At 42.2% G+C, this 144,179-nt stretch overlaps 1 protein-coding gene and 1 pseudogene across 1 annotated transcript; both read right to left on the reverse strand.

The window, feature by feature from the left end:
* Positions 1 to 36,968: 36,968 nt before the first annotated feature.
* On the reverse strand, positions 36,969 to 37,086 carry LOC126417296 (5S ribosomal RNA; annotated as a pseudogene).
* A 14,819-nt stretch (positions 37,087 to 51,905) lies between these two features.
* Positions 51,906 to 110,023, reverse strand: LOC126416891 (facilitated trehalose transporter Tret1-2 homolog). The gene is made up of 3 exons (XM_050084775.1): positions 110,011 to 110,023; positions 105,604 to 105,744; positions 51,906 to 53,374 (listed from the first exon to the last, which is right to left on the reverse strand). Exons 1-3 carry the CDS (start codon positions 110,021 to 110,023, stop codon positions 51,969 to 51,971), a joined length of 1,560 nt encoding a protein of 519 aa, XP_049940732.1. The 3' UTR covers positions 51,906 to 51,968.
* Positions 110,024 to 144,179: the final 34,156 nt, after the last annotated feature.

The following is a 144,179-nucleotide window of genomic DNA, read 5'->3' on the forward strand; positions in this document are numbered from 1 at the left end:
TAGGTAATTGGACTGTGTCAAAATTGGGACTCCGTACGGGCGCTGATGACCGCGCAGTTGAGCGCCCCACAACCCTAACATCATCATCATCATCAACCCACTACAGAGCTGCGTCAGAGCTAACGAAACTGGAGAGACGCTTTCAGATCCCAATTCATTTCAAGATATTGGAAGGAATCACTCGCTTCTTGTAGTAGTGCGGAAGTTTTCGTCATTTTATTGCACGTGAGCATCATCTTGGAAGCAGTCCTGTGCGGGTCCACTCTAGGCTAAGTTAGCAAGCTTCGCGATAGAATGCTCGTGGGCACTTCGCTCTTTCTTAATTACGCTATTATGGTGTCTACACCGTCAGCCGCCGGTACCACGGTTTCACCAACACTGACGTGGGAAGCATTGTCACACTGTCCCTGTCGTCGTATTTGCACCCACAAGTTTTCATCACTCACTATCTCTCTTTCTCGTTATTTGCCGCCAGGAGCTATCTCAGTTCTCTAAATACCACTTTCTTAGAATTATAGTTTTTCCAAGCATTTTTCCTATCCTACTGTGAAAACTGGAATTGAGCGTTGTTTTCGTTTCATTTATGTAACAAGACCACCTTACACTTATTATGTTTGAGATGAACAATAAATTTTGATTTATTTAAAACTGCTGTCTGTTATTGGTCTGTAGTTTCCCCCCTGTCCCCTTCTTCGATATATTAATTCCGGCAATCTAAACACTTGCAACGGACAGAAGATTAGCAGGTGAGAACACAGTCATCTGCTAACAGAGAAATGGTGACAGGCAGTACAGCTGATTTCTTTCATTCAGTCATTCAATGTCTACAGTATCTACTGGATCATACTGGGAAGTTCTTTGTAAATGTAACTCGATTTTGTAAAAATTGAAATAATATCAAACAACCTCTCTTCACTTGAAGTTCCATTTCATTTCCTCCTGCGATTCTGTATGTTTCACAATTTTTGCCACGTGCTGTAGACCACGGTGGCTTACACACATCTTTTCCAAAGCTCACATACAATTTTGCCAAAGCTTGAGCTGGATCCTCTCAACTGGTGCTATGAAATGCTGAAGAAATTCGGCCGGAGAAATGAAAAAGCCATGTCCCTTCGTCCAGGCTTCCGAAGGTCCAACGGTACCGACGACCGCCGTGTCATCCTCAGATACTAGGTGTCACTGGACGCCGATACGAAGGGACACGTGGTCAGAACACCCCTCTGTTGGCTGTTGCCAGTTTTCGTGACCCGAGCCGCTAATTATCAGTCAAGAAACTCCTCTGTTGGCCTGAGACGGTCACCCATCCAGAAATTAAAATTGGTACACCACAAAGATGATGTGCTACAGACGCGAAATTTAACCGACAGCAAGAAGATGCTGTGATATGCAAATGATTAGCTTTTCAGAGCATTCTGTAAGTAGACTGTTTAGGATTTTATGTTGATAACGCCATGTAGTGCTCTATATGAAAATCACTGACTGTGCTGTGTGCAGTCTGTGGCTGGTTTGCATTTTTGGAATTTGCTATTGTCGTGTTGGGCAGTTGGATGTTAACAGCGTGTAGCGTTGCGCAGTTGGAGGTGAGCTGCCAGCAGTGGTAGATGTGGGGAGAGAGATGGTGGAGTTTTGAGAGCGGATGATCTGGACGTGTGTCCATCAGAGACAGTAAATTTGTAAGACTGTTGTAAAATAAATAAAATATTAATTATTGTATATGTATGATAGTGATTGGTTGTAATTAATATTTGCTTATCTGGAACGTGGACGTTTAATTATTTGGTATCAGACGCTTGACAATGGCTTTTTCGTAAATGCAATGATATTCGTAGTTGACAGTGAAATGTGATTCAAATAATCGGACTTCGTATTTAAATCGTTTCCAAAGACTGCTGCGGTAGGTGCGGACTCAAAATCTAAATCTCAATATTAGAATAATTTGCCAGCCATGTCGATACGTCGTACAGAGGTGACTGTCTATTTCATAAATATAAATTCTATACAGAATCGAGTGCCTAGTAAGATTGCAACTCGCAGTGTTCTTATATAACTTCAAATACGGCGGTGTGCCGGTTAATAAAATATACGTGCTTCCCGCACCAGTTGTTCTGCCAGATCTCTCCCTTCTTAATCAAACATAAGAGTGTCCTAATTGTATTTTGTTTTATCAGCGACATAGCGCTGCAGTTCTGTGCCATAGGCTTTATTTATTTGTCAGAGATTAATTATTTAATTAAGATTTCGCGTTTCCGAGGAAACTCACGCACGGCATGCAAATGTGCCTTTATATTGCCCCCTGAATTGCGAGGCGAAAGGACGCGCCTGCAGGCGAGCAATTCACCTAAAGGCACAAGAAAATCTAAGTTATCTACAACTATTTACATGACATACATTATACACTATATTATATACAAAATTTGAATGACGCGCGTGCGCCATAAAAGTTCTTATGTTGGCAAAATAGAGTCCGCGCATGCGCAGAAGCGTCAGTGTGACTCCGGCACTGCCGTTATATCGTAAATTTAGATCACGCGGCACAGTATTGCAGTTCATATTGTTCGTGTGCGCGCGCGGTTCTTAGTCGTTGCATAAAGGAAATATTTCACCAAGATTACATATGAAGAGTACATTCTATGACAGGTAACTCAGTTTTAAAATTATAATATTTGTTATAATACAATACAACTTTAGATTGTTGAATGTTCTTATTACATAGTATTGCATTGAAATGCTTCAAAGAAAAATGTCTTTTTGTTTCAGGTGCGTTGACCTATACACATCGTGTCGTTATTACAGTTCATATTCATCTGCTGCACAATAATTTTTCACGGGTTAGTGTCGTCGTGGTAAAGTTTTTTGATCACAGTAACATCGCTGTATAACAACGTAATTGATACATAAGCATGTCCATTTCCTATTTCCATTATAGTCGTTGTGATGCAGTTCGTTGTGACAAAAAGCATTGTTTATTACAAATCAGACGTGACCCGTCGAGTAATTGGTCCAAATGCAGTTCGTTTTCGATATTCCGTGGAAGCTTGGTTGCAGAACCTCGAACGGCACATAGCTGGCGTCGATCCTTGGACAGTCCAGGTAAGTGTGTCCGTCACATTTCGAGAACATTTCATTCCCTGAAGTTCCAACCAAAATTCTTCCACTCGTCGTGTTGTTTTCTGGACAGGCACGTTGTGACCATTTAATCCAGTTAACATCTTGAAGTTAGGTACTGTAGTAATGTCACTAGACGATGCACCAATTACGCACTTCACATTTTCAGTTTTTTGCTGAATATAGCTCACCTAAATGTTCGTAGTTACTTATCAAAGAAATCGTTCATCGCGTTTACAAAGGTACGATGCATGATGAATGGCATTAACAGTTTCCTTCACATCGGTTTCTGCGTAGTTGCGGACTTAGTGATGTACGTTAATGTCCGTGAACAGTGGTTCACTACACAATTTTTTTTTTTAAGTTTTTCACATTTTGGCACTCGTTATCGTTCAAATTTTCACATAGTAACAGTTACATTATACATCATTTTTTAAAAAAACGTAAGTAATCACACATATACACGTCACATATTTTCTTAGCATAAACATAATACTGTTACACATAAACATGTTTACATCATCATTACATAGCTATAAATTATTACATTGTGTCACATTTGATTACATGAATTGCAGATATTTACGTTCTCTTTAACGGTTTTGCTGGGATTTTATCGATGTTTCTTGTGATGTCATCTGAAATTAAGATAGGTTAGACACAACATTCATTACATCAGTAGGCAAGACCAGGCGTTTTCACTACTCAATAAATATTCAAAATAATAAGAGAAGGAAAACTGTTAGATTCCTCGCGTTTTGTGCGTGTGTGTATAGTGTCTGTGTGGCCTTGGCTACTGGTAGATGCTTTTCTTGCTGAGAGATGTGCGTCTAATCTATTTCTCGAAGTAAAAGATCGCTTCACAGATGACGTCTGTCGGTTCGTCAGGAGTCATACCAAGTCAGTGATACCTACAGTCACATATGTTCCGTGAAAAATTAATATATCATTCACTGCTACGTAATCATAAATTTTACCTTAATATTCAGTCTGCTTGGTAGTGCCGCAGCGTTGAAAGAAAAGTTCTTCTGTCTTCAACTGCGTCACTGGTACAGCTGAAATGAAAATTTCTATACTACTTATTATCTGTGTTGTAACAAACAGAGTTTTGCGAGTTGCTTAGCAATGTTTTCATGGGTGTGACTTTGACATTATTTAGCATGAAATGCTCTAAGATCTCGGTGTGCGTATAGCCCAATAATTTTGTTAGTTCTAGGATGTTGTAACAGATACGCACCAGGATGCGGTATGTTAACAATTATATAAGGTCCTTCATATAGCAGACGCCACTTAACATTGCGTCGTTTGAGTGCTACAGATTTATGATGAGTACGAAGTAGTACAAGCATTCCTACCTTGAATTTTTGTTTTCTTTTTATTATGTTTGTGTGATGTTTGTTTCGTATCTGTGCCTGATGTGTCAGTGTAGTCAATACTTCTTTTATTTTCTGTTCAGGTGTGATTTCGTTTCTGACAACTTAGGTAATGGTTCTATCCATTGATCGCTCTGTTTGCAATTGAACATGATCTCGTTAGGTGTGTAATTTGTATTGTAAATATTTAAGTTATTGTGTACGTCTTCGAAAAGACTTAGGTAGGACACCCAATTAGTGTGTTTTGATGAAATATAAGTCCTCATTAATCGGTTTAGTTCTCGGAAAAGTCTCTCAGTCGCGTTACATTGTGGACTAAACCTTGAAATAAAGATACTTTTAATGTTATTGTCCTTCAAGAAATTTCTCCATTTGTACCCAGAGTAGTAAGCTGCATTATCTGACAGAATTGCTTTAGGTTTTCCCACGTGCGTCAGGTAATCACTTGAGAATCTTCGTATTATACCATTTGCAGTGGCGGATTTTAAAGCATAAAGTTTTACATGTTTAGTAAATATATCGTAAAAAGCTAAGATATATTTGACGCCTCCAGAGCTATCTGGATGCGGTCCACTGATGTCAGTACACAGAATTTGCAGGGGTTTACTCGGTAAAATAGAATGTAAATCTGTTTTTGTGGATAAATTCTGAGGTTTTGATTTTTGACATATGACACATGTTTTCAGTTCCCTGTAAATTTTTCTTCTCATATTGCTAAAATAACAGTATGTGCTGAGCTTTGCCAAACACTTTTTCGTCCCATAATGACCCCAAACTAAGTGTGTGTGCCAAATCAAATTACGTTCAGACTCTTTGGGAATGCATACACACCAGTTAGTAGCATTTGGATGTCGGCGATAAAATAACACATCATTGTGTAACTTGTAATACTTAGTCAAAGAATGATTGTGTTTTTCTACCAGTAATGTTATTATATTATACCAGTGAGGATCAGATTTTTGTAATTTAGCCATGTTTCTGCACATATTAATATAATATTGGTGATACTGCTTGTCTTGCATTAAGAGAATCCTGAAGTCATTTATATTTTCTAAGTCACTGTTAGTTTCGTTCATACCTTGTGGAAGTCTAGACAAAGTGTCGGCAATGGTGTTGTCCTTACCTTTTATGTACTTAATTTCAAAAGAGTAGTTCTGAAGAGTAACTGCCCATCGTGATAATCTAGGATGTACAAGTTTACAAGTTAACAAAAATGTCAGGGCCTGGTGATCGGTATAAATTACTGTATGTTTGCCAAATAAATAATAACTGAATTTCTTGAATGCCCAGACTATGGAAAGTGTTTCTAACTCAGTAGTGGAGTATGTACGCTCACATTCAGTTAGAGTACGACTTGCAAACCCAATAATTCTTATCTGTTCCTTTTCTTTATTCTTTACAACTTGAAATAAGCAACAGCCCAAGCCAGTACATGAAGCGTCACAAGTCATACAAAAATCTAAATTGAAATCTGGATGGCTCAATATGTTTGCATTCACTAAAGCATGTTTAATTGTATTAAAGTCATTCTGGCACTGTTCCGACCAGATCCAAACTTGATTCTTTCTGAGTAGATTTAACAGATGTTTACTGTTCAAAAGTGGTTGTGGTAAAAAACGTCTGAAAAATGAACATAGCCCAATGAATGATTTTAACTGCTTTTTTGTTCGAGGGCTAGGAAAGTTTCTGATAGCATCTGATTTACTGGTATCAGGACGTATGCCCTGTGAATTAATGATATGTCCTAAATATTTTATCTCACTGCAACCAAATTTTGTTTTTCTAAGATTGGCTGTGACTCCAGCTTGTGCAAATTTTTCTAAAATTCTTTGAAGTGTGTCAACGTGTTCATTCCAAGACTGTGTATCTATCAGTATATCATCTACATAGTGTGTGACTGTCTCAACTAAATCATCGCCAAGCATGGTATCCAGGGCTGTAATGAGTACCCCAGAACTGACATTCAATCCGAAGGGTAGAACACAAAACTGATAGGTTCGCCTCCCGAACATAAATGCAGTATATTTCCGGGAATCAGGAGTGATACCTACTTGCCAAAATGAATTAGCGAGATCTATTGTGGAAAAATATTTTGCATCTAGAAATTTCTGTAATTGCTCTTCTAAATTTTCGGGTTTTGTGTGAACCGGTAAAATTATTTCATTAATTGCTCGTGCGTCTAACACTAGCCTAATGCTACCATTTGGTTTTTTGACAACAAGTAGAGGACTACAGTAAGGTGAGGTAGATGGTTCAATGACCTTCCAGTCTAACATTTGTTTTAGTTTTTGCCACACAGCAGGTCGTTGAGATAACGGTACATTATATGTGTTGTGGTAGAAGATCTTGTGAGGCTTAACTTCAATCTTGTACACATACATGTTGATAACACCTAATCGTTTGGTAAAAACTTGTAAATACTTGGATAACACTTCCTGTAGTTGTATACGTTCATGTACACTGAGAGCTGTAGCTTCATTTATCTTATGATCAAGCAATGTTTTCAAGTCCATTAGCTCTGTGTCAGATGAGTGTGTTTGCATGTCTTGAATGTCATTGTCAAGTACTAACTGAACCTTGTACCCTGTACAGCGTTTTTCATGCTTTAGAGTTCTCCTGTCCAAATCAATAATAATTACACTGCCTTTATCATTTAAAATACATTTACCTTTGGAGAAGTCTATAATGCAGTCCTTCTCGCTCATAATATCTAATCCTAATATGCAATTTGTCACAAGGTTTTGTACAACCAGGAATGGCCATTGTACGGTTCCATTACCTATGTTACCTATGTTTACAAAAACTTGCTTCTTAACCCTACATGACTTATTACCTAGAGCAGTAGTTATTTTACAGTTTTGGGTGGGAAACTCAGGCACAGGCTCCAATTCACACATCTTTTTATAGAAATTAAAAGACAAAACGCTCACAGCTGCACCTGTATCTAAGATAATAGTAGTTGGAATCCCACCTACTACACCAGTAGTAGAGGCTAAAACAATTTCATTTGTGTTTGAACGACATTGTGTACTGTCTTGCAAAAGTTCATCTGATATGTTCTCATTGTCGTTGTATCTTATAAATAAAACAGGTAGTTTTTGTTTAGAATTATTAGGCAAATCAATATTTTGTTGTTCAATGATGGTGTCAAATAACTGATTAACATTGAAGTCGCCCCCCAAGAATTCTTCAGCCACGACCCGGGGCATAGAAGTGACTGTTTCTAGTTTGTTGGGTTAGCATTTGTATTAGGTACTGACAGAGACTGAGGTTGTGTATCAGGTGTCACTTCTATTATATTCACATTCGGATATTGCCTGTTCTGATCTCCAAACTTTTGCAGTTGTTGTTGCTGTTGCGCATTATGACTTACCTGTCGGTCGTAAGGTATGCTCCAATTTTGTCCTGGTGGCTGCTGTAGTATAGCAGTGTTTGAATGAAAGTATTGATCGCTACGAGTCCAGCCTTGATGCTGTCTTGGCTCGTAGTTATTATTATTTCTATTTCTGCTTGTGTTTTTGTTGTTACATTTGTATCCGTTGTTACCGTTGTTGTTATTACCGCGGTGCCTTTTGTATGGATTGCCGCATGAAGTGTTATTACTGTTGTAACTGTTGTTTGTATTGAAATACGCGTGTTGATTTTGATTTCCGTATTGAGACGGCATGTGAGTTTGCTGTTTTTGCTGTACCGCGTATCCAACTGTGAGCGCGCCAGAATTGAGTTGGCAAGCCTGCATGTTTTGCATACCACTAGTATAAACATTGTGGCTGCTGTTTTGCCGCGCGAAGCGCTGATCTTCTAGTAACATGTCAACCGAATCTAAAGCCGTTAAAAAATAATCTGGATCGTCATCCGGAATATGTAAGAGTTTTTCTTTAATGTTGAAAGGCAATTTGGCCTTCAACGCACGGAGTATATCACGTGTTGCGACTGGTTCGTCCAAAAAATGTCCCATGTTCAAGTATTTTTCAAAATATCTGCGTAAGTTACCATTTTTACTGTTAAAAGTTTCAGGTTCTAAAATTTGTCTTCTGAGTCGCTCCTGGACGGATTGCGACCAGAATTTGTTCTGAAAGGCACGCTCAAACTCACTGTACGTGGTTCATAGGTCAGCTTGACTGTATGCCCAGACAGCTGCATCGCCTTGGATGTAGCCGACAATATATGAAATCTTTTTCCGGTCACTCCAAGTGCGTGGAAATGCGTTACTAAAAGATTTAAGAAAAATCACCGGATGAATGGTTCGTTTTTCTGGGATAAAAGTCTGAAATTGCCTGTGTTTTATTAAGTTTTCTTCTTCCTTTGCATTATGATATGGATTTGTTCCACTGTAATTACTGTAATGTTCAGATGGCGAGTAATTAGCATAATGTTGCTGTGGTTTACCATGATAATAGCTTGTGTTTGTGTTTGCGCGTCGTGGTATGTGTTGTAGTCGTGGTGTGTTTTGTTCTTGTGTGTTTGTCGTGTGCGGTATGTGTGCGTCATACTCGAATGTATATTGGTTTCTGAACTGTACTTTTTGACTGATATTTTCGTTACATTCAGACTGTGGTTGATCGGTGAATTGTCTCATGGATGCAGTGACGGATTGTACTGCGTCACTAATCAGCTGTTTGTTATTAGTGATGTATTCCGCTACGGAGTCGTGCACAATTGTTGGTAAATTTTCACTTATGCATCTATCAAAATGTTTGTCTTTGCTCTCTACCCAATCATGAAATTCTTTATTAATATTTTGAAAATGAGCTGTGGCATCAGATTGTAATTTGTCAATCAGTTGTTGTTCAACATCGCCAAATTTATTCTGCATGTCAGTAATTCGTTTTTCAAAAATGGTTCAAATGGCTCTGAGCACTGTGGGACTTAACATCTATGGTCATCAGTCCCCTAGAACTACTTAAACCTAACTAACCTAAGGACAGCACACAACACCCAGCCATCACGAGGCAGAGAAAATCCCTGACCCCGCCGGGAATCGAACCCGGGAACCCGGGCGTGGGAAGCGAGAACGCTACCGCACGACCACGAGATGCGGGCCGTTTTTCAAGGTTGTCATGTACTGAAGGATATGTTTGAATTTGTTCAGTAAGAGCTTCACACGTGACATTAAGGTTTTCTACTTGTGTCTGTAAAAGTGCCACGTAATTTGTAGTCTTTTCTTGTCTCGTATTAAGCTTGGAAAATTTCGTACTGAGTTCAGTCATCTGTTTGGTCAGTGTGGCGTCTATAAGTTCCACACGTTTACATAAAGTGTCATTACATGCCTTGATTGCTATGAGGTCAGATTTAATTTCGTCATTTTGTGTCTTTAACTGTTCATTTTGTGTCTTTAAGGTTGTCAGGTTTTCCGCGTTCTGCCTCCTTAAGGTTGCCATATTTTCTGCGTTTTGTTTCATTAGCACTTATAACATGTTAGCAATGTTTACTGTTTGCAAGGTCTCTGCCCCCGCCGCGTCATTAGACGTGACGTCATGTATTAACATGGGCTCTGACTGAGACTTTGAAATTTTTGTGGTGGACGGCCTATTGTCAACATTTCCGTTAACACTTGCGTCAATATTTGATGAATCTTCACTACCGGTTGCTGTCGTAAAGTCATTTTCTAACATTTGTCTCTCGTCCGAGTCGGATTGCGTCTGAATAGTATGTCTTTGCTGTTCCATCTTTGCGTATTGTTTTCTAGTTACGACCATGCCACACGTATGGTATGCTTCAAGAAAATAAAGTTTGACACCGGTTTTAAAATAAAATGCAGTTGAACATGAATCGCTCGTAGCAACAGTGGCTGTTTGTTAATTTAAAAATGTAAACTGAATATCGGATTATTCTTAATGGCTGCTGGCCATGTTACAACGTATCGTACAGAAGTCGGCCATATTGTACACTCGTGTATTGGTATTGTTGCAGAAGTTATTGTTTAAGGAAAAGCACTGAGAATGAAATTTATCACTGAAAACTGCTACGCGCGAAAGAAATACTACAGAATCTACTGAAGAGCTAATACACTGAATTATGCGTCTGGCCAAGCCTGCCAATGCAAAGATGCTGCGTCTTACCTTATTTTGCTGGAAGCTTCGTTGCGTCTTCCCTCAAAATTTTAGAATTGGAAAATATCTTCAGATTTTTGTTATTTCTCGTATATTCACGTCCAGGTCCAGAAAGTTGATTTTTCACATGAAACAAAGAGAACAATGTAACAAATGACAAAATAACAAGTCCGACACGCAGTCGCCAATATAAAATAAATAAAATATTAATTATTGTATATGTATGATAGTGATTGGTTGTAATTAATATTTGCTTATCTGGAACGTGGACGTTTAATTATTTGGTATCAGACGCTTGACAATGGCTTTTTCGTAAATGCAATGATATTCGTAGTTGACAGTGAAATGTGATTCAAATAATCGGACTTCGTATTTAAATCGTTTCCAAAGACTGCTGCGGTAGGTGCGGACTCAAAATCTAAATCTCAATATTAGAATAATTTGCCAGCCATGTCGATACGTCGTACAGAGGTGACTGTCTATTTCATAAATATAAATTCTATACAGAATCGAGTGCCTAGTAAGATTGCAACTCGCAGTGTTCTTATATAACTTCAAATACGGCGGTGTGCCGGTTAATAAAATATACGTGCTTCCCGCACCAGTTGTTCTGCCAGATCTCTCCCTTCTTAATCAAACATAAGAGTGTCCTAATTGTATTTTGTTTTATCAGCGACATAGCGCTGCAGTTCTGTGCCATAGGCTTTATTTATTTGTCAGAGATTAATTATTTAATTAAGATTTCGCGTTTCCGAGGAAACTCACGCACGGCATGCAAATGTGCCTTTATAATGTATGAACTGATATATATTATGACTTTTGAACACTATTAAGGTAAATACATTGTTTGTTCTCTATCAAAATCTTTCATTTGCTGACTATGCCTGTCACTAGTTCGTGCCTTCAGTAGTTAGAATCTTTTATTTAGCTGGTAGTATTGGCGCTCGCTGTATTGCAGTAGTTCGAGTAACGAATATTTTTGTGAGGTAAGCGATTTGTGAAAGGTACAGGTTAATGTTAGTCACAGCCATTCTTTTGTAAGGGATTGTTGAAAGTCAGATTGCGTTGCGCTAAAAATACTGTATGTCAGTTTAAGCACAGTCATTTATAATTTTTCTAAGGGGACGTTTCATATGTCGACCCTTAGCTGAGGATACCTCACTGGAACTTCTGATTTTTTCTTGTAGTTTGTATAATTAGTGTAGTTATTGTTTATTTCTAGCGCGTAATTATAGAGAGAATTTCCTCTGTAGTTGTAGATTTTCATTATACAGTAAAACAGTTGTGGCATGCATGTAGATTTGCACCAAGTATTTCGCGGCTGCGCTTGCAATTAACTAGAAATTATTTTCAGTGCTATGTTAATGTGTTTTATTATTTTTGCTCTTCAAATTGTGCTTTTCTTGTTATCGTGTGAAATACGTGATAATTATGGCGTGCGAAAAACGTAACACTAGGCTCCAAAGTAAACTGAGAAATGATAGTGACGGCGAGCGTAATTTATCAGCACCACCGTGTAATGAATTAACAGACATTCAAAGTAGTAATTTGGTAATTGTGCATAGGGAAATGGAGCGGGCGGCAAATAATGGTGTAGACAGTGAAACAATTAGTGAACAGGAAGGCATTATCGATCGATCGGTCGGCAACAGCTCACCTCAGGATTCCGAAATGACAGGACACAATCTTGCAAATACTGTAGATTCAGGTTTTGCGTCCTCACTGTTTTCTCAAGTAAGTCACGACACATTTTCCGCTTTTCAAAATGCGAATATTGCCGATTCAAATGCACTGCCGAATAGCACTGGGTAACATGTTTCAGACACCAGTGCATTGTTATTACAAATAGTGCAACAATTGGGACAAAAGCTTCAAAAGTTAGACACAATGGAACAATCATTGAACAAACACGTGAAAGTTTAACTGCTGAGTTACTTAAAATCGAAGCGAAATGTCAAAAAGTCTGTAATGACGTAAAAACACAAATTTATGAGCATTTTCAACCTATTTTTTGGCGTCATGAATCACAAAGCAGCCATAAAAGAACTGCAAACTATTGTTCATGAATATCACTACACTCAGACTCAGTTGCATCTACCAATTCGGTTACGCAACTTGCAAAAACTCAGGAAAACTTAAAGGACACAGTAGATACGATTTCAACACAGATGGACACTCTGAAACTTGGTTCAGAAAAACACACTGAGGAAATTAGTTCATTATCAGATCGGATCAGCTAAATAATTTATCTATGAAGGTAGATGACAATCTGAATGACACAAGACCGGTAGTCTTTAATGACACAGAAGAGTACAAACGAATTAGGAAATTCAAACAAAATCAGAATCAAATTAATACGCAACGCCAAAGAGAAATCAGGGAAGTACAAGATCAGTTGGCACAAGTAATACAAGAATTACATATTTCAGAGGACACTCGCGCTCCAATACGGGAAGAGGGACATAGAAACACGGAAGAGCCACAAAATAATAACACAGGGCACTTCGGAAACTATGAAAGAAATTGGCAAGGTACACCGAATTTTGAGATGGAACCGCAGAAACGAAGTAACAGTGACCTATATGAGACTCGGCGACATGATGATTTTGACTATAACCTGTTCACTACTACAAGTAAATTCAAAACATTTAAGAATTCTGGCAACGACATTCATCCACAAGCATAGCTCCATCAATTCTCTCATTGTTTTCCTCCCAACTGGTCATTGGAGCACAGATTAGAATTTATGTGTGGCTACTTTGAGAATGAACCAGCTGTAAGAATGCGATCGGTCATTCATGATTGTCACAGTGAAGGAGAATTTTATCATGCCTTCCTCTCAGCATGTTGGTCTCAAGCTACTCAAGACCCAGTAAAACATAGAATCATAATGATGAAACATTTCGAACAATCTGAGCAGTCTTGTGAAATATTTCGAAGACATGTTACATAAGAATCGGTATCTTTCAAACCCATACAGCCCCTCAGAGCTCATCCGCATTTACTTAATCAAATTGCCTGAACATTTACTACATATTATTTTGGCAGGACGTTGCAAAGACGACATTGAAGCTTTTTAAGGACTGTTACAAGAATTGGAAATTGACACTGACAATCGCGGAACGCGAAAACAGAAGCAGAACAATTACAGGTCACATGTGTCACAATTCCGCGATGCCAAAAATAATAATTGCACACGACAAGGCTATTCTTACAACGTAAATCGTGACCAAAACAGACACCACCCGTATGACAACCGTTGGCAGAGTAGTAATAATTACAGGGAAAGAACACCTCTCCGAGGTAATGACTATCACAGAGACAATCAGAGAAACAGACAATGTTGTTGTTGTTGTTGTTGTGGTCTTCAGTCCTGAGAATGGTTTGATGCAGCTCTCCATGCTACTCTATCCTGTGCAAGCTTTTTCATCTCCCAGTACCTACTGCAACCCACATCCTTCTGAATCTGCTTAGTGTATTCATCTCTTGGTCTCCCTCTACGATTTTTACCCTCCATGCTGCCCTCCAATACTAAATTGGTGATCCCTTGATGCCTCGCAACATGTCCTACCAACCGATCCCTTCTTCTGGTCAAGTTGTGCCACAAACTTCTATTCTCCCCAATCCTATTCAATACTTCCTCATTAGTTATGTGATCTACCCATCTAATCTTCAGCATTCTTCTGTAGCACCACATTTCGAAAGCTTCTATTCTCTTCTTGTCCAAACTATTTATCGTCCATGTTTCACTTCCATACATGGCTACACTCCATACGAATACTTTCAGAAATGACTTCCTGACACTTAAATCAATACTGGATGTTAACAAATTTCTCTTCTTCAGAAATGCTTTCCTTGCCATTGCCAGCCTACATTTTATATCCTCTCTACTTCGACCATCATCAGTTATTTTGCTCCCCAAATAGCAAAACTCCTTTACTACTTTAAGTGCCTCATTTCCTAATCTAATTCCCTCAGCATCACCTGACTTAATTAGACTACATTCCATTATCCTCGTTTTGCTTTTGTTGATGTTCATCTTATATCCTCCTTTCAAGACACTGTCCATTCCATTCAACTGCTCTTCCAAGTCCTTTGTTGTCTCTGACAGAATTACAATGTCGTCGGCGAACCTCAAAGTTTTTATTTCTTCTCCCAATATGGGAACCAAAATAATTATTATCAAGGGGGACAGAATAACTTCAGACGCAACAGTCCACTGTGCAGTTACGATTCTGGGAGAAATTCTCCACCACATGACCGACAAAAACAAACTATGTAAACTACCGACAAAACGACAGATCTCAATTTAATCGCAACTGGCAGGATTCAAACAGGGCCGGGCCCTCTCAACAAGGTGAATTTGTAGAAGATAAGTCTCCTAATCCTAATAACGACGCGCGCCAACAAAGAGACAGACAATGACTCGCACCGGAGGCAACCACGTGCTCGAGGTGGCTCAGAGAAAAATAACATAGACGCTAACCTTAAGAAAAATTTTAGCATTCTTTACTGACATATACCACATGATAATTGCGTTGAAGTTGAAACTCTGCGTACTAGGAAGAGTAATGGATTGCACCACATTTCACACTGAAAACCGTTTATTGAAAGCTAATCTGCTTTTTAACTTAGTCTTTGCTATAAAATTATTCACTTCACGTTACTAGTACTCTTTGTCACACATAGACTGTTAACATGCAACTATGTTGTAAAGTTAACTATCCAGTCAAGAGCCTAGGGAACTTATTTAGACAAGTAATTGCAAATGCATTGTTATAGTGAACAGAGGACACAGTGTTACTGTGTGTGTACATTCTTGCTTGTTAGTTGCACGATTACGTAACGACTATAAGGCCTACATACTTACAGGGGAACCTCCCCATCGCACGCCCCTCTTTTTTTTTTCTTTGGTCATCAGTCTGCTGACTGATTTGATGCGGCCTGCCACGAATTCCTTTCCTGTGCTAACATCTTCATCTCAGAGTAGCACTTGCAACCTACGTCCTCAATTATTTGCTTGACGTATTCCAATCTCTGTCTTCCTCTACAATTTTTGGCCTCTACAGCTCCCTCTCGTACCATGGAAGTCATTCCCTCAAGTCTTAGCAGATTTCCTATCATCCTGTCCCTTCTCCTTATCAGTGTTTTCCACATATTCCTTTCCTCTCCCATTCTGCGTAGAACCTCCTCATTCCTTACCTTATCAGTCCACCTAATTTTCAACATTCGTCTATAGCACCACATCTCAAATGCTTCGATTCTCTTCTGTTCCGGTTTTCCCACAGTCCATGTTTCACTACCATACAATGTTGTACTTCAGACGTACATCCTCAGAAATTTCTTCCTCAAATTAAGGCCGGTATTTGATATTAGTAGACTTCTCTTGGCCAGAAATGCCTTTTTTGCGATAGCGAGTCTGCTTTTGATGTCCTCCTTGCTCCGTCCGTCATTGGTTATTTTACTGCCTAGGTAGCAGAATTCCTTAACTTCATTGACTTCGTGACCATCAATCCTGATGTTAAAATTTCTCGCTGTTCTCATTTCTACTACTTCTCATTACTTTCGTCTTTCTCCGATTTACTCTCAAACCATACTGTATACTCATTATACTGTTCATTCCGTTCAGCAGATCATTTAATTCTTCTTCACTTTCACTCAGGATAGCAATGTCATCAGCGATTCGTATCATTGATATCCTTTCACCTTGTATTTTAATTCCACTCCTGAACCTTTCTTTTATTTCCATCATTGCTTCCTCGATGTACAGATTGAAGAGTAGGGGCGAAAGGCTACAGCCTTGTCTTACACCCTTCTTCATACGAGCACTTCGTTCTTGATCGTCCACTATTATTATTCCCTCTTCGTTGTTGTACATATTGTATATGACCCGTCTCTCCCTATAGCTTACCCCTACTTTTTTCAGAATCTCGAACAGCTTGCACCATTTTATATTGTCGAACGCTTTTTCCAGGTCGACAAATCCTATGAAAGTGTCTTGATTTTTCTTTAGCCTTGCTTCCATTATTAGCCATAACGTCAGAATTACCTCTCTCGTCCCTTTACTTTTCCTAAAGCCAAACCGATCGTCACCTAGCGCATTCTCGATTTTCTTTTCCATTCTTCTGTATATTATTCTTGTAAGCAGCTTCGATGCATGAGCTGTTAAGCTGATTGTGCGATAATTCTCGCACTTGTCAGCTCTTGCCGTCTTCGGAATTGTGTGGATGATAGTTTTCCGAAAGTCAGACGGTATGTCGCCTGACTCATATATTCTACACACCAACGTGAATAGTCGTTTTGTTGCCACTTCCCCCAATGATTTTAGAAATTCTGATGGAATGTTATCTATCCCTTCTGCCTTATTTGACCGTAAGTCCTCCAAAGCTCTTTTAAATTACGATTCTAATACTGGATCCCCTATCTCTTCTAAATTTACTCCTGTTTCTTCTTCTATCACATCAGACAAATCTTCACCCTCATAGAGGCTTTAAATGTATTCTTTCCACCTATCTGCTCTCTCCTCTGCATTTAACAGTGGAATTCCCATTGCACTCTTAATGTTACCACCGGTGCTTTTAATGTCACCAAAGGTTGTTTTGACTTCCCTGTATGCTGAGTCTGTCCTTCAGACAGTGATATCTTTTTCGATGTATTCACATTTTTCCTGCAGCCATTTCGTCTTAGCTTTCCTGCTTTTCCTATTTATTTCATTCCTCAGCGACTTGTATTTCTGTATTCCTGATTTTACCAGAACATGTTTGTACTTCCTCCTTTCATCAATCAGCTGAAGTATTTCTTTTGTTACCCATGGTTTCTTCGCAGCTACCTTCTTTGTACCTATGTTTTCCTTTCCAACTTCTGTGATGGCCCTTCTTAGAGATGTCCATTCCTCTTCAACTGTACTGGCTACTGTGCTATTCCTTATTGCTGTATATATAGCGTCAGAGAACTTCAAACGTATCTCGTCATTCCTTAGTACTTCCGTATCCCACTTCTTTGCGTATTGATTCTTCCTGACTAATGTCTTGAACTTCAGCCTACTCTTCATCACTACTATATTGTGATCTGGGTCTATATCTGCTCCTGGGTACGCCTTACAATCCAGTATCTGATTTCGGAATCTCTGACTGACCATAATGTGATCTAATTGAAATGTTCCCGTATCTCCCGGCCTTTTCCAAGTATACCTCCTCCTCTTGTGATTCTTGAACAGGGTATTCGCTATTACTAGCTGAAACTTGTTACACAACTCAATTAGTCTTTCTCCTCTTTCATTCCTTGTCCCAAGCCCATATTCTCCTGTAACCTTTTCTTCTACTCCTTCCCCTGCAACTACATTCCAGTCGCCCATGACTATTAGATTTTCGTCCCCCTTTACATGCTGCGTTACCCTTTCAATATCCTCATACACTTTCTCTATCTGTTCATCTTCAGCTTGCGGCGTCGGCATGTATACCTGAACTATCGTTGTCGGTGTTGGTCTGCTGTCGATTCTGATTAGAACAACCCGGTCACTGAACTGTTCACAGTAACACAACCTCTGCCCTAACTTCCTATTCACAACGAATCCTACACCTGTTATACCATTTTCTGCTGCTGTTGATATTACCTGATACTTATCTGACCAGAAATCCTTGTCTTCCTTCCACTTCACTTCACTGACCCCTACTATATCTAGATTGAGCCTTTGCATTTCCCTTTTCAGATATTCTAGTTTCCCTACCACGTTTAAGCTTCTGACATTCCACGCCCCGACTCGTAGAACGTTATCCTTTCCTTGATTATTCAATCATTTTCTCATGGTAACCTCCCCCTTGGCAGTCCCCTCCCGGAGATCCGAATGGAGGACTATTCCGGAATCTTTTGCCAATGGAAAGATCGTCATGACACTTCTTCAATTACAGGCCACATGTCCTGTGGATACACGTTACGTGTCTTTAATGCAGTGGTTTCCATTGCCTTCTGCATCCTCATGTCGTTGATCATTGCTGAATCTTCCGCCTTTAGGGGCAATTTCCCACCCCTAGGACAAGAGAGTGCCCTGAACCTCTATCCGCTCCTCCGCCCTCTTTGACAAGGCCGTTGGCAGAATGAGGTTGACTTCTTATGGCGGAAGTCTTCGGGCGCCAATGCTGATTATTTATCAAAATTTAGGCAGTGGCGGGGATCGAACCCGGGACCGAAGACGCTACTCCTAGACCACGGGTCCACCCCCCTCAGATTTAGTTATAAGTTGGCACACTGGATACGCCTTGAAAAACTGAACACAGATCAATCGAGAAAACAGGAAGAAGTTGTGTGGAACTATGAAAAAAAAGCAAAATATACAAACTGAGCAGTCCATGCGCAACATAGACAACATTTAGGATAATGTGAGCTCAGGAGCGCCGTGGTCACGTGGTTAGCGTGAGCAGCTGCGGAACGAGAGGTCCTTGGTTCAAGTCTTCCCTCGCGTGAAAAGTTTAATTTTTTTATTTTCAGACAATTATCAGAGTTCGGGCACCTACACATAATCAACTTCGCTCTGCAAAATTCCAGGACATGTTCAGATTTGCTTGGGCATATACAGGATTTGACGGTCTACACAAGGAAAAATTTGAAAAAGTTAAAAACATATGTTTTGACAGAGCACAGATGAAACTGTGCGACTGTGAAACTGTTGCATTCATTTGTTGCAGTTTATGTGACACACTCTTATGTCTTCATCACTTTTTTGGGAGTAATTATCACATCCACAGAAAACCTAAATCGGGCAAGGTAGAAGAATCTTTTTACCCATTCGCCAAGTGTGTACGTTAGGTGGGTCGATAACATATTCCTGTCATGTGATGCACATGCCGTCACCAGTGTCGTATAGAATATATCAGACGTGTTTTCCTGGATCAAATGTTTTCGGTTCCCATTGGAGAGGCATGTCCTTTCGTCTACTAATCGCACGGTTTTGCGGTGCGGTCGCAAAACACAGACACTAAACTTATTACAGTGAACAGAGACGTCAATGAACGAACGGACGTATCATAACTTTGCAAAAACAAAGTAAGTAAACTTTTTGCTCGAGGGAAGACTTGAACCAAAGACCTCTCGCTCAGCAGCTGCTCACGCTAACCACGGGACGACGGCCCTCCTGTGCTCACATCATCCTTTATGTTGCCTATGTTGCCCATGGACTATTCAGTTTGTATATTTTGCTTTTTTTTTCATAGTTGCACACAACTTCTTCCTGTTTTCTCGATTGATCTGTGTTCATTTTTTCGAGGCCTATCCACTGTGCCAACTTATAACTAAATCTGAGGGGGATGCGATGGGGAGGTTCCCTTGTTAGGACATATACTGCTAATGAGATTTTAATGCAACATTTTGGTTTATTTGAAAAGACATTCTTTATTTAAAGTACTTCCTGTGAGATTAAAGATGACGCAGTGGTTAGTTTATTTGACAGATACACGATTATATCACAACGTTACTAATGAGTGACACAATTTATATTATTGCTTTTGCGCTGTATCTGTTTCATATCTGTACAGTTTTTCTGAATTCTTCTGGAAAGTAAACTATGTTTTAGTAGTAACTTTTGTGGTAAACCTACAATGAGAGAGCCTTTTCCGTAGCACAACAATATTTTACAGTATAGCATTTTCTTGATCACGGTAATGTACGTAATAACTACGATATCTATACGCATAGCGTTTCACTTTTGTTTATTACGAGGTAAGTACATTGACTTCTACAGAATTTTGCTTACGGACGACAATAATTACGACACTTGGCACATTTTTTTACCCCTAAGTAATGACAGAGTTTATCTTACAGCAAGACGCACATTTAGCGCTAAAGGACACGTAATTGAGTGATTAATTTTGTACTTAAAACATTTATTTTTAAAGATTTTTGAATTAAAAGATACAAAGGTTTTCCGTGATACATTTCATTCCATTCCTGTAATCTGTAACACCTGCGGCTATAATTACATTAATCCTCAGGGGGGTACATGCTTACTTTGTGTACCATGTGTTTGGCAAGCACAAGGAGTCCTAGCTAATATGGTATTTGCTTATACAACTTTAACCATCGGTGCCATATTTCTCTAACACGTAAATTACACAGCTATCTGATGATTTAACTGAGAGAGACAAACATTTTTTTTACATCAGTGACAGATGGTTACGTAATTACACAGTTGGATAACTTCACACTCATGTAATTGTATTTTGTTTGTACTTTGTGAACTGTTCATATTTTTTCGGAACCATTGTGATACTGTGTGAGCTTTGAATGATGTATTTGGTATGGGATCATGATTTTTAAAGTACGTTTGAGGTAGATGACACTATTGAAATGAGCAGAGAATGTTTTTAGGTTTTGAAATTGTTGCAGAAAGCTACGACATTTTTGAGATTTGACTGAGGTGTTATGATGTCATTATTACGACGACGATGCGTATTATGCTGTTGAGGTATGTTTATGATCAATAAGCTGATGCTATATGAGGAATTTGATTATGCTACGTATTTATTACGATGAAATATTGAAGAAGTGTCGATGAATATGTATGTGTGTAATAGATTAAGGAATAGTGAGTAGTCGTTAGGGACTCTGGTTTGTGAAAAAGGAGGTTGGAAACCAAGAATCGTACTTTAAGAGTTATGAAATGTGTGTAAATGCGTGAATGTATCACAATGCCGGCGTAAATTTTTTGGACACTGTTATATTTATAGGATTTTGTTTCTACACATTTCTACTGTAATTTCTCGATTTGTGAAATTTTATTTGTATCAAACTGTCATTGTAGCGGAAACTTCTGTTGTAAATTTCGGTAAGAAAGGTAAGTGACCTTGACGTAATGCGTTATGGGCGCCCAGCTTAGCGATAGTAGCCTGAAAAAAGAAAGCCATTACATGGAGAAAAAAAGAGGCCATTATCTTCACTATTGACATTTCTTTGTAGAAAGCATCGCAAATACGACACGATCAAACTTGAAAACATATGATTACACTGTGGAGCTCTTAACTTATGATATTTACTAAAATGCCTAATGAAATGATTAAAAACATTTTACATCTATTGTCTTTCTAGTTGAGAGGTTTTTTTACTGCCTTTGGAGACGCCATTTGCCTAGTGAATCACTTTTCATGCCTTGCTTTATATATATATTTGCTCATTTCGTTTAATATCTGGTTTCTAGATGTACTAATATAGATATTTTATGCTTACAGATCCAGTAAATGATAATTTTATGATCTACTTCCAAAAAAACGAGGGAGCACAAAAAGTCATTTCCTTTCACAGGAATTACATATATAATTTTTTCAACGATTGGGTAACTTTTTAGTAGTGTAAGTTAAGATGATGTATCACTATAATGTTAAGATCTAACATAGATATTAGACATTTCATATCTTTACTGTAATATTTTTTCTGCTTGAGCTTTATCATGTTTAGGTATAAGTTATAGCATTTGTTGCTGCTGTTTGCCAGGCATAGTGCTACTAAATTTCACTTTTTTTGCTCTGTTAAGCCATTTTTACTACTGATTTATTTTTCTTGTTGCTGCACATTGGCTCATATTAGTTGTAATGCTGCATTTCCTTTGATAATTTAGATATACCGCCGCTTGCTTTGCCAATTTGCATTTTTTGTCATTGTTGTTTGTGTTAAATTGTTTTGTGCTGCTGCATTGCCTTGTCCCTTAGTATATATATCTGAGCTCAGTAGATTTAAGTTAGCTTAAGAGGGTGTAGACTATATAAGAAACTATGAAGAATAGGGAAAGAATGCATCGAGAAGTTATATGAAAAAGATTTAGGAATAAATGAGTATTGTACAATGAGATATATTTATTTTAAAAGAGGATATGAACAAAACAGTAGGGTTTAGGGACAACAGGGTCAGATAGGATTTTTTTTTTTTGCAGGAGCAAATGTTGAAACAAAAGGAACGATCTGGGTTGGACTGCAGTACCAAATGTTACACTGAAAACAAACCCTGTCCTTTCCTTTTGTTTTATTCTGCTATGTGTTTTTGTACTCTGGTGTATTTGTGTTTTTACTGTCTTTATGTGTTTAGCTAATAAGATTTATGTTGTAGAATTTTTCTAATACTATGTTATTTACTTTATAAAAATGTTTAGACATTATTAATTCTGTTCTGTTTCAATGCTCATGTGTGAAATTAATTTTTCGAAAACTATTCTCATTATCGTATTTATTTACTTATGTCATAATTCCTGTAACACTGATGTATATGTTTATTTCTATTCTTTTGTAAAGCCCGTATTACTACAAATGTTATCTGTATTGTTATGTTCTTTATTGATGTATTTTGTACCTTTGTAATTGTATTCTTATGTTGTAAATTTATAATTGTATAGACACCAGTTCTTCAAATTAAGTTACATTTCACTGCACACGTTTCTATTGGTCATAGTATATGCACAATAGATGAGAAATTGGGACTGTTAGTGTTTGCACGTGTGTTAATAATTCAGCAAGGGACTGGTTAACAGCATTGCTGGTTCTAAGGACATTTCAAAAAAATTTTTTGTGAGTGCACAAGTGGTGGTTTATGGACTTGCTATATTGTCCACAAGACTCTTCGATGGTGATTGTGCACCTGCACGGTCGCAACAGATGGCTGCTGGCCGTCTCTACAAGGACTGCAGTGGGTCTGCACCTTTGATGACCCACCAATACAATTATTTCTACAAGGACTGCAGTGGGTCTGCACCTCTGGTGGCCCACCAATACCATAATCTCTACCAGGACTACAGTGTGTGCTCTGTGATGATCTACCTACCAATATTCTTCAACTTCGACTGACTCTGCTGTGGGTTTGCTCTGTTGTGGACCATTAACTGTCTGCATGTCAAGAGTCAGCACTGTCTCTCCGTTGGAAGGACAAGACTACTTCTTCAAGACTGCATGGAAATCCACTACTTCCGTGTGCATTTTCTTTTACTGCTCACACTTTGAGATAAACACTGCAATTTTACTGTGATGAACGAACAGGACTGCTTTATGGACTGTGAGAAAATCTTCGCTTTTGACCAGGAGTGCATGAATAAGTGTGTGTATTTGATATCTTTGTTATTGTAATTATGAAACATTTTTTTTTCAAATCATTATTGGCCACTGCCCAAAACAACTTGTAAAATTGTTTGTGGGGAGCATGGGGGCTATGTAAGTAGGGGTTTTAGGTTTCTATGTTGGTAACGCCATGTAGCGCTCTATATTAAAATCACTGACAGTGCTGTGTGCAGTCTGTGGCTGGTTTGCATTGTTGGAATCTGCTATTATAGTGTTGGGCAGTTGGATGTTACCAGCACATAGCGTTGCGCAGTTGGAGGTGAGCCGCCAGCAGTGGTGGATGTGGGGAGAGAGATGGCGGAGTTTTGAGAGTGGATGATCTGGACGTGTGTCCATCAGAGACAGTAAATTTGTAAGACTGGATGTCATGAACTGAAAAATATTATGACTTTTGAATTCTATTAAGATAAATACATTGTTTGTTCTCTATCAAAATCTTTCATTTGCTGACTATGCCTATCAGTAGTTAGTGCCTTCAATAATTAGAATCTTTTATTTAGCTGGCAGTGTTGGCGCTCGCTGTATTACAGTAGTTCGAGGAACGAAGATTTTTGTGAGGTAAGTGATTCATGAATGGTATAGGTTAATGTTAGTAAGGGCCATTCTTTTGTAGGGATTGTTGAAAGTTGCGCTAAAAATATTGTGTGTCAGTTTAAGCACAGTCATTTATAATTTTTCTAAGGGCACGTTTAATTCACATAAGGTTGGCGCCGGTGGCGACACCTACAACGTGCTGACATGAGGAAAGGTTCCAACAGATTTCGCATACACAAACAGCAGTTGATTGGCGTTGCCTAGTGAAACGCTGTTGTGATGCCTCGTGTATGGAGGAGATATACGTACCATCACTTTTCCGACTTTGATAAAGGTCGGATTGTTGCCTATCGCGATTGCGGTTTATCGTATCGTGACATTGCTGCTCGCGTTGGTCGAGATCCGATGACTGTTAGCAGAATATGGAATATGTGGATTCAGAAGGGTAATACGGAACGCCGTGCTGGATCCCAACGGCCTCGTATCACTAGCAGTCGAGATGACAGGCATCTTATCCACATGGCTGTAACGGATCGTGCAGAAACGTCTCGATCCCTGAGTCAACAGATGGGGACGTTTGCAAGATAACACTCATCTGCACGAACAGTTCGACGACGTTTGTAGCAGCATGCACTATCACCTCGGAGACCATGGCTGTGGTTACCCTTGACGCTGCATCACAGACAGGAGTGCCTGCGATGGTGTACTCAACGACGAACCTGGGTGCTTGAATGACTAAACGTCATTTTTTCGGATAAATCCAGGTTCTGTTTACAGCATCATGATGGTCGCTTCCGTGTTTGGCGACATCCCGGTGAACGCACATTGGAAGCTTGTATTCATCATCGCCATACTGGCGTATCACCCAGCGTGATGGTATGGGGTGCCACTGGTTACACGTCTCGGTCACCTCTTGTTCGCATTGACGGCACTTTGAACAGTGGACGTTACATTTCAGATGTGTTTCGACTCTTGGCTCTACCCTTCATTCGATCCCTGCGAAACCCTACATTTCAGCAGGATAATGCACGACTACATGTTGCAGGTCCTGTACGGGCCTTTCTGGATACAGAAAATGTTCTACTGCTGCCCTGGCCATCACATTCTCCAGATCTCTAACCAATTGAAAACGTCTGTTCAATAGTGGCGGAGCAACTGGCTCGTCACAATACGCCAGTCACTACTCTTGATGAACTGTGGTATCGTGTTGAAGCTGCATGGGCAGCTGTACCTGTACACGCCATCCAAGCTCTGTTTGACCCAATGCCCAGGCGTATCAAAGCCGTTATTACGGCCAGAGGTGGTTGTTCTGGGTACTGATTTCTCAGGATCTATGCACCCAGATTGCATGAAAATGTAATCACATGTCGGTTCTAGTATAATATATTTGTCCAATGAATACCCGTTTATCATCTGCATTTCTTCTTGGTGTAGCGATTTTAATGGCCAGAAGTGCATTTCGTCGCGTGTCATTTTCACAAGCCCAGACGTTATGTTACTCTTGCCAAAACTCTGCCGCATTTGTTCCTTGCTTCCGCGATACGGGTCACTTTTCGCGGTTCTCTACGTAGGCCTACTAGTTAATGTAGTTTCATCGACACTACGGAGAATTCGTTCTCAGGCGTTCATACATTCCTTGCTGTGCCACGGTCTGCAACTCCATTCTCAAATGAGCGTGTCTTCTACAATCCTTGGTGGAGTCGTACAAACGCTTTTGCACGAAATAAATGCCTCCCAGATTGAAGTTCAGCATGAGGTTGACGTGCGGTGTTCGCATTCTCATCTGCTAGGCCGCACTTATAGTGAATATGTGTCATTCCAGACACTAAATAAATCACTGTGGTCTACGTCTACATTCTACTTTTATACTCCGCAAGCCACCCAACGGTGTGTGGCGGAGGGCACTTTACGTGCCACTGTCATTACCTCCCTTTTCTATTCCAGTCGCGTATGGTTCGCGGGAAGAACGACTGTCTGAAAGCCTCCGTGCGTTCTCGAATCTCTCTAATTTTCCATTCGTGATCTCCTCGGGAGGTAGAAGTAGGGGGAAGCAATATATTCGATTCCTCATCCAGAAACGCACCCTCTCGAAACCTGGCGAGCAAGCTACACCGCGATGCAGAGCGCCTCTCTTGCAGAGTCTGCCACTCGAGTTTGCTAAACATCTCCGTAACGCTATCACGGTTACCAAATAACCCTGTGACGAAATGCGCCACTCTTCTTTGGATCTTCTCTATCTCCTCCGTCAACCCGATCTGGTACGGATCCCACACTGATGAGCAATACTCAAGTATAGGTCGAACGTGTGTTTTGTAAGCCACCTCCTTTGTTGATGGACTACGTTTTCTAAGGACCCTCCCAATGAATCTCAACCTGGTACCCGCCTTACCAACAATTAATTTTATGTGATCATTCCACTTCAAATCCTTCCGCACGCATACTCCCAGATATTTTACAGAAGTAACTGCTACCAGTGTTTGCTCCGCTATCATATAATCATACAATAAAGGATCCTTCTTTCTATATATTCGCAATACATTACATTTGTCTATGTTAAGGGTCAGTTGTCACTCCCTGCACCAAGTGACTATCCGCTGCAGATCTTCCTGCATTTCGCTACAATTTTCTAATGCTGCAACTTCTCTGTATACTACAGCATCATTCGCGAAAAGCATCACGGAACTTCCGACACTATCTACTAGGTCATTTATATATATCGTGAAAAGCAATGGTCCAATAACACTCCCCTGTGGCACGCCAGAGGTTACTTTAACGTCTGTAGACGTCTCTCTATTGATAACAACATGCTGTGTTCTGTTTGCTAAAAACTCTTCAATTCAGCCACACAGCTGATCTGATGTTCCGTAGGCTCTTACTTTGTTTATCAGGCGACAGTGCGGAACTATATCGAACGCCTTCCGGAAGTCAAGGAAAATAGCATCCACCTGGGAGCCTGTATCTAATATTTCCTGGGTCTCATGAACAAATAAAGTGAGTTGGGTCTCACACGATCGCTGTTTCCGGAATCCATGTTGATTCCTACAGAGTAGATTCTGGGTTTCCAAAAACGACATGATACTCGAGCAAAAACGTTCTAAAATTCTATAACAGATCGACGTCAGAGATATAGGTCTATAGTTTTGTGCATCTGCTCGACGACCCTTCTCGAAGACTGGGACTACCTGTTCTCTATTCCAATCATTTGGAACCTTCCGTTCCTCTAGAGACTTGCGGTACACGACTGTTACAAGGGGTGGGGGGGGGGGGGGGGGGCAAGTTCTTTCGCGTACTCTGTGTAGAATCGAATTGGTATCCCGTCAGGTCCAGTGGACTTTCCTCTGTTGAGTGATTCCAGTTGCTTTTCTATTCCTTGGACACTTATTTCGATGTCAGCCATTTTTTCGTTTGTGCGAGGATTTAGAGAAGGAACTGCAGTGCGGTCTTCCTCTGTGAAACAGCTTTGGAAAAAGGTGTTCAGTATTTCAGCTTTACGCGTGTCATCCTCTGTTTCAATGCCATCATCATGCCGGAGTACTGGATATGCTGTTTCGAGCCACTTACTGATTTAACGTAAGACCAGAACGTCCTAGGATTTTCTGTCAAGTCGGTACGTAGAATTTTACTTTCGAATTCACTGAACGCTTCACGCATGGCCCTCCTTACGCTAACTTTGACATCGTTTAGCTTCTGTTTGTCTAAGAGGTTTTCGCTGCGTTTAAACTTGGAGTGAAGATCTCTTTGCTTTCGCAGTAGTTTCCTAACTTTGTTGTTGAACCACGGTGGATTTTTCCCGTCCCTCACAGTTTTACTCGGCACGTACCTGTCTAAAACGCATTTTACGATTGCGTTGAACTTTTTCCATAAACACTCAACATTGTCAGTGTCGGAACAGAAATTTTCGTTTTGATCTGTTAGGTAGTCTGAAATCTGCCTTCTATTACTCTTGCTAAACAGATAAACCTTCCTCCCTTTTCTCATATTCCTATTAACTTCCATATTCAGGGTTGAAAAGTCCGGGTCTGTTTGTTATCAGTAGGTCAAAGATGTTATCTCCACGAGTCGGTTCTCTGTTTAATTGCTCGAGGTAATTTTCGGATAGTGCACTCAGTATAATGTCACTCGATGCTCTGTCCCTACCACCCGTCCTAAACATCTGAGTGTCCCAGTCTATATCTGGTAAATTGAAATCTCCACCTAAGACAATAACATGCTGAGAAAATTTATGTGAAACGTATTCCAAATTTTCTCTCAGTTGTTCGGCCACTAATGCTGCTGAGTCGGGAGGTCGGTCAAAGGAGCCAATTATTAACCTAGCTCGGTTGTTGAGTGTAACCTCCACGCATAATAATTCACAGGAACTATCCACTTCTACTTCACTACAGGATAAACTACTACTAACAGCGACAAACACGCCACCACCAGGTGCATGCAATCTATCCTTTCTAAACACCGTCTGTGCCTTTGTAGAAATTTCGGCAGAATTTATCTCTGCCTTCAGCCAGCTTTCTGTACCTATAACGGTTTCAGCTTCGGTGCTTTCTATCAGCGCTTGAAGTTCCGGTACTTTACCAATGCAGCATCGACAGTTTACAATTACAATACCGATTGCTGCTTGGTCCCCGCATGTCCTGACTTTGCCCTGCACCCGTTGAGGCTGTTGCCCTTTCCGTACTTGCCCGAGGCCATCTAACCTAAAAAACCGCCCAGTCCACGCCACACAACCCCTGCTACCCGTGTAGCCGCTTGCTGCGTGTAGTGGACTCCTGACCTATCCAGCGGAACCCGAAACCCCACCACCCTATGGCGCAAGTCGAGGAATCTGCAGCCCACGCGGTCGCAGAACCGTCTCAGCCTCTGATTCAGACCCTCCACTCGGCTCTGTACCAAAGGTCCGCAGTCAGTCCTGTCGCGATGCTGCAGATGGTGAGCTCTGCTTTCATCCCGCTAGCGAGACTGGCAGTCTTCACCAAATCAGATAGCCGCCGGAAGCCAGAGGGGATTTCCTCCGATCCATAGCGACACACATCATTGGTGCCGACATGAGCGACCACCTGCAGATGGGTGCACCCTGTACCCTTCATGGCTTCCGGAAGGACCCTTTCCACATCTGGAATGACTCCCCCCGGTATGCACACGGAGTGCACATTGGTTTTCTTCCCCTCTCTTGCTGCCATATCCCTAAGGGGCCCCATTATGCGCCTGACGTTGGAGCTCCCAACTACCAGTAAGCCCACCCTCTGCGACCGCCCGGATCTTGCAGACTGAGGGGCAACCTCTGGAACAGGACAAGCAGCCATGTCCGGCCAAAGATCAGTATCAGCCTGAGACAGACCCTGAAACTGGTTCATCAGACAAACTGGAGAGGCCTTCCGTTCAGCCCTCCGGAATGTCTTTCGCCCCCTGCCGCACCTCGAGACGACCTCCCACTCTACCACAGGTGAGGGATCAGCCACAATGTGGGCAGTATCCCGGGCAGCCACAGTCGTAGTCCGATCGGGGGATGCGTGGGACGAGCTGGCTGTCCCGACAAACCTCCATCCGGACCCCCACAGTGATGCCCATTGGCAACAGCCTCAAGCTGTGTGACGGAAGCCAACACTGCCTGAAGCTGGGAGCGAAGGGATACCAACTCAGCCTGCATCCAAACACAGCAATTGCAGTGTGATGGAAGTTATTGTAATACGGAATAAATGACAATCTGACAAAAAGTAAATGCCGTGACCAGTTACAAACATTAATTTGTGTAAAATACATATTTCAAGTAAAGCATACAACCAGGAGTCATTTCAGGCAATTCGTTTCTTACGTCCCTGGCGAAGGATTTTCGGACCCCTGTTCACGTGAACTTTTTGTAATGTTTAGATGTCAAGAATAAATCCCTAAAATTCCTGAACTGTTTGTACGAGTATACTCCTTGTATGGTCGGACTTGACCTTTTTGTAGATTTTCATGGACTTTCTTCATTATTTGAACAGTTTCATAATAAGCGATCATCAATTTTAAAACTGTATATAAAAGTCAGCAAATAATTCCGTTGAACAGAAGAAAAGTATTGCAACCTAAGACGAGCACAGAAACTAAAACCATTACCGCTGTTGTAAACACGCAAGTCGATGATTTCCTTACACGAAATCTGCACCAAGCCTTATTTCCACATTTGAATACTTCCATAGTTTAATTTTCTAAAGTCTTTACGATATTTCAAAGGTTCACATGCGAATCGCTGCCTTTATCTTAGGCATTGTTGTATTGATGGACACAGAGCGCGTAAATTTTCCGTGTGTGAATTTTAGTTTATTCATTGTGTGCGTGGTAACGCTGAATTGGATACGACGTGTTTTTGAAGTATTTCTTCAATTACTATGTTATTAGTGGTCACGAAGTTCACAATCAGATTACTGCAGTGCTGAATAAGTTGGAAATTATTACAATTGCAATAACTATTATTGCAATTGCAATAACTATTATTCCCGTGTGGAGTTTGCTGGTCTCCCATCGGGCGCCTCCCCAGGTGGCGGATAGGGGAATGCTCACCAGATATGGTGGGTACCGGGGAAATAAAATACCCGGGGTGGACCAAAACTAGCAACTGCTGCCTTGTAGTATGATATTGGCTTATCAAAGGCTAAAAGAAGAAAACCTTGAGTAAAAATTACCTGGTCCTCCAGGTTGGGGGTTGTGCAGTGGGCCAGCTCCTCACTCACATAAAAACATAAAAATGCTAAAAAACCTAATAATATGCCTCGGAAAAATTGGAACTTTGGACGACGAACTGGCAATGAGAAACGGAAAATTATGTTTGGATGCTGGAATGTGCAAGGTATTTCCACTAAAATGAATTTACTCCCCACAGAACTTGACATGTTCAACATGGATGTCGTCGTACTCTCTGAAACAAAGAAGAAAGGCCAAGGAGAAGAAGAACTGGATAATTATGTACATATCTGGAGTGGGGTATCAAAAGCAGTAAGAGCCAAAGCAGGAGTCTCCATTATGATAAAAAAATCATGGAAAGAAAGAATCACAAATTGGACATTCAACAATCAACGTATAATAACTGTTGAAATGACATTATTTGCTAGGGAAGTTGTGATTATTGGCGTATATGCACCCACGAACGACACAAAAGATAAGGAGAAAGATACATTTTGGGACACCCTCAGAGAGACTATTGAAAAAATCCCAAGAAGAAAGGAACTGATTATCATGGGAGATCTGAATGGAAGGGTAGGAATAAGAGAATCTTGTAGAATAGTAGGAAAACATGGAGAGGACGAATATAATGACAATGGAGAACGATTGATTGAAATTTGTGAACAATTTGATCTAAAAATTACCAACACATTTTTCAAACATAAGGACATTCATAAATATACTTGGCAACAGAACACCAAAGAACTTCGTTCTATAATAGATTATATTATCATTAGGCAAACCAGTAGTTTCAAGGCAGTAGACGTCAGATCTTATAGAGGAGCCCAGTGTGGATCAGACCACTATCTAGTTAAAATGAAGTCTTTCTGGCCATGGAAGAATGCAAGGAGTGATACAAGTAACATAAATAAAACGAACCAGACTGAGAAAGATGAAAATTTACCTTTTAATATTGACAGCCTACAAGACGAAAGTATCAGAACACTCTTTGCGGCCAGGATGGAAAGGAAACTGGTTGAATCATTTGAAGGAAGTACAGAGGAAATATATGACTATATAAAAGCTAATGTGAAAATCATAGCAACAGAGGTGTTGGGTAAAAAAAAATAGCAACCACAACCGTGCAGCAGAGTGATGGTCAGAGGAACTAGAGGTCCTCATTAGAGAAAAACGAAATGCGTTCCTTCAGTGGTTGAATGATAAATCAGAAGAAACAAGGTCAATATACAAGGAAAAGAAGAATGAAGTGACGAAAAAAATAAGGATGGCAAAAAATGAAGCATGGGAAAGAACATGTGCCAAGGTGAATAGCAAATTAGGATTTGGGAGAGCAAAAGAAGCATGGTCAGTATTGAAAGGGCTTCGACAGGATACAAAAAGCAAAACTAATCTCCAACTGATAACACAAAAGGAATGGGAAGAGTATTTCCAAAAATTATTAAATGAGGACAGAGAAGAATATCTAGAAGAAGGAACAGGGGAAGATGAAGGACATGAAGATAATGAGATCCATATTTTAGAAAGTGAAGTACTTCAGGCATTGAGAACAGGAAAGAATGGTAAATCACCGGGACCAGGCAATATCAATCTGGAGTGTCTGAAATATGGTGGTGACAAAATTGTGAAACTGATAACACAGCTCTTCAACAAAATGATACATGGAGATTCAATACCCAACGAAATGAAGCTAGGTTACATTAATACAATATTTAAGAAAGGGGATCGCAAAATTTGTTCAAACTATCGAGGAATTTGTGTTACAAACACATTAATGAGAATTTTTGCGAAAGTAATTAAAAACAAACTGGAAAAAAATTTTAGAACCCAAGAAGAACAATGTGGATTCACGGCTGGGAGATCATGTGTAGACCACATTTTCACATTACGACAGATTTTGGAGAAACATAGGGAAAAATCAAAAAGTATAGGATTAATTTTCATAGATCTAGAAAAAGCGTATGATACTGTTCCAAGAAAATTACTTTGGAGAGCACTACATATGGCAAACATAAACCCTTCCTTGATTAAAATAATACAACAGATGTATAAAGATAACATTTGCCAAGTGAAAGTTGGTAATAAACTTTCACAGAAATTTAGAACAAGCAAAGGCCTTTTACAGGGCTGTCCCATGTCACCATCATTATTTAAAATCTATATAGATATTAGCCTTAGAACATGGTCTCGTAAATGTAATAGTATGGGATTAGAAATAAGAGATGGAGTTTACCTACATCATTTATTATTTGCTGATGATCAAGTAGTCGTAGCACAAGATGGGGAGGATGCTAACTATATGTGCAATCAACTAGCAGTAGCATACAAAACTTGGGGTTTGAAGATTAATTACCAAAAAACAGAATACTTGACTAATGATTCAGATGAGCTATACATTGAAGGAAAGAAAATCAGAAAGATAAACACTTTCTGTTATTTGGGATCCATTTTAGAAATCGAGGGAAAATCAGAGTCAGAAATCAATAAAAGAATTAGTAGCGGACGGAGGGTCATTGGGATGCTTAAGTCAGTCTTATGGAGCAGGAATGTAATGAGCAGAACAAAAAAATTAATATACAAATCCATATTAGAGAGTGTGGTTCTGTATGGAACGGAGACCTGGACAATTAACATGAAGCACATTAAAAAATTACAAGCTCTAGAGATGGACTTTTGGAGAAGATCAGCAAGAATCTCCAGGAAAGAAAAGATAAGGAACACCGAAGTAATAAGGAGGATGGAAATAAAAGAAAGAATATATGACGTAATGGATAGAAAGAAATTACAGTGGTACGGGCATGTACGACGAATGGAGGAAGCCAGAATACCAAAATTGATACTGGAGTGGGAACCGGAGGGGAGAAGAAGAAGAGGACGACCTGTGACCACCTGGCTCCAAAATGTACAGCACACAATGAGGAGAATGGGCGCAGAGGAAGAGGACACGCAAGATCGAAACACATGGAGAAATATTTTGAGAGTATAGTTTAAGAACGTTTATTGTTTGTATTGTCATTTCCAGGTAAATTATTATGTTGGAGATAAGCCTCTGTAATGAGGAAAAGCTCAAAATAAATAAATAATAACTATTATTACAAAAAAAAGTATTTGCTGAGTTTTTAGCTGTTTTTGACAACGTAGACCTTGTTTAGGACAGAAGGGTGGCAGAATAGTAAAGTGCTCTCCCACCGCACGTTGTGTATTCTCATTTGCACGCGTGTCGCGAGAGAGACAACAAACACCGCTCGAAGTAAATGCGTATTTGAACACTGCGAAGAAGTGAAAAACTTATCGATGAAACAATAGGTGTCAAGTAAGGAGAGAAGACAACAAGAATAATGAGAATTCTGTCAATAGGAATGCAAGATGGCTGTGACGGAGCAATAACGAACGTGGGTCTAATAAACTAACTGGCCAACGAATTAGTAAGGGAAGGGACCCATAGGAGAACTGAGCAAAGCTAGAGGAAGCCGAAAGCGCCTAACAGACTGGATAGGGGCGTAAGGCGCTACGTTAATCTCGTACGCTTCAGTCACGGGGCGTGAGAGTGCGCACGGCAGTGAGCGACTCGTCACCGGAGGTGGCGATTACTGTCAGAGGTGGAAGAATTACTGCACGCGGCAAGGGTACGGGGAGACCATTTGCGCTGAGGTAAGGTGGGTATGTATAACTAGCGTATGATATTAATGGTGGGATTCTCATGCTGCGTCTGACGCATGTGACTGCCGTTATGAGTCCGCCGTAGTGCGGCCGACGCATAGCTGGCGATTCCTATAGAGCATCAGCCTCACGCAGTCAGTTGACCTATCACGTCTGCACCGAAAGAAAGAGTGAGCGCTGTTTGTTGTATTATCTATTATTTAAAGAAGCTGAAGGCGAGGAAGTTCTGCTACAGCTATTTGAGGGAAATACTAAAACATAGCCGATTTTCCGAACAAGAACTAAGGAAGGTTATTTCGAACAACTTGTTAAGTGACCAGAAATTTCGGGAGTATTTCAGGTTGAGCACAGCGCAGCTCAACTATGTTCTCGATCTCGTAAAATAAGATATCAAGGAAGACACCAAAGTATCTGGGCGTGACACTCGATAGAACATTGTGCTATAAACAACACCTTGTAAACACTGCTGAAAAAGTCAGAACTAGAAACAACATTGTCCAAAAGCTTTGTGGCACTAGTTGGGGGTCCACTGCCTCCGTTCTGCGTAGCTCTGCACTAGGACTTGTCTATTCTGCAGCAGAGTACTGTTCCCCAATATGGTTAAATAGTGCTCACATCAAGAAGGTGGATGCAGTCTTGAACCAAACGATGAGGATTATCTCTGGAACGATCAGGTCAACTCCTGTCCAATGGCTGCCTGTATTGAGCCATATCCCGCCGCCACATTTGCGCAGAGAACACGCACTTGTCAGGGAGTCTCGAAAAATCCAAAATAGCCCAGATCTTCCTATCCACACCCTGAGTAATGGAATTGAGCAAAATAGATTGAAATCCAGACACCCCCCTCTCGCAAGTGCCAAAGATCTGGTAAAGAACGCTTTTATTCTTGAGGACCGCTGGAGAGAAGAATGGGAGGAAAAGACACCGCCTCAGGTTAACACCTTATTGGGAACATCTAACAGATCTCGGGGCTTTGATTTGCCCCGCAAAATCTGGTCTACCCTTAACAGGATCAGGACGAGCCACGGCCGTTGTGCGGACTCCTTGTACAAATGGAGCATAGTGCCATCACCACAGTGCGACTGCGGCGCTGACAGGCAGACAATTCACCATAACGTGGTAGACTGCCCTCTGAGGGCCTACCCTGGGCCAACAAGGGACTTCATGGATGCGACTAACAGTGCAATCGATTATATTTCTAACCTAGATGTTTGTTTGTGATATTGTAACTGTTTTGTGTGTTATGTACTTTTAGATTTTTCATACGTGATTTGTACTTGCCATACGCTAAATAAATAAATAAATAAATAAGGAAGACATGGAAAACATGTGCGAATTTTTTCCCCTGCACCATAAGGCTCACTATATTACAAATACAAACTTTTTTTCTCTTCCTCCCTTCATTCTGTGATTGACGAGGACTACAGATTCATTTCCTTTGGTGTGGATCTTACGGCAAGGAAGGCGTTAGTGGAAACTGTGACATAAGCAATATCGCAAAATTGTTTACAAGTGGTAAGATGCTTCAAAAAATGGTTCAAATGGCTCTGAGCACTATGGGACTTAACATCTGAGGTCATCAGTCCCCTAGAACTTAGATCTACTTAACCTGACTAACCTAAGGACGTCACACACATCCATGCCCGAGGCAGGATTCAAACCTGCGACCGTAGCAGTCGCGCTGTTCCAGACTGAAGCGCCTAGAACCGTTCGGCCACTAAAATGTTTCCTCCGCCTACTAATCAGCCCCGATAGCTGAATGGTCAGCGTGACGGACTGCCGTCGTAAGGGGCCGGGTTTGACTCCCGGCTGGGTTGGGGATTTTTCTCCGCTCAGGGACTGGGTGTTGTGTTGTCTTCATCATCATTGCATCCCCATCCGGCACGCAGGTCGCCCAATGTGGCGTCGAATGTAACAAGACCTGCACCAAGGCTGCCGGACCTGTCCCGAAAGGGGCCCCCCGGCTAATGACGATAGACACTCATTTCCATTTTTTCCGCCTACTAAATTGCCGAAATCGTACATAGTGGTGCCACATACTTTTTGCAGGGGACGAGGCATTTAGATCACATCCAACCACGAGCAACCCTTCCTCTCGTCGAGCTGCTAGTAACGATGAAAAAAACTATTTTTAATTCCCGTCTTTCAAGAGCTGTGAAAATGCCTTCACTCTGTTCACCGAATTATCTAATGCCCGAAACGACTGATAATTTGGTTACTGTTGCTTGCTGTTTACATAGTTTACATAGATATACGTTCATAGAGAAAGCTAACGAGCCTCATTATGAAGTAAACAGAAATGAACTACCACTCCGTCAACAGGCCACAAGTGGCCCATCGGGACCATCCGACCGCCGTGTCACCCTCAGAGGAGGCTGAGGGTAGGAGGGGCATGGGGTCAGCACACCGCTCTCCCGGTCGTTATGATGGTATTCTTGACCGAAGCCGCTATTATTCGGTCGGGTTGCCCTCAATTGGCATGACGAGGCAGAGTGCACCCCGAGAAATGGCAACAGCGCATGGCGGCCTGGATGGTCACCCATGCAAGTGCCGACCACGCCCGACAGCGCTTAACTTCGGTGATCTCACGGGAACCGGTGTATCCACTGTGGCAAGGCCGTTGCCCGAAATGAACCACCACCAACTGAAAATCTTAACCTGTTAGGTTAGTGTCAGATGCTCATGAATTTTCTGCGTGAGATGCATTTACAAAATACTTCAGCAGCCGTGCAGGTGCAGCGGTAACACCGAGGCAAAGTAATCAAGTTAGCAGGACTCGTGGTCTTCGGAGTTCCTAACTTTACTGATTTTTTTGTTTTGTTTTGTTTCTTGCACAAATATTCTTATAAACTGAACTTTTAGAAAACACATAAGGTTCTGATATTCCGTTTGCGTGCTTTTCATTATTGTAGTAGTAAATGAATAATAAATGGAACAGTACTAAAAATAAACTTCTTTTTGTTTATTGTAATAAGTATTTTTTTCTCCGAAAATAAAGCAATAAACAATATGAATAAACTAAAAACATGTCGTCCTTTTCTTGCTTGTCCTCTCCACGAAATGTGCCATTTCCCTCCAAGTATTATCCTTCACAGTTTTTGATGTTTCTATAGTGCTAAGGAAACGTCGTAGAAACAAGGAAAATTTGACATCATTTCCATCAGGTTCTGATTTTCCGCCACCGTAAATAGTAGTTTACCCTCTGACATGCTCTCTTGTTCTCTTTGCGGCTGCGTCTGTACCGTTCTCCAACTGGCTCGGCCGCAGCCGCGGGCAACTGGCACATTGTAGGACACAGTCCCACGATAGCAGTACAGCCCCCCGGCTAGCCGCGCGATCTAACGCGCTTCTTCCCGAGCGGGAAGCCGTGCCGGTCCCCGGTACGAATCCGCCCGACGGTTTATTGTCAAAGTCCGGTGTGCCGGCCAGCCTGTGGATAGTTTTTAAGGCGGTTTTCCATCTACCTCGGCGAATGCGGGCTGGTTCCCCTCTTTACTCCTCAGTTACAGTGTGTTGGCAATTGCTGCGTAAACACCGTCTCCACGTACGTGTACTCCATAATTACTCTGCCACGCAAACATTTGAGGTCACACTCGTCTGATATGAGACGTTCCCGGCGCGGTCCACTGGAGGCCGAACTGCACAATAAGGCTGGGTTCGGTGTGGGGCGGCGGTGGTGTGAGTGAACTGCTGTGGCCTGTTGTGAGTTGTGAACCACTGAGGGCTACGGCGGGACGAAGCCTCTCGGTTGTTTCTAGGTCCCCAGTTTAATACATACATACATCTATAGCAGTAGAGTGCGCCAGACGCATAGCGGCAGACGCGTGCGTGTAAGTCGCTGCATAGAAATTCCCTCCCCACTCACCTTAAACAACATTGATTTCGTTGCGTTGCGTCCCTACGGCTCTGTTGCCGCTATTGAAGTGCCAACTTCTGAAGGTTGTATTAGCCACAGTAGACACATTCTGCTTATAGGTCTATGTAATACTGGTTGTATTTACGCTTCTAGTCAATTGAGATTATGACCTCAAATGGTAGCGCATTTTTCACCTCGTGATGTACAGGGGATAGGCAAAATAATGTGAACGGCGGTGGTAACGGGGGTGTTGTGTTCGCTGGTCAACAACGCAGGTAAGGCACGTGTCGCGCTGGACTGTGCGTGTTCACTACGGACTAGGCATCAGTGCAGGTTGTTTACGAGTAGTGCACACTTCGTACTTGCATTCAGAGGCCGATGTCGACGTGCAATGAAAGACCTAACAAAGTTCCAATGAGGTCAGATTGTGGAGGCCCGATTAGCTGGAGCATCAGTAACCAAGACGGCCAACTTATTGAATGTTTCAAGAGCAACTGTTTCAACAGTCATGACAGCCTACACACAACATGGAAAGACATAATCGTGTAAAAGAAATAGTGGGCGCAAATCAAAACTAAACGACAGAGATCGTCGTACGCTAACATGAATTGTGTCAAAATAACACAAAACTACGGCGGCTAAAGTGACTGCAGAGCTTAATACCCCTCTTCGAGACGCCGTATCTATTGACACTTTCCACCGAGAACTCCATAAAGCGAATATCCGTGGACGAATTGCTATACTGAAACCATTAGCGACGACAACCAACGCAAAGAAGCGCAAAACATGGTGTCAGAACCATAAATCCTGCAAGGCTGATTAATGGAAACACGTCATATGATGCCACGAGTAAACATTCGCGTTGTTTTCAGCATCGGGCCGAGTTTATGTCGGCAGAACGCCAATAAAACGCAGCCTACAATCCTGATTGCTTGAGTCCAACGGTTAAGCATGGAGGTGGAGATGTGACGGTGTTGGCAGCCATATCATGGTATTCTGCTGGTCCCCTCATTACTCTCAAAGGCCGTGTTACATCCAAACATTATGTGAAGATTTTAGGTGATCAGGCGCACCCCATTATTCAAATGTTGTTCCCCAACAATGATGCCATATTTCAGGACGACAATGCACCGATTCACACAGCCAGGACAGTAAAATCGTCATATGAGGAGCATGCAACTGAACTGCAGCGTCTTGCCTGGCCAGCGTAGTCCCAGGACCAAAAATTATCGAACCCTTACGGGCAGTATCCTGCCCATGAACCATGGACCTTGCCGTTGGTGGGGAGGCTTGCGTGCCTCAGCGATACAGATAGCCGTACCGTAGGTGCAACCACAACGGAGGGGTATCTGTTGAGAGGCCAGACAAACGTGTGGTTCCTGAAGAGGGGCAGCAGCCTTTTCAGTAGTTGCAAGGGCAACAGTCTGGATGATTGACTGATCTGGTCTTGTAATACTAACCAAAACGGCCTTGCTGTGCTGGTACTGCGAAAGGCTGAAAGCAAGGTGAAACTACGGCCGTAATTTTTCCCGAGGGCATGCAGCTTTACTGTATGATTACATGATGATGGCGTCCTCTTGGGTAAAATATTCCGGAGGTAAAATAGTCCCCCATTCGGATCTCCGGGCGGGGACTACTCAAGAGGATGTCGTTATCAGGAGAAAGAAAACTGGCGTTCTACGGATCGGAGCGTGGAATGATCTCTTAATCGGGCAGGTAGGTTAGAAAATTGAAAAAGGGAAATGGATAGGTTAAAGTCAGAAATAGAGGGAATTAGTGAAGTTCGGTGGAAGGAGGAACAAGACCTCTGGTCAGGTGGCCACAGGGTTATAAACACAAAATCAAAGAGGGGTAATGCAGGAGTAGGTTTAATAATGAATAGGAAACTAGGAATTCGGGTAAGCTACTACAAACAGCATAGTGATCGCATTGTTGTGGCCAAGATAGATACGAAGCCCCTGCCGACTATAGTAGTAGAAGTTTATATGCCAACTAGCTCTGCAGATGACGTAGAAATTGAAGAAATGTGTGATGAAATAAAGTAAATTATTGAGATTGTGAAGGGAGTCGAAAATTTAATAGTCATGGGTGACTGGAATTCAGCAGTAGGAAAAGGGAGAGAAGGAAACGTAGTAGGTGAATATGGATTGGGGGTAAGAAATGAAAGAGGAAGCCGCCTGGTAGAATTTTGCACAGAGCACAACTTAATCATAGCTAACACTTGGTTCAAGAATCACGAAAGAAGGTTGTATACATGGAAGAAGCCTGGAGATACTGACAGGTTTCATATAGATTATATAATGGTAAGACCGAGATTTAGGAACCAGGTTTTAAATTGTAAGACATTTCCAGGGGCAGATGTGGATTCGGACCACAATCTGTTGGTTATGACCTGTAGATTAAAACTGAAGAAACTGCAAAAAGGTGGGAATTTAAGTTGATGGGACCTGGATAAACTGAGAGAACCAGAGGTTGTACAGAGTTTCAGGGAGAGCATAAGGGAACAATTGACAGGAATGGGGGAAAGAAATACAGTAGAAGAACAATGGGTAGCTTTGAGGGATGAAGTAGTGAAGGCAGCAGAGGATCAAGTAGGTAAAAAGACGATGGCTAGTAGAAATCCTTGGGTAACAGAAAAAATACTGAATTTAATTGATGAAAGGAGAAAATATAAAAATGCAGTAAATGAAGCAGGCAAAAAGGAATACAAACGTCTCAAAAATGAGATCGACAGGGAGTGCAAAATGTCTAAGCAGGGATGGCTAGAGGACAAATGTAAGGATGTAGATGCTTATCTCACTAGGGGTAAGATAGATCTGCCTACAAGAAAATTAAAGAGACCTTTGGAGAAAAGAGAACCACTTGCCAGAATATCAAGAGCTCAGATGGAAACCCAGTTCTCAGCAAAGAAGGGAAAACAGAAAGGTGGAAGGAGTATATAGAGGGTCTGTACAAGGGCGATGTACTTGAGGGCAATATTATGGAAACGGAAGAGGATGTAGATGAAGATGAAATGGTAGATATAATACTGCGTGAAGCGTTTGACAGAGCACTGAAAGACCTGAGTCGAAGCAAGGCCCGGGAGTAGACAACATTCCATTAGAACTACTGACAGCCTTGGGAGAGCCAGTCCTGACGAAACCCTACCATCTGGTGAGCAAGATGTATGAAACAGGCGAAATACCCTCAGACTTCAAGAAGAATATAACACAGCTCTACAAAATAAAATTTTTTTTTCGTTGCCAGGGAAGTTTGAACGAAAATGGGATATTGTTATGATACTCATTCCGAGTATATTTGTACTTTTTCCGAATTGGCTCTGGTTTTTGAGATATAGGTTATTTGTGGAAATGAGAGTTTCATGTGGATAATATCGACTGCAGGGTCCATATATGGTGTAATGTATTTGCTACCTGTTTTTTAATTAGTGATATTGTACTATCTTTATTAAACAATTGTGCTCAGGGAGTGCATCTGTGTGGCTGAGGATTACATCATGCAAACATCACACGGTCAGCATGTGTTCAGTCCTGTTGTGCGGTGCGTGTGTTGAAGATATTGAGGGTTGTGCAGATTTGAATTCGGCGGTACTCGACATTCATTTGTTGGCCGAGGTAATCCCCGCAACAGCCGATAGGTAGCGTTCAGTGTAAACAAGAAAAATGGCGATGGTCGAAAGTCACACACATGTGCAGTGCAGCTTCAAGGAGATAGAACCTTTTCATCGTGACGTAGCAAATAAGAGGTGAGTATTCATTTCACACAAAACAATTAATGATGTTTGTTGGATGTGATTGACATGCAAATACAAGAAGGTTCTGCATAATATGTAGTATTTGTGCAATTTTGTTTTAGGAAAACATGAGTTCTTCACGCCGTCTTTGCGTGAACCATCCAGATGAGTTCTGCTACATTTGTGGTGAATACGTTCTTCAAAAGAACAGGAAGAATATCACTCCTTTTGCGAAGGAAGCGTATCTGGCATATTTCGGAATTAAACTTGGAGATCAAGACAAGGCGTGGGCACCCCATAAAGTTTGTAAATGCTGTGTGGAGTGCTTACGGCAGTGGACAAAACGAAAAAGGAAAAGCTTAAACTTCGGAGTGCCTATGGTATGGCGAGAGCAGAAGAACCATACAGATGATTGCTATTTTTGCATTGTTAATGTGAAAGGTTTTAATAGGTTCAAAAAACGAAAGTGGGAATATCCCGATTTGGAGTCAGCAAGAAGACCGGTGGTGCACAGCAACGATGTTCCTGTACCAACCTTCACAACATTACCCACACTAACATCATCAGATGACGATGTGCACGGCGAGGAATGTACAAGTAGTGGTTCGGAATACGAAGGACGTGAGACACAACCCCAGCAGTTCGACCAGAAGGAGCTCAGTGACTTGATACGAGAACTCAATCTTTCAAAGCAAGCATTAGAACTCTTAGCATCCAGGCTTAAGGAAAAGAACTGTCTTCATCCAAGTGTTAAAATAACAGCTTACCGGACGAGAGAAGAAAACCTTCTTCCATACTTCAACCAAGAAGAGTTTATAGTGTATTGCAGCAATATACCTGGACTTTTACTTGAATTGGGGCTGCCAGAATATAGACCAGAGGACTGGCGTCTCTTCATAGACAGTTCCACTAGAAGTTTAAAATGTGTTCTCCTACACAATGGCAATCGTTACGCATCTATTCCAATTGCCCAGTCAACAAAACTTTGTGAAGCATATGCTAACATCAAGATGGTTCTGCAGAAAATTCAGTATATGCAGCACCAGTGGTTGATTTGTGTTGATTTGAAAATGGTGAACTTCTTGCTTGGACAACAAAGTGGATACACAAAGCACCCATGTTTTATCTTCATGTGGGATAGTAGGGCAAAGCACGAACATTGGAAGCAGAAAACATGACCTCCAAGGAAACATATGGCTGTTGGTGAAGCAAACATCATTAACATTAGGGACAAGATTGTTCTTCCACCATTACATATTAAGTTAGGACTAATGAAGCAATTCACCAAAGCTTTAGACAGAAATGGTAATTGCTTCACATACATCTGCAATACGTTCCCTGGACTCAGTAGCGAAAAACTTAAGGCAGGAATATTTGATGGTTCTCAAATTCGCAGGCTCATCAACGATACCAATTTTACAAGTGTCATGACTGTCACTGAAGCATCGGCCTGGAACAGTTTTGTTGCTGTTGTAAAATGTTTTTTGGGCAATCATAAAGCTCCCAATTACGAGGAACTGGTCAAAAACATGCTCACTAACTTTCAAAACTTAGGAGCTAACATGAGCATAAAATTGCACTTCCTTCACAGCCACTTGGATCGATTTCCTCGTAATCTAGGTGATTTCAGTGAGGAACAAGGAGAGCGGTTCCATCAAGATATGAAAGGAATAGAGGAAAGATATAAAGGAAGATGGGACAGGCATATGATGGCAGATTATTGCTGGAATCTGCAACGTGACTGTTCTGAAGAGACCTGTAAAAGGAAAGCGTGCAGGAAGCGGTTCGTCATAGACGGAAAATGATATACTTATAGAGAAACTTTTCAATTATGTTTTATACGTGGACAAATGCCTATCAGGTTTTCATAGAAGCTATTTATAAAGATTATTTTCTTTTTTCATTGTAGTTTGTAGCGCTCGAGTTCAGTATTAGCAATTTTTTCTAATTTTTTGAATAAATCATGCATTATCTCAAAAACTAGAGCCAAACTGCATAAATGGTTGCTATATTCGTCCTCAGCACCACTAACCCATCCTAAAGCCACTCAAATATCCTTGGCAAGAAAATGAGTGTTGACCAGTGTAATCATTCCAATCCCAAAGAAAGCAGATGTTGACAAATGTGAAAATTACCGAACCATTAGTTTAATAAGTCACGGCTGGAAAATACTAACGCGGATTCTTTACAGACGAATGGAAAAACTAGTAGAAGCCGACCTCGGGGAAGATCAGTTTGGATTCCGTAGAAATGTTGGAACACGTGAGGCAATACTGACTCTACGATTTATCTTAGAAGAAAGATTAAGGAAAGGCAAACCTACGTTTCTAGCATTTATACTGTGGTGTCACCGCCAGACACCACACTTGCTAGGTGGTAGCCTTTAAATCGGCCGCGGTCCGGTAGTATACGTCGGACCCTCGTGTCGCCACTGTCAGTGATTGCAGACCGAGCGCCGCCACACTGCAGGTCTAGAGAGACTTCCTAGCACTTGCCCAATTGTACAGCCGACTTTGCTAGCGATGGTTCACTGACAAATTACGCTCTCATTTGCCGAGACAATAGTTAGCATAGCCTTCAGCTACGTCATTTGCTACGACCTAGCAAGGCGCCATTATCATCTGCTATTTATTTTGTGATGCATGTACAGTCAGACCGATGTTCACCAATTATGGATTAAAGTTAAGTATTCCAGCAGCTACGTACTTTTCTTGATAGTATAATTACTTTACCTGTTCCAGAACTCACGCCAGCCTGCGTGAGCTTAAACGCGTGCCTTTCGGCTTCCTCCAAACCCTGTGAATTGGCTCCTGCCAATTCACAACATGTACACTTAGAGAAAGCTTTTGACAATGTTGACTGGAATACGCTCTTTCAAATCCTGAAGGTGGCAGGGGTAAAATACAGGGGGCGAAAAGATATTTACAATTTGTACAGAAACTAGATGGCAGTTATAAGAGTCGAGGGACATGAAAGGGAAGCAGTGGTTGGGAAGGGAGTGAGACATGGTTGTAGTCTCTCCTCGTTGTTATTCAATCTGCATATTGAGCAAGCAGTGAAGTAAACAAAAGAAAAATTCGGAGTAGGTATTAAAATCCATGGAGAAGAAATAAAAACTTTGAGGTTCGCCGATGACATTGTAATTCTGTCAGAGACAACAAAGGACTTGGAAGAGCAGTTGAATGGAATGGTAGTGTCTTGAAAGGAGGGTATAAGGTGAACATCAACAAAAGCAAAACGAGGATAATGGAATGTAGTCGAATTAAGTCGGGTGATGCTGAGGGAATTAGATTAGGAAATGAGACATTTAAAGTAGCAAAGCAATTTTGCTATTTGGGGAGCAAAATAACTGATGATGGTCGAAGTAGAGAAGATATAAAATGTAGAATGGCAATGGCAAGGAAAGCGTTTCTGAAGAAGAGAAATTTGTTAACATCGAGTATAGATTTAAGTGTCAGAAAGTCTTTTCTGAAAGTATTTGTATGGAGTGTAGCCATGTGTGGAAGTGAAACATGGACGATAAATAGTTTGGACAAGAAGGGAATAGAAGCTTTTGAAATGTGGTGCTACAGAAGAATGCTGAAGATTAGATGGATAGATCACGTAAGTAATGAGGAAGTATTGAATAGGATTGGGGAGAAGAGAAGTTTGTGGCACAACTTGACTAGAAGAAGTGATTGGTTGGTAGGACATGTGTTGAGGCATCAAGGGATCACCAATTTAGTATTGGAGGGCAGCGTGGAGGGTAAAAATCGTAGAGGGAGACCAAGAGATGAATACACCAAGCAGATTCTGAAGGATGTAGGTTGCAGTAGGCACTGGGAGATGAAGAAGCTTGCACAGGATAGAGTAGCATGGAGAGCTGCATCAAGCCTGTCTCAGGACTGAAAACAACAACAACAACAACAACAACAACAACTGGCAGTATTGGGTTGCAGACTCCGGAGCAGATTTCCTCCTCCGTCGTCACTACCTGAGTTAAAAAAGGTTCTGTTCGAAGAGTGGCACAACATTCCACTGGAGACTATACAATCATTATATGCCAGTAATCCAAGAAGAATTGCAGGTGTATTACGGGCAAATGGGGGTCCTATTCCTTATTAATTAAAAATTCCCAAGTAAGTACAGGTGATAACATTATTTTGCCTATCCCCTGTACCTTGCTTAACTAAAAAAGTAAACAAAAACATTAACAGTCATACTGTCAGGAAAGATCTACATCATTTTCGTCTGCCTATTACTCACATATGGCGTTCTGGATGTTGCGAAGTTTCTCATATTCACTTTAGTTACATAAAATGCCTGAGATCTACACTAATGACGTAAAATTCGAAGAGTTTCTCTCCATATTGCTCACTCCCTACCACAGACGTCTTTAATGTACTATATTTGTTGCTGTAACGTGGTAAAATGATCAGAAAGCCTTTTATTTTCTTAATGATGGTCTCGAATGCGTCCTTTGTGGGCACTTTTCGTAAGGCGATAATTCTTTCAATGTTGTTACGGCAGTCTTAAACATACTGTTCAAACATACTCAGTATCATTTGTTAGATAGCTAATGTCAGCTGGTACGCATTAGGTTCTTGCTGAGAGTCTGTGTACTTTCTGACCTCCCTGGGACATCTGTCAGCAGTGAGTCCTTCCCCTTAACTACTACAGTGTCAGGGAGAATAAAAGAATACCTGCTTATCTGTCTGAATTACGACACTACGCTTCCCGTAGCAAGAACAGGGTAATTCATGACGTACCACTGAGTTGAGGTACCATAAATTAGAACAGTGAGAGAATACACTTTTTGTCAGAATGCGTGTACACTTTACATAACAAGACCAGCTCCTACACAATAGTTAAGCGTGGCGTCACTCTTTGTTTACCGGTTACGCTTACAAAGTTTCTAGCTGAATGTGCTGTGTGACTAGTCGAGTTTCGTGATTCTAGTGACTTTTAGGAACTGAGACCATACGACTTTGAATTAAATTTCATAATAAGTAGCACCTACTGCTGTATTTTTTGGCAGTGTGAGAATTTTTAATCCGACCGCTACGTTTGGTAGAACTTAATTGCCAAATTGAACACCAAGTCGTTTCAGTGTATCGAAAGCACCGAATCTGTAGCGTTGTTTCATGTGTGGTCTGCATGTGCCACCTAAACTTAGCACAAGACAACATCTTTCAAATAAATCTACTCATTCACTTTTTATATTTAACTTGACAATTCTTTATTACGAACAATACGTACAATGTACAGCACATTACCATCAGCATTTCTAAGTTTGGCAGCTTACTCTTCCTCTCAGATGGATCTTTTGTTTAATCAGTGGCAGCTCTTCCTGTCTTTCTCGTAACAAATATTCAACTGTAGACCTACAGTTCATCAGGGGTTGATGCGGAGCTCCAGAATAGAATATTCGCTTGGTTTGATCTTAATAAAACATTTTTTGTTGTATTGACTGGAAAAAATTAGCTAAAGTAGTCTGTGTATTCAAATCACAATTAGAAAACCTAATGCGAGAGTATCCAGTAGCTACACACATCATTTTGCATCACCTCGGTTCCGAGAGTTCCGGAACCTGTACAGAAAATTGGAATAGAGATCAACATAAACATCATTTCCGCCCTTTTTATTCCTCACGAAAACCACACGTTACATGTTGTATCACCATACTGCGAGACCTTCAGAGGTGGTGGTCCAGATTTCTGTACACACTGGTACCTCTAATACCTAATAACATGTCCTCTTGCATTGATGCTTACCTATATTCGTCGTGGCTTACTATCCACAAGTTCATTAAGGTACTGTTGGTCCAGATTCTCCCACTCTTCAACGGCGATTCGGTGTAGATCGCTCAGAGTGGTTGCTGGGTCACGTCCATAAACAGCCCTTTTCAATCTATCCCATGCATGTTCGATAAGCTTCATATCTGGAGAACATGCTGGCCACTCTAGTCGAGCGATGTCGTTACCCTGAAGGAAGTCATTCACAAGATGTGCACGATGGGGGCGCGAATTGTCGTTCATGACGACGAATGCATCGCCAATTTGCAGTCGGTACGGTTGCACTATCGGTCGAAGGATGGCATTCATGTATCGCACAGCCGTTACGGCGCCTTCCATGACCACCAGTGGCGTACTTCGGCCCCACATAATGCCACCCTAAAACAGCAGAGAACCTTCACCTTGCTCCACTCTCTGGAATGTGTCTCTAAGGCGTTCAGCCTTACCGGATTGACTCCAAACACGTCTCCGACGATTGTCTGGTTGAAGGCATATGCGACGTTCATCGGTGAAGAGAACGTGATGCCAATCCTGAGATATCCATTCGACATGTTGTTGGGCCCAACTGTACCGCGCTGCATGGTGTCGGGGTTGCAAAGATGGACCTCGCCATGGACGACAGGAGTGAAGTTGCACATCATGCAGCCTATTGCGCACAGTTTGACTAGTAACACGACTTCCTGTGGCTGCACGAAAAGAATTATTCAACATGGTGGCGTTGCTCTCAGGGTTCCTCCGAGCCATAATCCTTAGGTGGCGGTCATCCACTGCAGTAGCAGCTCTTGGGCGGCCTGAGCGAGGCATGTTGTCGACAGTTCCTGTCTCTCTGTGTCTCCTCCATGTCCGAACAACTTTAGTTCACTCCGACCGCTGGACACTTCTCATGTTGAGAGCCCTCCCTGGCACAACGTAACAATGCGGACGCGATCGAATTGCGGTATTCACCGTCTAGGCATGGTTGAACTACAGACAACACGAGCCGTGTACCTCTTTCCTGGTAGAATGACTGGAATTGATCGGCTGTTGGACCCCCTCCGTCTAATATGCGCTGTTCATGCATGGTTGTTTACATCTTTGGGCGGGTTTAGTGACATCTCTGAACAGTCAAGGGGACTGTATCTGTGACACAGTATCCACAATCAACGTCTATTTTTAGGAGTTCTGGGAACCGGGATGAGGCAAAACTTTTTGTGAAGTGTATATAAAAAATAATAAGAGTGTTAACGTTAATGGCCTAACACTTGCAAACTACTATCTATCCACTGAAAAAGTCTACTAAATAGAACAATGTAAATCAATATAAACAAACAATAATAGTGGCAACATAAATTGCAAAACACTTTGCTAACGACTTTCTGTCCTTGAAGAAAGTCTAATAAACCCAACAACGTCAGTCATATGCTTGGAGGAAGTAGCTAATGAAACATGTTCAGTAATATATTCAGAAAGAAAGCAAATTGACTGTGAATGCATCCTCACACGTTTTAGTAAAAGATATAGTTCAAACATACAGGGTGAAAAAGTCTGCTTTTTTCCTGGAGAGTGGGTGATTATGTCATATGCAAGCATATATAAATTACGATACAAGCAATCAGAGGAGGGTTGATAATCACTGATCACTTGTAATACACAAAAAAATATGAATTCGTCTACTGAGGCAATACATTATTATATACTAAATTGTTATGATCAAACAGATTTCCAAATACCTTTTGCAATAGAAGTAGGTAATGAACTGCACTCAAAAACATTAGGAAAGGTAAAAAAATCTTAAGAGTGAATGAAACAAGCAATACTTTGAATAACACTATTACAGACGGAAGGAGTCTAATGGAGTACGGAAAAGAAAACAGTTTCAAAATGGGTAGGATAAAGAAATACAGTAAAAGGGATGGCGGAATACTGGACGGAAAGTTAGAGAGAACGGAAAACATGAAGAAGAAGAAGAAGTGAAATAGGTATGTGGTAGAATGAGATTTTTACTGTGCAGCGGAGTGTGCGCTGATATGAAACTTCCAGGCAGATTAAAACTGTGTGCCGGACCGAGACTCGAACTCGGGACCTTTGCCTTTCGCGGGCAAGTGCTCCACCAACTGAGCTACCCAAGCACGACTCACGCCTCGTCCTCACAGCTTTTACTTCTGCTAGTACCTCGCCTCCTACCTTCCAAGTTTCAGGTATGTGGTACGCAGACAGCCACAATGAGGAAAGAGTGAGAAGTACAAGGAGACCAGTTTGACTGTATTTTTCTACAATGTGTACAGAAGTGGACAATGTTGAGCGTGACTATTCTAATTCATTATATAAAATTTCACAATAAATGGAAATAAAAGATTAGTTATGACCACAAAATCAGTAGTGAAATGCAAATAGGCGTCCTAGACAGTTTATGAGTATTCATTACATATGTGAGGCCATTATCTAGAGCTACTAAATCACTTAGTATAATTTATTAATTTTTCAATGCTCAGTTTTCTGAAAATAGTTGCGTTCCTTATCGTCATTAATACTGTCATGTTTATCCAAATGCCGTGTGTAAAGTTGCACATTAGCACCCTTCATTTTTTAGTCCTCGTCCTGTTCTAAAGATATTTCAAACACAAAGTGTGAGCAGTTATAAGGTAATGCCGCACTGTAGTACAAGGCACTATTCCTGATTCGTGTACATTGTTCATCGCTTGACGTGTGAATGATAGCGCACATCGTTTGGATTAATATCCATGTCCATAAAGACATCTTAGCATACCTTCCCTAATACGAGGGTCACTCCAAAAGAAAGGCACAATATTTTTGTAAAAATACAGTTTTCATTCTGCATGTGTGAAAGATTTACAGTGTGTAGATACATCCTTCCCGCTTGTTTTCAAACTTAGTTCAACCTGTTCCCGTGAGTGGCGTCGTCACAGCATGTCTCCAAGATGGCTGCTACACTTGACGTTCGTCAGAAGCAACGTGCTGTTATAGAATTCCTGTGCTGTGAAAACGAGACAGTGGGCATCCACAAGAAGGTAAAAAAGGTGTATGGAGATGCTGCTGTCGATCGCAGTACAGTTAGTCGGTGGGCAAGCAGGTTACGAGATGAGAGCGGGCACGGCAGCGGCAGGCCTCGTACTGCACACACTCCAGACAAAGTGCAGAGAGTTAACGAATAGGTGACTGCTGACAGACGCATCACAGTGAACGAATTGTCACGCTACGTTGGGATAGGGGAAGGAAGTATTTGCAGAATACTGAAAGTGTTGGCGTTTGTTCCAGGTGGGTTCCCAGAATGTTGAGAGTGGCTCATAAAGAAACAAGAAAAACGGTATGCAGCGAACTTTTGGAACAGTACAAGAATGGTAGAGATGAATTTCTTGGAAGAATTGTGACAGGTGATGAAACATGGCTCCATCATTTTTCATCAGAGACGGAGAGGCAATCAATGGAGTGGCATCATGCAAATTCACCCAAGAAAAAAAATTCAAAATCACACCTTCTGCTGGAAAAGTTATGGCTACGGTGTTTTTCGATTCCGAAGGACTCTTGCTTGTGGATATCATGCCAAGTGGAACCACCATAAATTCTGATGCATATGTGACGACACTGAAGAAACTTGAAGCTCGACTGAGTCGTGTTTGACCACATCGGCAATGCACTGCCACATATCAGTCAAAAACCCATGGAAGCGATCACAAAACTCGGATGGACAACACTGAAACGCCTGCCTTACAGTCCTGACCTGGCTCCATGTGACTATCATCTCTTTGGGAAACTCTCTTCGTGGAAGAAGGTTTGAAGATGATGCACGCTGCCAAACAGTGGCTCCAGCAGGCTGGTCCAGAATTTTACCGCGCGGGTGTACAGGCGCTGGTTCCAAGATGGCGTAAGGCAGTTGAGAGGGACGGAAATGATGTGCAGAAATGAAAATATTGTTCCTAAAGGATGTATCTACACACTGTAAAACTTTCAAACATGTGGATTAAGACATGGATTTTATAAAAAATAGTGTGCATTTCTTTTGGAGTGACCCACGTACGTGCAAGGAAGACGACTACATCTGTTGCTCAGGTGCACTGGACAGCGGCTTCGACATCCGCTGTGAAACTTCTGTTAACTCGTTCGCCGCATCTAAATTTCTGATTATTGTCTATTAAGAATATCCTGCTTACGTTTGGCTCTCGACTGCAGTGACTTGATTATATCGATGTTTATGTGCCCTAGTTTTCTTCGATTCACCTCTTAGATCAGAAATAATGTCCTTTATGGGGCGATTTTTAGTTTCTGGCAAAAATAGTAGTATATACACGTTGCTAAGTATGCAGGAGACGGCATAAAACCAGTAGCATCCGTAGGGCTGCAGCCAGACGACCAGCACGACATAGAGTTTCAAAACCGCCGTTGTGGCAACAGTCTGCAGGGCGAGTCCGACAGAAATGGCGACGGGTAGCGCGTCCGGAGAGAAGAGTTCGTTCAGAATTACGAAGAGCAGAGACCCGATGCCGATGGCGCCGAGCACGAGCGAGAAGGACATGACAGAGGCGGGCAGCCACCAGACGGGGTCCACGTCGTAGCCGCTGGCTTGGGCGAAGAAGTATCCGCCGAGGGCTGTGAGGCAAGCAGCCATGCCGGCGTTGGTGGCCAAGAGGAGAGGCCGCCTTCCGGCTCGGTCCACCAGCGCCGAAGACAGGAAGGTCGCTGCGAACTGTAGGGTCGCCACCACGACGGCGGACCAGGCGGCGGAGCCTCCGTTGCCCGTCGACGACAGCATCTCGACCACGTAGTTGAGGATGGTCATGCCGCCACTCAGCTGCTGGTTGAGGATGAGCACGACGAGCGCGATTAAGCCGCGGCGGGCGGCGCGATCTTTGAAGAACTCTGGTATGGACAGCCGCTTGTGGCCCTTTTCTACCGTCCCCGAACTCAGAGTGGACTGTAGGGCCTTGAGCTCTGCGTCGACGTCGTGGCCGGCGGCGCGGAACCAGCGCAGCGACTCTGCGGCTTCTTCGCTTCTGCCTTTGGAGAGCAGGTACTGAGGAGACTCTGGCAGGAAGAAGAAGGAGCACAAGTAGAGTGCTGGGAGGACTACGGCGCCGGCGCACACGATCCGATAGGGAGCCACGGCGCCAACGGTGTAGGCGAGCAGCACCCCCGCGTTGAACATCAGGGCGAAGAAGGTGCCGAGCGACCCTCGCACGTGTTCCTGGGCTGCCTCGGAAATGTACGTGGTGGACACCACAGGCGAACAGCCTGCGCCGAACCCGGTGAGCACTCGTCCCAGTAGCAGCACTGGAAAGGATGGGGCAAACATGACGGTGAGGCCGGCCAGAATGTCGAAGGCGCCAAGCAGGTAACCGGCCAGCTTGTAGCCCCAGCGTCGGCTGACGGCGCTGGAAACCGCTGGGCCCGGCATCGAGGCCATTACCATCAGCGAAGCCACCCAGGATGACTCGTCCCTGGTCAGCGGCCGGTCCAGCGGGTTCACGCTCGGCTCCGTCGTGTTGCTCTCCAGCACGGGGAGAGAGACAGCGCTCCATCCGACAATGTATCCAGTGTTCATGGCCACGACGTTCGCTGGAAGAAGCAGATGTCTGTATTTAGTATTACAAAACTGTTGTAATAAGCACTGAAGATAGCACAGTACACTTCAAATAGTTCAGATGGCTCTGAGCACTATGGGAGTTAACATCTGAGGTCATCAGTCCCCTAGAACTTAGAACTACTTAAACCTAACTAACCTAAGGACATCACACACATCCAGGCAGGATGTCGCGCGTATCGGTAGCGCGGTTCCAGACTGAAGCGCCTAGAACCGCTCGGTCATACCGGCTGGCGCACAGTTCACAACATAATATTCACTCTTAAACTACATTTCAAAAACACCTCAATCTCTAGTTAAGTAATCTATGATCGTTTGACGATTTCAAAATGGAATAATGCGCGCTAAAAACAGGACACAGAATCGAAAGTCAACTGGCGCTCGGAAAACTGTCCGAGTTCCCGAGAACTGCTTATCAGTTTACAGGCAAGCCCCCGTCGTTCATTACTATAACGTGCCCAAACGCTGAACATGCCACACAAGCAACAATTACTTGTAAATTCTCCGTGAAGAATTTCTGCCGATTGACCGCCTTGCTCGTCTGATCTGATCGTGCCAGACTTTGTAAGTAGCCTGTTTAGGTTTTTTTATTGGTAACGCCACCTCTGTATGAAAATCACTGGCTGTGCTGTGTGCAGTCTGTGACTGCTTTGCATTGTTGTAATACTCGCCATTGTAGTGTTAGGCAGCTGGCTGTGAACAGGTGTAGCGTTGCGCAGTTGGAGGTGAGCCGCCAGCAGTGGTGGATGTGGGGAGAGAGATGGCGGAGATTTGTAATTTGTCATGAACTGCTATATTTATATATGATGATATCAAGGTAAATACATTGTTTGTTCTCTACTAATATCTTTCATTTGCTAACTATCCCTATCAGTAGTTAGTGCCTTCCATAGTTTGAATCTTTTATTTAGCTGGCAGTAGTGGCGCTCGCTGTATTGCAGTAGCTTGAGCAGCGAAGATTTTTGTGAGGTAAGTGATTTGTGAAAGGTATAGTTTAATGTTAGTCAGGGCCATTCTTTTGTAGGGATTTTTGAAAGTCAGATTGCGTTGCGCTAAAAAAAATATTGTGTATCAGTTTAATGACAGTCGTGTATAATTGTTCAAAGGGGACGTTTCATATGTCGACCCTTAGCCTAGGATACCTCACTGGAATCTTCTGATTTTTTCTTGTAGTTTGTGTAATTAGTGTAGCTATTGTTTATTGCTAGAGCGTAATTATAGAGAGAATTTCCTTTGTAGTTGTAGTTTTTCATTGTTGTACAGTAAAACAGTTGTGGCATGCATGTAGATTTGCACCAAGTATTTCGCAGCTGCGCTGGCAATTAAGTAGACATTATTTCCATTGCTATGTTATTTTATTTTGCTCTTCAAATTACGCTTTTCTGTGTTATCGTGTGAAATACTGTGACAATAATGGCGTGTGAAAAACGTAATACTAGGCTCCAAAGTAAACTGAGAAATGACAGTGAAGACGAAAGCAGTGTGTTAGCGCCGCAGAGTAATGAATTAACTAATGTTCAAAGTAGTAATTTGGTAATTGCGCATAGGGAAATGGAGCGGGCGGCAAACAATGGTGTAGACAGTGAAACAGGTAGTGAACAGGGAAGCGTTATCGATCGATTGGTCGCCAACAGCTCGCCTCAGGAATCGGGAATGACAAACACAATATTGCAAATACTGCAGACTCAGGTTTTGGGTTCCCACCGTTTTCTCAAATGAGTCAAGACACATTTTCCACTTGTCAAAATGTGAATGTTGCCGGTGCAACTTCACTGCCGAAAAGCACTGAGGAACATGTTTCAGACACCAGTGCATTGTTATTACAATTAATGCAACAAATGGGACAAAAGCTTGAAAAGTTAGACACAATGGAACAACGAGACAAACACAGCAACAGTTAGACACAATGGAACAAAATCAGAGACAAACACAGCAAAAGCTTCAAAAGTTAGACACAGTGGAACAAAATCTTAAAAAGTTAGACTCATTAGAACAAACACTTGAACAAACACGTGAAGATTTAACTACTGAGTTACATAACATTGAATCGAAATGTCAAAAAGTCTGTAATGACGTAAAAACACAAATTTGTGAGCATTTTCAACCTATTTTTTCGCGGCATGAAAATGCATTACAGAATCACGAAGCAGCCATAAAAGAACTGCAAATTATTGTTCATGAAAATCATGAGACCTTGCAAGCTAAATTTGACTCAGTTGCATCTACCGATTCGGTTATGCAACTTGCAAAAACTCAGGAAAACTTTAAGGACACAGTAGATACTCTGAAACTTGGTTCAGAAAAACACACTGAAGAAATAAGTACACTATCGGGGAAAGTAGCCGAACTTTCGGATCAGGTCACTAACTTATCTACAAAGGTAGATGATGATCTGAATGACACAAGACCCGTAGCCTTCACTGACACAGAAGAGTATGAACAAATAAGAAAATTCAAACAAAATCAGAATCAAATTAATACACAACACCAAAGAGAAATCCGGGAAGTACAAGATCAGCTGACACAGGTAATACAAGAATTACGTATTTCACAGGACACTGGCGCTCCAACACGGGAAGAGGGACTTAGAAACACGGAAAAGCCGCGAAATAATAACACAGGGCATTTCGGAAGTTATGAAAGAAATTGGCAATGTGCACCGAATTTTGAGATGGAACGGCCGACACGACCTAACAATGACCGATATGCGACTCGCCGACATGATGATTTTGACTATAAGCTGTTCATTACTACACGTAAATTCAAAACATTTAAGAATTCTGGCAACGACATTCATCCACAAGCATGGCTCCATCAATTCTCTCATTGTTTTCCTCCCAACTGGTCGTTGGAACACAGATGAGAATTTATGTGTGGCTACTTAGAGAATGAACCAGCTGTAAGAATGCGATCAGTCATTCACGATTGCCACAGTGAAGGAGAATTTTACCATGCCTTCCTCTCAGCATATTGGTCTCAAGCCACACAAGACCGAGTAAAACATGGTATCATAATGATGAAACATTTCGAACAATCTGAATTCTCCAGTCTTGTGAAATATTTTGAAGACATGTTGCACAAGAATCAGTACCTGTCAAACCCATACAGCCCCTCAGAACTCATCCGCATTTGCTTAATCAAATTACCTGAACATTTATGGCATATTATTTTAGCAGGACGATAAGTACGACACTTCCACAGAATTATCTTACAGCAAGACGCACATTTAGCGCTACAGGACACGCATTTGAGTGATTAATTTAGTACTTAAAACATTTATTTTTAAAGATATTTGAAGTACAATGATACAAAGGTTTTCAGTGATACATTTCATTTCATTGCTGTAATCTGTAACACCTGAGGGTATAATTACATTAATCCTCAGGGGGTTACACACTTACTTTGTGTACCATGTGTTTGGCAACCACAAGGAACCCTAGCTAATATGGTATTTGCTTATACAACTTTACACATCGGTACCATATTTCTCTAACACACAAATTACACAGCTATCTGATCATTTAACTGAGAGATAAACATTTTTTTACTACATCAGTGACACATGTTTACGCAATACACAGTTGGGTAACTTCACACTTATGAAACTGTATTTTGTCTGTACTTTGTAAACTGTTCATATTTTTTCGGAATCATTGTGATACTATGAGAGCTTTGAATGATGTATTTGGTAAGGGAGCATGATTTTAAAGTACGTTTGAGGAAGATGACACTATTGAAATGAGCAGAGAATTTTTTTTAGGTTTTGAAATTATTGCAGAAAGCTACGACGTTTTTGAGATTTGACTGAGGTGTTATGATGTTATTATTACGACGACGATGTGTACTATGCTGTTGAGATATGTTTATGATCAATAAGATGATGCTACCGTATATGAGGAATAAGAAGTATGTTGGAAACCAAGAATCGTACTTTAAGAGTTATGAAATGTGCGTAAATTCGTGACTGTATCACAATGCTGACGAATATTTTATTTGGACACTTATATTTATAGGATTTTCTTTCTACAGATTTGCAACGCTAATTCTTGACCTGTGAAAAATTTTTATGTGAGACTGTCACTGTAGTGGAAACTGCTGTCGTAAATATTTCCGTAAGAAAGTTAAGTGACCACCTGCACGTAATGCGTCGCGGGCACCCACCTGGGCGACAGCCGCCCGAAAAAAAGCCATTATCCTTTCAGAGGTGCAGGTGGAGAAAAAAAAAAGGAGCACTTGGAAAGGAAAGAACAATAAGAAGGGACTAGTAACAGTAACTGGACACATAATTTTCTTTTCAAGTACATGGTAATATATTTTTTACAATAAGTTGTTGTGGTGCACCACTTTAATTACTTAGACATTAAGATGTGATTATACATTTCCCTTATCTGCATTGTTATCTTTACTGTAATATTTTTTCTGCTTGAGCTATGTCATGTTTAGATATAAGCTGCTGTTTGCCAGGCATAGTGCTACTGAACTTTAATTTGTGTTACTCTGCTAAGCCAGATTTATTTTTTTGTTTGCTGCGCATTGCCTCATATTAGTTGTAATGTTGAATTGCTTGGTAATTTAGATTTACTGTAGCTTGCTTTGCGATTTTCCATTTTTTTATTGCTGTTTATATTAATTGTTTTATGTGCTGCTGCATTGCCTCGTCCCTTAGTTTAGCATCTGAGCTCAGTAGATTTAAGTTAGCTTAAGAGGGGGTAGACTATATAAGAAACTAACTATTATAAATTTATAAGAAATAGGATACTGTACAGTGGAGAAAAACTATTATTGACAGAGGATGTGAACAAAATACAGAAGGCAGGCTTAGATAGGACTTTTTGGGAATAATGATGAACAAAGGGAGATCTCCATGCAAAATACTGCAGTAAAACAAACCCTGTCCTTTCCCTTTTGTGTTATCCCACTATATGTTTGTGTACCCTTGTGTATTTGTTTTCTTCCTGTCTCTGTGTACTGTTTCATAGAACTTTTTTCTCTTCTAATACTAAGTTACATTCACTATGATGAGGAATACTGTTATCCTCAAATACAATTGGCATTAATAATGTGTTATTTACTTTGTAAAGATGTTTAGACATTATTTATTCTGTTTTGTGTTAATGCTCATGTGTGAAGTTGATGTTTCAAAAGTTATTGTGATCTTTTATTTATGTATGTACTCATGTCATAATTCCACTGATGTATATGTTAGTTCGATTCTTTTGTAAAGCCTGTACTACAAATGTTATCTGTATTATTATGTTCTTTAATGATGTATTTTGTACCTTTGTTATTGTATTCTTATGTTATAAAATTGTAATTGTCACCAGTTCATGATATTATTAACTTGTTAGTTACATTTCACTGCACACGTTTCTGTTGGTCATAGTATATGGACAATATGTGAGAAGTTGGGACTGTTAGTGTTTGCACGTGTGTTACTAATTCAGCAAGGGACTGGACAACAGCATTTCTGGTTCTAAGGACAATTCCAAAAACTTTGTGAGTGCACAAGTGGTGGTTTATGGACTTGCTATATTGTCCGCAAGACTCTTCGATGGTGATTGTGCACCTGCACATTTGCAACAGATGGCTGCTGGCCGTCTCTACCAGGACTACAGTGGGTCTGCATCTTTGATGGCCCACCAATTGCTACAAGGACTGCAGTGGGTCTGCACCTCTGGTGGCCCACCAGTACCGTAATTTCTACCAGGACTACAGTGGGTCTGCTCTGTGATGACCTACCTACCAATACTCTTCAAAATTTCGACTGACTGTGCTGTGGGTTTGCTCTGTTGTGGCCCATTACCTGTATGCATGTCAAGAGTCAGCACTGTCTTTCCGTTGGAAGGACAACACTACTTCTTCAAGACTGCATGGAAATCCACTACTTCCATGTGCATTTTCTTCTACTGCTCAGACTTTGAGAAAAACACTACTATTTTACCGTAATGAACGATCAGGACTGTCTTTATGGACTGTGAGAAAATTTTAGCTTTTGACCAACATTGTATCAATAAGTGTGTGCATTTGATTTCTTTGTTATAGTAATTATGAAAATTTTTTTTTAAATCTGTATTGGCCACTGCCCAAACCAATATGTAAAATTTTTTGTGGGGAGCATGTGGGCTATGTAAGTAGGCTGTTTAGGTTTTTTTATTGGTAACACCACCTCTGTATGAAAATCACTGGCTGTGCTGTGTGCAGTCTGTGGCTGCTTTGCATTGTTGTAATACTCGCCATTGTAGTGTTAGGCAGCTGGCTGTGAACAGCGCGTAGCGTTGCGCAGTTGGAGGTGAGCCGCCAGCAGTGGTGGATGTGGGGAGAGAGATGGCGGAGATTTGTAATTTGTCATGAACTGCTATATTTATATATGATGATATCAAGGTAAATACATTGTTTGTTCTCTACTAATATCTTTCATTTGCTAACTATCCCTATCAGTAGTTAGTGCCTTCCATAGTTTGAGTCTTTTATTTAGCTGGCAGTAGTGGCGCTCGCTGTATTGCAGTAGCTTGAGCAGCGAAGATTTTTGTGAGGTAAGTGATTTGTGAAAGGTATAGTTTAATGTTAGTCAGGGCCATTCTTTTGTAGGGATTTTTGAAAGTCAGATTGCGTTGCGCTAAAAAAAATATTGTGTATCAGTTTAATGACAGTCGTGTATAATTGTTCAAAGGGGACGTTTCAACTTTGACCTATGGGGTTATTTACAGGCGATAATGTACAACGACCGCACGAAAAAAAAATGGTTCAAATGGCTCTGAGCACTATGAGACTAAACATCTGAGGTCATCAGTCCTCTAGAACTTAGAACTACTTAAACCTAACTAACCTAAAGACATTCGACGCATCCATGCCCGAGGCAGGATTCCAACCTGCGTCCGTAGCAGTCGGGGGCTTCTGCACTGAAGTGCCTAGAACCGCTCGTCCACGCCGGCTGGCTTTGCACGAAATGCTTACAACAGTTAAAAGACCTCCTGCAGTTACCAAACATGTGTTCAGAAACTGAGTGAAACGCCTCGAGTACATGAATACAAAAAAAATGTTCAGATGTGTGTGAAATCTTATGGGACTTAACTGATAAGGTCATCAGTCCCTAAGCTTACACACAACCTAAATTATCCTAAGGACAAACACACACACCCAAGCCCGAGAGAGGACTCGAACCTCTGCCGGGATCAGCCACACAGTCCATGACTGCAGCGCCTAGACCGCTTGGCTAATCCCGCGTGGCTACATGAATACCAGGTGTAGAAGTTTGAAACGTCCCCTTTGAACAATTTATATATGACTGTGCTTAACCTGACACACAATATTTTTAGCGCAACGCAATCTGACTTTCAGAATTCTCTACAAAAGAATGGCCCTGACTAACATTAAACTATACCTTTCAGAAATCACTTACCTCACAAAAATCTTCGCTGCTCAAGCTACTGCAATACAGCAAGCGCCACTACTGCCAGCTAAATAAAAGATTCAAACTACTAAAGGCACTAACTACTGATAGGGATAGTTAGCAAATGAAAGATATTAATAGAGAACAAACAATGTATTTACCTTAATATCATCACAAGTCATAATATATATATCAGTTCATGACAAATTGCAAACCTCCGCCATCTCTCTCCCCACATCCACCACTGCTGGCTGCTCACCTCCAACTGCGCAACGCTACGCGCTGTTCACATCCAGCTGCCGCTGCCCAACACTACAATGGCAGACAACAATGCAAACTAGCCACAGACTGCACACAGCACAGCCAGTGATTTTCATATTGAGCGCTACGTAACGTTGCCAATAAGAAAACATAAACAGCCTACTTACATAGCCCCCATGCTCCCCACAAAAAATTTTACAAAATATTTTTTGGGCAGTGGCCACTAATGATTTGATAACATTTTTCATAATTACAATAACAAACATGTCAAATGCACACACTTATTGATACAATGTTGGTCAAAAGCTAAAATTTTCTCACAGTCCATAAAGACAGTCCTAATCGTACATAACAGTAGAATAGCAGTGTTTTTCTCAAAGTCTGAGCAGTAAAAGAAAATGCACACAGAAGTAGTGGATTTCCATGCAGTCTTGAAGAAGTAGTGTTGTCCTTCCAACGGAAAGACAGTGCTGACTCTCGACATGCAGACAAGTATTGGTCCACAACAGAGCAAACCCACAGCAGAGTCAGTCGAAGTGTTGATGAATATTGGTAGGTAAGTCATCACAGAGCAGACCCACTGTAGTCCTGGTAGAGATTACGGTATTGGTGGTCCACCAGAGGTGCAGACCCACTGCAGTCCTTGTAGAAATAATGGTATTGATGGATCATCAAAGATGTAGACCCACTGTAGTCCTTGAAGAGATGGCCAGCAGCCATCTGTTGTGACTGTGCAGGTGCACAATCACCATTGAAGAGTCTTGCGGATAATATAGCAAGTCCATAAACCACCACTTGTGCACTCACAAAGTTTTTGAAATTGTCCTTAGAACCAGCAATGCTGTTATCCAGTCCCTTGCTGAGTTATTAACACACGTGCAAACACTAACAGTCCCTACTTCTCACATATTGTCCACATACTATGACCAACAGAAACGTGTGCAGTGAAATGTAACTAACAAGTTAATAATGTCATGAACTGGTGACAATTACATGTAAGTAGGCTGTTTCACTAATTACTGAGATGGGACTGCCAGAGTCAAGTACTGCCGTAAATTTTACGTCATTTACTGTAATGTGAATCACAGGATATGCAATATTGTTATGTTTTATGTCGTGTTCCTGGAGTAAGATGTCCCTAATGTCTTCCATTTTTACGTAATTACTAGCTACGGCAGCTGCGTCGTTAGTGTCATAAGAACGTTTTGTGGCTGCCATCGGTGTGAGTCATTGCCTATTGTCTCTTTGTTGGCGCGTGTCGTTATTGGGATTTGGAGACCTAACTTCTACAAATTCACCGTGACGAGAGGGCCCTGCTCTGTTTGAATCCCGCCAGTTCTGATGCAGTTCAGGTCTATCGTTACGATCATATCGTCTGTCGTCATGTCGGTAGATGCCATAGTTTCTTTCTTGTCGGTCACGTGGTGGAGAATTTCTCCCTGAATCGAAACTGCGCGCTGGACCGTTGCGTCTAAAGTTATTCTGTCTCCCCTGATAATATTTATTTTGGTTCCCATATTGTCTGTTTCTCTGATTGTCTCTATGATAGTCATTACCACGGAGAGGTGATCTTTCCCTGTAGTTATTACTACTCTGCCAACGGTTGTCATACGGGTGGTGTCTATTTTGGTCACGATTTGTGTTGTGAGAATAGCCTTGTCGTGTCCAGTTATTACTTCTTTCATCGCGGATTTGCGACGGATGTGACCTGTAATTGTTGTGTTCCTGGTTTCTCGTTCCGCGATTGTCAGTGTCAATTTCTAATTCTTGTAACAGTCCCTGAAAAGCTTCAATGTCGTCTTTGCAACGTCCTGCTAAAATAATATGCCGTAAATGTTTAGGCAGTTTGATTAAGCAAATGCGGATGAGTTCTGAGGGGCTGTATGGGTTTGACAGGTATTGATTCTTGTGCAACATGTCTTCAAAATATTTCACAAGACTGGAAAATTCAGATTGTTCGAAGTGTTTCATCATTATGATGTTATGTTTTACACGGTCTTGTGTAGCTTGAGACCAATATGCTGAGAGGAAGGCATGGTAAAATTCTCCCTCACTGTGGCAATCGTGAATGACCGATCGCATTCTTACAGCTGGTTCATTCTCTAAGTAGCCACACATAAATTCTAATCTGTGTTCTAACGACCAGTTGGGAGGAAAACAATGAGAGAATTGATGGAGCCATGCTTGTGGATGAATGTCGTTGCCAGAATTCTTAAATGTTTTGAATTTACGTGTAGTAATGAACAGCTTATAGTCAAAATCATCATGTCGGCGAGTCGCATAACGGTCATTGTTAGGTCGTGTCGGCCGTTCCATCTCAAAATTCGGTGCACATTGCCAATTTCTTTCATAACTTCCGAAATGCCCTGTGTTATTATTTTGCGTCTGTTCCGTATTTGTATGTCCCTCTTCCCGTATTGGGGCGCGAGTGTCCTCTGAAATACGTAATTCTTGTACTACTTGTGCCAACTGATCTTGCACTTCCCGGATTTCTCTTTTGTACTGTGTATTGATTTGATTTTGATTTTGTTTGAATTTTCTAATTTGTTCATACTCTTCAGTGTCCATGAAAGCTACAGGTGTTGTGTCATTCAGATCATCATCTACCTTTGTAGATAAGTTAGTGAACTGATCTGAAAGTTCGGCTACTTTATCCGATAGTGAAATCATTTCCTCTCTATGTTTTTCTGAACCAAGTTTCAGAGTGTCCATTTGTGTTGCAATCGTGTCTACTGTGACCTTTAAGTTTTCCTGAGTTTTTGCAAGTTGCATAACCGTATCGGTAGATGCAACTGAGTCAAATTTTGCTTGCAAGGTCTCATGATTTTCATGAACAATAGTTTGCAGTTCTTTTATATCTGCTTCGTGATTCTGTAGTGCATTTTCATGACGCGAAAAAATAGGTTGGAAATGCTCACAAATTTGTGTTTTTACGTCATTACAGACTTTTTGACATTTCGATTCAATGTGATGTAACTCAGCAGTTAAATCCTCACGTGTTCGTTCAAGAGTTTGCTCCAATGAGTCTAACTTTTTAAGATTTTGTTCCACTGTGTCTAACTTTTTAAGATTTTGTCCCATTTGTCTCTGATTTTGTTCCATTTGTTGCATTAATTGCAATAATAATGTATTAGTGTCTGGAATCTGTTTCTCTACGCTTTTCTGCAGTGCATTTGCACCGGCAACATTCACATTTTGACAAGCAGAAAATGCGTCTTGACTTATTTGAGAAAACGGTGATAACCCAAAACCTGAATCTACAGTATTTGCGAAATTGTGTCCTGTCACTTCGGATTCCTGAGGCGAGCTGTTGCCGACCGATCGATCGATAATGCTTCCCTCTTCACTAATTGTTTCACTGTCCGTGCCATTGTTTGCCGCCCGCTCCATTTCCCTATGCACGATTACCAAATTACTACTTTGAACATCAGTTAATTCATTACTCTGCGGCGCTAACACACTGCCTTCGTCTTCACTGTCATTTCTCAGTTTACTTTGGAGCCTAGTATTACGTTTTTCACACGCCATTATTGTCACAGTATTTCACACGACAACACAGAAAAACACAATTTGAAGAGCAAAATAAAATAACGTAGCAATGGAAATAATGTCTAGTTAATTGCAGCTGCGAAATACTTGGTGCAAATCTACATGCATGCCACAACTGTTTTACTCTACAACAATGAAAAACTACAACTACAAAGGAGATTCTCTCTACAATTACGCGCTAGCAATAAACAAAAGCTACACTAAATACACAAACTACAAGAAAAAATCAGAAGATTCCAGTGAGGTATCCTAGGCTAAGGGTCGACATATAAAACGTCCCCTTTGAACAATTTATATATGACTGTGCTTAACCTGACACACAATATTTTTAGCGCAACGCAATCTGACTTTCAGAATTCTCTACAAAAGAATGGCCCTGACTAACATTAAACTATACCTTTCAGAAATCACTTACCTCACAAAAATCTTCGCTGCTCAAGCTACTGCAATACAGCAAGCGCCACTACTGCCAGCTAAATAAAAGATTCAAACTACTAAAGGCACTAACTACTGATAGGGATAGTTAGCAAATGAAAGATATTAATAGAGAACAAACAATGTATTTACCTTAATATCATCACAAGTCATAATATATATATCAGTTCATGACAAATTGCAAACCTCCGCCATCTCTCTCCCCACATCCACCACTGCTGGCGGCTCACCTCCAACTGCGCAACGCTACGCGCTGTTCACATCCAGCTGCCGCTGCCCAACACTACAATGGCAGACAACAATGCAAACTAGCCACAGACTGCACACAGCACAGCCAGTGATTTTCATATTGAGCGCTATGTAACGTTGCCAATAAGAAAACATAAACAGCCTACTTACAAGTTTAAAACCGGAATTTCCATACAGATGATGCTAGCTGTCAGTGTAGGGCCCACGAGACCACGTCTGCAGCGCCATCTGCTTCCTGTAATGGCTGACGACGAATGTCAACACACTAGAGATGGGGGATCTGCTCCTGAACTGATTCATAGAGTTGAATCTTTCAAAGGAGTGAACAATCAGTGATTCAGAAAAAAAGAATGGCAGCTCCAAACGTTTCCTACAGCAGAGAGAGAGAGAGAGTCGGAGCAGATCAGCAGGGCCTCTGCTGGTGAGAGCACACTGCACGCCACACAACACAGCCAGCGCCGGCCTCTGCCCTGCTTCTGCCTTGGCTGCCTGCATTGTGCAGTGGCCCACTGGATTTCGTGTTTCACATATGCCGTGCCGTCTCTGTGCTTCCTCTGCCGCGTGGAGTGTCTGGCGCACCTTAATTAGCATCGCACTCCGTCGGCGGTCGTTTCAATCGCACGTCCTGCCCTCTGGGCAGTTGATGCGAGCAACAGGACAGAGAGCCTCCTAGCGGGGAACATAAGAACTACTTGCAACAACCTGCTCGCGAAGAGAACGGACGATTTGTCTCAGAGCGGGTGACTGGTGACCGTTCACCACTCCCCCCACCCTCGGAACTCGCCCGCTCAACGCTCACCCCACCGTTCTCGGCTCTAGCCAGAGCATTGAGCAGAGAAACTCAGGTGTCACTCTGGTCTCTGCAGTCTTAGCTCACGCAGTAATACAGCTTGCGGCTCGACCTGCTTAACTCAGCGCCTCTGCATCGGAGTTTGTCTCTACTGGATATTGTTCTTCGTAGTAATACCGGTATGTATATTACATAATTATGTTATGTATACATCATTTGTTTTTATTTTATTTTTATTTGTTTAAACTGATAAGATTATGTTCCTGATGACTCCTCTTACTATAGGATTTTCTATTATAGACACTCGAATTTTCGGAAAACTGTCCGAACTCCCGAGAACTGCTTATCAGTTTATAGGGATCAAGGGACCACAAATTTAGCATTGGAGGGCAGGGTGGAGGGTAAAAATCGGAGACCAAGAGATCAATACACTAAGCAGATTCAGAAGGATGTAGGTTGCAGTAGGTGCTGGGAGATGAAGAAGCTTGCACAGGATAGAGTAGCATGGAGAGCTGCATCAAACCAGTCTCAGGACTGAAGACCACAACAACAACAACTCGAATTTACGCTTTAATTACGAGCGAACCGATAAACGCATCGCAAAATGTGATACACCAATATTTTCCTTGTTTTATTCTGCGTAAGGCTATATGCAGCACTTTGGTCTTACATTCTTATGCTATGGTCATTGTGAAACACAGGTCGTTGACACATAAGATAAATTTTGTCAGGAGTTGTAATTGCTAATGCACTGTGTCCAAAATGTACAAAGTTGCTAATAATAACTTTTAAGGCTCAACAAATAAAATTCTACAGGAGTTATTTCATCATACAAAATGGTAGCGTCAACCATAACAGTGTGATATCTTTCATCAGATATAGCAGTGATACATATTTCTGCCGATGTAAGCCATTACACAACATCATTATTCCACTTGAACGCAATATGTGAGGAATACATGAATACACCGAACAGACGTTTTTTTTAGTTCCCTTGGAATTTAAGGGAAAAGATTAATGAATGCGGGTTAGAGCCGAGGTTCTCACCAGACCAGTGGTAATGTGCCAAGTGAATGAATAGGACACGTGCAACTAGGTCTCGCACTGTGAGGGTTCCGTAAAAACTTAATCATTTATACTACTGGTCAAAAATTTTCGCTCATCGATGATAAAATCTGTATACTTCGTACTTATGTACAAACACTTCACACAAACGAAATAGAACAACAAAATTATTATTAGGTACAAGACAATATGGTTTAGATTTTAACCTCTTTAAATAATACATCATTTACCATCAGAACAACTCCACAAACTCTTGGCATTCTGCAGATTTTGTAATGTTTCTCCAGTTTTTGCAGTCCAACATACCTGCAATTTACTCCATAGATCTTCAACATTAGATGACCTCAGTTTTCTGACCTCCCTTTCAATTTCGTCCCATAAGAGTTCAATGGGATTTAAAGCAGGTGGCTTACATGCCCAAATCATATTCTTCAGTTCCCCACATATCTCTTTTCCATTGACATATCCTATGCACAATTCAGAATCATGTTTGGGATCATTGTAGTGCTGCAGAAGAAACCCACAATTAATACGTCTCTAGCCAACTGGAACTACATTATTGATCAGTGTCCTGTGATATCCTTCCTTTTTTAATGTTCCATTAACTGTCATTATGTCACAGACTTTATCACTCGCAAAACATCCCTGCACCTTGACCGACCCTCCTCTATGCTTCACCGCAGGCGTCACACATTGACTCTTCATACGTTGTCCACGAAGTCGACGAACAAACAATCGACGATGACTTCCAGATACTTCAAGCTTCAATTCGTCCGTGAATAACACCTTGGACCATTGCTCCACGCTTCAGTATTTACGTTGCTTTGCCCACTGCCATCGTTTCATATCATTTTGTTTGCGCGATAGAAGTATTTGGACCCCTGCAACCTACATAAACCTTGTTCACGGAGGCGACGTTGCAAAGGTGAGACAGAGATTGGAGCTCCTCACATACTATTTACTTCCCCGTGAATTTTAGGAGTGTCGAATCCTCTGTCGTTTACTCCATACAGCACATGAACTAATCTGCCTTCTATCCTAGCAGATTACGTTAGAAATTCCATGAGGTTGATCGTAGATGACGCTGTTGTTTAGATGAGAGGCAATAAAGCCCAAAAATTGTAACTAAATGCTAGATGACCTGCAAAGGACGGACGCTTGGTGCAGGGATGGGCAGTTCACTCTCAACATAAAAAAATGTAGCAGAAAACTCATTATTATAGAGTCCGCCAGAAAAATGTATACACCCTTTGTCAGGCTCTATCGAGATATCGATATTGTCGTTCGATTTGACTTATAAGTGTGTTATAGTATGGTCTTTGCTTCAATAGATGTTAGTACTTTCATCTCGTGACTTAGAAAACAAGATGGCTGGAGCACGCTTGACATTGGAGCAACGAAAATGTATTGTGAAGTGGTTTTTCAACTTTTGATAATGCCGTTGAAGTGCAACGTCAGTGAAGGCGGGAGTTTGAAACAGAACCGCAAGTCCGCCTGACAATTAAAAGCATCATTGACAAGTTTCAATTGCATGGAACGATTTGTGATATTCACAAAGGGCTGGCCGCGATGGTCGAGTGGTTCTAGGCGCTTCAGTCCGGAACCGCGCGGCTGCTACAGTCGCAGGTTCGAATCCTGCCTCGGGCATGGATGTGTGTGATGTCCTTAGGTTAGTTAGGTTTAAGTAGTTCTAAATTCTAGGGGACTGATGACATCAGATGTTAAGTCCCGTATTGCTCAGAGCCATTTGAACCATTCACAAAGGAAGATCAGGAAGATAGCGTACAGCTATGAGTCCTGCTTCGTCGGCTCTCGTGTTGTAAACGTTTGTTAATTCTCCAAAGAAATTTGCTACGCAATGTGCACGTGAAGTGTGGGTTATCAGTACAAGTGTACGAAGAGATCTGAAAGCTGCAAAGTGGAAAGTTTACATTCCACAACTACTGCACTCGATTAATGATGACGATCCTGATCACGGAACGCAATTTTTCGAACGGTATCAGCAAATGGTAACTGATGACGAACAATTTGTGACGAAGGTAGTGTGGAGTGACGAGGCACAATTGATGCAACCTCGAATCGGCATTACAGTGAGTACTGGGCACCGGAAAATCTGCTTGTTAATGTGGATAAAGCGGTCAATCTAGTAGGTGTTCAAGTGTGGTATGGACTATCATCTAGGGGCTATAAGGACCTTTTTTCTTTGATGCTACTGTCACTGCAGAAGTGTACCTGGAAATGTTACACGCATCAATTTTTCCAGGTATACGTGAGCTTTATGGAGCTGATGAAGAGGTCTTCTACCAACAGGAGGCCGGCCGCGGTGGTCTAGCGGTTCTAGGCGCGCAGTCCGGAACCGCGCGACTGCTACGGTCGCAGGTTCGAATCCTGCCTCGGGCATGGATGTGTGTGATGCCCTTAGGTTAGTTAGGTTTAGGTAGTTCTAAGTTCTAGGGGACTGATGACCACAGTAGTTAAGTCCCATAGTGCTCAGAGCCATTTGAACCAAAAGGACGGGGCGCCACAACACTACCAGCTAGCGTAAGAGCTTTCGTGGTTGACAATTTTCCGGGGCATTGGATTGAGTCCCATCCACGGTTGCCAGATCTAATTCCTATGGACTTTTACTTGTGGGGAACTGTGAAAGATAACGTTTATCGACGTATGCCACGCACTCTGGAGGAACTTCGTCAGGAGATTACAGCTACATGTGCACCGATCTCCACTGTAACATTGACTGATGTAGTTGCGGCGACCGCTCGTCGTTCAGTTATATTTATAGCTGCCAACGGTGAACATTTTCAACATTTAAAGTAACCATGTGCTAAACTGAAGGATGTACAACATGTGTGATCAATTATTAAATGTAAAATAAACACTTGAGTAATACTTTTCGTTCGTTAAAGTGTGTATACATTTTCCTGACGGACTGTCTATAATGACGCGGTTGCAGAACAATCAGTGGAAGCAGTCACGTTCATAAAATATTTAGGACTATTTGCAATTTAAAGTGGAACGACCACAGGAAACAAATGGCAACTGTAGCATATGCCAGACTTAGAATCATTAAAAAACTGCTGAGCAAGGGTGCCAATACCCGAGGGCAAGGCAAGCCTCATCAAACTGCCCCTCAAGGAAAGGAAAGTATTTAGTGTAGTAAGGTGTTTTTCTATCAAGAAAAGTAGGTATACGCTGGTTTGTAATATGGGCAGAAATGGAACTTTTTATGGCTGTTCGCAAGTCACCGTTCGCCTTCCAAAGTATTAAAAATACTCCACCCTTCCAGGTCTAGCCCTCCCCCCATTGCCCCTCCCCCCTACGAACTACCCCCCTCCCCCCATACGAACTACCACATGGAGCACTTGCTCCTCACGAAGTCCAGTCCATCCACAAAGGAGATTGAATATTTCTCGTCAGTCGTCGAACCGTACCAATAGTGTTGATAATGAAAAGAGAGAAGATCGAAAGAAGAGCTGCGCGTTTCGTTACAGTTTCATTTAACAAGGGCGAAAGCGAGACGGAGATTCTCAGCCGAGTCCAGTGGCTCTCGCTGCGAGAGAGGCGTTTTGCATCACGGTGTGGTCAACTGTACGTTCCTAGAAGAGGCAAACAATGTATTAATTCCTCTTGTATACAGGGGTAAGTCAAATATTATCCGCAGTTTCGTTATATTTTTGTTTATTTTGGTAGTACTGTCGTTTTACAGTGATGACGCGTGCTTTGTTTATTTGTTGTTACACCTTTGCAATTTTCAAGGAGCTAGGGTAGTTTCGTTATCGCTGCCGTGCTGTTAACCACGGCTGCTCCGCTGTCTATTTGCACCATAGAAGAACGACGTTCAGTGATCCGTTTTTTGTGGTCAGGAGGCGTATCAGGGGCCGAAATTAATCGAAGACTTCCGGTACAGTACCCGTACTGTACTGAAAGTCTCCGATGAATTTCGGCGCCTAATACATGTTTTGCCGCAACGGAGTGTCTACGAATGGATTGAAAAATTCCGAAACAGTCGCACAAGTTTTACGCACGATGAAGGACCCGGACGACCGTTTACCGCCACAAATGAGCGTTCACGTGAAATGATTCTCTTAGACAGACGATTAACTCTTGACGAATTGTCACATCTCTGCAAATTAGTCACGGTTCTGCCTACGATATCATCCACAACAGACTTGGGTTTCATGAAGTTTGTGCAAGATGGGTCCCAAAACAACTCACACAGTAGCATAAACAAACGCGCTTGGACGTCTGCAAAAAACGTTTGGATCGCTATGGTAACGAAGGGGACAACTTCTTAGGCAGGATCATTACTTGTGACGAAACATGGATCCGTCATTACGAGCCGGAGAGTAACGGCAGAGTATGGAATGGAAACACCCAAATTGGTCTTGCAAGAAAAAGTTCAAGACCCAACCGTCTGCAGGAAAACTGATGTTTACGGTTTTTTGGAAAGCACAAAGTCCAGTATGGGAACATTATGGGGAAAGGGGCACAACAATAAACAGTGTATGTTACTGTGAGATGCTTACTGCCAGTCTAAAGACTGCAGTTCGAAGAAAACGCCAAGGATTGCTGTCAAAAGGTGTTGTGTTGTTGCACGACAATGCCCATCGCGCAGTGTTCCTGTGTACAAGTCATTGAAGGCAATAGACATTGACATTGCTGGGAAATTCAATAAGCAGCAGCTTATTGGTGGACCGAATGTCGTCCGTGGACTGAGAATGCAGTTCACTTGTGATGTTTATGCTGTGTTTGGAGGCAGTACATGGCTGACCTTGGCTGCTGTATGGGGGAATCATGCAGATTAGGCGGCCTTGAAACTTTCCCTGATGCAAAAATTTTGGCTTGGAAGACTTGGAGTATAGCTGAGAGTACAGGTCTAGTAGCGAAGGTTCCCTATAGTACTTTGGTACCAGACAAACCTTTCAATTTGTCTACAAGAAGAAAGAAGAAGCTGAATGCAGGCGAGTACCTGTTTATATGTAGTTGGGCACACTACTGTCCACGATGAACATTACACGAGACAATACAACATACTTAGCGCACCAGTAAGAAACTGCCACAGTGAAGTCCAAATCCAAAGGCAAGGTAGTCAATGAAGCAATGTACATAAGACTGACAGCATATTTATTACTGACACCAACATCCATCTAGATCAGAACTGCCAAGAAAGAGTGTGCAGCTACTTATGCAAACATCGAATATTCTTGTATGCAAATAATTATCCAAACATCGAATGTGAAACATTATACAAACACTACTAAAGTAAGATATTTTAAATAATCTTCGAGAAATGATAAATACTAAATAACCGCTTCTGGTCAGGTTTGAACGGGCGACCTACAACAGGTCAGCGATTGAAGCTAACCGCTGCGCCACACAGCATGCACCGCAGCACAAGGCCCCTTATTCCTCACTTACTTCCCTCCCTCCCCCCCTCATGTTTCGGTTCTCATTGGAGTCGTCTATAGGACTCTTTATCTCTATCTTGCCAGTGGTCCTCTGTATAGTGGCGCTGACGGATTCTTGAGCTCTAGCCGTGTTATTATAACCTCTTCACTGTGATGAACACCGAAGGTAGCCCCTCCCATCGGAGCTTGCCGATCATCGAATGGGCTTCAGTTTCCTTGAATCTCCCATTGTCGATCCGCACATAACAGAGCTTCATACGGAGGACATCGACAAATTCTCAGCGCTTTTGTCATCTTTGTGGACACAATTCTCGACTTCATATATGGCGTCTTTCCAAACGACGAAAGATATCATACTGCCCAAAGTAGCCCTTTAGCAGCTTTTCTGGTAGCCCCATTTTCTGCACTTACTGCACAGGTATGAAAATCCATGCCAAGTCTTCCAGACTACATCCAACTTTTTGGTTCTTTGTGTTATAGTGCCCTTGGTCTTACTCCCAAATGCCCAGGATCCATATGCTAGCCAGCAGCCTTCTTTCTTCAGATCTGCTCCTGAGGTGTTTCTCACAGTCATCCTGAGCATCGTCCAGTTAAAACGTGAGCAGTGTATTTATTGTCGTTTCGGTTTCGCAACTGTGGAGCAGAAAGAAGACTGCTGTGAAGTCTGCGTTGTATGCAGATATATGCCAGTCTCTCTGTTCGACATCAACGTACATATCTGCCAATGTCTCAGAAAAATATTCTGTGGATGGTAGGCATCCAGTGAGTAGCTTCGCAGCCTCCGACTGGAAAAATTTTACACCATAAGAGATTAACACAGGAGCGCTCTGTCTTCCCAAGTGATGTCTTCCACAAGGAACTCTGCCATTTCCACGGTTTTGACAGCCGGTACAGATTTGGTGACGGCATTACTGGTGAGATAATCAGTGCAGACTGTTATCCATCGATTCGCATTTGACTTCAGGAACCTCCCCAAGCTGTCTATTCTATTTCTATTCTGCTACACGTGGAAAAGTCATTCCTTACAGTGGCTTATACTGTGTCCAACAATAGAGACATGGCCATTGACACCTCCTGCATATTCATGAATCGCAAATGACCAAATGTTAGTGTGTCTTGGAAATACCTCAGGATAGGTGGGTGTAGATGAGCCTGGAATGACTAGCAACTTTTCATGCCCCAGTGGACCATAATTCTGTTATACAGGGTGATTCAAAAAGAATACCACAACTTTAAAAATGTGTATTTAATGAAAGAAACATAATATAACCTTCTGTTATACATCATTACAAAGAGTATTTAAAAAGGTTTTTTTCACTCAAAAACAAGTTCAGAGATGTTCAATATGGCCCCCTCCAGACACTCGAGCAATATCAACCCGATACTCCAACTCGTTCCACACTCTCTGTAGCATATCAGGCGTAACAGTTTGGATAGCTGCTGCTGTTATTTCTCGTTTCAAATCATCAATGGTGGCTGGGAGAGGTGGCCGAAACACCATATCCTTAACATACCCCCATAAGAAAAAATCGCAGGGGGTAAGATCAGGGCTTATTGGAGGCCAGTGATGAAGTGCTCTGTCACGGGCTGCCTGGCGGCCATCGCCTCGGGTAGTTGATTGTGGAATTTGCAGCTCTCTGCTAGCTCTGAGAGTCGATTTTCCTGGGCTGCGAACAAATGCTTGCTGGATGCGTGCTACATTTTCATCACTCGTTCTCGGCCGTCCAGAACTTTTTCCTTTGCACAAACACCCTTTCTCTGTAAACTGTTTATACCAACGTTTAATACACCACCTATCAGGAGGTTTAACACCATACTTCGTTCGAAATGCACGCTGAACAACTGTCGTCGATTCACTTCTGCCGTACTCAATAACACAAAAAGCTTTCTGTTGAGTGGTCGCCATCTTAGCATCAACTGACGCTGACGCCTAGTCAACAGCGCCTCAAGTGAACAAATGTACAACTAAATGAAACTTTATAGCTCCCTTAATTCGCCGACAGATAGTGCTTAGCTCTGCCTTTTGTCGTTGCAGAGTTTTAAATTCCTAAAGTTGTGGTATTCTTTTTGAATCACCCTGTACAATGCTCTGTTTATTAATCTGAATTACCCATCGGTCGGTTCCTCCATCTTCAATGATACTATGGCTTTGAGCAATGCTGGATCTTATCTCTGTCCAGCAGCAATGACATTTGATGCTGCTATGACGGAAAATTCATCCACGCTGCTGTATTCCACGTAAATACTCTTTGACAGGCAGTTGACGTCCTTGCGTTTGCATCTGCTTTTGCATATCGCTGTGAGGTCATTCTCCTGAAGCTTCAGTACCGATCTTGGCAAGTAAGCCAACACACCATCAGGCTAGTCAGCCAGTATAGAGAATGATGTTTCATCACGTCAGTAAATCGTTTGCCAAATGAATGTGGCCAGAACTTGGTGATGGCCCAGACAACAGAAAGGCATTCTTTCTCGTTGCAGAGTGGTTCATCTTGGAATCGGAAAGTGTGGTACATTGGTAATAGAAGATACTACCTTTTCAGCACCATGCTGAATTTTCATTAGTACAGCACTAGCGTCAGCGTGAAGTTCTGTTTCTTCATTCTTGTCATACAATGATATGCCTGAAATCATTGGCGATGATATGACGCACACGAATAGCGAAATTCTGCATGACCCGCTGAAGTGTCGGAACATCGATGTTGTCGATGACCTCATGAGTCGTTATTTCCAGCTCAGCAATGGTTTTGGGGTTATTGCTGCGCACCTTGTCTTTAATGTAGCCCCACAAGAAGGAGTCGCATGTGTTCAGATCCGGAGAATACGGCTGCAAATCGAAGCCCATGCCAGTGGCCACTGTGTTCCCCAGAGCCAGAAGGCGCTCCCCAAAGTGCTCATCTTGGACATTAAACACTCTCCTGCTTCGACGGGATCGAGCTCCGTCTTACATGAACTACATCTTGTCGAAATCAGGGACACTCTGGATAATGAGTATGAAATCATCTTCCAAAACCTTTACTTACCGTTCGGTAATCACCATGCCATCAAGGAATATCGCACCGATCGTTTCGTGACTGAACATTGCACACCACACAGTCACCTGCTGAGGGTGAAGAGACTTCTCTATCGCGAATGCGGATTGTCAGTCCCCAAATGCGCCAGTTTTGCTTATTGATGAATCCATCCAAATAAAAGTGGGCTTCGTCGATAAACAAAATCACATCAAAATTCCCGTCACGCCCTGCAGCCAGCCGTACAGTTTCAGCGTCCTATGGTAAACCGTTCAGAAGTTATGATGATTTTATTTCATATATTTCAATAACTGTCACCCTGTATTTACACTACAAGAAACAACTGTTTACTTGTAGGTAAGCCCAACAGCTAAAATGCACAATTAATAAAATAAGCAAAACGTATCCGTTCGCCATCGGCATCAGGCATCTACAGGGTGTTTCAAAAATGACCGGTATATTTGAAACGGCAATAAAAACTAAACGAGCAGCGATAGAAATACACCGTTTGTTACAATATCCTTGGGACAACAGTACATTTTCAGGCGGACAAACTTTCGAAATTACAGTAGTTACAATTTTCAACAACAGATGGCGCTGCAAGTGATGTGAAAGATATAGAAGACACCGCAGTCTGCGGGTGCGCCATTCTGTACGTCGTCTTTCTGCTGTAAGCGTGTGCTGTTCACAACGTGCAAGTGTGCTGTAGACAACATGGTTTATTCCATAGAACAGAGGATTTTTCTGGTGTTGGAATTCCACCGCATAGAACACAGTGTTGTTGCAACAAGACGAAGTTTTCAATGGAGGTTTAATGTAACCAAAGGACTGAAAAGCGATACAATAAAGGATCTGTTTGAAAAATTTCAACGGACTGGGAACGTGACGGATGAACGTGCTGGAAAGGTAGGGCGACCGCGTACAGCAACCACAGAGGGCAACGCGCAGCTAGTGCAGCAGGTGATCCAACAGCAGCCTCGGGTTTCCGTTCGCCGTGTTGCAGCTGCGAGCTACGGTTCAAATGACGCCAATGTCCACGTGTCGTCTCATGCGCCAGAGTTTACACCTCTATCCATACAAAATTCAAACACGGCAAACCCTCAGCGCCGCTACCATTGCTGCACGAGAGACATTCGCTAACGATATAGTGCACAGGATTGATGACGGCGATATGCATGTGGGCAGCATTTGGTTTACTGACGAAGCTTATTTTTACCTGGATGGCTTCGTCAATAAACAGAACTGGCGCATATGGGGAACCGAAAAGCCCCATGTTGCAGTCCCATCGTCCCTGCATCCTCAAAAAGTACTGGTCTGGGCCGCCATTTCTTCCAAAGGAATCATTGGCCCATTTTTCAGATCCGAAACGATTACTGCATCACGGTATCTGGACATTCTTCGTGAATTTGTGGCGGTACAAACTGCCTTAGACGACACTGCGAACACCTCATGGTTTATGCAAGATGGTGCCCGGCCACATCGCACGGCCGACGTCTTTAATTTCCTGAATGAATATTTCGATGATCGTGTGATTGCTTTGGGCTATCCGAAACATACAGGAGGCGGCGTGGATTGGCCTCCCTATTCGCCAGACATGAACCCCTGTGACTTCTTTCTGTGGGGACACTTGAAAGACCAGGTGTACCGCCAGAATCCAGAAACAATTGAACAGCTGAAGCAGTACATCTCATCTGCATGTGAAGCCATTCCGCCAGACACGTTGTCAAAGGTTTCGGGTAATTTCATTCAGAGACTACGCCATATTATTGCTACGCGTGGTGGATATGTGGAAAATATCGTACTATAGAGTTTCCCAGACCGCAGCGCCATCTGTTGTTAAAAATTGTAACTACTGTAATTTCGAAAGTTTGTCTGCCTGAAAATGTACTGTTGTCCCAAGCATATTGCAACAAAACGGTGTATTTCTATCGCTGCTCGTTTAGTTTTTATTGCTGTTTCAAATATACCGGTTATTTTTGAAACACCCTGTATTTACTGAGTTTCAATGTGGCAGACTTCGCTCATGGGCTCTAAATTTTGGTGTATATATTGCAACCGTCTTTCGATTCTGTATACTGTCTTATTCTGTGGTTCCACAATGTTTACGATCGTCGCAGATGTATAGATTTCCTCTATGAGCCTGAGTGCCATTTTGCAACTGACTAAAATTAACTGAACATCTTGCTTGACGACTAGAATTCGTCTCACTAACGACGCCAGGGTAACAACGCCATCAGAGGGAAACAACCGCACAAAGCAATCTTTGTAATGTGTGCTTTATGGAATAGCTTCTTCAGTCTTTAGCACTGGTCTTCCACAGCTTTTTATTGCTTGTTATGCCTGCAAGACGTGCCATTTAGGAGTAACATCATGATTACATTGTGTTAAACCGATAAATTGGAAGGGATGTGGTCTGTCATATGTAGTTATTCTAGCAGTGCGTGTTCCTGTCGTCTGGGCATATTACCTGTTTACGATTTTCAGCACAATAGCTTTCGTATCATGGAGAATAGATTGATATAGCTGAGATCCATAAGCGTTTGAAATTACAGAAAAGGAATCCCCTGAGTCGACTAGCGCTCGAACAATTTGGCCGTCGATGATGACGTCACTGAGATGTGTTGACATCTTGTCGACTGTCGCCTATGGAGGATTTGCATCTGTGGCGGCCTCATCTCCACAGATGGACACCACCTTAATTTTTCGAGAAAATCGCCAGCTACGCGAGCGGCTGCTACCTCTGTACAGCGATGGGGAATGGCTGTGTGTGTGTGTGGGGGTGGGCGGGGGGGGGGGGAGGGGAGGGGGGTTGGGTTGATTTGGTGGAGGAGATCAAACTGCGTGGACATCGGTCTCGTCGGATTAGGGAAGGATGGGGAAGGAAGTCGGCCGTGCTCTTTCAAAGGAACCATGCCGGAATTTGCCTGAAGCGATTTAGGGAAATCTCGGAAGACCTATATCAGGATGGCTGGACGCGGGATTGAACCGTAGTCGTCCCAAAATACAGTGTACTAACCACTGTGCCACCTCGCTCGATGAATGGCTGTGATGTGTGGGGAGCTACTTCGTTCAGGCTTTTTCTATGGGTTTCGTCCCACACGGCCACTGTAATCGTCTGCAGCTGCCTCTCGTGAACAGGACTGTTGATTGTTGACGTCAAGCAGGGAACATTCATCGAAATCTCGCCTTCTTTGTCTGCTGTAGCGTGCAATCTGTCCAAGATGTCTACATTAGAAACACATTGGCGTATTGTCCTCCGTCCTCCAAATGTCTGTTATTTTGTGGGCGTAGTATTTTGTTGCACCTGAGTTGGCCGAGGTCTTTCTTCAAAGAGCATTTGACAAGTGGCGAAGATTGTTATTAGGGGCTGATATACTTCTTTGACATTCCTTATTACCTCATGACGTATGGGGTCGAGATTGATAGGTGTTTCCGCTTGTGTGCTCGATCCGACGTTCCTGGCTGCCCTACACTGCTATACTTCCCTTACTGTTCGGCCTATGAGAGCGGCGAATTCATGTTTGTTTTCCGCAGTTGCCACAGGGATGACATTCAGGAGTCGTTCATACTTGTTTCGTCTATCCTATTGCATCGCCTTGATGTGTAGGCGCAGCTTGAACAATTCCTCTGCCGTTGTGATATCCTTGGTACATGCCTTCTAAGACTCCATTCATCGAATGTGAGATTTAGTTGGCTTCTGTCATCCGGTTTCAGGATGTGATATATGGCCGATACATTCTGTTTGTACGATTGTGTCGTTTCTCTATGACGTTGGGCCCTGATCCTCAGTTGTTTGCCCGCGAAGTGGACTTGCAGCTGTTCATTGGTAAACGGTTTCTTTCGCTTGTCCCAACTGTGAGCTTCTCTTCGGTGTTTGCGAAACACTGCCATTCTGTGTCGTTCAATAAAAGTACACATGCGCCAAACATATCATATCATCCCCAACTGCGACTCGTTCGAATCCTTTGGGCCATTTCGTCGGGTCCTGATTAGCGTCTGCAGAAAACATCGATGGGTGCCTGATGTGCAGCTGAATTACTGCTGTTTTGGAAAGCATTTGCCTCTTGAATATGCGGATCTTAGGAACTATGTTTTACCTGTATTTTGTACTGTAGGCGAGGATCTTTGCGTTGCCTATCTGGACGAACGGCGATGAAGATCTACTGAAGTACCCTGCGACCCCACCAAATAACGTTATGTTGAAACTACAGTCAATTCCAAAGTCACAGCCAGGATGTCAATGAAGTACAACTCTTAGAACTTGTGAAGCTGACGACTGACTAGTTATATTCTTAAAACGTGCTTTACAGTTTCTGTTTGACAGCCATGAATAAAATTTTGTTACTGATACTGATATTGATCTTCCTGACAAGGAGTGCAACTATTTATGCAGACACTGAATATTCCAGAATGCGTGCGTTTATACCAATATTGAATATTCCAGAAACCACAAACAAGAGATATTTCAAGAAACCTCTAGAAATGATAAATAACAAATATTTGTGAGCAGTGCTAACCACTACGCCATACAGCATACACCACGGCTCACGACATTGGACTTGGATAAATAGAAATGACCAAATCCATGCTACATGAACGGGTTGATTTAGCTAGACATCATTTATAAATGTAATAGCAATAAATGTAATCATATAATTTAACCGCAAACCACTTGTCAATACGAGTGTTTAATATGAGATCGATTAGTAATCTGTCGTCAGCTCTTACTATGCCATATCTGCGGACTGTTGTGAGGATTACACAAGATGTACGCCTTGAGCGAAATAAGTGCTTTCCTGAAGTGCTGTTGTCAGCGTCTAACGCTAATACAATGTCGAACAATACCACTCCTAATTTCTCTGGAACGTTTATCACACTTCCTCATTTTACTCTTCATTGATTTTTCGTTTTCTTCGATTTGGGGTTTTCAAAAACGTAACACCCAGTGTCATTATGGAAACCAAAGTAATGTAGATGGGTTGCTACTATCATCGCAGTCACTAGTAAAGGCGATTTATCAAACCAAACAGCTCCAGAAACCGGCATCTAAATCAGGATTGAAGACATCTATCGACAACGGAAATTTCGCAAAGAGTTTAAAAAAGGGCGTCACATGTACCTACACGTCAAAACTAGAAGAGAAGATCTCATGATGGAATGTTCAGAATGTGGTCTCACACAGCGAAGCCACGCTACCGGCGTCTTTAAGCTGGCAGTCGAACAGCGAGTTTCTTTCAGACGCCGGTAGCGGTCACGCAGGATCTGCGTAAATCATGGAATACTTCGAGATAAGCTCAAGTATTGTGGTATGAATGGGACAGTGCCCAAATGGTTTAAATCATACCTAACTGGAAGAGTGCAGAAAGTTGAAATGAACAGTTCACATAATATGCAAAAAACTGGTGATTTCTCGAACTGGGGAAAAATCAAGAATGTGGTGCCACAAGGTTCGGTCTTGAGTCCTCTGCTGTTCTTAATATATATTAATGACTTGCCATTCTATATTCACGAAGATGCAAAGCTGGTACTTTTTGCCTATGATACAAGTATAGCTATCACACCCGACAAACAAGAACTAACTGGTGAAATTGTAAACGATGTTTTTCAGAAAATCATTAAGTGTTTCTCTGCGAATGGGTTCTCATTAAACTTTGATAAAACACAGTGTATACAGTTCCACACAGTAAATGGAATGACCCCATTAATAAATATAGACTTCGATCAGAAATCGGTAGCTAAGGTAGAATATTCAAAATTTCTAGGTGTACGCATTGATGAGGCCTTGAACTGGAAAAAACACACTGAGGATCTGCTGAAACGTTTGAGTTCAGCTACATATGCTATTAGGATCATTGCAAATTTTGGCGATATACATCTGAGTAAATTAGCTTACCACGCCTATTTTCATTCTCTGCTTTCGTATGGCATCATATTCTGGGGTAACTCATCATTGAGTAAAAGAGTGTTCATTGCACAAAAGCGTGTAATCAGAATAATTGCTGGAGCTCATCCAAGATCATCCTGCAGACACTTATTTAAAGAGCTAGAAATCTTCACTGTAGCCTCACAGTATATATATTCACTAATGAAATTTGTTATTAACAATCCGAACGAATTCAAAAGTAATAGCAGTGTACATGGCTACAACACTAGGAGAAAGGATGATCTTCACTACTCAAGGTGAAATCTAACTTTGACTCAGAAGGGGGTAAATTATGCTGCCACAAAAGTCTTTGGTCACTTACCTAATAGCATCAAAAGTCTGACAGATAGCCATATAGCACTTCAAAGGAAATTAAAAGAATTTTTTAATGGCAACTCCTTCTACTCATTAGATGAATTTTTGGATATAGTAAGTGGGCAATTTCCCAACCTCAAAAAAAAAAAAAAAAAAAAAAAAAAAAAAAAAAAAATTAAAAAAAATTAAAAATTGAGCGTCATGTAATATTTTGTCTAAAGTAATATCTTGTATAGACACCTTTTATTAACCTGACACGTTCCACATCATTACGAAGTGTCGTGTTCATGATCTATGGAACAAGTACTAATCTAATCTAATCTAATCTGGTGGCGCAGCGGTGCGTGCTCGCTGACCCATGCCTCCAGTGGCTCTGGACTTCTCGCGCCCTGCGCCACCATGATATAGGACGGCCGGTGCTAGCCAGCCAACCCACTGTGCCTGGAGCCTCTTGGCTATGTAATGCTACGCAGAGGCTGCCTAGTCATGGCTCCAACACCATCGTTCGTGCTGTAGTGCACAGAGCCTCTTTCTTTTTGACATTCAGAGATGAACTTTATCCATTGCTGAATTATTTGTAATTAGTCTTCGTGCACTTGTAGAAATACAGCTTAAGTAAATCTCCTGTTTATTGAATGAACTTGTTCGCTTGTCATTTCTTCTCCTGTCCAGCTTTCCTACAACTACACTCGCTGCACGACTTTGTAGCCCACCTCTTCTTACCATTGTGTACGAAATCGTATACAACATGGAAAAAACTGTAGTATCATTGCCACAGATACTACTACAACGCCGCGCCAACGTAAGGTTGGCAGCCCGTCGTCTACCGAATACAGCGTACTCTAGCGGGCTGTGCAGCTCGACGGAACTGGAGTGTGCCTCGTTCACTTCTTAGCTAGATTTCAGCCTAGGCAGACGCACTTTCATAATCGCCCCTCAGCCAGTTCTGTAATGTTTGCATTGATTCTCTGAGGAGGGCCATCAGGCTTAGTCCCTGAGAATATGTTGTATTAGTTAATAGTATTCCATGTTACGAGATTGTCAGTTCATAGCCGCAGCTGCAGTCCTAAAAATTACTGAAGATAAGTAATTTCATTGTACTATGTGTTTCTTGAATAATAATCCTTCTCTCTAACAGTGCGCCGTACTGCATATTATTGCAACCTGGACTCCTTCAACTCCTATCAACTCGGCCTCTTACTTATTTGCATTTAGTGACGAGCTGGTAACACGCACCTGTTTTGTGCCTCTAAACAGTGAGACACAATAAAAACATCTGTTAAGACATGGGTCCTTTCATTCCTCTCTGTCTGTTACGTAGAAGTAAATGGATAACATTTGGAAAAGGAAAAACGCAGGAGGTTGAGAGATTTAGAAATGTAGTACAATTGATTTGAGTTGGTGTGATTGCAAATGAAGCAATGGGAACTCAGATCAACATGAAGAATTCAGCACACAAACTCACTATGAACATATACATTCTCAACATCGGGAAGATCCCACAACAGTTCACACTATAGCAATACTGAAACCAGGCAAACCACCCAAAGATCCAGCAAGCCATCGTCCAATAACATGATTGAGCGAAAGCTAAAATTGCTGGAACGACTCATATACAACCGTATCTATAAGGCTATAGATGAAGTGATATCACGATTCTAGGCAGGTTTCCGCAATAACCGTAGCTGTTACGAGCAAGTACTGGCTTTGACATGGTATATAAAAGCTGACTTTCAGGGAGGACTGAAAACATCAGTGGCATTTGTAGACTTAGCAGCTGCCTACAGTACTGTTTGGCTGGATGGACTCATGAAGAAATCGATCCCATGCCTTCGGCTCACGACTCTCCTGAAGAACATGCTCACCAGTAGCAACTTTAAAGTGACTAGTTGAATGAACGTCACTAACTCTTTTAAGATCAAGAATGGACTACTTCAAGGCTCAGTCCTAGCACCACTACTATTCAACCTCTTCACCAGCGATATGCCTTACACAGTGAGCAAAAAATTCGAATACGCTGGCGACCTGGCCATAGCAGTGCAAAGCAAATCTCTCGAACAAGGGCAAAGACTTTAACGGATGACTTTGAAGTTATAAACAAACACTACAGAAGATGGCGTCTGCCCCAAAATCCTTCTAAGACAGAAGTCTGCGCTTTTCACCTCAACAATAAAGCCGCCAATGAAAGTCCGACAATGTTATTTGACCGACGGAGGGTGAAACACAGCTTCCATACTAAATGTTTGGGCGTAGCACTGGACAGGACCCTAGCCTACAAAGAACACCTTAAAAATGTTGGTCAGGAGCTCAAAACACAGAATAATATTATTAGGAAATTGGATGGCAATTCCTGGGGTGCAGACGCATCAACTCTACGAACAGCAGCAACATCAATAGTCTACACCACTGCAGAATTCTGTGCTCCTGTCTGGCAGAGAAGTCACCACACCAACATGGTAGACGTGCAGCTCCACGATACCATGCGTATTATCACTGGGACATACCCCAATACCAAGCCCCGCCAAAACTAAGACTGCAAAAAATATCTATTAAAGAATGGGAAAAAATAACACAAATAGATTACACAAAATGACTGCCTATTCAAGACGTCATTTGATATTTACCAAATCACCGATTGATGTCACGAACCCCGATATGTAACAACAGCTACATAAGAGGAGAGGATAACTTCAACCTTACAGACGCTTGGAAAAAGGGATGGGAGAACTCAGTCAGTAATTATCACCTTATAACTGACTCCTCAAAAGCACTAAAAGGGTTCGACTTTGCTAGGAAAGACTGAGTTAAGCTTAACCGTATCTGAAGTGAGCACACTAGATGCAAGGCCATACTCTATAAATGGGGATTCGTAGACAACTCAAGCTGTGACTGTGGAGCACCTGAGCAAACTCTGGACCACATCACAGAAGTGTGTCCTACTAGGAAATTCAGTGGCTCAGAAGAGGACTTCATAGAAACATCGATGTGTAACCAATATCTTTTAATCTCGCATGACACATGTCATTGCCGCGTGGGATTAGCCGAGCGGTCTTAGGCGCTGCAGCCATTGACTATGTGGCTGGTCCCGGCGGAGGTTCGTGTCCTCCCTCGGGCACGGATACGTGTGTTTGTCCTTAGGATAATTTAGGTTAAGTAGTGTGTAAGCTTAGGGACTGATGACCTTAGCAGTTAAGTCCCATAAGATTTCACACACACACACACACACACACACACACACACACACATGTCATTTTTCTGTATATCATATCACATTGACCACTTGCATATAAAAGAAATATTTTATAACTAGTTCACTATTTTTAATACATATATATCCTTTGCATTTTAATGACAATTTTTGTATATATGCTGCTAGCATGTCATGCGATAAATAAACAAACAACCAAATGACTCTTTCGTTCAAACGATTTTCAATTTCCTTTTTGAGAACAATGTCACTTAGAAGGCTAAAACTTGTGGAAAGTATATTTCAGGACTAGACTGAGAACTCGAAGAGGGGGAGACAGTTAACATTAAACGAACAAACAAGTATTATGTAGGACGACGGGCACCGTTAGGAAGGACTGTTTTTAAGGCATATTTCAGCGTCATGTTAGACAATTAGCGTCATTACCATTTCTAAAATCTATAATAGTAACGTTTGTGTGAACTGAGGCTGAAATAATAAAAAAAATGAATCAAAAGAATGCCACTGTGTTCCCCTAAGGCATTATGTCTAATCTAAGAAGGTCTATATTCTTCGGCCATATCATTATATTGGACGATGAAAGATTGGCATATCGTATATAGTAGTTTCTTCTGACCTATAGAATCGAGGTACTGTGGAGCCAAGAGATGCGAAGGGATTTGGAAGAATGTACAAAAAACAGATATTTACTGGACGGCCATTTTTCACTTCGAAAATCGAGACTGCCTTAGATCTGCTGAACAGAATTATACTTAACAGGAAAATGTCATTGAGAGAAGAGCGAATAAGTTTACAAAGCGTGATGCTCAAAGAGCAGTAGACAAGGACTAGGATAAAAACTGGAACAACAGAAGATGATCCCAAATAACGTGGTGCACATATGGATTGATGTGCACATATGGATTGATGTAAATCACACTACTCATCTAGGCTCCCTACACCCAGTGATATCCCACTCCAATGCTAGGTATCTTCTGCTGTTCTCAAGATCCCTCTGATATTCTAGCAGATAGATCCAGTGTACTTCACATAAAGATGTAGCAGCAAAGTTATGTGCAGTGAAGTGTAAAAACGTTAATTCGGTTGATTCATAAATAGTTGGAAATGACTATTATCAACAAGATGAGCAGAATCAAAATGAACAGCAGCATAAGAACACCGATCCACTGATTTTCACGACATTCACTGTGTAGTGAGGAGTCTTTTGATAAGTCACGTAAAGATTGTTTCCAGTAAGTACTTCATAAAAACTCCGTAAAAATACTCGGAAGATGTGATAATGGAGGATGTTATCTGCTTGCGTAGTTTCACTCCCCTTAGGCGATATTTACCTATAACTGCATTTGACTTCTTGCAAATTTCCAGCTGCTCTTGTGAAATGCTTTACTGTAAACAATGGCAAGCCTGATATCACTACAATCCTACTTCTATGTGTTCTATGCTAAGAATAAAACTGTAAAACCGTTGCGTCTGCCTGTTTGTCCGAAGACGCTCTGCTCCAAAACTACTAGACGTATTTTCATGGACCGTAGCTTGGTGTAACGTATAGGCTTTTTTCGTCAAAATTGGATAACGGCAAGAAAAATACCATGACTTTTTAAAGTTGTATCTAAAACGGTCGTGTCTGTCTGGTTGTATGTTTAAACACACTAACTTCCAAAACTACAAGCCAAATTTTCATACGGTTTTCACAGGTATCTTGGGCGTAGCTCAGTGCAACGCTTTGCTGCTTCAGATCGCATTGAATCTTTGTTGGACAGTTTTGAACGATACACTACATTTCATCAAAATCGGAACTCGAAAAAACGACATTATAATTTAAAATTATATCTAAAATCATATGCTCAGCTTATTACTTCGGATATTTACCTTAGTGACGGTGTAGTGCACCAAAGAACACCTGATGCTGCTAGTTTCGCTGTACACAAAGGAAACAGTAGATTCTGCTGTTAGTTTCTTTACCCTAGTGACAGAAGTAATTTCGGAAGTTTACGTCAGTGACTGAATTAAGCGCCGCAGTCTTATCCTTATGAACACAAACTCACATAGAATTTACTTGGCTACGATATACGGATTTACTTTCGCTTTGTGTATTAAAAACTTCAGAAAATTACTTCTTACGTTCGGTAGGTCTCGTTTATATTTGACTTCTTGGCTAGGAAAACCGATTTTATTGATGAAATGATCCTATAAGGGATCCGTTTCTGCCGATTGAGGTACTGAACACTAAGAAGCCAAGATATGCGAAGACCGTTCCTTAATTTCCATTGCGAAGCACCAGCTTATACCTAGTCTACTAATGAGACGCTATTGCCTTTATTTGAACTTCTGAACTACTTCCATACGATATTGCAGTGCCTGTGTCACTCCGAATTACGATGCAAAGTTCCTCTAGACATGCATGCATGTCCTAAGAAACAGGCACTGAGGCGCCTACAGCCATTATAAAATGCAGGGTGTTCATAAATGAATATCGGGGTTTTCCAACGCTTTATAATATTTATTATATTAAACTTACAGTTATAAATGATATGTCAAATGAAAGAACAACTCAAACAGTTTTACGAAGAACAATATAAATGTTGAATGTGAGCACCATTTGTCACACGGCACACATAAAGTCTATAGCCGAGTTCTTCGCAGACGTTGTTAAGTGTGTCTTCAGTGATTGTAGCAACAGCTGCTTCAATCCGGTTTCTTAATTCAGGGAGGTCTGTTGGTAGCGGAGGCAAGAAAAACATCGCATGGTGTTAGGTCGGGTGAACGTGGAGGCCATGCAAAGCAAGCCTTGTCATTGGATCCCTTGCGGCCTATCCCGTGCTTGGGTACAGTGAACTTCAACCAGTCGCGGCGGAAACACTGCGCGCTGCGCATGCGCACTGGTGCCAAACACAACTGTTTGAGTTGCTCTTTCATTTGACGTATCATTTATAACTGTAACTTTAATGAAATAAATATTATAAAGTGTTAAAACTCCGATATTCATTGATAAACACCCTGTATATTAAATGTATTCGCAATTGTAAATATGGACAACCATTAGCAGTAGAGTGGAATGACGGCAATGAGAATTTGTTCCGGACCAGGAATCGAATGCGAATTTCCCGTGTATCGCGAGCAGTCGCCTCGCCATTTGACTATCCGTGCACGACTCACGGCCAGACCCAAACATCCATGTGTCGTCAAACTACGCGTCTTCAACTTGTATTCGTACATCCATTATGTATATTCCTGCGCAGATGAGACATTTTACTTGCACGTCGGTTGTCGGGTGTCGGCGTATAAATACGATACTGCAGTGCATATGTCATTCCAAATTAAGATACAAAGTTCTATTGGAATGCCTGCATATACCGGTCTGGCACCAGCTTTCATTGACGCTATTCTGTTCCACAGCCGATGGTTGTCCATATTCGCAATTGCAAATACATTTACTGAACTTCCAAGTGAACGATGTCTATAGTTCAGATGTAAGTGATAATCAAACAGTTTGCGTTTGAGTGCGTTGCTGCAGCTTTTATGCAACGTAGCGCGACTCCGATGCCGTTACGCAAGCACTGACATGCAGGCAAGGGATTACTGTGCCTTTGGTGTCTTTACTATGTGCGTGCGGTAAATGCGGAAAAATTGAACTTTGGCGACGTTATTACCAAATGCGTCGAAACAAGACCGAAGAGCTGTTATTCTTTTCTTGGCTGCCGAAAGGCAAACATAGTTAGCCATCCATCGGTGAAAGAAGAATGTATCGGACAGCACATCTGTCGAAAACCACCATTGTGAAATAGTACACCAAGAGATGCTGCTGCTCCACGTACTTTTAATTATAGCTTATACCTAAAAAACTTTTAATCGATATACAATGATAATGTCTTTATGTAGGTGAATAACAACACTACAATAAAGTTCTTCTTATTATTTGGACCTGTAGAGTAACTTTTTGGACTGCAGAACTCAAAAAGCAGCATCTCGTTTTTTGATACGATATATTCTTGTTGTATGAGACTACTAACGACTTAACTGTATAAATTGCTGCTCTTGCAATAGGTATTGTTTATACTGCGTTTTTCCTTTACTGCAGCATGTAAGAAACTTTCATTATCACAGTAACCAGCGCTTATTTATGGCTGGATTCATCTTTGGTTGAGATTTTCTTTGAGCATACAGTTACAAGAGTTTTTAAATGATGAGCAGTGCTAAAAGTATTCGTAGCAACTTACACCGTGGTTTTTATTCCATTGCATCAATGCTTCACAACCCTACTTAATTTAGAACTTCAGGGCCTGCAGGTCTTTTCTAGAGCCCAATGATTAACTCTGAGAGACGATTTGTAAGACATACGGTTTATTAAAAAAGATATCATTTAATTTTTACCCATCGTTTGCGACATAAGGACATCAGTGAGTTGCTTTGATGCGCGACACACAGTAGCCGACCCGTCTTTAGCTACAGTTCGTGCTAATACCTTACGTCTGCCTTAGCAGTTTGCTTTTAAAAGCAGAAGTCTGCATCCAGCATAGAATACAACTGAGTTCATTAACACGAATATATGTTCCGTTGAAGGTTGGAGCAAAAAAAAAAAAAAAAAAAAAAAAAAAAAGAACAGATGCTTATCACACTTACCAGCGTTAGTATCCTGACACGAAATAATATCTTCTGCTGCATTTTATGAATATTACCAGTAAACAGGACAACCTCGTCCTGAGCACGTTGATCGTGGAAAGTTGTGTTGAGAAAAAGATGTCAAATTTTGAAGAACGTAGGATAGAGAGGTTTAATTATGCACTTTGAATCAGTACGCACTTGATGTGCCTGGTTCAGATGTGAATTTGAAGGATGTTGCAGAGGTGAGGCTTACATTAGACTATATAAGATCAGTGAGATATTTAGCAAGGAAACGAGAGTATGATTAGTGGAGTCTGTTTAACAAAACAAGGTTTTTGTTACCAGTAACTGTTTCTTTATTTCCACAAAGCGTTTCTAAACTTTAAATCTCCGTCATCACGTGGCTTTATGACGATTAGTATGGCAAGCATGTGTCGTGTTACGGCTTTGGAGCAACCTGTGGTGCTGTCTAGCAGACGAAAACGAAACGCTATTTTAGTGTATGGCTCACAACTTTGTGGAGGTCTGTGATTAAAAAGATGAACAGAAATATAACTGAGAAAGTAAAATAAATACAATAAAAATACCTCCCGTTGTGGGTAGGGGCTTCCTTTGAGGGTTATGTGCTTCCCAATTGTATACACTACTTTAAGTCACCCAGTGGAAGTACTGCATACTAATTTCACTCAGAAGAGTCAGCTCATCTAAAACACGAAAACATAGTGATTTTAGTTGAACGAACGAAACGGCAGACTGACTCCACTTAAAAAGAAAGAATGAATACTTTTCTCAATGTACAAAGGTACAAAGGACCTTATCGATCGTTTACATTCTGTCGTTCCCACTGGCTGTTTTCACTAGATAGACGTCAACAATAGTCCAACCGATACGTAAAACTGCATCGAAGAAGAAACGGGTACACTTGCCTAATATCGTGTAGGGCCTCCGCGTGCATGCAGAAGTCCCGCAACAAGACGTGGCATGGACACGACTAATGTGGAAGTAGTGGTAGAGTGAAATGTAGGCTCCTGCAGGGCTGTCCACGAATCCGTAAGAATACGAGGGGTTGGAGATCTCCTGTGAACGGCACGTTGCAAAGCATCCCAGAAATGTTCAATAATGTTCGTGTCTGGGGAGTTATGTGGCCAGCGGAAGTGTATAACTCAGAATAGTGTTCCTCAAGCCACTGTGTAGCAATTCTGGATGTGTGAGGTGTTGCATTGTCCTGCTGGAATTGACTAATTTCATCGGGATGCACAATGGACATGAATGGATGCAGGTGTCACCTGTCAGAGTCGTATCTAGGCGTATAAGAGGCCCCATACCACTCCAAATGTACACGCCCCACACCATTACCGAGCCTCAACCAGCTTGAATAGTCCCCTGCTGACATGTAGGGTCCATGGATTCATGAGGTTGTCTCGACATCCATACACGCCCATCCGCTCGTTACAATTTGAAACGAGACTCATCCGACCAGGCAACAAGTTTCCAATCATCAACAGTCCAATGTCAGTGTTAACGGGCCCAGGCGAGGCGTAAAGCTTTCTGTCGTGCAGCCTTCAAGGGTACACGAGTGGGCCTTCGACTGCGAAAGCCCTTATCGATGTTTCGTTGAATGGTTTGCACGCTGACACTTGTTGCTGGCCCAGCATTGAAATATGCAGCAGTTTGCGGTAGAGTTTCAATTCTGTAACGTTGAACGATTCTCTTCAGCTGTCGTTTGTCCAGTTCTTGCAGGATCTTTTTCCAGCCGCAGCGGAGATTTGATGTTTTACCGGATTACTGATATTCGAGGTACTGGAAAATCCCCACTTCATCGCTATCTCGGAAATGCTGTTCCCATCGTTTGTGCGCCGACTATAACACCAAGTTCAAACTCACTTAAATGCCATTGTAGCAGCAGTAACCGATCTAACAACTGCGCCAGACCCATGTTGTCTTATATAGGCGTTGCCAACTGCAGCGCGGTATGCTGCCTGTATCTGAATACGCATGCCTATACCAGTTTCTTTGGCGCTACAATGTGTAATCGACTTCCGTCTATCATTTTCAATCAGGTGTTCCCAACAATGGTTTCACTCAAAGGAAAGGGTGAATAATTAAACAGAAACTTAAAAGTACAACCAAACGAGTCGACTATTTTCCATCACTAACAGAGCGAACTGGTATCATGAGAGCGTTCTTAGTATTTTCCTTTTTCTAGTAAATAACGCCAAAGCAGGTGAGTTCAAAAATAAATAGATAAATAAATAAATAAAACTCCGCCAAAGCCGATCCCAAGCCCGGTTGAGAAAGGAGGAGGGGGTGGAGTAACACCTTATGAAAAAATCTTGATCCAGATGGCCCGGTTCGTAGTATCTTGTAGAGGCCCCTTACCAGGTGCAGGTGAATAGGATCAAGGGCTCTGATGGCGAATGAAGATGAAGATATCAACGGCAGAGAAGGCGGAAGAATTCTCTTCTTAAAACCCAAGGGCGTTTGTTGTGGAAGCTACCGGCAACTTGGTCAGCGACTGTTCATCCAGAGGGTGCGGCTGTAGCTACCGGCAACTTGGTCAGCGACTGTTCATCCAGAGGGTGCGGCTGTAGCAACTGCTCCAGGAACTAACAATCGCTGGTTCTACACAACCAGCCTAGCTGGAAAAAAATTAATGACAAGCACTATGGTTCGTGGGGGCAACAACAATGTTACGCCAGGTGGTAACCAATCCACTCTTTGGCAGGCGGCAACCGAGCATTCGGATTCTGGGGGACCCGGGTAACCACGTACTCAGAGAAAGTCGGAGTTCTCTGGCAAACTACCCACTAAAACACCAACATTCATTGGCACGCTAAATATCAATACACTAATACAACTGGAAAGCTACTCAGTCTTACTACAGAATTCGACAGACAAAAAAATCCTCACTTCAGGAAACACGATATACTGACGATGATACCACAGATTATGGAGACTACCGCATATTCAAGAGCAAAACTGATAGACAGATTGGCAAAGGTGCCCCCCCTTGCTGGGAATGGCGATACTTGCACACAAGAAGAACATAAACTCCGTCAAGGAAGTCACTCCCATCAACAACACTCATGATGGCATTTATACAGTGCGCCAACAGAAATTGTACACTTGTCAACACTCACGCTCCAACCAACATAGACAACAAGAAAAACCCTACGGAAGTGGAGAATTTTTGGAACGAGCTGGAGGAGACTATGGCGAAGATCCCCAAGATGGACACCATCTTACTCCTTGGTGACTTTAATGCAAAACTGAGCAGAGAAAAGAACACAGAAAGACTATAGGCAGATATCCTGCGCACAAATTTACTAACAGAAATGGAAAGCGACTAGTTGATCTGTGCCAAAATTTCAACCTGAAGATAATGTCCACATCTTTATGAAAGCACCCCAGAAAGCAAGAAACTTGGCGCTCTCCTATTCAAAAACTTGGGGAATTCCAGATTGACCATAAACGCACATACAGCAACGAGAAATTCATGATGTACATGTCCGAAGAGGTGCCAATATTGACTCAGACTACTACCTTACACGAGTCAAAGCAAAATGCACTCCACTCCAAGTACAATCCCAAGAAATCGCACTTGCAGAGATTCGACGTAAACGTTCTCCACAAAACAAACGTAAAGGACGAATGAGAGAAAGTAGAAGCAAACACATAGGAAGAGTTCAAAAACAAGATTATATGTAAAGCGCAGGAACTACTGCTGCTGACAAAAAAGAAACAAGAGAAAAACATGCACGGTGGAACGACAACTGTGAATATACCCTTAAAGCACGCAAATTGACCTTACAGAAATACAGCAGCAAGAAAACGTCAGAAACACAACAAAATTTCTTCAAAGTACGGAAATAAATACCGATAACCATCAGACAAACCAAGAGAAGAAACCTAATCGAACAACTGGAACATCTAGAGAGTGACTCCAGGAATTACAATATAAAAGATTTCTACAGCATATTTGCAAATAGGATACGAGGATACACATCACACTATCTCTGCTTTAAAAAACAAAATGGAAAATTACCGCTCACTAATGAAGAAAACTGCAAAGAACTCGCAGTTTACTTCATTAATTTACTAAATTCCATATTCTTCTAACGGTCATTGGATCTCGACCAACGCGAGCAGCTATGTCGCGATACGATAAACCGCAATCGCGATAGTCTACAATCCGACCTTTATCGAAGTCGGAAATGTGATGGTACGCATTTCTCCTCCTTACACGAGGCATCATAACAACGTTTCACCAGGCAACGCCGGTCAACTGCTGTTTGTGTATGAGAAATCGGTTGGAAGCTTTCCTCATATCAGCACGTTGTAGGTGTCGCCACCGGCGCCAACCTTGTGTGAATGCTCTGAAAAGCTTATCATATGCATATCACAGCATCTTCTTCCTGTCGGTTAAATTTCGCGTCTGTAACACGTCATCTTCGTGGTGTAGCAATTTTAATGGCCAGTAGAGTATCAAGAATACCGGATTACGGAAGGCTACGTGGCACTACCGAAAGTCCATCATGTTCGGCATACGTGACGCATCCTACTGCATCTGCAGCATTAATTTGAGCAGCAGCTGGCACCGCAGTGACACAACGGACTTCTACAAATCGGTTACTTCAAGGACAGCTGCAAGCCAGATGCCCTATATCATGCATTCCACTGACTCCAGACCACCGCCATCTGCGACTTCAATGGTGTCAAGCAAGGTCTCATTGTAAGACTATTGTGTTTCCTGATGAAAGGTGCATCTGCCTCGGTGCCGGTGAGTGGCAGTGTGTTAGTCAGCAGGAGGCCAATTGAAAGCCTGGAAACCAACCTGTCTTCTTCATAGAAACACTGGACCTGCACCTGGAGTTATGGTCTGGGGCGCGATTTCGTATGACAACAGAAGCACTCTCGTTATTATCCCACGCACCCCTGACTGCACAGTTGTACAATTAAGTGATTCGACCCGTTGTGCTGTCACCCATGAACAGTACTCATGGGGTATTTTCCAGCACGACAACTCTCGCCCACGTATCACTGTTGTAACCCAACAAGCTGTGCATGGTGTCGACAAGTTGTCTTAGCCTGTTGGTCACCAGATCTGTCTCCAGTTTGCTTGCTGACTTGAGAGACAACAAAATGAACATTAAGCTATAATCAGGAACGGAGAACCAACAGGTGAATCGATTGTTTTGTGAAGTCAAAGGTAAAGGCGAAAGCTAAAACTGTTCTCAACACGAAGGCTGTAAGTAGGCTGTTTAAGTTGTCTTAGCCTGTTGGTCACCAGATCTGTCTCCAGTTTGCTTGCTGACTTGAGAGACAACAAAATGAACATTAAGCTATAATCAGGAACGGAGAACCAACAGGTGAATCGATTGTTTTGTGAAGTCAAAGGTAAAGGCGAAAGCTAAAACTGTTCTCAACACGAAGGCTGTAAGTAGGCTGTTTAGGTTTTTATGTTGGCAACGCCACGTAGCGCTCTGTATGAAAATCACTGACTGTGCTGTGTGCAGTCTGTGGCTGGTTGGCATTGTTGGAATATTCGCTATTGTACTGCTGGGCTGTTGGATGTGAACAGCACGTAGCATTGTGCAGTTTGAGGTGAGCCGCCAGCAGTTGTGGATGTGGGGAGAGAGATGGCGGAATTTTGAGAGCGGACGATCTGGACGTGTGTCCATCAGAAAGAGTAAATTTGTAATACTGGATATCATGAACTGATGTATATATATATGATGACTTCTGAACATTATTAAGGTAAATACAGTGTTTGTTCTCCATCAAAATCTTTCATTTGCTAACTATGCCTATCAGTAGTTAGTGCTTTCGGTAGTTAGAATCTTTTATTTAGCTGGCAGTATTGGCGCTCGCTGTATTGCAGTAGTTCGAGTAACGAAGATTTTTGTGAGGTGAGTGATTCTTGAAAGGTATAGGTTATTGTTAGTCAGTGCCATTCTTTCGTAGGGATTATTGAAAGTCAGATTACGTTGCGCTGAAATATTGTGTGTCAGTTTAGTGATGATCAGAATAAGTAAAGAGAAAACTGTCTGAGTACGTTGAGTTTTGCTCAGCTTTTGTAAATCAAATAAGGTAAGAGGTTTACCAGCACAGTAATTCATAATTTTTCTAAGGGGGCGTTTCATAAGGCTACTCTGAACGCGACAGTGCTTTTCTAAACCTAGATGTACTAGGGGGTGGCATTCCAGTGCCTTTATCAGGCCTTTGAACTCATTTAGCCAGTCAGTTACAGAGAGCTACAGTCAGGCCTAGAATCTGAAGCACGGTGCATTTTTTAGATTAACCAATGATGTCTCGAGAGTTAAGACGTAATAGAAAACATCCTAGTAGCATGTAACGACTGAACGTATGGCCTTTACACGTTTATTCTGATCGACCGAGACATACGGGAGAAAATTAGGAAAGAGAGAACAAATTTACCTGATTTATTTGATTCTTTGATCAAGATCAAAATATGGTGCAAATGTCAAACCAGTCATCAGCTTGAAACTCTGACAGATGAAAACCGTGTACCGAAACGGCATTCTAAACCGGTAGGAGGAAGAATATGAGTCGTGCGTGCATCATCCGGTCGGTACGAGCAATGCCTGCGACTGGCGATGTACCGGATACGAACCCCTAGGTACGCAGCTATCAAGACGTTTCAAACCACACTTTGCTGCAAGGCGAAAGGTTTATTCTGGTCCCTACAATTTATATCCCAAACTTTAGGCTATTCTAGTCCACAGATAGAACACAGCATTATAGCCAGCGTGTAACAAATATATGGAACGCTGGTGACCAAATGAGGCAGACAGCTTTTATAACATATCTTCGGAATTTTTGAAATCATTGGGGATAAGTGACAACCAGGCGACTAATGAAATTTGTATGTAGAATGTTTAAGTTAGCAGACTTTCCATCACACTTCAGAGAAATACCATGCGCACAGTCGAGAAGATAGCAACATCCAACAAGTACAAGAATTATCTATCGCACAATCAGTTTAATGGCTCATGCATCCAAAGTGCTCACAAGAATAGTATAAAGAAAAATGGAAAACAAAATTGTGAATCTGTAACATACATAAAAGGGCGGGTGAGATACAATATGTACAAGAAACATGAGGGGACAATAAGAATGAAACACCAAGAACGAAGTGTTCGGATTAAAAATTCTCTAAGAAGGGGATGTAGCCTTTCGCCCCTACTGTTCGATCTATACGTCGGAGAGCAAATGATGGGAATAAAAGATAGCTATCCTCAGTGAATGTGAAGAAGAATTGTAGGACCTACTGAATTGAGTGAACGGTCCAATGAGTACATAAAAATACGGGTTGAGAATAAAACGAAGAAAAATGGAAGTCACGTGGAACAGCAGAAATGAGATTAACGATAAACTTAACATCAAAACTAGGGACCATGCAATAGATGAAGTTAAAGAATAATGCTACCTTAGAAGTTAATTTACTCACGACAGCAGGAGCAAGGAGGATATAAAAAGCTTATTAGCACAGGCAACGAGGGAATTCGTGGTCAAGCGAACGGCAGTTGTAACCGAGATACGAGGGTTATTCCAAAAGTAAGGTCCGATTGATTGCCAAATTGAAACCACAGTGAACATCAGAAATGTTTTACTTGTAACAATTAGCTACACCTTTCAGCTACTTCTCTACGTAATCGCCGTTCTGACTTAGACTTTTGTCATAGCGTTGTACCAACTTTTCAATAGCCTCATCATAGAAGGCAGCCGCCAGTGCTTTCCGCCAATTCTCCACGCTGGCCTACACCTCGTTGTCTGTGTCAAAATGTTGTCTTCAAAGACAGCGGTTCATGTGACCAGAGATGAAACTCAGGGGGAGACAATTGCGGACTGTATTGTGGGTAATCTAACATTTCCATTTGAAAACGATGCAGGAGCATCTTCATTGCCCCTGCAGAATGCGGCTGAGAATTGTCGTGAAGACGAAACAGCACGACAGTTATGTAATGTTGGCTGCATAGCTTCAGGCGAAATTTCTCACCAGGCCCTCGTACTTGGCGGCAGACACTATTTTCTAGACATCTTTACGCACTCACTGCGAGCTCAGAAATGAGAAGAGCGACGTGATGCTAACTGGGGTTATACTAGAGACACTACCCAACACATCTGTGCAAAGCTTTATCGGATTTTCATAGTCGTTTCCATTTCGCGACCGATCGGACCTTACTTTTGGAATAACCCTCGTATGTCTTAACCTCAGGCAGAAATTTCTGAGACTGTACGTCTGGAGTACAGCACTGTATGGTACTGCATAATGGATAGTGGGAAAACCGGAACAGAAGAGATCGACGCGTTTGAGACGTCCTGCTCCAGGATAGTGTTGAAAATTAGGTGGGCTGATAAGATACGAAATGGTTAGGTTCTCAGAAAAACAAGCGAAGAAAGGAACATGTGAAAAACACTGAGAAAAGGAAGGGTGAGAATGATAGACATGTATTAAGACACAGGGAGTAGCTTTCATGGTACTACCGCCGTGGTTCCGAATATGGGGATAAGTACCTCCGACGAGTAAATTGTAATTTTATGAGGGGTAAGAACAAAGGGGTTGAATTGTGTTTCGGTCAAGACAAAAATTATTTTTAAAGTATCCTTGCTTATTGGCACTATTCCCTAAGAAATTTCTACTGACTGCATAGCTTACCAATAATAACTTATTTTTCGAGTACTATCATTAACGCTAGACGCAATGCGGTTACAGCTTTTGAAATGAATGTATAGATAATATCTTCCTCACGTACTCCAACCATACACACATTTTTTGTACTTTGTACCATGCTTCTATGGCAATAAACTTGAGACATACACATCACATGTGTTCCAAGAAAATGTCTTCTCCGGCTTGTAGCCACATACAACAATGCAGCGGAAATAGTTTCATTATTAACTACACAACAGTAAACGAACTATTTGACAGCACAACACAAGAGTATCTATATAACAGCTACTACACTGTAGTAGGACATAAACTGTTATTACTGTTATAGATAAAAACTTTCTATAGCCGAGATCGCATAAATCCTTCTTTATTTTCGACAATCGGTTTCGACAGACTTTGTTGTTATTCTCTGATCTGTAACATAGAGTATATACAGTCAGTTCCATACGAAAGTGTTCGCCGTTATCTGTATGAAATAAAAGACACTATTACAAGTATAAATTGAAGCTCCAAAGAAACTAGTATAGGCATGCGTATTTAAATACAGAGATACATAACCGGGCAGAATATGGCGCTGCGGTCGGCAACGCCTATATAAGACAATAAGTGCCTGGCGCAGTTGTTGGATCGCTTACTGTTGCTACAATGGCAGATTATCAAGATTTAAGTAAGTTTGAACGTAGTGATAAGGTCGGCGCACGAGCGATGGGACACAGCATGTACCCCCGTACGACCATTTCACGAGTGTACCGTGAATATCAGGAATCCGGTAAAACATCAAATCTCCGACATCGCTGCGGCCGTAAAAAGAACGGGACCAACGACGATTGAAGAGAATCGTGCAACGTGACAGAAGTGCAACCCTTCCGCAAATTGCTGCAGGTTTCAATGCTGGCCACCAACAAGTGTCAGCGTGTGAACCATTCAACGAAACGTCGTCGATATGGGCTCTCGGAGTCGAAGGCCCACTCGTGTACCCTTGATGACTGCACGACACAAACCTTTACGCCTCGCCTGGGCCCGTCAGCACCGACATTGGACTGTTAATGACGAAACATGATGCATGGTCGTACGAGTCTCGTTTCAAATCGTATTGAGCGGATAAATGTGTGCGGCTATGGAGACAACCTCATGAATCCATGGGCGCTGCATGTCAGCAGGAAACTGTTCAAACTGTTGGAGGCTCTGTAATGGTGTGGGGCGTGTGCAGTTGGTGTGATATGGGACCACTGATACGTCTAGATGGATGACATGTACGTATGCATCCTGTTGATCACCGGCATCCATTCATGTCCATTGTGCATTCCGACGAACTTCGGCAATTCCAGCAGGACAATGCGACACCACGCTCAGAATTGCTACAGAATGGCTCCAGGAACAGTTTTATCAGTTTAAACACTTCCGCTGGTCACCAAACCCTCCCACACATGAACATTATTGAGCATACCTGGGATGCATTGCAACGTGCAGTTCAGAAGAGCTCGCGGGGTCCCTCCACGATATTAGGCAGTTGTACCAGTGCCTTTGGCTCTCCAGTGTATGTTTACATAAAATAAATGTCATTATTAATTGCACAGTTAGCTAACAGTTAATCCAATCGTCGCCATCATCGATACAGCTTGGCACGTTAGCCCATCCACGTTTCCAGCCTCTAAATATCATCTGATACACTTCGAAACGAATGTCTTTGACTTTCTAAGAATTTTAGCAGCAGATCCATATGAAAGCTTTGGTCCCTGTGGATGATTTACGTGGAACACTGCCTCGTGGCACTTCAGATATTTTGCACCCATTTTAAAATGCAGCCGACAAATCAAAACATTCAGCTACCACACTGTTTATCTATACACTGTACAAAAGCGCACTGAGTACAGATTTGAGACCACTGCGGGCGTTACATTTAAAATTATGGCGCACACTTTCTTGTGGAACTGACTGTACATGGACCATATCTCCACCATGATTTATCACGTGATATTTTAGAAAAAAATTTTTGATAGACATTACAAGAAGCAGAAATAGAAATGTACATTTACATAACTTCTAAATTTTTTGTTTCAGAACGTGTTTATCGTGAGTTATAAACTCATTCTATGTTGCATATTAGTGGATAAAATGTAGCATATGTTTTATAGGCCTGTCAGAAACAAAACATCTACAATTAAAAAGGACCTTGTGCACATGGCCTTGTCCATATATTTAGAGCTCACAGATGATTATTAAGTCCTAAAAACCACAATATACAGTAAAATGCACATTTACGGATCTGTTTACGTTTGTTTGACGTGTTCCATTCATTGATGATCAACCTTAAACAAAGTGTATGGTACAACTGGACGGCAGTGTTGCAAATATTATACGTGTATAAAGTGTTACAGTCACTAGCCCTTACATAGATATCGTAAAACTAGAGCTTAAATCAGAGCTTAAATTATTCCCTTCTTCCAGTTTAAAATTGCATATTTTTGTGAGTGGTCTTTAAACACTGTAATAGCTACAGAAATGTACTATATTTGTACACGAAACATCTTCAAAGCTTCTTATTACTACATGCATTATAGGTAAGTTTTGGTATTTACTCTTGTACAGCTTATTTTTTGTATTGTCGTGGCGTGCACGTGCCAATGACAACAAAGCAGCATCTCACACCACACAAGACGCCCGACGCCCGAAGTATGACTCCTTCCAGCCAACAAACACGACGGGCAACATAAAAGAAACGGTTGATGATGCGGGGGAGGTGGGGGGGGGGGTGGATGGGGGGGGGGGGAATGACGTAAAAGTGCCAGGAGCACAGGCAACTGGATATTGTAGCGTACGGGGTTAGCTGGGAAGGTAATGGGAAAGCAGAGGAGAAGGGGGGGGGGGGGAGGAGAGGGGAGTATGCCGCCTCAAATTACAATATCTAGAGATTATTTACATACAATATAATTTTAGAAATAAAGAGAGGGGAGTATGCCGCTTCAAATTACAATATCTAGAGATTATTTACATACAATATAATTTTAGAAATAAAGAGAGGGGAGTATGCCGCTTCAAATTACAATATCTAGAGATTATTTACATACAATATAATTTTAGAAATAATAAAGCGTTGAAGTATGGGAGGGTGAGGAGTGGGATGGGGATAGGGCGGAGACAGATTGGCTACACATACCGTGGACACAGACAAACTGGAATGCGCGGTATATAGATTTTTATTATTGTTATTGTTATTATTAGTGACAGCGGTCATGCACAGAGGACTGGCTGCCTGAGGTCTCCCAGTTCAAATTGTAAGGGGTCAACAACTATGTGATTTGCGAAGAGTAGGCCTGAGTCTATTTTGGATATGTGTGATCAGTTCTTTGAGACTGTTGAGGTCATCGGTCCCTAAGCTTATACAGTACTTTATGTAACTTAAACAAACTTACGCTAAGGGCGACACACACACCCATGCTCGAGGGAGGACTCGATCCTCCGGCGGAGGGAGCCGCTCGGCTAGGCCTGAGTGTAGTGCACAAATACTAACACGACTGATTATTATTAATAGGGGTGCAGAGTGTGGGTGAAGCAAGTGTCGCTAGGGATAGGAGGGTGCACCATATTTTATAACAAGTGTATACCCTCAATGTGGGTAGCTATCTTTGTTTTCCGAGAAGAAGTTCTACATAGCACTCTGAATGAGCTAGGAATTGCTTCACCATTTTATCATCATCATCATTTAAGACTGATTATGCCTTTCAGAGTTCAGTCTGGTGCATAGTTCCCCTTGTAAAATTCCTCCATGATACCCTGTTCAGTGCTAACATTGGTGCCTCTTCTGATGTTAAACCTATTACTTCAAAGTCATTCTTAACCGAATCCAGGTACCTTCTCCTTGGTCTACCCCGACAACTCCTACCCTCTACTGCTGAACCCATGAGTCGCTTTGGTAACCTTACTTCTCCCATGCGTGTAACATGACCCCACCATCTAAGCCTGTTCGCCCTGACTGCTACAGCTATAGAGCTCATTCCCAGTTTTTCTTTGATTTCCTCATTGTGGACACCGTCCTGCTATTGTTCCCATCTACTAGTACCTGCAATCATCCTAGCTACGTAGCTGCTTTCGTATCCGTAACCTCAACCTTATTGATAAGGTAACCTGAATCCACCCAGCTTTCGCTCCCATACAACAAAGTTAGTCGAAAGATTGAACGGTGCACAGATAACTTAGTCTTGGTACTGACTTCCTTCTTGCAGAAGAGAGTGGATCGTAGCTGAGCGCTCACTGCATTAGCTTTGATACACCTCGCTTCCAGTTCTTTCACTATGTTGCCATCCTGCGAGAATATGCATCCTAAGTACTTGAAACCGTCGACCTGTTCTAACTTTGTTCCTCCTATTTGGCACTCAATCCGTTTATATCTCTTTCCCACTGACATTACTTTCGTTTTGGAGATGCTAATCTTCATACCATAGTTATTACATTTCTGATCTAGCTTTGAAATATTACTTTGCAAACTTTCAATCGAATCTGCCATCACAACTAAGTCATCCGCATATGCGAGACTGCTTATTTTGTGTTCACATATCTTAATCTCACCCTGCCAGTCTATTGTTTTCAACATATGATCCATAAATAATATGACAACAGTGGAGACAGGTTGCAGCCTTGTCTTGCCCCTGAAACTACTCTGAACCATGAACTCAATTTACCGTCAACTCTAACTTCTGCCTGACTATCTATGTAAAGACCTTTAATTGCTTGCAAACGTTTGCCTCCTATTCCATAATCTCGTAGAACAGACAATAACTTCCTCCTAGGAACCCGGTCATATGCCTTTTCTAGATCTATAAAGCATAGATACAATTCCCTGTTCCACTCGTAACATTTTATATGCATTAAAAAAAGTTGAAAGAAATGGGCTGTAGATATTGTCTGGATTCATCAGAAATCACTTGTTTTTCGTCATTTCAAAAATGAAACTGTTCACACAAAATTCTTTTCCATTCTGAAGTTTACTCAGGCGCTAATGTTGACGATGGCTGAGGAAGGAGTTACCAGCTAATATCCAACTGCAGTCATGGATGTTAGGCAGGGGTGTAGTCTTTCGCCCCTGATGAACAGTCTACACGCCAAAGAAGCAATGACAGAAATAAAAGAAAGGTTTAAGAGCGCGATTAAAATTCAGCGTGAAAGGATATCGATGATAAGATTCGCTGATGACATTGCTATCTTAATTGAAAGTGAAGAAGAATTACAGAATCTGTTGAAGTGAACTACAGGACTACAGAATATGGATTGAGCAATACGAAGAAAGACTGAAGTAATGAGAAGTAACAGAAATGAGAACAGCGAGAAACTAAACGTCATAATGTGGGACCACGAAGTAGACGAAGTTGAGAAATTTTGATTCCTAGGTTGCAAAATAACCCATGACGGACAGAGCAAGGAGGCTATAAAAAAACAGACTATCACTGGCAGAAAGGAAATTCCCGGCCGAAAGATGTCTAGCAGCGTCAAACACAGGCCTTAATTTGAAGAAGAAATTTTTGAGAATGTACGTTTGAAGCACCGCATTGTATGCTACTGAGACACTGACTGTCGGAAAACCGGAACAGAACAGAAATGAAGCATCTGAGATTTGGTCCCACAGAAGAATGTTTAAAATTAAGTCGACTGGTAATGCAAAGAATCAGGAGGTTCTCTTTAAATGTGAACATTTTAGGTTAGGCCTTACAGTGACTGTTATGGACATTAAATGAAACAACAAGTTTACTGTTACCAGTCACAGTTTTATTTATTTCCACGACGCGTTTCAAAGGTTTAAACCTTTTATAGCATTAACCAATGTATTACCCCAAACTTCAGGCATCCAATATATGTAACATGTAATCTTAGGACCCCTTGCCATGTAAATGTTTGCTCTCATATAATCACTCTATCCACCCTCTCTCTCTCTCTCTCTCTCTCTCTCTCTCTCTCTCTGTCTCTCTCTCTCTCTCTCTCTCTTTCTCTCTCTCTCTCTCTCTCTCTCTCTCTCACACACACACACACACACACACACACACACACACACACACACTTTCTCTCTCTCTTCCTCTACTTCTGCCTCCAGCCTCTCACATCTGTCTATTAATTCCAATCAAATAGTATCATCTATGTATGATTCTACTGCTGTAGCCAATATGATTATTGTACTTAAAATCTGTAACATTACACCTGATTGTTATTAACAAGTATGAAGTTTAAGCCATTTTAACATTTCACCTGATTGTATAAACGAGTACGAACGTTAAGCTGTTTTAACTTGTCAAAATTAGATTTATATGCCACCTGAAGTACACACACATATATTCGACACCTCAAAACAAACACCCCCAAATGCTTTAAACAATTATTCTGTAATAATGTTGTTACGATGTATATTCTATGCACTTTGCGATTATGTCTTCTCTCCTGCTACGAACCTTGCATCCATCAGATTCCAGACGCCATATTTGTTTACAAATGTGATAGTATATATGCGATGTGTTACGACAGCGAAAGAAACCTGTGACCACTGGAGGTACTCTAGTTTACTTATTTTATGTTTACCATTAGGTCAGTTTAATTTTTTGTCAGAAGAGATCCAAAACCATGCTCTGAAATAGTGTCTTGTTTCTCCACTAGGCAGTGCCACAAGTTCCTCCAAAAAATCGTAACACAACACACACAAAAATGTCATACTAACTAATGTAAATCCACCCGATGATGGAGGTTTAAACCTTTGAAACGCGTCGTGGAAATAAATAAAACGGTGACTGGTAACAGTAAACAAGTTGTTTCAGGAGGTTCTCCGCAGAATCGGCGAAGAAAGGAATATATGGGAAACACTGACAAGAAGAACGCAGAGTGTGCGGAATAGATTCGATGGTAGTAGAGGGAGCTGTAGAAGGTAACAACTGCAGAGGAAGACAGTGATTGGGATACAACCAGAAAACGATTGAGGAAGTAGGTTGGAAGTGCTACTCTAAGATGAAAATGTTGGCACAGGAAATGGACCGCAAGAAACCAGTCAGAATCCACGACTTACTTAAAAAACGACGGATCTGCAGTGGGTTACAAAGTGTAGAGGAAGATGATAAAGTTTGGGGCACACTAAACAAATAATTGGGGCCGTTCTACTATCGGATAAAGAGGTTGGGACAGGAGAGGTAACCGTGAGACTGGTGAATCATGAGAATGTACACATGTGCTTCCGAAAACTGAAAGGACACAATGAGAAAGACATCTACTGTTTGTCATAGGTACAAGCTGATGCGCCACAGACATTGGCCTGTGGCGTGGCGTGGTTGCTCACCGAGGAACGCTGCGAGGAACTGCATGGCCACGGCCCTGGGCCCTTTGGCGCCCGCCATGCTGCCAGAGCTGAGCTGTCGGTGCTCGCAGGCGTGGCCAGGTGTCTGGCACCCTAGCGTCGCCGACCCTGCACACGTGGCAGCTGCGGCACGCAACCGCCCATATATATGCCCGTGCCGTATCTCACACCGCTCGCGCTCATCTAAATCACGCCTGCCAGCAGTCAGCTGACGCAGAATATCTTACTTCTGAAATAACGTGCTACTCCTCACACCTAACATTTCACATCGTCATAAAATATTCAAAAAAACATTTTTTGCCTAGTTGCTAAACTGTGTGGTCTTTGATCTAAGTGGATCAGGGAATGAAACACATTTTCCGCCTATATATCCAGGCAGGACTGACGTTCCTCCGTTAAGCTTGTGATAGGACATAGTATGGGGACCCTTATATGAAGTATTCGATACCACAGTCTCACATATTATACGATACGCATTTCACAGTATAGCAAATGTTAAAATACAACTTTCGGTGCTTTTTATTGTATCATTTAGGATTGTACACGAGATATGTTAAAAGTAACACACCCATTAGTGAACTACATCTCATTTAAATATTATTAACAGAGATTTTTAGTTAGTGGAAAATATCTTACTGTAATCACGAATTTTACGAAATTTATAGAAAAACTAATTGTTTGACTTGTGGAACTATCAGACAGTAATCATGTAGAAACGTCAGTGTTAAAATTAGTTCAGTTATTCAATGGGAAATTAGTTGTCCAGATTCGATTATTTCGTTAAACGTGGAAATTAATGTTTTGGGTAGATCTCTGTCTAATTGATGCACTGAAAGCTACGTTCGCTCTCAAGAGATTATGTTTCTATAAAAACTCAAATCAGTTGCAATGCAATTAATTTTGAAATTACGAGTTCTAGAAATTTCTGTCATAAAAAAACTATTATTTCGATCATTTGGTCAACAAGAGATTATCATGTAAAATTTGAACCTCAAAATCTGTTTCTGCATTATGTAAAGTACTCCAAAATATGTTACCATCAAAATTCCTTTGATAATTAACGAGATATAAATTATTATGTATCAGGTGTTGTTAGTCACATTTCTCAAGCAGAATTTCGATACTATATTTGGAAATAGATTTTAGAAATTTCGTTTGTTATAGTCAGTCATTTATTATCTTCAAAATTGTAGCTGCAGTTTCTTATGAAACAACCGATTTTAATTGTAACTGAATTAATGTGACTTTGTTAAACAGTATTTTCAGAGAACTTGTGTTGTTTAGGAACTATGTAAGCAGTGAGCCGAAGAGCTCGGGGGTGGCAGTAGAGTGACGTTTGTTTCCGATTACTTCGAGTGCATGACCCGTAAAGTCAGTTTCTTTCAGCAGTGCACTGTGCGAATGTTTTGGAAGAAAATAAACATCAACACAAAATTCGAACTGTGTATTGGTGTAAATTATTTAATATCATCGACTTTTCACATTGACTCCTGAGGTATCTGCAGTGAAGCAATTAATATTATGCACCCCAATTAACAATGAATAGCTGGAGAAAGGTTTTCAAAACCAGCAAACCTCTAAGAGTTACACTGAACTTAACACTGACTCGTAGTCTACGCGTATGTTAATCCAACATTTCTCGCTAGAACCTGGTAAACAGTGTGTTTGAAACTTTCCTTCTGCCGGAAACTCACGGTTTGCTCAGACGGTAACTTCATTGGCCTTCAAAAGGCAAAGTTCCCTATTCGATTCTCGATCTGCAACACAGCTTTAATCTGCCAGGGTGTATCAAAAAACGGTGCACACACTGTTGAACGGTGAAAAAGTCACCTACCTATTCGTATGTCATTTCCTCGTAATACCTTTTCTTATAGCAGTACCAACCCAATATGCCTTCTGTGAGTTTTTTGCGAAAATAGGGGAGAGTTCTCGCTGAAATAAATCTACGAGGGTGGGTCGGCAGTAAACTGGACTGGTATCCGGCACAACTTCAGTCTTGGTCAGTATCCTGGCATGGTAACGACTTGGTACAAATCAGTCAGTAACATAGTTGGTACCAACGAACGACTGTACTAAATCCGATTGTGTCAAACGAACCTTCTCCTACGTTGCAATCTAGTTGCACAGCTGTATACACATATATATGTGGATGGAATGTCAATAGTTCGCAGTGGGTAAGAGGGCAAATATCATTCATTACAATGTCTTCAGCAGCGAACATAACATCATCAATGCTGTGCTGACCATAGACACTATACTTTCCAGAGAAAACGAACAATGATAGGTGCCGCTTAACGAGAAAATACGTGCTTTACCTAATCAACAACTATGGACCTGACACAAAGGTATATTTCAATATGTGAATACTCCAAAATCTGTAAGTACAGTATATGGAGCACAAGAGAAAATATGGTAACATGCTGAAAACTGTACTACAAGGAATGAGGGTGGGATGAAATAATGAAACGACAATAATAATAATAATAATAATAAAAGGAGTTATCACACCCAACTTATCTCCAGCACATTTTCCTGATATATCTATCTTGAAAAGAAGATATTAAAACTGGTGTTTCTTTTCTAAGTGATTTCCAATTCCATGTCTCAAGAAGAACTATTTGAGATAATACGAAGAAGAAATATTTTCAGTTTCACAACGAAGAAGTGACTTTAATTTGTATTATTATTTTCCTTGGGACCGATGACCTCAGCAGTTTGGTCCCTTAGGAATTCACACACACTGTTTTCCTTTCGTAGGAGCAGATAAGAAAATCCGGTTTACTTCTCTTTTTGCAGTAAAGAATTTCTTCTGTTATAAAAGAAAAGCACAGCATTGAAGCTAGCCGAAGGTGGCAAAGCTGGCAAACAGAAGTGCAAGATATTAAAGAAATTTGGAAAATGGATCTAAGGTTAACAAAAAAACAAAAAGTCAATAGAGGAAGGTTTTGGGCTCGACTTCCAGTGTGGCACACAATTTTATTCTACTAGGAATTTTTTGGAATAGCTCACACTCCGTTGCAGGGTGAAACACTTATTCTGTTCAACGGCAACTGCTGGAATTTTTATGCAAGCAAGGTATTGTCTAGTAGGAACCACTGCCCTATCTTCCTTCGATAATTATATTTGATGTAATTGCTGTAGTGAATGATTTCACATGATAGTTCTTAGTGATGTCTTCAGTTTTCCCTATCGGTTTCAGCAGAACATCTTTTATCCGCTATGATGACTAACACAAATCTTGCTTTCTCCAGTTACGCTGTATTCTGTAAACTAGTTTCAGATATTCAGAAGCGTTTCGTACATCATATTATCTGAAACATAAAAGCGTTGGGATGCTTCAAACACAGATGGTGTAGATAACTATGTATATGCGGAAATTTATGGGCTTTGATCCAGGAGGATCAGGGAATAAAACAAGCAAAACAATGAAAACAACAATGAAAATTAAGGAGGCCTATTCGAAAGCATACATCTTACCTGTGAAATTAGAACTTGTTGCTGGGTAACATTCAGCATTGTGTTCCTCCATCCGATGAGCTGTAACATGCCTGGTGCCTCCTTGGCAGGCTGACCACAATGTGGTCGAGATGTTGCCGGTCAGGTCTCATCTGCTCTTCGGAAAGCTGGTGCAGACTGCAGATTTATCTAATATGGTGGCTATAATTCACTACTTAATTATTATAATTTATGACCTGTCACTTTAAGCCACATCCTAAGCTCTCATTGCTATAATTTATTACCCAGAATGTATAATTTATGATGAAAAAAAATGGTATATGACATCACATTTAAAAATTAAAAAAAAGCCTGGGACAATTTATTTAGGACAGTTATAAATAGGAGTCACAGTTAAAGCCGCACTAGAGGTCACACTCAATTTATTAGTATGATTTATGGACACAGTATCTCTTTACAATCAAATATGGCTGTGTCTATATTTGTGCCAATTTGTGCCACCCTTATGTTTATCACTACAATTTATGATGCAATATGCCAAATGTTTTACCAATATAGATTTATCTTCGTTTGCATAATTTATAAGCCAATATGACATCACAAGAAACATGGCTGGGAAATGTAAAATGGGCAAGAAATTAACTAAATTCACTTGCTCTAAGTTTAAGAGCGATGGGTAGACGTCTGTTGGAATCTACATAGTCGTTACAAGAGTCAGCTAAGAAGTAATGCTTCATAATTTTTATTCGTCAATAATTTCGAATGCAACTACATCGGTAGAAAACCACAACACAGACGATTAATATATGACCTCGATATAATCCATGTCCATTTCCACAGTTTTGATCTATATATCAACAAGGGCATGTATCCCAGTGTGGTAAAATGCATGGTCCTGCTTCTGAATCCACTGACACATAAACATTTACTCACCTTCAAACTGCATCCCACGATGACTACTGATGTGTGCCCTTGCATTATCATGCAAATCAAGAACGTCCGCCACAGGTTTTGTTGGGAAAACTCGCTGAAGACGTGCTTTGAGCTGTTTTACTTTTCTAACGTATTAGACAGAATTTATTGTGCATCCCTGCTCCAAAAAATCAACCATAATCGCACATTTTGCACAAGCCTGCCACTCGCTGTTTCATTGGCCAACGGTGTTTGTCCTTCAGCTTTGTCACAGTGACGAACCAATCGTCTAACATTACTGACATCCACTGTTGCAGCAAAATCCACATTTTTCAGTCTTCCATGAATGCAAATGAGCATTTCATCCTTCTACACTCAAGAATTCCATCACAGAACGCTATCTGATATGAATATCAACGTCGGTCATTTTGTAAGCGACTGCAGTACTCACAGTACTGTTGAAACAGAATGTTACTTCTTCAACAGGCTGGAGAACAAGCTTTGCTGGTAGCTCCAAATTCAATTTTCTCTTAACTAACATTATTTAAGGGGGAAATAATAGGAGACATTACTTTTTGACTGACCCTCGTAGCGACAGACCACCTGACATAGGTTTGAACCTGTATAGTTCACTGGTGCAACCTGTGTGGTTCTCAGATAATTGCCACTGCTGTGTGTATGTAGGATAAGATAGGTAATGGTACAGATATGAACTTAACATATTTTATTTGTTTAAACACTGCCGTTCCTGCCAGGCCATATGTAGAAGACATGCCATGCTACTCAGTGACCCAGAACCACTGGGCTTGTAAGCAGTTGGTAGGGAATCGTGGTGTTGCCTGGAGATGTTGTGCACTCCACAAGGCACTGCAGTTGCCTGACTCAGACCCAGAGGTGAGCCGCTAAATGATCTCCTGCTCCTCCACGCTGGGAGGCTAACACGGTCTCGCAAAGTGCCCCTGCTAACTCTTATCATCTTGCAATATGCTCAAAACAGTCCGCTGGCTTCAACCACAACACCACCGCTGACCCATGACTCCACCCATGCCTGCAGACATGTCCAGCGTAAACCACACCCACTTGTGTGCGTAGAGTATACTCCCACAAGATGGGAGCACAATGCAGAGATAGCCTCCTCAACAAAACCATTTTTAAAGTACAAATTTATATTTCCATTCGATAGAGCAGTCCCAGTTTATTCTACTGCGATAGTCCTTTACTCAGTGCGTATTTAAGTCCATTATTGAGGTCTGTTGTGGTAATTCCCTTAATTTTCCAGGTTTTTCTATAACTTTAGGTAAGGGATATGCATCTCTCACTGTTCGACTCTTTAAGGAGCAATAATTATTTCCTTTCCCAGACGATGCTATTGTGGTATCCCACTTAGCTATTCCTGAAAGAATTTTAAGGTACTCTGCTTCTTATAGCGCTGAACTATTTTTTAGTTGTTTGAATGTAAGCATTTTTCCTGATCATCCATAATACCTAAAAAATGCCTTTGCTTGCCCCTCTCTTGTAGCTACGCTTTTCCATATATGCAAGGGCTATTCAGAAAGTAAGGTCAGATAGATCATGAAATGGAAACCACTCTGAAAATCTGAAGAAGATTAGCACATATGTGTGGGGGCAGTGTCTCTAATACGCCAGTAGATCGCATCACGTCGCTATTTTCAATCTGTGTGCACAGTGAGCACGTAAAGATGCCAAGGAAATAGTCACCCGCCAAGTATGAGAGCCTGGTGAGAGATTTCGCCTGATGTCGTGCAGCCCACATAACACAACTATCATGCGGTTTCTTGTTCGTTACAATTCTGTACCGCATTCTGCAGGGGCAATGAAGATTCTACTACAGAGTTTTCGATGGGAAATGTTTGACCACCCACAATATAGCCTGTAACTGGCTTCCCCTGAGTTCCAACTCTTCTCACATTAACAGCTGTCTATGAAGACAAAATTTTGGCACAGACAACGAGCTGTAGAGCAGCGTAGAGAACTGGTGGATAGCACAGGCGGTTGCCTTCTATGACGGGGGTGTTGGAAAGTTGGTACAACACTACGACAAACGTCTAAGCCGGAGCGACGACTGTGTAGAGAAGTAGCTGGAAGGTGTAGCTAACAGTTGCATATGAGATATTTCTGAATAGCCCTCGTACACACACAGGCTACTCATTTTAACTGAAGACAGTTATAGTTCCAATTCGTTTATTTCGGAGAGGACATCCAATGATGCTACACACGACCCCCTACCCCAACCTGTGTGTGGGTGCTGGGGGGCAACTTTTAAATACTGAATGCGAGCCCTCGTCTTTCATTGCAGATTACGATTCCGCAGAAAAATCTACGAACGATAATTGATTGAACCCTCAGATGCTGACAGGTGTTGTTGATATACCTCGATGGGGGCAGTTAACAACGTGTGCCGCGACCGGAACTCGAACCCGGGATCTCCTGCTTACATTCAGACGCTCTATCCATCTGAGCCATCGAGGACTTAGATGAATAGCGCGACTGCAGGGACTTACCCCTTGCACGCTTCCCGTGAGACTCACATTCCCAACTGTCCACAATCTACATACATAATGTACGTAATAGATATTTGCCCATCCACCGATTACTCGCGCACACTGCGGTGACGATTCCCGTAAGAGTTCGGACAACCTGTGCGCTTTCACACAGACGAAGGTCAGTGGCTGGGTAGCCTTTAACTATATATATGAAGATAGTAATTGTTCTCGACAGAACAGATACCATTGATGACCGTGCAGCTTCCCTAGAATAAATGATGATTAATTGAAACCTTCAGCTGCCGACAGGTGTTGTTGATATACCTCGATGGGGACAGCTAAAAATGTGTGCCCCGACCGCAACTCGAACCCGGGATCTCCTGCTTACATGACAGACGCTCTAACCATCCCTTTTTTTTTTAATCTCATTTTGTTCGTTTTAGTTAGTTGTATCTTCCCGGGGGCGGATGTCGCAAGACACCCGTTTCAATTCGTCGTTAATCCTTTAACTCAGTTTTTTTTTTTTTTTATTACAGAGGGCAGCTAACCCTCTGACCGAACCATCTCAGCCACCGAGGACACAAATGCATAGCGCGACTGCAGGGACGTTCCCGTGAGACCCACATTCCCAACTGTCCACAATCTACATACGTAATGTACCTAATAGATATTTGCCCATCGACTCATTACTCGCGCACGCTAAGGTGACGATTCCAGTAGGAGTTCGGGCAACCTGTGCACATTTGCACAGACGTTGGTCAATGGTTGGGTAGCCTTTAACTATATACACTCCTGGAAATTGAAATAAGAACACCGTGAATTCATTGTCCCAGGAAGGGGAAACTTTATTGACACATTCCTGGGGTCAGATACATCACATGATCACACTGACAGAACCACAGGCACATAGACACAGGCAACAGAGCATGCACAATGTCGGCACTAGTACAGTGTATATCCACCTTTCGCAGCAATGCAGGCTGCTATTCTCCCATGGAGACGATCGTAGAGATGCTGGATGTAGTCCTGTGGAACGGCTTGCCATGCCATTTCCACCTGGCGCCTCAGTTGGACCAGCGTTCGTGCTGGACGTGCAGACCACGTGAGACGACGCTTCATCCAGTCCCAAACATGCTCAATGGGGGACAGATCCGGAGATCTTGCTGGCCAGGGTAGTTGACTTACACCTTCTAGAGCACGTTGGGTGGCACGGGATACATGCGGACGTGCATTGTCCTGTTGGAACAGCAAGTTCCCTTGCCGGTCTAGGAATGGTAGAACGATGGGTTCGATGACGGTTTGGATGTACCGTGCACTATTCAGTGTCCCCTCGACGATCACCAGTGGTGTACGGCCAGTGTAGGAGATCGCTCCCCACACCATGATGCCGGGTGTTGGCCCTGTGTGCCTCGGTCGTATGCAGTCCTGATTGTGGCGCTCACCTGCACGGCGCCAAACACGCATACGACCATCATTGGCACCAAGGCAGAAGCGACTCTCATCGCTGAAGACGACACGTCTCTATTCGTCCCTCCATTCAAGCCTGTCGCGACACCACTGGAGGCGGGCTGCACGATGTTGGGGCGTGAGCGGAAGACGGCCTAACGGTGTGCGGGACCGTAGCCCAGCTTCATGGAGACGGTTGCGAATGGTCCTCGCCGATACCCCAGGAGAAACAGTGTCCCTAATTTGCTGAGAAGTGGCGGTGCGGTCCCCTACGGCACTGCGTAGGATCCTACGGTCTTGGCGTGCATCCGTGCGTCGCTGCGGTCCGGTCCCAGGTCGACGGGCACGTGCACCTTCCGCCGACCACTGGCGACAACATTGATGTACTGTGGAGACCTCACGCCCCACGTGTTGAGCAATTCGGCGGTACGTCCACCCGGCCTCCCGCATGCCCACTATACGCCCTCGCTCAAAGTCTGTCAGCTGCACATACGGTTCACGTCCACGCTGTCGCGGCATGCTACCAGTGTTAAAGACTGCGATGGAGCTCCGTATGCCACGGAAAACTGGCTGACACTGACGGCGGCGGTGCACAAATGCTGCGCAGCTAGGGCCATTCGACGGCCAACACCGCGGTTCCTGGTGTGTCCGCTGTGCCGTGCGTGTGATCATTGCTTGTACAGCCCTCTCGCAGTGTCCGGAGCAAGTATGGTGGGTCTGACACACCGGTGTCAATGTGTTCTTTTTTCCATTTCCAGGAGTGTATATATATATAAAGATAGTAACTGTTTAGAAACAACAGATACCATTGATGACCGTGCAGCTTCTTTAGAATAAATGATAATTAATTGAATGGTCATCAATGGTATCTGCTCATTCGAGAACAGTTAATATCTTCGAATAATTCTACAAACTTTTTGGCTGAAGCATTTTCTTCGTTTCGCCACCGATGGCGCTGTTATCAGGGGAATAGAAATGGTACACAGTCGTAATTTACGATATGCTACTCAACGGCTCTAGCTAAAGTGGGCATGTCATTTTGATTTTTGTAAGTTATCACCGTGCACTTCAGAGAGAGAGTAAGTTATGTCACTGTTAAACAATCTCTGATCGTGTTGTGGCACAGTTTTTTTCCTCTGCGCAGTCTGATACATTCTTAGTGGAAGTATGGTAGGTGTCGGACGTATTCAGTATTGCTGTGTTGACTCGTGATTGTATCTGTTAGATGAAAAGAGGTTTATTGTAAAGGACGGCAAGGATGAATATGACGTATATATTTAAAGTCTAAAAGACTATAAATTATGAATAATGTTATTTTTTTTAGAGAAGAATTTGAGGCATGACAGCAGCACTGCGCAGCTAGTTTGGGGGAATGTTTATTGTCAGCTATGTAACTTCGTCTACTTACTCAGAGCTGAGAGAAAGACCGCCCTACTTTTTTGAGTGTTGCCTTACCATATCAACTAATTAAGCCGTTTGGTACTTCTAGAAATTCTCTATTAACATTGTACCCTTTTTAAATCATTGTTCACTTTGTTAAACATAGTACTGTTCAGACCGATGTTATGTGTGAAGATCACTCGAAGTTTTAGTCTGTCCTTTTGAATATATCCCTAATTCTCAAATCGTTGTCTTGGAATATCATTTCATAGGAACAGTTGCTCTCCCCACTATCCATTTAAAGAAGGTTTATTATTATGTATTACCACATTGCACCATATGGCATGCAACAGTTTGAATATTGTTTAGAAATTTTATTTAAAAACAGAAATCCGGCTTAGCCGCTACCTGCTTGCTGTTTGCTGTTGTGCTTTCGAGAAAGCTGCAACAATGTTGTCAAGACGCGAGGTACGTGGAAATTTTTATTAGGGCCAGATAATTGTCTTACTTCACCTGCGCATTTAATATAAAGACCAGACCATTTGCAGTTCAGTTCAAATTAGGTTCTGTTTAGTCAAAGATTAGCACAGGAGTTTAAGTTGGATAACAGTTTGTGGATACATCGTTTTGGTAATACGTAGATTTGTTTATAGAGTAGGGGGGTAAATTTGTGATACATTTCATGTAGAAACACTTAGTGGGGAACCTACAACCTGAAAATCCAATTGCACATGGGACCCAACCTCCACGCTGCGAGGGTAAGATAGGCCAGTATTTCATAACTTCAATTGGGAATCGCATTCGCAACGTTGTATTCCTCCGACATATCGAACAGGGGACTACGCGACGCGTCGTTGTGGCCGTGGCTCGAGGCGATTTTTTGCAATTAGAGTAAGTGTTCTAAAGTAGTACCGCCAACTTCAAGACAGTGGTCCGCTTTTCATATAACCGCACACAGGACAAAAGCATATTTGTGGGAACATCACACGCGCTTTTGTTGCGGTCGACCAAGTATTCACAGCCTGTTGCCACTGGCTGGTAGACCTTATCTTTTAAATATCCCCACAGAAAGAAACCCGGCGAAGTCAAATCCTGCCATCTAGCGGGCCAGTTAATAGGGCCACCTCTGCCGATGTACCGACCGTGGGTCAGTTGCATAATGCACTGGGCAACCGTCATGCTGAAGCTACATACTTTGTCGAACGTCCAGGGCAACATCCTGCAGGATTACGGGTAATTCCTGGTCCAAAAAGTTTGATACGAGGGTCACTCCAAAAGAAATGCACACTATTTTTTTAAAAAATCCATCTCTTATTCTACATGTTTGAATGTTTTACAGTGAGTAGATACATCTCACATCTCACATCTCCACATAATTTCCATCCCTCTCACCTGCCTCACGCCATCTTGGAACCAGCGCCTGTATACCCGCACGATACAATTCTGGACCAACCTGTTGGAGCCACTGTTTGGCAAGGTGCACAAGGGAGTCATCATCTTAAAACCTTGTTCCACGAAGAGAGTCTTTCAGTTTCCCAAAGAGATGATAGTCACATGGAGCCAGGTCAGGACTGCAAGGCGGGTGTTTCAGTGTTGTCCATCCGAGTTTTGTGATCGCTTCCATGGTTTTTTGACTGGCATGTGTCCGTGCATTGTCGTGCAACAGCAAAACATCCTGAGTCGAACACGACTCAGTCGAGCTAGAAGTTTCATCAGTGTCGTCACATATGCGTCTGTCAGCAGTCACCAATTCGTTAACTGTCTGCACATTGTCTGGAGTGTGTGCAGTACGAGGCCTGCCGCTGCGAGGACAATCCTCAATATTGCCGTGCCCGCTCTCATCTCGTAACCTGCTTGCCCACCGACTAACTGTACTGCGATCGACAGCAGCATCTCCATACACCTTTTTCAACCTCTTGTGGATGTTTCCCACTGTCTCGTTTTCGCAGCACAGGAATTCTATGACAGCACGTTGCTTCTGAAGAACATCAAGTGTAGCTGCCATCTTGAAGACATGCTGTGACGGCGCCACTCAAGGGAACAGGTTGAACTTAGTTTGAAAACAAGCGGGAAGTATGTATCTACACACTGTAAAACTTTCACACATGCAGAATGAAAACTGTATTTTTGCAAAAGTAGTGTGCATTTCTTTTGGAGTAACCCTCATATTTGCGTCCATTCAATGTGTCGTCTATAAAATACTGATCAAAATACAGGTTTTAGCACGTCTTCGAAGAAACTGACCAGTACTAAGGAATCATGATTTTAGCGTCAAAATGTAGAATTGTCAGACACCAATTTACACAATACCACTACTTGTCCTCAAGATCTAAAACATCATTCCATTCCACGCAGAGTACTATAGTTTAGACATTTAGACCTGAACTAGCCAGTTTCATTCATATTGTCCACTACCATGTGCTTTGCATTGTTGTAATAGCATGCCAGAAGCAACTTCTTCACTATGATAAACTCGTAACAACTTGATGTTGAACTAGGATGAATAACATAGAAAATATCTGATTCCGTTACCACACAACCACTCTGTAACAAAAAAGTTGTATAATTCGTTGGCTACAACATCAGTATATAAGAATCCATTACAATTCTTAATTTGATAATATTACGCTGATTTATAGATACACATAGAAAAAGTTGTAGACAGAGAAAGTAATAGGAATATGCATGAGAAGCTGTGGGACGTTAATGTAAACACTCAAAGTAAAATGGTTGCTTAAATTCCCGTCTTAATACACACAACAGGGGTATCACTGTAACTAAATGTTTACGTAGAAACGACATGACACAGACACCTACAGCTAGGTAACCATTGCCCGCATCTCGTGGTCGTGCGGTAGCGTTCTCGCTTCCCACGCCCGGGTTCCCGGGTTCGATTCCCGGCGGGGTCGGGGATTTTCTCTGCCTCGTGATGGCTGGGTGTTGTGTGCTGTCCTTAGGTTAGTTAGGTTTAAGTAGTTCTAAGTTCTAGGGGACTTATGACCACAGCAGTTGAGTCCCATAGTGCTCAGAGCCATTTGAACCATTTAGGTAACCATCTTACTGAGCTTAAAAAAGATATCCTGATAACCTGATATCCATGCACACTGATCAGCCAGAACATTATGATCAATAACCTACTATCGATATAAACCCGTCCAGGCCGTAATGACTGCTAGTCAGACATACTCACGCTGCATTTGGTATCAGTGAGCGTGCTGTCCATGTGTAGAAAGGGGAAGGCGAGCGATGTATCTGGGTCTGACAGAGGGCGGATTGTGACGGCTCTGAGGCTCGGTACGAGCATTTCGGAAGCTGCACGACTCGATTGGCGTTGAGTTCTGTGGTGAGTGTCTTCAACACGTGTCGAAACCAAGGTGAAACCATGTTCAGACGTCGTGGGGTTTGGCGGCCACCCCTCATCGTAGGTTGGGCAGATTGGTAAAGCAGGACAGGTGACGAACTGTGAAAGAGCTAACATCATGCTGGGCAGAGTAAAAGTGTGTCTGAACAATCAGTGCACCGAACACACCTAACGATGGACCTTCACAGCCGATGACCCACACATGTGCCAATGTTAACACCACGACATCGGCAACTACGACTGAAATGGGCACGCGAAAACGGCACTGGCTGGATGTTGGCGCACTGGAAGAGCGTTGCCTTCTCCATCATGCCGATGAGAGGGCGTGAATCTCTCTTTTTCCAGGTGAACAGCCCTTTGACACCTCTACTGTGGGGTGGAGACGAGCTGACGGTGGCTCCATATTATGTCCTGGGGAACATTCGTTGGGCGTCCATAGGTCGTGCAAGCCAACATCACCGCCAAGGAGTATCGTACCTTGGATGCAGACCACACACACCCCTTCATGACGATCATGTTTCCCGACGGCAGTGGCATTTTTCAACAAGATAATGCTCCATAACGCAGAGCCAGGAGGGTTCGTGGAAAACAGAGTTCCAATTGATGCGCTTGTCTTGCCCCCCAGCTGGCCAGATTTGAGCCCGATCGAACACATCTGGGACGTGACTGAACGAGGTGTCAGAGCTCATAGCCCTCGTCCCAGGAATTTACGGGAATGACGAGACCTTTGTGTTCAGATGTGGTGCCAACACCCTCTAGCGACCTACTAATGTCTAGTTGCTTTCAAACCACGACGCGTCTCCGCTGTTATCCACGCAGAATGTGGACATATCGACTAATAGGTAGGTGATCATAATGTTCTGTATGGTCAGTACATGTGTGCTTTAATAGATACACTAAAAAATTTCTTCCATAACCTATAAAAGAATGTGACAGAAGTTGTAGTGAGAGACTATGAGTATTGAAACGTCAGAATTATGTGTGAAAAGAAACAGAGCGGATCTGTCATATATTCTGTCATCTTGCAGCTCATGATCACTCATCATCATCAGTTATCTGCTATATTAGCAGGTCCTTTGCCTCTCCATTTTCTGCGATCCATTGCTTCCTTCTTAAGGCTGCTGTATGTTGTACCGGCCATCATGTCATCCAGTATCTGGAATCTCTTTCTTCCTCGCTTCCTTTCCCCTTCTACATAACCTACTAAAACTGTTTTTATCAGTCCGTCATTCTTTCTTAATATATGCCCAATCATGATCACTAAGGGAGATATTTGTAAGTGTTTTAGTGTCACATTCCTGTTTTGGTCGGGATTTCCAAATCTCAGTTGCGTAGCTGTTTGCTACATGCAAACTACGTAGCAATGGCACATGCATTATTTTTTTAAAAAAGACAACCTCACACTTTTTCTTTAGAAAATACAGTTATTACTACATTTACAAGCAAAAGGAACCAGTGGAAATAATAAATAGGCTGTGGTTTACTTCTACTGTTTAATTACTGTGTTTTAAATGCGTTACACAGTCCGAAACACTGATCTCTGGCCCAATATTCCACACAGGATGGGTTTCGTAATGACAGCGACGTCCTGGGAGGCTTCGCCTCCGACTAAACGATTCCTATATGGAAGAGACATGTTATGTATTCGTTATCAGACGTTTTGTTAAGAATTATGGATTGTTCTAGAAGTACTGGCGTTCGTTTACCCTCTATTTATAAGGACAGTAAGATGGTTGCCAAGTCGTAAACTGCGCATGAGCCTGCGTGGTCTTCAAATGGCTCTTAGCACTATGGGACTTAACATCTAAGGTCATTAGTCCCCTATACTTACAACTACTTAAACCTAACTAACCTAAGGACATCACAGAAATCCATGCCGGAGGCAGGATTCGAACCTGCGACCGTAGCAGCTGCGCGGTTCCAGACTGAAGCGCCTCGAACCGCTCGGTCACCGCAGCCGGCGTGCCTGCGTAGTCTATTTTCTACATAGTTTAGATGAAAATCACAACTTTAGCATGAACAAATGGTTCTTCAATACAGTAATTCGCTTTTTTTTAAACTTGGGAAACTGATTTCCAGCTTCTAGAAGCGTACAGTGCAAAACACAGCACAACTTGATAGTATGAGAAAAACCCAGCACCACCTCTGAGCTATAAATCTCACGTTAATGCCATTTTCTCTAGTGGAAATAATGGACATCAAGAAACTTTTCTGAAGTTCAGTAAGATGGTTACCTAATTGTAGATGTCTGTGTCGTGTCGTTTCTACGTAAACATTTAGCTACAGTGATACGGCTGTTGTGTGTATTAAGATGGGGATGTAAGCTACCATTTCATTCTAAGGTTAAAGTACTGTTTTATTTATTTTCGTGTTTTACATTCATGTTCAGAAAAAATAGAAAACCTTGAATGACTAGAAATAGGACGTTGAAATTCACAGGACATGTACATTATTGTGTCCTGCAGTAATTATTAGCACTTCATTCAGCTTGGTTCAGCATGTGTCCTGTTGCCTAGTAAGCACAGGGTCCGCCATGGGCCCTGATAACTTATTCCTTGCGTGATGGCATCGACGCAGATAACGCGCAAGTGGCGTCTTGTGGTATAGCCATCCATGCTACATTCATCTGATGCCAAAGTTCATCTGTGGTGGTTGGCACTCGTTCACAGCACTGCACCTGTCGTTTCACCATATCTCACACATTTTCGATTCGTGACAAGTCTGGTGATCTGGCGGGACTGGGCAAAAGGCTGACATCCTGCGACACTAATGTATGGTCGTGCATTGTCTTGCTGAAAACTGTCGAGTGGTGTGTTGTGCAGAAATGGTATGGCTACGGGTCGCAGGATATCATTAACGTAGGTCACACTGGTCACAGTGTCCTGGACAGACACCAGCTGTGATTTGTGGTTGAACCCAGTAGCACCCCACTCCATGAGGCCTTGAGTTGGTGCTGTATGTCTTCTGCGACGGCAGGCTCTGTGATGCCAATCCCTCTGTCTGCTGCGAACCGAAACGCGGCCATCATTTTCAGACACACAGAACCTGGATTCATCCGAAAACGCTCTGTGATTCTCTTCTTGCCCCCAGTGACGTCGTTCCATACACCTTTGCCGCCTAGCAGGCTTCTGAACATTCATCAAAGGCGGACGACGCGCACGGAACCCATGCCGTAATAAACGGTGACCCCTGATAGTGTACGGTGTGTTACACTGTTCCACTGTTGCACCAGAGCTGAGGAGGGCGCAGCTCTGTCCTGCAATGCCATTTGGATGAGGTTTCGATCTTCTTAGTGGGTGTTTGGGTGGTGCGATGTGACCCGTCTCGTAGTGTTCTACGGCCTTCCGTGAACTCATTCTGCACACACCCGTTGCACTGCCAAAATACATCCTCCCACACGAACAGAGAAGTATTTTGAAAGCAATAGGTGTTTGAAATTGTAAGAAATATTGAGGGAATTGTGCATCGAAGTCAATGACTTCGTACCGAAAACAAAGAATTTCGTGTGAAAATAGTTCTTTTGGGGTATACGACAGTATTCTTGGTTACAAAAATGTACACCAGTTTCTGATAATCTGCTCCATATACCGCTACATTACAATAAAACAAATGTAGTAAACAACTCTCTTTCACTTCCAAGTGCATCTCATTCCACATGTATCACGTGAATGTGACTGCAAGGTGTTTAATAAACGACTGCAACCGGCCAGACACAACAGAGTAATAAAAACAATTAGTTGTTTGAGATTTAGATATACTACATAATTGTTGGGCAACGGCCTTGCCGCAGTGGATACACAGGTTCCCGTCAGATTACCGAAGTTAAGCGCTGTCGGGCGTGGCCGGCACTTGGGTGGGTGACCATCCGGTCGCCATGCGCTGTTCCCATTTTTCTGGGTGCCCTCAGCCTTGTGATGCCAATTGAGGAGCTATTCGAGAGAATAGTAGCAGCTCCGGTCAAAGAGAACCATCATAACGACGGGAGAGCGGTGTGCTGACCACACGCCCCTCCTATCCGCATCCTCCACTGAGGATGATACGGAGGTCGGATGGTCCCGATGGGCCGCTTGTGGCCTGAAGACGGAGTGCTTGAGTACATAATCGTTGATTGTAAAGTTGATCCGATCGTTCGAGGCAATAGGGTGTAGAGAATGCATGACGTCTGCGCCGGCCGGTGTGGCCGAGCGGTTCTAGGCGCTTCAGTCTGGCGCTACGGTCGCAGGTTCGAATCCTGCCTCGGGCATGGATGTGTGTGATGTCCTTAGGTTAGTTAGGTTTAAGTAGTTCTTAGTTCTAGGGGACTGATGACCTCAGATGTTAAGTCCCATAGTGCATTTGAATCATGACGTCTGCTCTGACAGATTCATAGTGACAATAGGATTTATTGAAGACATGACGTTTGCTCTGACAGGTTCATAGTAGTAAAGATAATAAATTTACCGACAAAATTAACAACCTTTAAACGAAAAGCGCCGACAAATTTCAAGTCACATCTGCCGTAAGAGGTGGACCACAGGCTGCTAGGACTTGATATTGAAACCGAGTGGAAAGATTTGCAAAAGAGCAACAGAAAAGATGGGCAAGACGAACAAGGCACACGGCACAACAGGCAAAGGAAAAAAGATCTGTCAGCTGGGAATCAGGAAATCGCCATACTGCTGGGCGAAAAAGAGCGAGCATGTTGAATGGAACAATGGAGCGGATGAAGTAGAGTACAGAAGGAACTGAATGGTTGTCAAGAGGAAAACTGAAAAACTACCCAAAAATTGTTAGGACCGTTACGTGAGCAATACAGATTATGACGTATATTGAAAGCAGCCTAACGCAGACAAATCGAAAAATATGCGGTACGCATAAATTTAAAACATGAAAACAGATGGTTGGAATATTGCAAAGAATTCTGGATCAGCTATAAATCAACCAGTTCTCTGAAGTAACGGACAACAGAATCGAATGCATAGATGTTCTGGTGCCGCTTGAACTGACGTCAGAATGAAATCCTATGAAACACACGAACCGGTCGCTGTGACCGGACGGTTCTAGGAGCTTCAGTCCGGCACCGCGCTGCTGCTACGGTCACAGGTTCGAATCCTGCATCGGGCATGGATGTGTGTTATCTCCTTAGGTTAGTTAGGTTTAAGTAGTTATCAGTTCTAGGGGACTGCTAACCTCAGATGTTAAGTCCCATAGTGCTTAGAGCCATTTGAACCATTTTTTTTTTTAAACAAGAAAGCCTCCAGGTAGTGCAAGACACAGATTTTTAAGCATCCTTGATGTATGACAGGGTAAGGCTAGGATCCCCGAATAACGCATCTGTTGTACCCATTTACAAGAAACGTAATGAGTTTTGCAATTATAATGGGGTAAGTGTATCAGTAGCACCTGATAATATCTATGCTGAAATTATTACAAGGCACCTTACAACAATCAGAGAGTCCTATTTATCAGAAGAACAGCATGGTTTCAGTAAAATACATTCTTCAAGCTATTGTGAATTCATATTGAAGATTCCAGTAGACGTATAGCACGATAAACACAACGCCACCCACAAAAGAACAATGGACAAAGTAAATTTTAAAAAGCGCTGGCAATGTCTGTGCTGTTGTAAACTTGCGAGAATTCGGCTCTAAAAGTAAAATGGAACGTTGGCTGAGAAACGTTTATGAAATTCATAACAAGGACGGCTAAATATACCCTCAGAGGCTAAATAAGAAAAGAAAACTTTAGACAGGAACTAAAGAAAATTAATGTAGATGGAAAGATACAAAGAAATAAACGCAACGGGCTCGAGCGCCCCCTGTGAATGGAAGACAAAAGGCCCGCGAAAAATTCTTTGCTTTACAAACCGGCTGGTCGATGAGATGTTGGACTCCTGTGAAAGAGATGGGAGGAAGACTGTGAACTCCATTTTGAAAAGAACGGCCTATAGAGTCCTCCATGAAAATAACGGTGATAATATATTTTCGTAGACATAAATTACACACGCTGACGAAATGTAAAGCGTTGCACTGTGAAGCAATGTCTGATGTTTATCAAAATATGTGATACTCATTTTATAACGGATATTATGTTAAATTTTCAACTTGTTCGTCCAGCGTAATGTGCAGAGCGAGTGGAAGAGGTGAGCCACACCCGGATAGGATCCGAGTATTGAAGGCCGTGGAATGGTTCACCGGGCACCATTAATGTGGTTTTCAGGTGGTTTGTTAAAAATCATAGCGTTTGTCACAAAAAAAACAACAGAGTTTAAAAGCACTTTGTGTCACTAAGGCTGTCCGCACACATAAACATTCCACTGATGCTTGTTAGATGTCGAATGTTTTTATTTGTGACAAACCTGTTTTTATTTTTAACAAACCTGTGTGGAATGTGCGGCAAACTATCCACTGTAAAGTCAACATGGCAAGTGTGATACACTCATTATGGTACAGGGCGTATAACAATAGTAAATTTTTTTTAGGTCAGAAGATGCCAGTCTTAAGTATTCAAACAGGTCGTCAGGAATAAATAGTATTGGATGCGATCTTAAGCTGTTAAGAGGTTCTTGAAATCCGTCTGGGGTTCGGCAATCGTGTGATCTAGCAATTACGGGTTTCTCCGCCTATTTATGCGCAACACTTTGCATTTGTTTATTTTGAGTCCCAATTGCCAATGAAGCAACAGTCGAAAGCAAGCGTCGATAATTTGGGAGTTTTCTGCGTTTCACTACAGTTGACTAGCTTTGCGATTTTCCTACAGGCCTATGCAACAATATAGTCCAGTGTTTGTGTACCACTACAATGTAACAGTGATGGTTCAATAACGCTCCTCTGGCGTACGCCCGAAGCTAGTCCGATCTACCTCAGTGAAACCATTTTTGAAAAAAGGATTTCCTATTGCGTCATTTCTCGCTCATACTCTGTTTCAAGGCTTGATCTGTCGCTAAGTAGCTGATCAAGTATCTTGGTCCGTTTACTGACTACACGCAGGACCAAATGGTCTTACCATCTATTGTAAAACTCGTATAGGGTATTCTCTATCGAATTCGTTGGATTCTTCATGTATGGCACTCCTATTATCTTTGTCAGTTTTTGTTTGTCAACAAGACTTTGTCAAATATCACTCTAGATCTCAATGGAAAAACAACTAATTAGGTACCAACTAACAAAGGCTACGACAAGGCTGCTGCATCTCTCCAACTTCGTTCAACATCTACATTAATGAAATAATACATACATGGAAGTCAGAATTTCAGAAAGACATCTACCTAGACAGGAACATTCTTTTAAATAATTTACTATATGCGGATGAGGCAGTGATCCTAGCAGATAAGGAAGATGACTTTCGGAAAGGAATCTACTTCCTAAAACAAATAAGTGCAAAATTTAACATGGAAATTTCAAAAGAAAAAAACTAAGACAGTGGCCTTCATTGGGAAAGAACCAGTCAGAACCAAAATAGTGATAGATCAGAGGATTTTAGAGCAAGTAAACCATTTCAGTTACCTCGGATGTGAAATGACATATGGCTACAGCAGAGATATTGAAATTAAGGTTAGTGAATTCAGTGGGGTATGTGGAACAATCAACAGGAACCTAAAAGAACAAAACCAGGAAAGACACTCAAACAAGACTTTGTTACGTTAAATCCATGGCGATGTCCTCTTTGCTTTCAGAGCAACTTTATAACACAGATGTTTAGCCACGACGGATCTATCTCATAGCTCAGACTTCTAATGAACGTCGTATAGTAGTAATGAATTTTGCCTATTTGTGATAAATTTACTTACGGAAAAAATCGCGATAAAAAAAATAAAATAATGTAAATAATAAAATTTTTGAAATACATTTGCCTAGGTAATATACCGGATGATCAAAAAGTCAGTATAAATTTGAAAACTGAATAAATCACGGAATAATGTAGATATAGAGGTACAAATTGACACACGTGCTTGGAATGACATGGGGTTTTATTAGCACCAAAAAAATACAAACGTTCAAATAATGTCCGACAGATGGCGCTTCATGTGATCAGAATAGCAATAATTAGCATAACAAAGTAAGACAAAGCAAAGATGATGTTCTTTAAAGGAAATGCTCAATATGTCCACCATCATTCCTCAACAATAGCTGTAGTCGAGAAATAATGTTGTGAACAGCACTGTAAAGCATGTCCGGAGCTATGGTGAGGCATTGGCGTCTGATGTTGTCTTTCAGCACCCCTAGAGATATCGGTCGATCACGATAGACTTGCGACTTCAGGTAACACCAAAGGCAATAATCGCACGGACTGAGGTCTGGGGACCTGGGAGGCCAAGCAGGATGAAAGTGGCGGCTTCTTCACCAAACGACGCGCGCAAGAGATCTTTCACGCGTCTAGCAATATGAGGTGTTTTTTTGGTTGTAATAAAACCCCATGTCATTCCAAGCATGTGTGTCAATTTTTGCCTCTCTACATTATTCCGTGGTTTATTACGTTTTCAAATTTATACTGACTTTTTGATCACCCGGTATTTACGTGATTAACATCTGCAGCATTAGTAGTCCTGTCTTCCTCAGTTGTGTTTAATATCGCAGTATATTGATAATTTTTATTTTTGAACCGTGTAGCTACAGTTGAATGAAACGCAATTTTCGTGCCACACGCGTTTCGCCTTTAATCTCTGCAAGGCATCTTCAGTGGCTGGTTGCGTGGACGATGTTCACGTGTTATGTTTCTGTTCCATTTTTGGTGCTGTTCCTCTTCTTATACTTGCCATTTGAGGTTTTTGTTTTCCATATTTCACAGCACTCAGTTCTCGTAGCTTTAATATGCATCGTTGAAACTCAGTGAGGTGTTGATAACGGCATTTTTATAGCCTTAAACGCATTATTGACTAACATCAACTCACCACGTTGGATCTCAAAGGTAACTAACGCTCATGACTGTTACAGCGTGTATTTAAAGCAAACCCGATCCAACCTAATAGTGGCGCTACAAGCACCTCTTTGATGTGACTGGTGTGAAATGTTGAAAGACGTCATCTTTCGGATCAAGAAACATGCGTACCAACTTGGGTTTATGTCTCGCAACTCCTTCTTGGTGTAGCGATTGTTTCCATCAGTGTATTTTGTGGCGTAGACATGAAAGTTTGGTTGTGGTTGAGATAATCTGCAATTAGCTTCTTGTCGTACATACTAAGCAGAAATATTTCCCTACCTTAACATTTACATACGCCGTTGGTACTATAATGGTATTAAGACCTTATTCTCTTGTTGTACTTTACCTGAATCGGAAAGTTCCAACCTGGTTCTGGCCAGATGACATTGCTCTCACCATTCGGTTGTCTATGTTTGAAGGAGGTAACTCGAGTACGGGATCTAGAACAATATACCAGATACCTCCCCGTCCCAACTGCCCCCCCTCCCCCATTCTTTAAAGAATCGAACAGCCATGTACTAAACTGCTTCAAACCTCAGATTACTTGACAAGTGAGTTAATGTGTTAAATATTTCATGTTAAGTACATAAAACAATTATGGCTGAATAGGAATAAACCTAACTAAGTTAGTTGTATTTGTATCGGATTATATCCCTGGGGAGTACAGTCGGAGTGACTGGCGATATGTTTTTTTAAAAATCCTAATTTTTCAGGTATCCTGATATTTACGGCGTCATATCTCCCGAACTCTGAGTCGTGTAATGATACAATTATGCAAGTACATTCAGCTGTATATGTGGACACTTTCTTCAAAGCCGACCGGAGTGGCCGTGCGGTTCTAGGCGCTACAGTCTGGAACCGAGCGACCGCTACGGTCGCAGGTTCGAATTCTGCTTCGGGCATGGATGTGTGTGATGTCCTTAGGTTAGTTAGGTTTAATTAGTTCTACGTTCTAGGGGACTGATGACCTCCGAAGTTCAGTCGCATAGTGCTCAGAGCCATTTGAACCATTTGAACTTTCTTCAAATCTCGTTGTGAACAGACTTAGTAGTAAGGAAATAAATTAAAACGCCCTGCTCGATACTTACGTGATATTGGATGAACAGCGACAATGTATTAAGTGATAAACTTTTTTCCTTTCATTATTTTGTAAAGGCTGTCGGCGATAAAAAGTTTAGAAATGCTTAATATTGTGTATAAGCCCTGGATGAATATAGTTTATGTGATTTGCGCGCCATGAGTTAAGCTGCTAGAAGAGATATGCACGCCGGCTACTGTGGCCGAGCGGTTCTAGGCGCTTCAGACCGGAACCGCGCTGCTGCTACGGTCGCAGGTTCGAATCCTGCCTTGGGCATGGATGTGTGTGATGTCCTTAGGTTAGTTAGGTTGAAGTAGTTCTAAGTCTAGGGGACTGATGACCTCAGATATTCAGTGCCATAGTGCTTAGAGCCATTTGAACCATTTGAAATATGCACTGTTTCTAACTTTAATAATTGACTTGTACCCTAAGATCTATTAAGCAGCAGATTTTGACAGTATTTTAAATTTTTAAATTCGGTCAATACTTACGTCTACACTGCCGAAAAAAAGAAAACTACTCCAGGAAAGGTGACGTGCACTCTGATCCGATGAAGTCACACACCACCTGTGGGACTGTGACTGTCCTTTAACAAGGACTGCTCGCAGTCAAACATGTGAAGCAAGCAGGTAACAATGCTGCGGAGACACACTCCTGCTTCCTACAGCCAAATGAACGAGTTCAGAGAAATGCCACACAAGTTGTATATGCGTGCCAATTGCGCAACGATGCTAGTATTAGTGGTCTTGTGAACATTCTCACACCCGAAGATGAGATTCCGAACGTCCACGCAGCAAAGATGCCCTCTAGGACCGTCGTATCGTAATGGCAGCAGTGGCAGATCTTGTAGCTACTAGAGCACAGATAAGAGGGCTTGAGAGCCCAGACGTGTCAGTGCGAAGTGTTGTGAGCCGTTTATTAACGATGGGACTACGAGCGCGCTCACCTCTCGCTCATCTTCCACAAGCGCCACAGCATCGACGTGCACTGCTCGACTCGTGCAGTCAGAGGATCATTTGGAAGATGGAATGGCACGCTATGGTCTTCAGCAACGAAAGCAGATTCTGCCTGCACCCAAGTGTTGGTTCTTTGCTCCTACGATGTAGACCTGGTGAGCACTGTGTCGTAGAATGCATTAGTCTAAGACACATTGGCCCCACCCAGGCCTTATGGTCTGGAGTACGATAAGCTACAACTCTGGTTCATCTTTCGTGTTTCTGTAGGGTACGCTAACTAGGATCCGATACGTGCAGAGTGTTGTTAGTCCCGCTTTTTTGGCATTCTCGAACAGGAATATGATGTGCTGTTCCAGCAGGATAACGCTCGAACACACACTGCCCGTGAGACTCAGCGTGCTCTGAAAAACGTGCAAAAACTGCTCTGGTGTGACGCACCCTGTCCGCCGCGTGCTGGTGTTGTCGACACCGTGGAGCTGTTACTGATACAGCTCGGTCGGTGGAGTCGAGACACGATGCGCGACGATGGATGTGTCCGCCGTTAACGAGAGACATGATCAGAAAAAGCTCTTAAGAAATCGTTCCTCGCGTGATGATTAAAGTTTGACTGCGTGTCCGCACAGTTTCCTTATTAATGCGAACTGCGCACTGTGAGTGTCTCTTTTGGTTTGAAGTTGAATTATTATGTGCCCGGTTAACACTTTAGTGCAGTAATTGATGAATCTTTCCTCATGCGCATCGTCCACATCACCAAAAGCGAAGAAAAAATTCAATTTCAGATCGTGTTGGTCGTTGTTTGTTCGTCGCTAAGTAAAATTGTTCGCTCTATATGACGCGAGGTCCACAGATACTCTTTAAGAATGTCTTAATTATCTTGCGTCGTAATATTATGCATGTCAAAACCTTCCTTGTCACACCTAACAGTCCACGAATTTATTTCACTGTTCATTAACTTTTGATGAGCAATTACCAAATACTCATAGAATGATGGAGGTGACACGTTGAATTTCCACTTTTGATGAACAATTTCATTGTTCCTTTTCGCTAAATGCTTTATAAACATCACGCCACACGCACACACGATTAATTAGCATTGGCAGTTCTGTTAGTTTCAAGTATCGTGACAATTACGACAGCTTTAACCCTCGGCGTGATTGTATCTTCTTCATGTATTCGTGTCAATGTCTCCTACTCGAGACTAAACGTGTATTATATATACTCTTTTGAAAGCTTGTCAATTCCTTTCTATAAGTTCACTTATATGAATTTTGAGTCCAATATTGTCTACTTCCGTTAATAACGTCCAACACCTCGGTATACACAGTCAGCATGCTATCTCGGTTCAAGTCTCTAGTCTGAATATCAGTTCACAAAATCCGTGCGTCTACGTCACGCAACAACGACTCTTGAAAGTAGAACAATCTCGTCGCGCTCCGTTCGCTCAACTATGGCAAGAGCTTCTCTCGTATGACTTGATAGCACGATAGCTAGCAAGCGACTTACTTTTTCCGTGAATGAATATTGTAGACGCATTGAATATCTTCGTTGAGTTTACAGCTCTGTTCCACATAAAAGTTATCTCTGACCGACATTTCTTTGGACTTAACTTTCATGGTATTAATTTGCAATTATTACTTAGCTGTTACGCAAATAACTATAGGTGACCTTTCTTTCTTCTTCCTTTCTACCAAAACACACTCTGTAATGCTTAATGTTGGTGTTTATCAAGACTTTCTGGTGTTACATCATCGGCATAGATGGCAGGATAACTTTTCCCTACTTTACATCATGATGGTCTTTCCTAATTGGGTTTGGAGTTCATTAGGGTGTTACACTGGTCAGTACGATCTCCAGACATGTCTGTAATCAAACACGTGTGGAATATAATGGGACGAGGAGTGACTCGCGCGAAGCGTCAACCAACAACTCTTGTACAGGCTGTTACAAAAAGGTACGGCCAAACTTTCAGGAAACATTCCTCACACACAAAGAAAGAAAATATTTTATGTGGACATCTGTCCGGACACGCTTACTTTCCATGTTAGAGCTCATTTTATTACTTCTCTTCCAATCACATTAATCGTGGAATGGAAACACACAGCAACAGAACGTATCAGCGTGACTTCAAACACTTTGTTACAGGAAATGTTCAAAATGTCCTCCGTTATCGAGGATACATGCATCCACCCTTTGTCGCATGGAATCCCTGATGCGCTGATGCAGCCCTGGAGAATGGCGTATTGTATCACAGCCGTCCACAATACGAGCATGAAGAGTCTCTACATTTGGTAGCGGGGTTGCGTAAACAAGAGCTTTCAAATGCCCCCATAAATGAAAGTCAAGAGGTTTGAGGTCAGGAGAGCGTGGAGGCCATGGAATTGGTCCGCCTCTACCAATCCATCGGTCACCGAATCTGTTGTTGAGAAGCGTACGAAAACTTCGACTGAAATGTGCAGGAGCTCCATCGTGCATGAACCACATGTTGTGTCGTACTTGTAAAGGCACATGTTCTAGCAGCACAGGTAGAGTATCCCGTATGAAATCATGACAACGTGCTCCATTGAGCGTAGGTGGAAGAACATGGGGCCCAATCAAGATATCACCAACAATGCCTGCCCAAACGTTCACAGAAAATCTGTGTTGATGACGTGATTGCACAATTGCGTGCGGATTCTCGTCAGCCCACACATGTTGATCGTGAAAATTTACAATTTGATCACGTTGGAATTAAGCCTCATCCGTAAAGAGAACATTTGCACTGAAATGAAGATTGACACATTGTTGGATGAACCATTCGCAGAAGTGTACCCGTGGAGGCCAATCAGCTGCTGATAGTGCCTGCACACGCTGTACATGGTACGGAAACAATTGGTTCTCCCGTAGCACTCTCCAAACAGTGACGTGGTCAACGTTACCTTGTACAGCAGCAACTTCTCTCACGCTGACATTAGGTTTATCGTCAACTGCACGAAGAATTGCCTCGTCCATTGCAGGTGTCCTCGTCGTTCTAGGCCTTCCCCAGTCGCGAGTCATAGGCTGGAATGTTCCGTGCTCCCTAAGACGCCGATCAATTGCTTCGAACGTCTTCCTGTCGGGGCACCTTCGTTCTGGAAATCTGTCTCGATACAAACGTACCGCGCCACGGCTATTGCCCGGTGCTAATCCATACATCAAGTGGGCATCTGCCAACTCCGCATTTGTAAACATTGCACTGACTGCAAAACCACGTTCGTGATGAACACTAACCTGTTGATGCTACGTACTGATGTGCGTGATGCTAGTAGTGTAGAGCAATGAGTCGCATGTCAACACAAGCACCGAAGTCAACATTACCTTCCTTCAATTGGGCCAACTGGCGGTGAATCGAGGAAGTACAGTACAAACTGACGAAACTAAAATGAACTCTAACATGGAAATTAAGCGTTTCCGGACACATGTCCACATAACATCTTTTCTTTATTTGTGTGTGAGGAATGTTTCCTGAAAGTTTGGCCGTACCTTTTTGTAACACCCTGTATAACTACGTGAACAGGTCGATCAGGCGTGCATAACGTATCCCAGGACAGTATTCACCATCTGTTCGATTGACTGGCGGGTAACTTCGAGCCTGCTGTGTGTACCTTAAGGAGGCAGTCCCAAATCGTTCATAACCTATCAGACGTAGCGACGACCAAACGGCAGGACAGTAATAAATAACTGAAGGACCAAAGAGCACAGGAAAAAGGTTAAACAGCACAATTTAAAGCCACGGAAATAAAAGGAAAGGGCAGAATTAGATAAAATATGAATCTCCTCAAACGTAAAAGTAACTAACGCCATTCGCAGAAGGTAAATTTCTTTTTTTCGTCACCAGGTACGGAATGCTTGTTCAGTCGGATCGTTGTCTACTTTCTGGAGAAGACACCTACACAGGGCTGGTTCCAGAGACAGAAGAAAAAACCTAATACGCCTTGGGGATCTCACATGAAGTCTCTAAGAGTGCGATGCTTTAAATAAAGGCGAACAAAAAGAATGAAATATAAATGTTACCACAGAATGAAATTTAAGTGTTCATGGCAAATCTATTATACATGGTGAGTCACAAAGGACGTAACACCCCTTTTATTTCGTGAATGTTTACACATAATGGAAAGCAGTTTTCGGCAAATGTTAGAACGTATAGGGGAACGTATATTTTTGTTTGGTTAATGTTTGTTGCGCTAAACTTCTTTTAAATGGAATCGTATACCTTTTATAACTGCATTCGGTATGTCTTGAGAAGACAATTACGTTCATATACGTCTTGTTAATGTTGACGTCGAAACCTTTCGTAAATTAATTCGAGAAATTTCCTGGAATGTGAGGGGACCGTGGCAGCAACGGAAACTGCGGTGCAAACATTGTCACGCAGGCATCTCGAACCAGGCTGTGTTGTTGTATACCGTAAGTTATGCCTTTGGTAAGAGAATGAAGCCTGATTTTCCCTTCTACCGACTTAGGACCTAGATGCAGGTTCACCTACTGATGTTGTATATGGAAATACGACAAACACGACATAGGTTAGACTCTAGCTTATCACAAAGGGCTTAGGAAAACTGTTTCACATTTATGTATCTCTCAGACTTACGCGAGCCGTAACAGAGAAATCAACTTTTCATTCTTCAAAAATAAAGAGGTGTTACACGCTGCAAAAAGCACCTACTGTATTAAATATCAAAATGTTAAAAGGAAAATTTGACCTATCTCTTCCTCTACGTGGCTTGGTGCTTCTTAGAAGTAGAATACATGCTGTCGGACAACTGTCTCTACCTATACTGCTCTAAATTATCTCATATGGGATACATTCTTTGAACTAAACATCGTATTAAAAATACTTTGGTGAGCAACTGTACCCCGTAAAACAATTACCATTCTTAATGAAACGACGTTTCATGCTGAATGTAAACGTGTAATTACAGTGTTCCCAGTTACGTTCAGTATACGCTGTCGACTTTTTTGTCATTGCAATGCTATTTCGTACACACGCAAATGAAATAAACCATTTACTAACAATAGTTTGATAACTACCCAAGTAACATAGCATAAATTTTGTCTTCAAAAAATAACTTCTTCTTTTATTTAAGCAGGTGTTCAAACTGTTGACTATGGACTGAAAGGCACGTTTGCAATCACCGTTCGTAAGGACGGTGAACTCATATAAATGCAGTGGATGATATGGTAAAGCATGTGCTGGCGATTCGACGACATATATCGCCTGGCGTAGTTGGTGCTTCGTCATAGACTGCATCTTTGAGTGCTCCCCAAAACAACAAATCAAGAGGAGCCAAACTGAGTGACCTCGCAGCTCATTCGACAACGGAATTTCGTCCTAACCGACGTCCAGGAAAGATCTCATTCAGAATTTGCGTTGCATCGCGGGACGAGTCAGCTGGAAAACCGTCGTGTTGCAGCCACATACACTATCGAGTATCCAGTGGTGTGTCTCTTCTAGAAGAACCGGCATAATATTCGTCAGAAAGTGTGGGTGCGAATGTGCATTTAGAACGCCTAAGGTGAATAAGGTCCCACAAGGTCATTTCCTATGATGCCGCACCATACGTTTACGCTTCATGGCCAAGATAAAATACACACCAATGTTAATTTTACAATTTGTAACTGCTCGACTGAGCTTGTCGTGTAATAAGCCCATTCTATGAAGATAAAAAAAGACGAATGTGGTAAATAATTTCTGGAGTCGCAAATTTTTGTACGGTGATAGGATACAGCCCTTTGAACAACAGTCTAGAAATCCTGACCTTTTAGTGCTGAGAGTGGGAGTGTTGGTGCATTTGAAGGTCACTTTTGTATGTTTTTCTTGAATAACTCAGAAATTACGGGCTCGTGCGATAACAGTACTAGTACACAATTTAACTGTACTTTATTTCCTACATAAAGGGTCCCGTTCATTATCTTTGTATTCGTCAGACCTCCCGCCTACGAAATTACTGTGCTTATGATCGTTACGTTCTGGTCGAATTAGCAACAAAAGTAGTTTTACTGAAACGTTTTTCTTTCATTACCGTGACGAGCACGTTTAAATTAATGATGTTAACGAAATAACCGACTAGGTTGGTGGCGGCAATAGTTCGCATAGTCAGAAATTTTTGCACAGTGGTAGAAGGGAGTGCCAGAACAACATACTAGAAATTCTGACTGGTGAGTGGTGTGTGTGGTGGTGGAGGTTCTTTTGATGATCACTTTTGTGACTTGGCAAGACAGCCAAGCCACTATGAGATAACCGAAAGGCACGCGTTTAAGCTCACGCAGGCTGGCGCGAGATCTGGAACAGGTAAAGGAGTTGAGTCTAATAAAAAAAGTACGTAGCTTCTGGAATACTTAACTTTAATCCACAATTGGTGAACATCGGTCTGACGGTACATGCATCAGAAGATAAATAGCAATTGATAATGGCGCCTTGCTAGGTCGTAGCAAATAACGTAGCTGAAGGCTATGCTAACTATCGTCTCGGCAAATAAGAGCGTAATTTGTCAGTGAACCATCGCTAGCAAAGTTGGCTGTACAACTGGGCGAGTGCTAGGAAGTCTCTCTAGACCTGCCGTGTGGCGGCGCTCGGTCTGCAATCACTGACAGTGGCGACATGCGGTCCGACGTATACTAACGGACCGCGGCCGATTTAAAGGCTACCACCTAGCAAGTGTGGTGTCTGGCGGTGACACCACAATCAATTCCATTTTCTTAAATAATTCGAAAACTGTGGCGTCCAGCGAAAACGTATTGCAGCACAAAACTACGTTAAACTTTCTACGGAAAGATTCTGTTCATTTTTTTCTGTTGGACCAACACTTTGCGCCTAGCGAGCGAAAGAACGTGAACATCTTGCACGTGGTTTTGAAAGGTCAGATATAACATCGCGGGTTGCATAAAACGACATCGGTAACGGCAGCTGAATCACCTTTCATGAAGCCTGTCGCGGGGACACAGCATACAGTGAAGCCGTTCTCGAATTAGGGCTCTCATAATGTCGGCGTTGACCGCCCGTCAGCTTCAAATACACACACACACACACACACACACACACACACACACAGAACATCGTTCTCGTTCTTCGGAAACAGAGCGATTTATCTGACGTCCGAAAGGGCATTATCCTTGAATTTCGGGCTAAGGGTGGAAGCATTTGCGATACAGCTAAGTTTTCAAACTGTTCGCGTGCCACTGTGGTTAAAAGTTTGCTGTACAAATCCGTCGTTGAGGGAACTCTAGTGCACCACACGTGTAAGGTGGCTATAATTTCGCACCTTACAAGAACTAATCCACATACTTTGCCGTTATCTACAAACACAATTAGGTATTATGTGATAGTTTGTAGATCATATATATGAATAGATAAAGGAGACTGACATTGTCACGTACGTCTTGTAAATAATTGTTAACGCTTATTGCATGGAAGGCGACGGAGTGTCTTTATTATAAAAACGGCGTAATGAATGATTGCCTATACTAGAAGAGGCTGGAACGCCAGTGGAGATGAACCGGCAGGCAGAACTCAAGCTCTGGGTGGAAGGCCAGCACAGGTTTTGGTCCTGCTTAAACACAGGAAGTAGCTTGACGGACGTCGTGGCATCTGAGCTCTGGAGCACAATAGGGTGACGGCCGGCCGCTATTGTAATAGAGGCCGGAAGGATAACCGGATAATACTTCCGAACGCCGGAAATCTTGGACGAAGGTGAGAGGAACGAAGAAGCGGCACCTCGGAAACCACGCAGGCTGGGTTATTTCCAAGGATTTATAAGCGGAAGCGTACTATTGTACGAGTGTAGGTTTTTCCTCGCAAACTTTCCGCGCTGGACGACAAAAGACTAAAATATGGTTGGTCATCCAGAATGAGATTTTCACTCTGCAGCGGAGTGTGCGCTGATATGAAACTTTCTGGCAGATTGAAACTGTGTGCCCGACCGCGACTTGAACTCGGGACCTTTGCCTTTCGCCCGCGAAAGGCAAAGGTCCAGAGTTCGAGTCTCGGTCGGGCACACAGTTTTAATCTGCCAGAAAGTTTCATGACTGGTCATCGTTCAGAAGAATCTGTAGAGAGAGAATATTCCGTGGTTTCGGTAATATGATTCGTTTCTGGACTTAAGATGGTGGGGAACCTAGCCTGGAGAGACGTGATCTTCCGTTGTGAGGGCTCGTGTGTGACGATCGCTCGATATCAGCTTTGTTGAGACAGACGGACGTGCTGTCTTTGCTCTCAGGAGACCTTATAGTTAGAACAGGTGCTGTACTGTTGCGAACCTATACAATTGTGGTTTTCACCTTCGGGTTGGAAGTCGTCGTTGAGTACGAGAACCATCACTTCGGCGCACTCGACATCGTACATACGGTGATATCGCAAATGGCTTCGGATTATTAGGGCTTTAAAAGCTAAACAGCTGTGATGACGTTGGTTTATTTCTACTGTGGTTCCACACCACCATAGATCATCTATGAAAGTAGTGGCTTCTAGTGTTAGGTACGCAGACGATGTCAGTCAAACCGCGTTATTGAAATTAAATCACGCAGTCATAATAAGGGCAATTGATTAGTAATTTACCTAGGAAATGTAAACTTTGTAACATAAAGGTTTCTAATCTACAGTAAATATATAAGCAGGAACAACGTTTATCATTTAGTAGTATTAGTTGCCTTAATCATTCATTTATGTTTAGGTTATAATTCATACACTACTGGCCATTAAAGTTGCTGCACCAAGAAGAAATGCAGATGATAAACGGGTATCCACTGGACAAATATATTATACTAGAACTGACATGTGATTACATTTTCACGCAATTTGGGTGCATAGATCCTGAGAAATCAGTACCCAGAACAACCACCTCTGGTCATAATAACGGCCTTGATACTCCTGGGCATTGAGTCAAACAGAGATTGGACGGCGTGTACAGGCACAGCTGCCCATGCAGCTTCAACACGATACCACAGTTCATCAAGAGTAGTGACTGAAGTATTGTGACGAGCCAGTTGCTCGCCCACCACTGAGCAGACGTTTTCAATTGGTGAGAGATCTGGAGAATATGCTAGTCAGGGCAACAGTCGAACATTTTCTGCATCCAGAAAGGCCCGTACAGGACCTGCAACAAGCGGTCGTGCATTATACTGCTGAAGTGTAAGGTTTCGCAGGGATCGAATGAAGGGTAGAGCCACGGGTCGTAACACACGTGAAATGTAACGTCCACTGTTCACAGTGCCGTCAATGCGAACAAGAGGTGACCGAGACGTGTAACCAATGGCACCCCATACCATCACGCCGGGTGATGCGCCAGAATGGCGATGACGAATACACGCTTCCAATGTGCGTTCACCGTGATGTCGCCAAACACGGATGCGACCATCATGAGGCTGTAAACAGAACCTGGATTCGTCCGAAAAAATGACGTTTTGCCATTCGTGCACCCAGGTTCATCGTTGAGTACACCATCGCAGGCGCTCCTGTCTGTGATGCAGCGTCAAGGGTAACCGCAGCCATGGTCTCCGAGCTGATAGTCGATGCTGCTGCAAACGTCGTCGAACTGTTCGTGCAGATGGTTATTATCTTGCAAACGTCCCATTCTGTTGACTCAGGGATCGAGACGTGGCTGCACGATCCGTTACAGCCATGCGGATAAGATGCTTGTCATCTCGACTGCTAGTGATACGAGGCCGTTAGGATCCAGCATGGCGTTCCGTATTACCCTCCTGAAGCCACCGATTCAATATTTTGCTAACAGTCATTGGATCTCGACCAACGAGAGCACCAATGTCGCGGTATGATAAACCGCAATCGCGGTAGGCTACAGTCCGACCTTTATCAAAGTCGAAAACGTGATGGTACGCATTTCTCCTTCTTACACGAGGCATCACAACAACGTTTCACCAGGCAACGCCGATCGACTGCTGTTTGTTTATGAGAAATCGGTTGGAAACTTTTCTCATGTCAGCACCTTGTAGGTGTCGCCACCGACGCCAACCTTGTGTGAATGCTCTGAAAAGATAATGATTTGCATATCACAGCATCTTCTTCCTGTCGGTTAAATTTCGCGTCTGTAGCACGTCATTTTCGTGGTGTAGCAGCTTTAATGGCCAGTAGTGTATGTTAAAGTCCGTTAAGAGATCCTAAGATGTGCTTCAGGGGGTAGTAAGACATTCATTTAGCGTTTATTATTTTCCGTTGCTCACATTTATTTTTACACCCGCCTTGTGTAACATCTTGGACATGCCATAGATGACAGGTTGAACGACGGACGCGGAGATGCGTACGGACGAATAGACGTGCAACTACTCTGCAATTGGCAAGGGGCTAGCAACAGTGCCTCTTCAACAACAGTTCGCCGAACATTGCTACGTAAGGAACTCCTTATGCAGCAACACTGAATGCTGTTCATCGGCGACGGAGGCTGGAATTTGCACGCCAGTACCATCGTGTGACTTAGATGTTAGTTTCAGACTTAAACACAGCAGAGATGGGGATCTGCGCGATCTATATGGACGTCTTCTGATTGCCGAGAGGTGGACTTTTCAGATGAACCACGTTTTCTGCCCCATCATGAAGGAAGCAAATACCATGCAGGAGAGCTTCTGTAAAGTTTGGAAGGTAGGAGACGAGGTACTGGCAGAAGTAAAGCTGGAGGACGGGGCGTGAGTCGTGCTTGGGTAGCTCAGTTGGTGGAGCACTTGCCCGCGAAAGGCAAAGGTCCCGAGTTCGAGTCTCGATCCGGCGCACAGTTTTAATCTGCCAGGAAGTTTCAGTAACAAAGGAGGTGGCTTACAAAACACTCGTTCGACCTATACTTCGGTACTGCTCGTCAGTGTGGGATCCATACCAGGTCGGGTGGACGGAGGAGATAGAGAAGATCCAAAGAAGAGCGGTGCGTTTCGTCACACGGTTATTTGGTAAGCGTGGTACCGTTACGGAGATGTTTAGCAAACTCAAGTGGCAGACTCTTCAAGAGAGGCGCTCTGCATCGTGGTGTAGCTTGCTGTCCAGGTTTCGAGACGGTGCGTTTCTGGATAAGGTATCGAATATATTGCTTCCCCCTGCTTATACCTCCCGAGGAGATCACGAATGTAAAATTAGAAAGATTGGAGCGCGTACGGAGGCTTTCCGGCAGTCGTTCTTCCGGCGAACAATACGCGAGTGGAACAGGAAAGGGAGTTAATGACAGTGGCACGTAAAGTGCCCTCCGCCACACACCGTTGGGTGGCTTGCGGAGTATAAATGTAGATGTAGATGTAGATGTAGATCCAAATATCACATAACCGCAGTGACTCTCTGCTTGGACGTCCCACAGCGGGCCGCGCTGCGAAAGGCGATTATTCGGGCTTCTGACAGGTGCTCACATTAATGTGATTGGATAGGCGCAATACCCTCAGACTTCAAGAAGAATATAATAATTCCAATCCCAAAGAAAGCAGGTGTTGAAAATTACCGAACTATCGGTTTAATAAGCCACGGCTGCAAAATACTAACACGAATTCTTTACAGACCAATTGAAAAGCTGATAGAAGCCGACCTCGGGGAAGAATAGTTTGGATTCCGTAGAAATGTTGGAACACGTAAGGCAATACTGACTCTACGACTTACCTTAGAAAATAGATTAAAGAAAGGCAAACCTATGTTTCTAGCATTTGTGGACTTAGAGAAAGCTTTTGACAATGTTGACTGTAACACTCTCTTTCAAATTCTGAAGGTGGCAGGAGTAAAATACAGGGAGCGAAAGGCTATTTACAATTTGTACAGAAAACAGAAGGCAGTTATAAGAGTCGAGGGGTATGAAAGGGAAGCAGTGGTTGAGAAGGGAGAGAGACAGGGTTGTAGCCTATACCCGATGTTATTCAAATGGTTCAAATGGCTCTGAACACTATGGGACTCAACCTCTGAGGTCATCAGACCCCTAGAACTTAGAACTACTTAAACCTCACTAACCTAAGGACATCACACACATCCATGCCCGAGGCAGGATTCGAACCTGCGACCGTAGCGGTCTCGCGGTTCCAGACTGCAGCGCCTAGAACTGCACGGCCCCTTCGGCCGGCCCCGATGTCATTCAGTCTGTATATTGAGCAAGCAGTAAAGGAAACAAAAGAAAAATTTGGAGTAGGAATTAAAATCCATGGAGAAGAAATAAAAACTTTGAGGTTCGCCTATGACACTGTAATTCTGTCAGAGATAGCAAAGGACCTGGAAGAAAAGCTGAACGGAATGGGCAGTGTCTTGAAAGGAGGATATAAGATGAAGATCAACAGAAGCAAAACGAGGATAATGGAATGTAGTCGAATTAAATCGGCTGATGCTGCGGGAATTGGAGTAGGAAATGAGAGGCTTAAAGTAGTAAATGAGTTTTGCTATTTGGGGAGCAAAATAACTGATGATGGTCGAAGTAGAGAGAATATAAAATGTAGACTGTCAATGGCAAGGAAAGCGTTTCTGAAGAAGAGAAATTTGTTAACATCGAGTATAGATTTAAGTGTGAGGAAGTCGTTTCTGAAAGTATTTGTATGGAGTGTAGCCATGTATGGAAGTGAAACGTGGACGATAAATAGTTTAGACAAGAAGAGAATAGAAGCTTTCGAAGAGTGCTGAAGATTAGATGGGTAGATCACATAACTAATGAGGTGGTATTGAATAGAACTGGAGACTAGAGAAATTTGTGGCACAACTTGACTAGGAGAAGGGACCGGTTGGTGGGGCATATTCTGAGGCATCAGGGGATCACCAATTTAGTATTGGAGGGTAGCGTGAGGGTAAAAATCGTAGAGGGAGACCAAGAGATGAATACACTAAACAGATTCAGAAGGATGTAGGTTTCAGTAGGTACTGGGAGATAAAGAAGCTTGCGCAGGATAGAGTAGCATGGAGAGCTGCATCAAACCAATCTCAGGACTGAAGATCACAACAACAACAGTGTGTAAACGATAAACATCGCACTGATGGCACGAATTTCAGAGAAATTAGGTTAGCTGTAGTTCAAAAAATGTTCAAATGTGTGTCAAATCTTATTGGACTTAACTTCTAAGGTCATGAGTCCCTAAGCTTACACACTACTTAACCTAAAAAAGGACAAACACATACACCCATGCCCGAGGGATGGCTCGAACCTCCGCCGGGACCAGCCGCACAGTCCATGACGGCAGCGCCTTAGCTGTATTTCTTAGTGTGTAATGCTAATATAAAAAGTTGTTCAATTTTTAAAATCGGGTCTTGATTTCGAGTAATAACATAAACTCTGCTTTTCGCAATCCATCGTGGGACTTAGATGTTGGTTTCAAATAGTAACACAGCAGAGATGGAGATGTGCGTGGTCTACAGTGTCTGTATTATGGGTAGATCCATCACATAGACGTTGATGCGGGACCGCGGCTAATCAACAGCTCGTAGACAAAAATGCCAACATCCGTAATTCTTCCTAAAATTTTTTTGAGATTTAAGCAAAGAATTGCGGCGCTTCCTTATGGTCACGTTCCGTGCCGTGAAGATAACACTAATTGCACGTCAAAACTGGTTCTTTAAATAGCAAGAAGTGTTTAGGAAGAATTACAACTTCCCCTTTTCTGCGAGATACGCATCCACGGCTTGCAACACATGAAAAACGAGTGTGGTGAGAGTTCTTAGCAAATCGGCAATGCGTGTCATCCAGAAACTACCACTCACTTAGTGGCTTGGTCTAATAGAACATCTAAGGATTACAACCCTGAAGAGCCTAAACTTTACTGCTTGACCTAGAGGAGGTATTACGTTCACTAAACACTTGCACAACAAACTAACCATTTCTCAAGGTAATGTGATTGTGTAAGTGCGAAACAGTAATCATCTGTTTGTATGAGTATTAGGTGCGTGCGCAGTAGATGTAAGACCTTCCTGATAATTTCTTGACGATGATGCAATTTTTTTTCGAGTGTAACGTCTTTCGCATCCTAATTAGTAAATTACGCACACAAATGTAAAATACCCACTTTACATTTGTGTTAGTAAATTCATGTATAGTATGTTGAAAACAATAATTTCAATGAACCCCTTTGACAGATCGTTCACGGAAAGAATCATACGTGCTGCCTTTGACATTTGTTCTTGGCGCTTGTGGTGCAATGTTGCGAAGTCTCTCCCAGCAGCAGGCTTGACCTTCACTCGCAAGTCGGGCCCGTCAGAGTTAGTCGTGGAGATGAACTATGCCATGCAAGCGTCACAGTACAGATAGTACAGTCTCTAGTAAAATCAAGTACATGAAATTCTAAACAATTCATTTGCAATTATTGGTGATTAAATTTCCCCTCTGTTTTAATATGTAAATATAAAGCCTTTGAACTATGTAGAGAATACCATGCTAAAATATGAAAATATTCGCAATCAACTGTTATCGTTTTCCGACCGTGAAACTTAATTTAGAGCACTGTGGTGCACATCAAGGTCAGCCTGTGCGAGAAAAGGGTAACAACTAACAACGGGAAGATCAGACCAACAAAGATGATAAAATGAGATATATTATACAGGGTGGTCCATTGATCGTAACCGGGCCAAATATCTCACGAAATAAGCGTCAAAGGAATAACCTAGAATG

Source organism: Schistocerca serialis, chromosome 8, assembly GCF_023864345.2.
Source record: "Schistocerca serialis cubense isolate TAMUIC-IGC-003099 chromosome 8, iqSchSeri2.2, whole genome shotgun sequence".
NCBI lineage: Eukaryota > Metazoa > Arthropoda > Insecta > Orthoptera > Acrididae > Schistocerca > Schistocerca serialis.

What these genes read in the sequence shown, in the direction of transcription:
- LOC126416891 (XM_050084775.1), bottom strand. An exon ending in GTTCCTCGCAGCGTTCCTCG is followed by an intron (nt 53,375 to 105,603) that starts GTGAGCAACCAC and finishes TGCTTCTTCCAG; the next exon opens with CGAACGTCGTGGCCATGAAC.